The sequence below is a fragment of the Armigeres subalbatus genome, chromosome 3 (genome assembly GCF_024139115.2).
Source record: "Armigeres subalbatus isolate Guangzhou_Male chromosome 3, GZ_Asu_2, whole genome shotgun sequence".
Classification (NCBI taxonomy): Eukaryota; Metazoa; Arthropoda; class Insecta; order Diptera; family Culicidae; genus Armigeres; species Armigeres subalbatus.
In genome coordinates this window covers 152,426,571-152,540,525 of record NC_085141.1, presented here as the reverse complement: position 1 = coordinate 152,540,525, position 113,955 = coordinate 152,426,571, and the positions used below count along the sequence as shown (strand labels likewise).

Below are 113,955 nucleotides of genomic sequence, written 5' to 3'. Positions count from 1 at the left end.
TTATTTGTTTACCTTTATTTGAGGTCGAACTAACGTTTTAGTTTTATCACATTTCAGCACATTGGAGAAGTTCATCAATGTGCTGAACTAATGATTTTCAAAATTCTCTGTTCGACTATGATGTGATGCTCTAAAAGGGTGGTCGAATTGAGTTTGAATAGTGGATTAATAAGCAAGCATTAGACATCCTTCTTAACCGTTGTCCTTCTTAACCATTGGATTTCACCTTTACCGAATGTACGCAGTGGGAGAAAACATGATAATAGTTAGTTTTTTCGTTTGAAAGAAAATCGTGATGGCTTGAATTGATGATACTTGGATAGGAAAATAATTTTCAAGACATTGATGGATTCTGTCAAGAACACTCAGGCTTTTTATTTTCGTGGGGCAATGCATAATTGTTTCGTGATACATAATTAATTCTTGATCGAGGATAAAGCTGCTGGAGATTATAACGAACAAAATTGCGGGTGCAATGAAGAAAATTCTTGCAGTTGTTGTAAAGTTGAAAAGGAAACAAGCACAAACACATTCATAAAAAAATATCGACCATATTGCATGCCTGTTACAGATTTCCTATATACTAGTTGTTTTTTTATCTATATACATAAAAATGAATTTCTGTCTGTCTGAACCTTATAGACTCCGAAACTACTGAACCGATCGACGTGAAAATTTGTACGCAGAGGTTTTTGGAACCAGGGAATGTTCTTAAGATGTTTTGAGACCCATCCTCCTTTGGAAAGGGGGCCCATACAAATGAAACAGAAATTTCTACACAACACGAGAACTAAGCAGAGAATAAATCAATTTAATGCGAAACAAAGTTCGTCGGGTCTGCTAGTATGTAAATAAATGTCGATATGTGTAGTTATTTACTCGCTGCACGTGTGGTATTGATGGCAGAATAATATCGCAACTGGTTATTCAGAGTATCCGAGAAAGGTCGAAATAAATTCATTAAATCTTCAGAAACCCCATCATTGGAGACGAATTTTATTTTATCTTTTGACATTATTTTCTTATATTTTTCCCAGTGTTGAATGGTTATGACTTGAACAATGGTTGAAATAAAATCTTGTATAAGATTAACAAACTGTAGTTTGACAGATTGATTGTTGATTAAGAGTCCAATTATGATTCATATTCAACCATACGATTATTTATGTTTTGCATTGAGTAAGCCATAACTTACACATCAAGAATGGCGCGGATGGCAACGTTACCGGATGATCAATATCAGCAGTTCGAGACCCGATTTAGGAAAATTTTAAAATGATTATATGAAAATAGCAATTGCAATACGTTCAATGGAGATCTTGATGATGTTACTCTCAATTATTATTACGTTATTATTTTCGAAGAATTTAGCTGAATTACGGCTAAGTAAAATGCCTATTAAAGGTTTAACGAATCAGGTAATAAAGTTGTTTTTTAAAATGAAATGTTGTAGCTGTATAACTTCTCCAGAATTGTATGAACAAAGCCTGAACAGAAGTTGCGATAAGAAATAGTACAGACATAATTCAACACTGTGCTGAACTGAATCATCACACTGATGTTAGTTAAACTAGTGAATGTTTGTTGGGATACTTGTGTAGAATCCTGGAAAGTTACTTTCAGAACCGGATCCTGGTTTACGAAACGAATTCGGGGCAGAAGTCGATTAGGGTTACGGCAGGTGCTCCGCAAGGTTCCATCACAGATAACAGATATTTAGGCTAAGACAAATTTTCTTGAAAATCCTGTGTAAACTTTTGAATTGATATACGTTGGCCCACTACTGCCATCTTCGCAACTGATTGCGGCAGTACATACGGAAGCTGATTAACAACCGTCGAACGCAGCCAATGCATTTGACAGCCGCATTCTGGCTGCGTTTTCAATAACAATGATACTTGCGCCACCTCCAATCGATTGCCAAACGCGGTTCCAATTTAAAATACATTTGACTTAACGGTTGCGAATGTTTACACGCGTATCGAATGCCAGCCTCAATATCTGTTATCTGTGGTTCCATACTAGGCCCAACGCTGTGGAACATTATGTACAATGGAGTTCTAAAGCTGAAGTTGCCCAAAGGCGTGAAGATCTTCGGATTCGCGGACGATGTCGTCCTTACAATAACCGGAGAGTCGTTGGAAGAAGTAGAAATGTTGGTGGCGGAAACGACCGACGCAGTTGAAAACTGGATGAACGGAGTCAAGCTGCAGCTAGCTCACCACAAAACAGAAGTGATACTGGTTAGCAACTGCCGAGAGATCCAGCGGATCCAGATTACCGTAGGAGGGCACAACATACCGTCCGTGCGAGCTTTGAGGCATCTAGGAGTGATGATCGACGACCGGTTGAATTTCAACACCCATGTGGACTATTCCTGCGAAAAGGCGGCTAAAATGGTGTGCGTTTGCAAGGATCGCCGAACGTGGTGGTCCTAAAAGCAGCAGTAGACGTCTTCTGGCAGCAGTATCATCCTCGATACTGAGGTAGAGCTCCAGCCTGGGAGCTGCGCTCAAGACGAAACGTAACCGCAGAAAGTTGAACAGCTTGTTTCGCCTTATGGCCGTTCGAGTCGCGAGTGCGTACGAACCATTTCTTTGGAGGCAGTTTGCGTTATCGCAGGGATGATTCAATCTGCATAACCATAGCAGAGGATATCGAGTGTTACCAAGAGAGATACCAGAAATGAAGAAGACGGTGAAACTGGACTCTATGGTGAAGTGGCAGCAGGAGTGGGACAATGCGGATAATGGAAGGTGGACCCATCGGCTCATCCCCTGTGTCGACGTGGGTGAACAGGGAGCATGGTGAGGTGAATTTTACCTTACACAGTTCCTGTCCCGACACGGTTGTTTCCGCCAATATTTGCACCGGTGTGGCCATGCGTCCTCGCCTTTCTGCCCGGCGTGTATCAACGTAGAGGAGACTCCAGAGCACGTGTTATTCGATTGTCCGAGGTTTGCGGAAGCACGTAGAGGAATGCCTACCCTAAGCGTGGACAACATCGCAGAGCGAATGTGTCACGATGAAGATACGTATGCGGTAAGCAGAGTCGTAGGCAAATACTGTCAGAGCTGCAGCGTCGATGGAGAAGGGACACAAGTAAGCGTCGGTTTGGGCGAAATCCAGCACAGTGAGTGTTTGATCTCGAGTCGTCGGGCGCCGGTGAACCGCAAGTCTTCTGCCAACGGAATCGTCGGCGACCTCGGCACTCGATCAGTCAACCTGCTGAAGAAAGAAGAAGAAGAAGGAAGTGCTTCGGTGTAGGAGCACCGCCAGTGCGGACGTCATCCACCACCGGAACTGTCGGACCGCCTCTGCAACCCGAAGATGAAGTCGGCGCAATGCGCGAAAGCGTCCCCTGCGATAGCTGCCGGTAGTTGGGGCATCATCAGTGCGGAAGTTTCCTTCACCGGAACTGGTGGACCACCCTCGACGCCGGGGGAAGTCAGGAGGATTCGAGTGAGGAAGTTTGCGGCACGACCACCGAGGGATCGAGACAACGTAGCAGTGGATCTCAGCAAGCCAGTCGGCGAACTAGCCTAAGCTAGGGGCCGGAATCTTAGAAGAAGTGCATGAGAAGGAGGCAAGAAGGAAAAGGGACCCGGTTTATCCGGGAGGCACATTATTAGCAGGTCGGGAGGAGCCCATCCCTGTTCGCCTTCGATAGTGTGTGGATGCTCGAGGTGTCTGTCGCGCAGATTTTTGATGGCCTTTAACCCTTGTAAAAAAAAACACACACACACACAGACATCATCTCGATTCAACTGGATGAACGGAGTCAAGCTGCAGCTAGCTCACCACAAAACAGAAGTGATACTGGTTAGCAACTGCCGAGAGATCCAGCGGATCCAGATTACCGTAGGAGGGCACAACATACCGTCCGTGCGAGCTTTGAGGCATCTAGGAGTGATGATCGACGACCGGTTGAATTTCAACACCCATGTGGACTATTCCTGCGAAAAGGCGGCTAAAATGGTCAGTGCGTTTGCAAGGATCATGCCGAACGTGGGTGGTCCCAAAAGCAGCAGTAGACGTTTTCTCAGCAGTATCATCCTCGATACTGAGGTACGGAGCTCCAGCCTGGGAGCTGCGCTCAAGACGAAACGTAACCGCAGAAAGTTGAACAGCTTGTTTCGCCTTATGGCCGTTCGAGTCGCGAGTGCGTACCGAACCATTTCTTTGGAGGCAGTTTGCGTTATCGCAGGGATGATTCCAATCTGCATAACCATAGCAGAGGATATCGAGTGTTACCAACAGAGAGATACCAGAAATGTGAAGAAGACGGTGAAACTGGACTCTATGGTGAAGTGGCAGCAGGAGTGGACAATGCGGATAATGGAAGGTGGACCCATCGGCTCATCCCCATGTCGACGTGGGTGAACAGGGAGCATGGTGAGGTGAATTTTACCTCACACAGTTCCTGTCCGACACGGTTGTTTCCGCCATATTTGCACCGGTGTGGCCTATGCGTCCTCGCCTTCTGCCCGGCGTGTATCAACGTAGAGGAGACTCCAGAGCACGTGTTATCGATTGTCCGAGGTTTGCGGAAGCACGTAGAGGAATGCTCTACCTTGCTGGACAACATCGCAGAGCGAATGTGTCACGATGAAGATACGTATGCGGTAAGCAGAGTCGTGAGGCAAATACCGTCAGAGCTGCAGCGTCGATGGAGAAGGGACCAACAAGTAAGCTCGGTTTGAGCGAAATCCAGCACAGTGAGCAGTGTTTGATCTCGAGTCGTCGGGGCGCTGGTGAACCGCAAGTCTTCTGCCAACTGGAATAGTTGTACCGACCTCGGCACTCATCAGTCAACCTGCTGAAGAAAGAAGAAAGAAGAAGGAAGTGCTTCGGTATGTAGAGCACCGCCAGTGCGGACGTCATCCACCACCGGAACCTGGACCGCCTCTGCAACCCGAAGATGAAGTCGGCGCAATGCGCGAAAGCGTCCCTGCGATAGCTGCCGGTAGTTGGGGCATCATCAGGAAGTTCCTTCACCGGAACTGGTGGACCACCGACGCCGGGGGGGTGAGGATTCGAGGAGGAAGTTTGCGGCACGACCACCGAGGGATCGAGACAACGTAGCAGTGGATCTCAGCAAGCCAGTCGGCGAACTAGCCTAAGCTAGGGGCCGGAATCTTAGAAGAAGTGCATGAGAAGGAGGCAAGAAGGAAAAGGGACCCGGTTTATCCGGGAGGCATTATTAGCAGGTCGGAGGAGCCCATCCTGTTCGCCTTCGAGCATAGTGTGGATGCTCGAGGTGTCTGTCGCGCAGATTTTTGATGGCCTTTAACCCTTGTAAAAAAAAACACACACACACACAGACATCATCTCGATTCATCAAACTGAGTTGAATGGTATAAGAAACTTTACTATCTGATGTTCCTGTAAAAAGTTCGTTTTCAGAGTGAAATGATAGCCTTTCGGTACAACTTTGTTGTACGAGAAAGGCAAAAATAAATATTAAAATGAAAAAAATCAAAAAGCTCCTCGGATTTGTTAAAGAATGTTTTGAAAATCCTCAAATTTATCCGAATTTTATTTTGTTGCCCCTCAAAATATTATTTTTTGGCAAAAAAAATCCGAGATCCGATTTTATATATTTGTATCGGCCTAAATCATTAATCATAATCTTTAATCATAGATTAGGATGATTTTATCATAACAAATTTAATCATTCGTTGGAAGCTTTATTTATTAACGCTCTTATATAAAGATTCTTTCTAATAAACATCTTCAAAAATAGAGAATATGTATACCAAATCTGGTTGGAATTGATCCTGGGGTTGGGAGCTACACTGAATTGTTTTCGAAAGACAACCCTTCCCTTTACCCTCCTCTTTTCCCAATGACCATTCCATCCCTTTGTTATATTCTCCTTAGGTTAGAGAAGTGTACCAAATTTGGTTGAAATTGGTACAGGATTCAGAAGTTACACTGAATTTCCCGTTTTCTGAACAATACCTCTTCCACCAGACCCTCCCCTTTACAAATTCCTCCCAATATGATCGGCTCCTCAAAGTGAATATGTTTACAAAATTTGGTTGAAATCGGTTCTTGGGGTTGGGATATACATTTAATTGTTCGTTTTCCAAAGAAGTGGTTAGCGAACATACATACATAGATTGGTTTATATATATATAAATATATATATAACATATAATATATATAGATAGAAGATAAGAAGAGAAGGAGATAGAAGATAGCTAATTCGGCCTTGCTTGGAGTTGGCGGTTTGATTCGCAGTTTTTCACAATCGGAAAATGGATAAACCAATTGGTCAACAGGATAATTATGTTTTCTTATAGATACTTCATCATTTGATTAAGAAGGCAGATTTCATTTGAAAACAATGACTGATTCTGGAAAGAGGTATCAGAGGAATTCGCCTTATCTATTTTTAAAGAAGGGATCACAATCATTATCCAGAATAAAAAACACATTAATCATTGCTTTTCACAGGGCAAACCATGATTTCGATGAAGGATTGAGTTGATCGATAACTAAACAATACCACTCCCCACATATCCCTTTACATCCTTTATCCACTATCGGCGTCTCCTTAACATGAAGAGTGTGTATTCCAAATTTGGCTGATATATGCTAAGGAGAGACGAGTTACACTGAGGTGATTGAGCAAACAATGCCAGTCCCTCCACAACCTTCCCGTTTGCTAAATATCATCCCTAACACCAACCTTCGTCTTCTTAAGAAAAATAATGTGTGTTCCAGAGATGAATGATTTAATCATAACAAATTTAATCATTCGTTGGAAGCTTCATTCATTAACTCTCTGATCTACAGATTTCTATGACCTTCTACCTTTCAATAAACATCTTTCAAAATTAGAGAATTGCTCTGAGGCTTGGTGTTACCTCCCTATTATTCCAATGACTATTCCATTCCTTTTGTTATCTTCTCCTTAGGATAGAGAATGAGGTACCAAATTTGGTTGATATCGGTACAGGGGTTCAGAAGTTATACCGAATTGCCCGTTTTCTGATCAATACCTCCCTTCAGAACCCTACGCTCTTCCCAAATTACCCTCCCATATGATCGGCCTCATAGTGAATATGTATACAAATTTGGTTGAAATCGGTCCTGGGGTTGAGAGATACACTTAATTGCTCGTTTTCCAAAGACCCTCCCCTATACCCTCCCCTTTTCCCAATGACCATCCTACCCCTTTGTTATCTTGTCCAAGATATAGAATGTGTACAAAATTTGGTTCAAATCGGTACAGGGTTCATGATTTACCTGAATTTCCTGTTTTCTGAACAATACCCTCCCTCCAGCCCTCCCCCTTTCACGAATTACCTCCCATATGATCGCTCCTCATAGTGTATACAAGTGTACAAAATTTGTGAAATCCTGGAGTTGAAGTTACAGAATTGTTCGCTTCCTATACAAAACCCTCCCACCACCCTCTCCCTTTCCAAATAACCATCCCACCCCTTTGTTAACTTCCCTGAGGATATAGAATATGTGTACCAATTTTGAAATCGGCCAAGGGTTCAGAAGTAGTTAGCAACATACATACATAGATTGGTTTTCTATATAGCTAGATATAAATATAGATATAGAAGATAGATAAACTATTTTCTTCGTTCGAAACTTTGAAACTTTGGGATTTTGTTGAAACAAATTTTGATTTTTTCCTTCATGCCTTCTGCCTTTTCAATGCAATGGGCAGCAAAAGAATTTGTTGAAAGCTGATCTTCAAATTCTGACTCGCAAAAAATCTAAATTCATCGTAATTGGTGACTTCAATGCCAAACATCGTTCATGGAATAATGCTCTAAGCTATTCCAACGGTAAAATTTTATTTGAAGATTGTCTTTACGGATATTATACTATTCAATATCCAATGGCCCAACTTGTTGTTCATCCACTGAAATCCTTCGACAATTGATTTGATTTTAACTAGAGATGGGCGCTCCGCTCAGAGCTGTTCCAAAGATTCGCTTCACATTGAGCTGATGAGCCATGGATCTTTTTTAAAGAAGCCCAGCTCAGCAGCTCACTTTAAATTGATGAATTCATTGTCAAACACGCGCCCAGAGAAACTCCTCGAACGTACGCACTGAGTACGCGCGCTGTTGTATTTTGTACAGCACAAACGAAAATACCACTAAATTAATGATTTCGTGTGTTACTTCATTGAAGTTAAACGATTTCAATGATATGGAAATGCTAATATCATCTTCCAAACTTGGACGTACATGTTCATGATAGCATTAGAGGCGAAAGATAGAATTGATAGTTCCGTTAGGGCGGCATGAAGAATGTTTTATAGAAGTCGATTTGAAAGCGAGCGGAGGGTATATGTGATGGCACATATCGACGACCTTCCTTCTGCCAAGCTCCTGTATGAAGGGGAGGAAGAATATCAGGTGGAAGCTGATATATCTCCACCGGCAAAAGGAAGGTGGTTTGACTGCTCGCCATCGCGTGCGGAAGGATTTGCTATCGACGAGTACTCGTCTCAAATTTCTAATATGACATCAGCATTTAGTCGAATAGATTTTATTGCAGTTTAGCTTTCATTGCGTCCGTCTCGTCGCAACCAACTTGGCTGCCTCGGAGGACGAGACGGACGCAATGAGAAAACAGAACTGTGCAATACGTGGCAAACGTGGCTGATCCATGATCCCACTGCGCCACGCGACTTATGCGGCCGATCCATGATCCCACTGCGATAACGTCGACGGCAATAACATCCCACTAAGATGGAGAACGGGAATCGTTCCTGGGCCCATAACCTGTTGACCGGTGAAGGGAACCTCACAAAGAATAACAATTAGAGTTCTCTACACCACGGCAGGCTACTGACTGATAATTCTGCCAGCAGCTGCAGTTCTTTATTTTATTCCATAACAATATTTCTTAATCATAGCAAAGAGCAACTACAACCAACCGGCGCCGCTTCTTATCCATCTTCGATCTACAGCGAAGCGTCCAGTCCAGTACCGTGCACGTGCTGATCGTTTATTATTTGCACCTCAAGCACCATCAAGCCAGCGACAGCACTATCAGCCAAGCAACAGAAATCATTTCTGCTGCAGAGAGGAATAAGAAATACACAAGCAAAATAATCTAGCTTGTCGTCTATTTCTTAACCCATACCCACATACCTGGCGCTACGAACGGACACACAAAAGATACCTAGTAGTGCGGTAAACGAACCGTACCAAGCAAAAGATCCGAACAACTCTGTTCCGCTATGTCGTCGTCCAGCTCGAAATTGCTGTGACATGGAAGCGAGAGCTGCGCCACCAGCTCAAATCCAAGGAGCTGACTTTTTTCAATGAGCTGAACGGATTAGATCCGCTCAATGCAATGAGGTGTTTTGCCCAATCTAATTTTAACTGATTCAAGTCATGTGGCCAATAAGGCAAAGACAAAGGTGCTGTTTGAACGAGATGGCGCACAACATTTAAAGTGAAAGGAATTTCTGTATGGACAAATCATCCGTTCTCATCAACTACGCATCGGATCAATATGAGTTAGGTCAAAAGCAACAACCACTACACCTGATGGTATAATTGCAATATTTCCATTATCAGGCGACAGTGGCGTTGCTACGTGTTTGTATCAATGTAATACCGATATACACTAGTGACATCTGCTGTTCGATATCGGCTTTCACCTTCCACACACAGAGGTAGACAGTCTTGAAGAAATTAAAGATACAGCTAGAATTTTCTATGGAGGTACAGGTATCTGGCAACCCCAATCCTACCCACTACGTTTGACAATAGCCAACATCTTTGAGTTTCCCATTGTTCTATTGAAATTGGGTTTCACTGACAATTTATTTGTAAACAAACCACTATTAGGCTTTCAGCGATCGTACGCACGCACGTTTCACTCACACTTTACTCGGTTTGTTTGCAACCACGAGCAGCTGTCACGGCAAAATCAAATGGATTGTTTGCAACCACGAACCTGCATTCGTTGGTGAGAAATGTCGCGAGAGTAATTCCGAAGTGATTCCAAATAGACGTAATTATTTTTCATCATTTTTCAAGAACTTGTGCGTATGAATGCGAGGTGCTATTTCAACAAGAATAGTGATGTCTTTAATAAATTTTCATATTTCAATCGGCACCAAGCGCTCTACTTCGCCAAAATATCATGATATTCAAAATACATTTTCGGCAGGTTTCAACGATTATGATTACGCCTTTGTATTAAATTAATCGATGATTTTGATGCTGGTCAGAAACATGGCCGCTTCGCAGACCCCTGGAGGTACAATGAAATCTCTTTTTGTTTAGAACTGTACAACACTACTAAAAACGAATAGTTTTAAATATGTGTAAGACTAATAAAATAGTCCAAACACACTGATAATATAATATGCGTGTTATGCTATTCAAAGTAATGATATATGCTTAATTAGCTAGCGCAATCACTATTACAATCATAAAAAATATGTGTCAGGCCTAATGGCAAAAATCCATATCGTCTGACACATAAAATTGATTGTTTTGATAATTACAATGATCACCGAACCTATACAGAAAGTGAAACAAAAACAAAATGGCGCGTGAAAGAAGTCCGATTTGTCATGCTAAATAAGTTCAGCATTCAGTTCAAATATGGAGGTAATTATACGTTTTGAATCAATTTATTTAGTAACTTTCATTTAAATACCTTCTTGTATCTACTTTTAGTGTAATGCATCAGACAAACCGAAACCACAAACAAAATAGTCAAACAATGCTGTTGGTTCGCAACTTTCAGCATCTGGAAAATTCCGTGAAAAATCGTGCGCGCAAGTAATATCGGTAATATGCTTGAAAAATCTCAGTGGTTTAGATTATCATAATTATTGTTTATTTCATATGGTTCTCTAGGTGCTGAAATCGTCATTTAAATACGCTGGCGGAGACCTGGAGACCAAATCACCAGAAAAGGCAGTATAAAAAATTCCCGGCACGCCAGCGCCTCCTGCTTGCTGTATTATTATCCGCGCCAGATTTCTGCCATCATATCATCATACCTGTGTTCGTTTTCATCAGCAAACCCCTGCCTCGGTTTAATTTAAACATCAACCCGAGCCCGGACTGTTACTGGTTGACGATGCTGGAGTGCAATTCGAACCGCTTTCAACTACCTGAAAGGAGCTATATATGTACTTGGTTGAGTCGTAACCGTATTTCCGGCGGTGTTCCTTGCAGAGTAACCAGCTGACTATGGATGCGATCAGTGGTAGTGAGAAAAACTACTTGCTACCCATTTTCCATCTCATCGAGGTGTCGCACCCCACCAGATCTTCCAGCACATCTGGGCCATGATTTTGTCGCTGAATGGATAGACTAAACGCTGCGAGCCTCTTGAAGATGCTGAGATGATTTTCACCATCAGGTGCATGAAGCAAGGTAAGTGCTCCTTATAAATGCCAAAGGAACCATTATTGAAGCACCACAAGGCGATAATATCCACTGAACATACAATCCAAATCAGTTCTTGTTTGCAGTTATTTATGAGCTGATCATCGAATTATTGGAGTTTGGAGTGCATCGACTGATATCTGCGTCAGTATCAAATAATCGCTCACGAGGACTAACTTGGAAGCACTCAAAATTCACTTATAGGTCATTGCGCGCGGCAAATAACTCTCTATTTTGACAGGTACTGGTCCTGTTGTTTACGTTTCGACTTAGAATTTTTTATCCAAATTAAATCTGCATATTGCACGATGTTGAAGACATTCTGTACATTCCGCATTCAAATATTGGTAATTATCGATAAGTTTAGGTAATTATCGATCAGAAAATCCAAAGAATCATAGAAGAATCTCAAAATTAAAATAAAGTCGTCTGTAAACAACAGGACCAGTACCTGTCAAAAGTCGTGCGTGACGTCACTGTGCAATGGAGTATTGCTTATGGTAGCTTCGAGGCTGAAACCGAAACCGCTGGAAATTTCACACTGCTCGAATGTAGGGTTTTGTCCACCAAGGATAGGAAACAGATTTCAACCGATTCCACTGAAGAGAAATGTGGGCTTCCACAATAAAGTAGCGGTGCTGAAGTTCGTCGTATGAAGTAGTAGCAGACAATTCACATGTGGAATTGCGAAAAACCGACAAAAGCTGCCAACTAATACATTTTTTCTTTGTCTTGAAAATAAAAGTTGAAGTTGAAGAAATTTCAATTTTGTATTATTTACTGGGACCAAAGAATGATTAAATCTTTATTTAGCTAAATAAACTATATAGATGAAGTTATAAATTTTATGAATGTCTGCTATTCATGTTTATCGATAGGCCATATGAAATGCATTACTAATCAATAATCCAATTTATGTAGCGCTTATACATTTGTTATATGATGTACACATGAAATGCATTATATTATGCTATTGCAAATATCTATATAGGCCACACATAAAGCTTATATAGATTTTTTGAGTGAACAAGCCGTGGTACAAACAATATAAAAATATTTGTTGCTTTTTGACCTAGCTTCCATATTGATGCGATGCGTAGTTGATGAGGACGGATGATTTGTCCATAAGGAAATTCATTTTACTTAAATGTTGTGCCATCTCGTTCAAACAGCACCTTTGTCTTTGCCTTTATTTCTTGGACTGTTCTCCACCTCGTGCGTGGAAGGAACATTGAAAGTTTACGATATCGAACAGCAGATGGCACTTAGTATATATGCAATATTACATTGATACAAACACGCAGCAATACCACCGTCGCCTGATAATGGAAACATTGATTATTCAGATGAGCAGTTGTTGCTGCGGTCGTTGATTTGACGTTGAGGTCAACTGCACTCAATTGAGCATTTTGACAATCGTTGCATATAAGAAGGTGCATCGGTGAATTCAAGCCTTTTATACCACATTGATCAAAATGCCTGAATGGTGCAGTTGACTCCAGAAACGTCAAATCAAAGACTAACCCGCAGGCAAGCTGGCGGCCATTACCACTGCGGAAAACTGGATACCATCAGGTGTAGTCTTCTTCTTATTGGCATTACATCCCCACACTGGGACAGAGCCGCCTGCAGCTTAGTGTTCATTACACTTCCACAGTTATTAAGGTTTCTAAGCCAGGTTACCATTTTTGCATTCGTATACATGAGGCTAGCACGATGATACTTTTATCACAGAGAACAGACATGGATGCTCGAACAAATTTTCGGTAAAACGGTGTAAAGATTTAAATCGCACCTCAGCGCCGCCAACGCAGGCTGTCCGACATAAAACTCTCATCTCACCAGTGAGGCGTTGGTATACACTAAAACAGAGTGAGTAAAGTGCCACCCAGGAGCGAGCCTAGGAGCAATTCGAATGAACTCTAGCGCTAAAATTAAAACACGGCAAATTTTAACCATATTTATCAGCACACCAGCACCGCGCAACGGGGCATAACGACATACTTCAAAATAACCAGTAAAACTTTACAAAACGCGAATGAAGATGAACGTCTGTACTCGCTTTTATGCCCAGGGAAGTCGAGACAATTTCAACGAAAATTCCTAGACCGGCACCGAATCGAACCCAGCCACCCTCAGCATGGTTACGCTGTAGCGCGTCTTACCGCACGGCTAAGGAGGCCCTCATCAGGTGTAGTGACTGTTAAAATGTTTTGGGCCTCAAGGTTTTGCTAGAATGCAACTGACGGACGACGTCCTATTGGTAACTCATGCTGATTGGGCTCAGAGCTGATTTATTATAAAAAACATATATCGACAGGAATTTTGATGTTAATATTCCTTTGGATACCAAAAGTGATATTGACAATGCGCTCGTATCTTTGATAAATTATTGCGCTGCACGATACCATGGTGTTCTTCTAAAAAGCGAGTTACGATGTTCGGTGCTGCAAGGACATGAGCTAACCTCGAGTGCGTGTGTACTGGCCCCTGAAGCATTAGTTTCTGGTCAATGAAGGGAATATGGGCTGCAAGGCTAGAAACGGTTTAGCGGGTCGGGGATGTAGTCCTGCCTCCCTCGGTGATCCCTTACACCGCACTTCCTGGTCAACCCAGGATGTCTGTTGAGCAGATTCCCTCCATTGCTTAGAAGAAAAAACACAGACATCACCTCAATCGTCGAGCTGAGTCGATCGGTATATACCACAGAGAACAGACATGGATGCTCGAACAAATTTTCGGTAAAACGTGTAAAGATTTAAATCGCACCTCGCGCGCGCCAACGCAGGCTGCCCGACATAAAAACTCAATCTCACCAAGTGATGGGTTGGATACACTACATAAACAGAGTGATGTAATGTAGTGCTGCCACCCAGGAGCCGAGCCCATAATCAATGAACTCTACGCAAAAAGTAAAACACGGCAAATTTTAACCATATTTATCAGCACACCAGCACCGCGCAACGGGGGCATAACGACATACTCAAAATGACCAGTAAAACTTTACACAAGCACGCGAATGAAGATGAACGTCTGTACTGAGGAAACTTCCGCACTGATGGTGCCCTGACTACCGGCGGCTATCGCAGGGGACGCTTGCGCATTGCGTTGACTGTCTTGGTTGAGGTGGTCCGACAGTTCCGGTGGTGGATGACGTCCGACTGGCGGTGCCCTACATACCCGAAGCACCCAAAAAAAGTAAACCTCAAAATTCGGCGAAAGAGGTGGGATGAACTTCCAAACAATTTCGCGGGCACAGAGAAGTCATTAATTTTCCTTGGCTTGATCATCGCGGAACATTAAATAAAGCTGATGGAGGTCTGACTTGCACCAGTAAAATGTGTGCCTAGACATGTCGTAAAATCTCGATTAATCGATTAGTAACTAATCGATTACTCTTCGACTTATCGATTATTGAATCGATTAATCGTTGAGTAATCGATTAAAATTAATCGATTATCACAACGATGAATCGATTAATCGAAGTAATGCTTTATTAGCGACATCCTTATGATGTCGCAATCCGATTAATCGATTAGTAACTAATCGATTACTGTTGATTCTTCTCGATTATTGAATCGATTAGTCGTTGGAATAATCGATTCAAAATTAATCGATTATCACAACGATTAATCGATTAATCGAAATAATCGATTAATTTGCGACATCTCATGTGTGCATGGTCGGAATGGATTTCATCTACTAAGCCGCGACAACTAACGAATCTTTGCAGGGCTGCTACAAAGACCGCGGACGATAAATCGGATACTATTTCTAAATGTATGGCCTTGGTTACGAAACATAAAATACAAATATAGGCTTTCACTGTACGAACTTTCGAAAACCGACCTTATAAATACCGTTCCGGCAAAATCCACGCCGGTACGAGAAAACGGCAGCTGGAACTACACGAGCTTCGTAAACGTCCCATTAGGGCTGCAGACAACGAGGGTTCAATCGAAACAGGTAACGCATTTTCAACACTTGCGAATGGTTGATTTGGCGTTAATCAACCAAAATTTTGACGCATGAGCGATTAGTCCGATGGTCCTAGGTGGAGATTTTCCAAATGCATATCACGTATCAGCATTTCAGAGACATGGCTTTTGTTCGGTAGCAACATTTGTGTCGAGCATCATAGATAAGCGAGAGTTTTCTAATCTTCCTCCTACTTCAACAATCCACCTACCAACACAGGATCTAGTGCTGCTAAACGACGGCTGGGCTTTCTCGAGGAAATTAAGTCAAATCACGACCGCATCGTGCTTTCGCTGTGCGGTTCTTTTCTCTTTGCGGAAGGAAGTTTTAATACTACCCGAAGCTATTTTAATTTCAACGGTGCTTCTAGCGCTATTTGTACCCACTGATCCCGTTACGATCTCTGCAAGACCCGTGCCTTCGTTTTACGTTGGACCCGTTTGCGGAAGTAAAATTCGACAAGCGGTGGTAATCCTGCAGGGACACCGTTCTGGGAAAAACCTCTTAGAAGGTCACGTCTCCACGCTCAGCAATGAGTATTAACAAAAACAAGAGGAAGGGGATTCTGAATTCTCCACTTCCTTCAAAGAAACAAGGTTTCAAGACCGTCCTGCCCAAGCGGAAAAATAGAAGGAAGCTGAGAATTCAGATATTCCTTCTAACTCTAATATCGGAAATAATTTTTCCAATCGAACTGAGCAATCAGTCTGATTTGATTAATGATGAATTGAGCAAATCGAATCTACCTCTAGCCCAGGTGATTCGATTCATGCGAAAAGCAAAGGATTCCGCCAATTGTGGATCTGTGCGAGTTTTCTGGCTTCCGAATGAGATTTTGAGTAACCTTCAGGGACTTCATTTCAGATTGCTAGGAAGGGTGACTGCCGCGTTTTGCCGGGATCCTTTGACGATCGCAAACGTCTACTTCACTATTTAACTGAGAAGCGCATAAATTCTTCACATACGACGACAAAACTGAGCGATTGTTCAAAGTCGTCTTGAAGGTCTCCCAGTGATGACAAATCACTGGATGAGATATAAATTGAAATTTCAATTACTTGATTTCACCAGTCCAAGTAATTAAGATGAAAAGAAATCCCATTCTGGTACTTCCCAGAGGGGATTTTCAAGAATTTTATTTAGTTCATTTTAACAAAAGTGAACTAAATAATATGAAAAGTTTGAAAAGGCCTTATTATGTCTCATGTCCGTGTTACATGGGAACATTTCCGCAGGCCTGGGGAAATTTCCAAACCCTACCCAGTGCCGTAAGTGCCAAAAGTGGGGTCATGGAACCAAACATTGTCACATGGATGCTAAATGCATGATTTGGTGGAACCTCTTACGCCAAGGACGCATGTCCTGTGAGAGAAGATTCCAATAAATTTAAGTGCAAACTGTGGGGCAATCATAACCAATTTCTGGGAATGCCTTCACGCAAAAGTTTTGAATTCCGTGCAAAATTGATGACGGAAATTTAATCGGATCCCAGATTCGAGGGGAAATTTTCAAACGCTCAAATTTCGAAACCGGTTACCGGTCGAGCAATTCATACCCACACATTCACAAACAAATTTTGCTGCCGTCAGCGGGTAGCAAGCACTTCAGTAAATTCCAATTTTTCCAATGTACCTACGTATGCAAACATCGCGCTGGTAGACAAAATTTTCTTCTCAAATGAGGTTTATACCCATGTCCCAACGGAAAATAACGGTCATGTTGTTGATTCAGGTAGCATGACTGCTTCGATTTTGATTTTTAACTGAACAATTGCATCACATGATTGATGCAATCAAAGCAAATACCATTCCTGAAGCTGTTCAGGTTGGTATAAAGTACACAAAAAAATTGTTATCGGACCTGCTTCAATGGATCCAAATAATTGTGTGAAAGTTCTAAATTGAATGCCGTTTCTAAAGGGTAAGGAAGATGAATTATTCAACTTCCTAAAAGTTCATAATGTGCATATTGCCATTATAACTGAAACGTATTTAAAACCAGGACTCTCTAAAAGAGATCCAAACTATTTTATCTACAGAATGATCGTCTTGACAGCGCCTGTGTGGGTCGCCATTGTCATTATAGACGTATCAAACATAAATTATTATCTTCGTTTGAAACCAAAGTTTTGAAACCTTGGAGTTTCTGTGAAACAAATTTTGGACATTTTCCTTCATTGCAGCCTACTTGCCTTTTCAATGCAATGGCAGCAAAAGAATTTGTTGAAAGCTGATCTTCAAATTCTGACTCGCAACAAATCAAAATTCTTCGTAATTGGTGACTTCAATGCCAAACACGTTCATGGAATAATGCTCATAGCAATTCCAATGGTAAAATTTATTTGAAGATTGTTCTGAGGGATATTATACTATTCAAATCCCAATGGACCAACTTGTTTTTCTCCAGTCGAAATCCTTCTACAATTGATTTAGTTTTAACGGATTCAAGTCAGCTGTGTGGCCAATTGGTAACTCATGCTGACTTTGACTCTGATCACCTTCCCGTGACATTTGAAATCTCACAAGAAGATATAATCCAATCAGCTCTACCTTTAATAATCATAGAGCTGATTGGGATATAAAAACGTATATCGATAGGAATTTTGATGTTGATATTCCTCTCGATACCAAAGTGATATTGATAATGCTCTCGTATCTTTGACAAATTTAATTGTCGAAGCCAGAGGCATTGCATCCTGAAATGTGAAGTTAAATTCAACTCCATTATTATTGACGACGATCTTCAGCTACTGATCCGTCTTAAAATGTGAGAAGAAGGCAATACTAAAGAACTCGCGATCCCGCGTTGAAAGTTATTTGGGAGATTTGCAAATGAAATTAAAAACGTTTCTCTATTCTGAGAAATACCAACTTTGAGAATAATGTCTGAAGTTGGATCCCAGTTCGAAACCCTTTGAAATTAACAAAATTTTAAAACCTCAAAAGCCAATTCCAGCGCTTAAAGAGGAAATAAAATTTTATTAACAAATGGCGAAAAGGCTCAAAACTTGCTCAGCAGTTCGAGAGTGCCCATAATTTTAGTCTAGGTCCCACTAGTCCAATTGAGGATCAGGTTACACGAGCTTCAAGACATTCTCAATCAAGAGAATGTTTTGACCCTTCGTTGGGAACCAATTTGATGAAGTGAGATCTATTACTAGAAAATTTAAAATATGAAAGCCCTGGGTGAATGGTATTTTCTACATACTTATCAAAAACTTCCCAGAGCTAGCACACGTAACTGAACTGATATAGGCCAAGTCGAATATTAGTTAGAACAAATGCTGAGATGAAATCTGTCAAGCGATTTATTCAGCATCCTTGTAATTCAGCTATGAAGATTACAAATAAGCTATAATTCAACTTAGATGCTTATTTGTAGCTTGTCGTTGTTTGTTGGGTAGTCAGGAACCCGCATACCGTGCAGTGCTGCGGCGATGGCCTCCCAGCTGGCACTGTTAAAAGCGTTTTTGACGTCAATCGTTACTACAGCGCAGAATCGATTGCCACACCCAGGCTTGTAAAATGTCATCTGCATGTCATTTGACTAATTTGCTCATAACTTTCTTTAGAAGCAAAATTTCTTCCATAATTTTGAATGTACTCATAACGCTTGAGTAGGGTTATATTTTTGTCCAAGGGTACATTGCTCTAAGTATAACATCAAAGGCTGGATAGTGAAAACTCCCCAAAATGTCACGTGTCATTTGACATAATGTCATTTGAATGACATTTTGCCTCCCACGCCCCAGATTACATATTTACAGCAAAGTCTCGTTAGACAAAGTTGTAGGCCCATTTAACCGCTATAAGTTCGTCATACAACATGAATTGATAGCTACCTTCTGAAACAAGTTCTGGGAAAATTATACAAACGAATGCAAATGACATTTTACAACACTGGGCCCACACCTCTTCTTCTTGGCCGCTCTCTCTGAAACTTCAATGACCGTCCTGATTGCATCCACCGTCGATCTGCCTTTTCGGAATCCGAACTGCTTTTCCGATAAGCCAGTCTCGCCCTCAGTGAACTGCGTCAGCCGATTAAGGATAATCCTTTCCAGAAGCTTCCCGACGCGAAAACACATTTCGCATTGACTATGCGAATGTGCCGAAAAAGCCATTGTCCGAGGAGGTTCACCAGTTCGTTGGTGCAACGTTGGGTGTGAAGCGAGAAGAGGTGCTACGGATTCAATACAGCCGTACACGGATAAAAATAAAAAAAGCTAAATAGATTAAACTCTAATCTAAACTCATATTCGGTCTATCCACTCATCGCAATGCTTAGATGGAAAATAAGCTGAGAGTGATTAAACTAATTTTATTCCTTGGGATGATTATCGTAAATTTATTCTTATATAGGATTATTGTAGATTTATTCAGTGCAATGCGGTTTTTATTTGCAAAATAAAAATAAACAGAAAATATTTGACGTTTACATATTAAGAAGCAGCACGTGATTTGAAAAACTCTGTTTATTTATGTATTGTTCCTATTACAGATATATTTGCGACATTTTAAGTGATTTTACCAGAAAATATACCCGTGCATGCAAATGACGATACGGTGGTGATTCGGGACGAGGTTCGCGAATAAATTTGCACATCCTACAGCAGCGATGCCGCTTGTTTCACTGGCAGCTTTCAACAGAGCACTATAGTGCTTTATACTTTGTAGCCTCTTCTCGGAATTCCAAAATTCTCTCCAAAATAATCTCTCGTTCTGAACACCCTCACTGGCTCGCACATCCCGCTGGCATTTCCGTTGGTATGTTGTTCGGTCTGCTTCGGATTGCCAAAAAATTCAGCAACTTTAGCAACATAATGACAGTCTTCTTGTCCGCAATGTCCAGTAACTGTTCTTCGTCGATTTGCACCCGCCGTTCGACGGCATCTAGATTCTTGGACACCATCGTCACAAAAGCTTTCACTTAGTAAGGCCGTTTTTATGTTGGTTTTCCAATGGATTCCGTATTCATCGAAAACTCCAGAAGGTCCATAAATTAGAGTTCCCTTGCCGTTTTTTTTTGCTTTTGATGCTGGTGCATTGCGTCGCCAGCCGTCGCCGATTGAAGTCTGTGAAATGCAGAAGAACTATAATATTCTGGGAATAATTTGAAATAGAAAAAAAACTTACATATGTTCGCTTGCTCGGTGCAATAGAAAAAAAGAATGAGTCTCCGTCAGCCATGAGTGTCTCTGACTTAATCATTACCAAAAGATTAAATTTAAGGAAAGCATTGCAATGCATACATTAAAAGCAAGCAAGCCTAATTTGTAAGCTTTGGAAAGAATAAAAGTCTAAAAATGTTAAAAAAGATTAAATAATAAGCTAAATAGCTTCTTCATGTTTCTCCGTGTAGTCTCGGGGTCACGTTTGTGAAAACTTCAAGTCTTGAAATGGCTCAGCGAATTGTCGAGGAGAACGACAACAAACACGAGATGACGGTGGATGGTAAGCCGTACAAGCTGCATTTGGCGATGGAAGACAGGGCAGTGGAAGTGAAGCTCTACAACCTCTCTGAAGATGTCACAAACGACAAAATCGTTAAATTCCTCAGTGGATATGGAAAGATTTTCTCCATACGTGAAGAGCTGTGGGATGAAAAACATTACTTCGCCGGACTGCCGAGCGGTATACGAGCCGCTCTGATGGTCGTCAAAAAAAAGCATTGCTTCGTATGTCACAATAAACTCGAAATTGACCCATGTGGCTTACTATGGGCATCAACAGACGTGTCGTTACTGTAGTGAGTCTATACATAACGGCGTCTCATGTGTACAGAACAAAAACTACTGATACAAAAACTGGCGGCGAGTAGCGTCTCTCATATGCAGACGTAACAAAAACTCCCAACCTGTACGTATGAAACCACAGACCACAAAGAAACCGGCCCCTAATCTCATCTTGCCGAAACGAACACAAGTAGCTGCTGTGCCTTCGACGAGCGGTGCTATGCCCCCACCACCACCACCACCACCGGTAGAAGTAGAATGACTCGACTTTGAAACTTGCAGTTCGTTTTGTGTTGCTTATATGTTTTGTACAAAAACGCAATAGTTATAAGTCGATCGCCGAGTGATAATTTCCGTAATTCTAGTTGTACACGCTTTGTACAAGATTTCCACCTAGCACATGTTCCACATAAGCTACTGTAACTCATAGGTGATCAGATTTAGTCACAATCAAGTTATTGCACCCATTTTTGTCTGACTCGTGCTGCTGGGACATTATAAATAGCTGTCATATAAGCACAATCTTCAATTTAAATCCACTCGCCTTTTTCATTTTGTATCATTTTTTCTTCTTCAATGAACGGGAATGGCAATATTATTGCAAGGTGGATCAATTAGGGTTTTTATTTTATTTTGTATCGAATTTTTCGAAAGGAAAGTGCTACGTACCATCTATGGTGTGGTGCAGATGGCGGACGGTACGTGGAGGAGGCGAATGAACCACGATTTGCATGAGCTACTGGGAGAACCATCCATCGTTCACACCGCAAAAATCGGACGACTGCGGTGGGCCGGGCACGTACCCAGAATGTCAGACAGTAACCCGCTGAAAATGGTTCTCGACAACGATCCGACGGGCACAAGAAGGCGTGGTGCGCAGCGGGCAAGGTGGATCGATCAGGTGGAAAATGACTCCGTAGACTGCGTGGCTGGCGACGTGTAGCCATGGACCGAGCCGAATGGAAGACTCTTGTATACTGCACAGGCCACTTCGGCCTTAGTCTGATTAAATAATAATAATCGGATATGTATTTTTAGTTTAAATTTGAACTTTTGACGAAGGTAATTTACTCATAATTTAAATATATAGTGAAATACTAGTAAATTTAAATTTTTTCGAAGAAATTTTCAAAGTCGATTTATTCAATTTAAAAAAATACGTTCCCGTAATTTTTGCAGTAAAAGTTACTATATATGTGCCCTTTTAGATAACACCTTCAAAAAAAATTAATCGAACCATCTCCATGAGATATAGGCATTTTGTGATTGCATAGTTTTTTGGTATAAATTGCATATAACTTTTAAATGGTAAGACTTATAAACATGATGTGTTCAGCAAAAATATGCACCATCACTTGCTCTTCATTTCTTCTGAAGACCGAATTCTCGTAAAACTCAAAACAAAAAAGTTAGAATAGAAATACTGATTTTTTTGGGGCCACCCTAGGTTAAAATCAAAAATTTCATTTACTGAACTCAATTTATGTGCTAGACACAAGGTGTCTTCGGCAAAGTTGCATAAAATAATGTTTACTGCAAGTTTGCTGAAGAGGTCATCCACAAAAAACCCGAAATAAAAAAGTTTAATTTCAGTTTTGAGAAACGATAAGGACCACCCTTTCGAACTTTTTGTTCGAAGAAGCAATATTTTATTATAAACAACTTCACTGAAGACACCAAGTGTCTAAATAGAACGAAAACGAAGGGTAATAGTTTTTTCCTGCTAAATAACTGAATCGGACCATTGTGCAATGGTTTTATCTCAGGTTTTATTTACCATCATGTCATATATAATTCACCAAAAATTCACGTAGATTTCACCTGAAATTATGGTAGAGGTCACCTTTATATTGGTGAACTCTACGTTCATCACATGATGTCTATCATATTCGAGTTCTCAAGAGTTTACCTGAATATTCAGGTAGAATGTACGTGCACGATCGGTTCAGTGTAGAATATGTTTGGTTTTAACGTACACGCAGAAAAAACTACATTAAAAACAAACATATTCTAGTTAAATCCAAACAATAATTCAGTTTGTTCTGGCATCAAAAATAAATATGTTTGGATCAAACATATTGTTGCATTTGAAGCGAACGAAAACTTTCTTTTGAATCAAATGTGCGTTTCAAGTTGTTTCAACCAGCTAAATGTTTGAAGCAAACATGGATACAGTCAACTTTCGCTCGTTGGGCTAAACTCGTAGCCCATCTAGTGAAAGACTTTCGTTAGTTGGGCTGAGATTTCATCTGTCAAATCAGCGAATACAATAGAAATTCAGAGCTGCCAACTGCGAAAAAGAAAAAAAACTGCCGTTGATGTCATAATTTGACGTTCACCTTCGTTTTAAGTGGGCTACAGCCCAACTAACGAGCGCCCAACTAAATCGAAGCCCATCTAAAGATAGCCCAACGAGGGAAATTTGACTGTATTATTGTTTTGGTTCGACCACTCATAATATTTTCTTATCAATTCTACCAATTTTCATATTCTGGTAGCATTTGACTACCAGATTTCACAATTCCAAACGTTCATATTTCATTTACTTACCTTTCTGTACCTGAAAAACATCCTTATCATAAATTTGGAAGCAAGAAAACATATGATTCCACGCTTGCTCCTGCTCCTCTGTTGACTTCCGATCGGATCCGATCCGAACTCGAGATTTTGTTTACTTTTGCAAGAGCGAGCGAGGGGCTGCCCACTAGTGTACGTATAAAACAAACAAGGATTTAATTTGGTTTTAAAAATATTGTCGCGCTTATCTTTTTCTAGAATGCTGCGGCGGTCTTACACTCGCAGGCTCGACTGCGAAGGTAAACGTCAAGATTGCCGCCGTGTTAAAAGAAAGGCAGAATTTTCCCGCTCAAAACAAAACCACGTGCTTTTCGCGAAATGACAGCAGTGTTCGATTGTATTAGTGAGAGGCAACCGGAGTCACTGAGTACATGGAGAGTGATTATCATGGCAAGTGCATACGGTGGGTGAGATTTTCATTGACTCTGTTGTGTTTAGTGACCGTTGCGATTACCTGAAGCAGGAAATCGCAGTACACAGGATTTTGTTTTTACACGATTTTTTTTCACTCGTATTTTTGATCGTGTGACTTCAATTTGTCACCAAACTCTTCGCAATATGTTTAAAAAAATCCAGAATAAATCAAAGAAAAATCACATGATAATTAATATACGTTAAACATTTAGGATGAGTGGAAAATTGAGAAAATGTAAATCGCGAAAAAACAAAATCCAGTGTATTCTATTTAATCTCGAGATGCATAATAAATATGTTTGATTCAAACATATTTCCATTTTGGAAGTAAACATGTATATTTTTGAAGCAAATGGATGAAATTTGTATCCGTGTAGTTTTTTCTGCGTGTGGCGCCTTATGAATCTTCGACTGATTATTCCATCAACAGTGCTTCTTATACGCGTGTGGGCGAGTGGTCCACATAGCGGCCTCCCGACCCCGACGTCCATGGTTCGAACCCATGGAAATGGAAATCATCATTCATAAGGTAACATATTGGAATTCATACCGATTCCTAGTGGCAAATTTTCATAAGCTGTTTGATTGAAAATCATACTCCCATTTTCCTCAGTGAATAACCATACGGCTTTTTCAGAGCGAAACAAGTATGTCTACTCTACGTTGAAGGATGGTTGATGAAAATCTTTTTGTTAAGAAATTATGTTGAGCTTTTTAGTGGAATGTCATCCAGGCTCGTTACTCCTTATAGTGCGTCGAGGGATGCGGAAGCAAATCGTGAAGGAATTCCGAAGCAAAACTTCGAACGATTCCAGAGTAATTCCGAAGCACGAGGCATTCTGAAGCGAATTCTCCATGGATTACGAAGGGTATCCCCACAGATTCCCAAGGGTAACCCTCAACGATACCGAAAGAAATGCAGTGTTATTGCTTCTGGATTCCGGTTGGAAAACTTCGATGATTACCAAGGAATTCTTTAGAGATTCCAACGAAAATTCTTCTCGGATTCTGGTGAGAATTCGTCTCGGATTATGATGATAATCCTCCTCGGATTCTGATGGGAATCTTTCTCAGAAATGAGAAACAAGTTCATTTGTCTTCCACTCATTTCATTATGATAGGGTGAATATGGGAGATAACTCTTTTGTCTTCAAACTTTTTCAGTAATTCATTATGATATATTGAAAATTGATATCACCGCTAAGGGTGATAACGGGGTAACCCAGACCTACCCTTCCTATTTACGCCAATGTATATGTATAACATCATAAGTCTCCGAGACTTCTATGAATAGTTCGGTTTTAAAGTGAAATGATAACCTTCCGGTACAACTTTGGTAAACGAGAAAGGCAAAACCCAATTTAAACCCAAATTGGGTTTAAAAATGATAATCTTCTGATGCTCATATTTACTATATAGGGTAATATGGCCACTCCACTTCACATCTCCCTTATTTATTCAAATAGTTTACAATTAGGGTATCTGTTCCCATATTAATAACAGCCCGTATATTAATCTCAACCGTCAATAAATCAAAATAAAAAATCAATTTAATTATCAATTTATCACTTCGTATGTACACAATAATGGACGGAACACATTCTTGAATATTATTATTGAATATTATTCAAGATTTTGTTTAAATAATGTTTTAATTCACAAGAATCAAATTATTAAAAGACTAGATTATAAAGCTTTTATTTTCATTTTCCATCCTCTGAACTGTTGGTTTGATGTACTACTCGATTATTACTAGCAGAAACATCTGTTTTCACGACATTGTTTGCAACTAATTTTCTAGCTAAAACAATTGTTTCCGGTTGAAATTCACTTCACTTCACTTCACTTCATTTTCATTGTGAAATTCAGCTCTTATGTTTGTACATATAGGTAGGTATATCGAAAAGATAAGCTATGATAAACAAGCCTCGGCAAGCCTCGTTGGACAGCTCGTGCTGAAAACTTCATCTTTTTGCAACTTGTTGCACAAACTACTTTTATGTGTGGTCCCGATTTAGAAATAATTTAATTTATGTTTGGATCCATAACTTCCGTCGGGTGAAGTTGCTTCATGTAACAGGACAGCAGTTTCATACATTTGTAATGGACAGGGAAGCAGAAGTTTAGTTATATTAACTAATTTGTAAATGTAAATATGCTAAAGGGTCCATTACTAGCACATAAAAAGAGGTCCATTAGGGCCGATGCCCACGTAGCGTTTTTTCAACGCTGCGGGCACGTGGCGTTGAAAAAACGCAGGTGTGCATCGATGCGGCGACGCTGCGTTACCGCTTTTTCCCGATGCAAGCATGCGTCCTTTCAACGCCGTGTGCACGCAGCGTTAAAAAGACGCTACGTGGGCATCGGGCCTTATAGGCAAAAGGAGCATGTGTAATTGGAACATGTAAATCAAATGGGGGGACCATAATACCAAATATAATATATTAGCAATATAGTCCACTCTAGCCAAAAATAGGCGAACGCAGCCTCAGCGCTCCAACGGATGGCGGTCGAAATAGTGTTATTTTGATTAAATCGTTGAATTGCGTAAAGGTGCATCGTCGCTTCCATCATAACAATCTGAACAAATCGTAGTATAGGTATCAGTAGATAAACGTCATGCAGGCTGGATTCGGTGTTAAATTTTTGAATAATCTGTTCAATTCACTCCTTCTCAACATTGTTTCTGCTGCCAAACTCTTTCATTTGTAGATAGTGCGATAAATAAGGCAGCGGTCGCGGATCGCTCTTTTAATTTAGTGCTTCAGCAAAAAATACGAATCCCATCAGCCAGAGGAGCTACATTAGCATCCCTCGTCTTAATTCCTTCCTCCAAAACAAAAGCATATTTTTCATGCATATATTAAGTCTCACTGAATTTCAGAACATTGCTTTTAAACGGCTAATACCTACACTGAGGATACTGGCCGTAAGATTTTCATACGACCAAACTTATGAGAATGTTTCATACGAATTGAACTATGAAAATCGCAGGATCTTTTTTCGATCAATTCTAACTCTTTATTGGGTATCTAACGAGACAGATTCTCCGAAGCGTCGGTGGGCGTGTGGTGTAAACGCACGCCTCCTAATCCACGACGTCCATGGTTCGAAACCAGGTTACACTTTTTTGAACGAACTGAAAATATTTCATAAGATTGTCGTATGATATACATTTCATTAGAGAATCGTATGAAAATCAATACATTTTCTTGTGGTGAAATTTCAAAAGAGAAACGTATGATGTTCTTACGACCAGTATCCTCAGTGTACTTGAACCACGTCGTTAATTTGATAGGATCTTGAATTGAACTGAGATCTTCATTTACCCTGTTAAAAAGTATTGAAAATTTTGGATTTGTGATGTTCGAACACAAGTGTTCGGAATAAGAATCGGGATTTTAGTGTTTCATTCTCTTTAATAATCATTTTTGCCTTTCTCGTACAACAAAGTTGTACCTGAAAGGCTTTCATTTCACTCCCAAAACGTACTTTTTATAGAGCGCTTGTAGACCCATAGTATTATATACCATTCGATTCAGCTCGACAAACTGAGCAAATGTCTGTCTGTCCGTGTGTGTGTCCGTGTGTGTGTGTGTGCGTATGTGTGTGCACATTGAAACATTAGACAATTTTTCTAGTACTAAACCTGAATCGATTTTGCTACAACAAGTTGCATTCGATGGGGAATGTTTTCTTCTTGTTCGCTATTGAATTTCATAATGATGGCACGTCTCAAAAAATAGTAAATATTCAAAGAGTTATGAGACATCATTATTTCGTAACAAATAAGCTATCGATTTATAGGTTATGTTCTCCCAAGACACAATTTATTCGAAACCGGCACACTGACAGCATAGAATACACAGCTTACACGGAAGAAAAAAAAACTTCACAAAGAAACATAGAGACCCATTGAGTTAAAAAGTACCTATTTTAAGATTTCATGTATACACTGAAAATTCTAGTTTATTTTTTCAAAATGACCTAAGAAACATATTTTCATGAATGAATTTTAATATTGCGATCAACAGACCAATATCATAGCTTTTGATTGCGTTACACAAATTAATTCATGAAAAAAAGGTGACATATGTTCTTTTTAAAAGTTAAGCGTCATTTCTGCCATTTCTTTCCCCTATGGGCCGATGTGAGCAGTGAGACGTGAGAAGTGCGAAGTGAGGAGTGAAAAGTAAGAAGTAAGAAATGAAAAATGAGAAATGAAAAATCACCAGATGATCCGAAATGAAAACAAAAATGTTTTTCCAAATTTAATCTAGACTATTCTTTGAAAAGAGCTGAAATTTTTTTTGGTAATATTTTCAAATGGATATAATAGAAAAACGACGCATCCCACAAAAAGTGTTGTATGGGTGACCATCGCAAAACCAGTCAAAATTTCTAGTGAAAACCCGCATAATTAAAACGATCTGCAGGACTGTAGATACAATTAACTCGAATCAAGCTACATTGTTACAGTTTGGATTACCGTCGACTTGCAGTCCGACTTTTAATTAATCTTGAAATAGCACTATACAACATGTTTGATCTACGCTACCATATGAGATGAACATACGGCTTATTGTTTGCTTATAATGTTTTGCATTCCACGTCTGATTGATTTATGAGAAACAATTATAAAAACTAATATCGACTAATAAGAGTAATAGTAACGACATGGAATACGGTTATGAGATATACATGTATCATCTCAACAGCTCATAGTGTTTCATCATGATATCACACACACGCATCAATCAAATTATCCCATGCTAAATATATGATAAGTGTTGTGGTTGAGGAATGAGTGTGCGTATTTATCATTTGCATTTTTTCTCAAGCATCCAGCCATGTTTGATTCGCAGTGACAAACACTGGTTTCGTTAGACCAGATTGTTTTACTTGATTTGTTTGTGCTCAGTTTTTATTTAATGAAGTTTCCATGCATGCGTAAAACTTGAAGGTAAGTGATTGAATATCATAATAAATATAAATCAATACCATTAATACAAATATATGCTCTATTCACAGATTAACCATCTATGGAAATAAGAGATGCATGCTCGGTGTGCCGTCTTTGCAATAATGTTGGCCATGGCTGATTTAATAGTAAGTTATGTTTTAATACACTCTCCGCAATGATTATAATATGATGTATTTTTCACGCTTCATTATTCTTACAGGGCGACATTAATTTTTCTGGAAATTTGTTTGGCTTGCGGCGGTCCGGCAGGCTATATAGCTGCACGCTAAAAAAATTCTACCAAGTACTTATGCTAACAAATGTTAATTACTTTTTCAATATCCATTAGTTTTTAAATATAAAAGTAATATTTATGTTCTTTAAATAAAATATGAAACGAAATTAAACGCCAAATTTCTTTTTATTTGATTAAATTTATCCAAATAATACTCTTATTAATAAACAGTAAGATATACGGTACAACAGATTTAAATCGCATATGGTTCAACTGTTTTCATATTATACCCCGTATTCCGCCTCGTATAATTTTATCTGAAACCGTGGATTGTAATCAGACCATATCACAAGGTGTTCGCCGAAAAAATGTACTGGAAAATTTCCATTTCTATATGTTAATTATACTTAACCGCCTATTACCCGAATAGTTGAAAAGCCAAAAACAATATATCATACTGTTAACATTGTCTATGGTGAGGTTAGTTTAACGTTTGTATCTGACGTAACCCAAATAGTAAGAATAATGTTGTTTAACGTTATTAACAGTTTGAGGAATGGTCTATTAATGGTTCATGATTATGCGGGAATATCGGAAACAATCCAAATTGAGCCCTACACTGAAAAAATCAGTTTAAAAATTTTAAAAGTCGATTTGCGAAAAATGCTCTTTTTATTTAAATGAAATTTTGTCTCAAGATAGGTGATTATGTTCCTACCAACCGTCCATACATCGCAAGCTGGGCACTCTTAAGGAAAAAAGTTTTTCTAACAAAAACTTTTCTTGTCGGAATTATTTTCAGTGTATTTTCATCTGAAACTAAACCAATGAAAGCAAATCTATTTTTATGATACATTGTCTAATTTAGTCACTAAATATAGTTTGTTTTAAATTAAAGTAATATTAAAAAGGGGTTTATATCTTCAAAAAATATTATATTCCATTATTAGCTTCTTTAGTTGCGACCAGTTACGACCAAAACATTGTACTCTGCCTGACTGTACAGGAATACTTAATATGAGTATTGCCGATTTCACCAATTTGAAGAGTTATGTGTAGATTGTGATTTGCCCTTCTTTTCTCACACTCACTCTCATTTTGGGTTGATCGATTTTGTTACTGAAATTTACCCAATTATAACCCATTACTCGTTAGTCACATGTAAGCGTGTACACTAAATCGATTCCCGCCATGATTTGACGTCTATTTGTTTTCAGATTGGACACTCACACTCAAATATTATACACGGAAAATCAAACTTTTTTGAGTGTATTGAGTGTGAGAAAAAGATGACTGTGAGAAAAAAAATCGTCGTTTATCGATTATATCCATTTGAAAAATCAATAAAAACAAGTTTGACCCTTTTCAAAAGATAGTCTGCATCAAATTTGGAAAACCTAAGTATGCACTTTTCTTTTTACAGCACCTTTTAAGTATTGACCAATAAATTTACAAAAAGTCAACTTAGACGATCCCCACCGATGTGTATCCAAATGAGTGTCTAGTATAGGAACGAAATGCGTTCATATTTTATTTATTCACTTGTTCTCGCACCGGTTGTTTCTATCACGGTTGTTGAAGTGCAATCTTGCTTCGCACCGGTGGTGAATATCCGGTTGCTATTGAGGCAAACACGGAAATAAATAAAATCACGAAAAAATATTATTATTTATTTTCAAATCTTTCAGAACGCGGTCCAACTTTTGTAATATAAATATGTGCGTAATGCATTTTGTGATTATCAGATTAGCTAGACACACATCTGCTAGGTGGCGCCAGCTTATATGCAATAATTTAGTGAGATGGATATCTCGAGATCTATAAGACTAAGACCAAACGCAATATAACGGAACGGCGACGGAAACGGCAAATTTGACAGAAAATATATGGGCTAACTGTCAAATTTTCCGGTTCCGTCGCCGTTCCGTTGTATTGCGTTTGGGGCTTTAGAAAGATTTTGTCTTCTACAAAGTTGTTCGGGTAGCCATAACATTTATGATGGAGACTAGTTTAGTTTGGAAATTATACGTATAGCGGCGCTAATGTATGAGAAATAACCTGTTTAAAATCCGTTAGAGTTAGAAAGTGGCCATCTTCTACAAAGTTATCCGAATTATCTGTTAGGTTGGTTATTATGTAAGATTTAAAAGGGTAGTCAAAACCAGAAGTTTAATTTGAAACCGCAATACTTATTGGCGCTCGAGTTGAGTTGAATCGAGTCAAGTACGAGACACTGAAGATGGTCTTACTGTAGTATCTGTCAAAGGTACAACCAAGTGGTGGAATTAAATGGAATTGTACGAAATCGTCTTATGGCAAGTTACTTTGTAGAATACGGCAATATTCTGAAAAATTCCAGATTTTGATATATTTAACCTATCAGTTATTCAGTTTATTTCTTATTGTGTTTAAAACTACTAAAACTACTTACAACTTTTTGGAATACGGCAATATTCTAAAAATTTCAGTTTTCGAAATATCTAACCTAGCAGGTATATACACTAGCTCCACCAAGCGGTTATATCTTAATGTAAACCTGCGTTGATCATAATGGTTTTGACCACCCGAACAACTTTGTAGAAGGTGGCAATATTCTAAAAATTACATATTTTGAGATACCTGACATTTCAGGTTATTTCCAATACACTAGCGCCGCCAAGCGGTTGTATTATTACTAAACTTGCTTTCGTTATGATGGTTTTAATCACCCGAACAATTTTGTAGCAGACGGCAATATTCTTAAGATTTCAACTATCGAAATATCTATCCTTTTAGGTTATTTCTAATTCACTAGCGCCGCCAAGGGTTGTATTTCAAATTAAACTTAATTTCGTCATGATGGTTTTGACCACCCGAACAACTTTGTAGAAGACGCCAATATTCTAAAATTCCAGATTTCGAGATATCTAACCTATCAGGTTATTTCATATGCACTAGCACCGCCAATCAGTTGAAATCCAAACTAAACTGACCTCCATCACAATGGTTTTGATGATGAGTACCGAACCATTTTCAGCAGACGGCAGATTTTTATTTATGGGTTACTTTACATTTCCGTGTGATGGTTTGGCAACGGTTGGAGCAGGTCGCCAAATTTGCCAACTCGCTATTCACCGAAGGTTGCGTTTACATTTCCCAAACCCGTTTACCAACGACCGGTGCGAGTTCGCGTCCTGATAGAGGTTGCTATTTTGGCTTTATTTACGCACTGGTGGGGATCGTCTTAACAATAAGAACACTTGCTAGTTCCCAAAAAGTCCTATTTGGCTTCATGCATTTCTATTACATTTCTCGCATAACTTTTCAAAAGGACCTAAGTAACATTTTTTCATGAATTCTCGCTTAACTTTTCAAAAGCACCTAAGTAACATTTTTTTCATGAATTAATTTGAATACTGCAATCAATAGTTTTCATGTTGTTCTGTTGATTGCAGTACTCAAATTAATTCATTAAACAATGTTACTTAGGCCCTTTGAAAGTTATGCGAGATTTATAATACAACAAAAAGCCATCTAGTAGAAAATCTAGATGGATTATTCCATTGCTGACAAACGTTCATTTCGAACCAAAAACCGCAAGTTGCTGGTTGATTTTTTTGTCATATACTCTGTCTCGCTCAAACCAACAGCGATTAATCTAACGTCTACTTTCACGAACACTTTATTGTCAGATTTTCTGGATATGATACACTGCGCGGCGTTTGTAATGTTCCCAAATGGGTACTTGCACAAAACTTCACGCGGCGAATGACTGTCGAAAGGTACGGCCGCGACAAACGATACACCGCAATGCTATTCATCCATAAGAATCAAGTAAACGGGGTGCAGAAAGCGCGGCGGTATTGTCTGTTTCCTTGGTAACAAAACGCGCCGACCATTTTTAGGCACTATCAAAATCGTCGCCAACATCTTCATTCTAAAATTATGTTAGTTTTATTAGAAAATAATGTCAATCTGCATTAAAAACAGGGCTCAATTTTGGGAAATAATGTGATTATTGAGTATATAAAATTTTGTTCACAGTTGATTTGACAGATCTTATGGCCATTTCTGCTGGCGACGATTTTGGCGTCAATTTGTTTTGCGACGATTTCAATTCGTCGCGGCCGATAAGGTGGGAAATTGATAATACCTTTCATGAAAGGTTCGCCGCGTGCAATTTTGAGAAAATCAGGCAATAAGGACCAGCCACTTTAACCGACCGTGTCCATTTAGCAAGTATGGTGTTGAATATAATCTGTACATTAAAAAAACAGTTTAATAAAGTAAAAAAAACTCAGCAAGTAACCGCACAATATTGAGTAAAACAAATTAAGTGTGTAGCATTTCCACATTCAATGAATAAATTTCGCACCGTGTATACTGACAGCATTAAAGTTTGTGTTGCTTCTTTCGTGCTTTATTGATGATGCTAACCTCTCAAGCAAAGCTTTCCAAAGCTTCAAATGTGGAACACGAAAACTAACACACGCGCTATAGAGACCGAAGCCGATGACTTTATCCGCTCGCATCAACACAGTTGTAAAAATTTCATCGTTGGAAATAAAAATCGCATTCGTACATGCTTTCTCGTGCGCTCGTTACGTTTGCTGCCATTTTTTTCCTGCTTTGGAAGGAAAGAAGAGGCGTGTCATTGAGGCTAACTGCTTATTGGGTTGGGTGGTTTGGGTGGAATGATGGTGTAGTTTGGGCATTTTTGGGTGATTTGAACATAACGTTCGTTTTACATACACCTCATTATTTCCATATTATGCGGCTTTTTCCATTGATATTTATGTGAATTGTGTTGTTAATTTTCACAAATGTACTTGTACAATTATTACACAAAGGCATGCAAAATCAATGTATGACATACAACTAGTTTTATTGAACTTTAATATTACATTGGTGATAAAACACTACGTGGGAATCGGCCCTAAAACAATTGTAGACGCGCTGTCTGGACAGTTAATCCATATTGTATTTTATAATGTATTTTTAGAAACGTGCCGCTGCGCTAATTATTGTACTATTTACCCACGATCGCATATTTGTAACATATGCATTTTTTCCTTTCACGTACAACAAAGTTGTACCGAAGGGCTATATGATTGCTCCAAAAAACTTTTGATAGATGGCCCGGAGACCCCATAGTGTTATATACCGATCTACTCAGCTCGACAAACTGAGGTGACGTCTGTTTTTTTGTGTATGTGTGTGTATGTGTACAAATTTTGTAGACACACGTTTTAGAACTTAGAATTATCCGATTTACTCGCAACAAGTTGCATTCGACAGGAATTGTTTGCTATTGAAAATGGGCCCGATCATTTGCTTTTCGGAATTATTGAAAATCATTGTTTTTCCCACAGGTCCCCTTGGAAAAAAAAAAATCAAAAAACAATTGTTTTTGAATGGTGGCAAGGCAAAAATATTAAAAATGATCGAAAAAATGTGATCTATTCACCCAAAGAGCTTTTTTGACCTTTTTAAAGTGATTTTTTCAATATATTTTATATTGCACGAGAAAGGCATCATCACTGCTAGGTGGATTAATCTGGGTTTTTATGTGTACATCTTGTCATGTTGAGCCACAAACTCAAATGAGACCGTCATTATTTAAACCGAAATTATCAATCCAAACACTATGATGACAATTGACTAATAAATCTATAGAGGAAACAAAGGAATTATAAACTGCTCATCAGGTTTTCTGGATACACATATAAACATGCTATGCAGCGCAAAGTTCATTGTCTGCTTAAGGTGCCTGCCAGAGTAGACGCGTCTACGCGACGCGGCGCGAAAATTGCACACGAAGGAATAACAATCAATAATAAGGAGCTGTCAAATCGTATGGACGCTTCGCTTCGCTTCGCACTTCGCGTCTACTCTGGCCGCACCCTAAGACTAATATTTTTGTAACTACTACATGGCATTGTATCGATCGAGTTCAGTGCGTGATCTCTCATGTTTCGGACAGCAGAACGATCGCGCGGTCGGCCGAATTATTGTGTTCTGCATTGCGCGGCCGGTAACAAAATTAATCAGTTCAGTGCGTGATCTCTCATGTTTCGGACAGCAGAACGATCGTGTGGTCGGACGAAATATTGTGTTCTGCATTGCGCGGCCGGTAATAAAATTAATCAGTTCAGTGCGTGATCTCTCATGTTTCGGACAGCAGAACGATCGCGTGGTCGGACGAAATATTGTGTTCTGCATTGCGCGGCCGGTAATAAAATTAATCAGTTCAGTGCGTGATCTCTCATGTTTCGGACAGCAGAACGATCGCGTGGTCGGCCGAATTATTGTGTTCTGCATTGCGCGGCCGGTAACAAAATCAATCAGTTCAGTGCGTGATCTCTCATGTTTCGGACAGCAGAACGATCGCGTGGTCGAACGAAATATTGTGTTCTGCATTGCGCGGCCGGTAACAAAATTAATCAGTTCAGTGCGTGATCTCTCTTGTTTCGAGGCGGACTTGGTAGCCATATGGCTACTGCTTCTGCCTCATACGCAAGAGGTCGTGGGTTAAATCCCAGGTCCGTTCCATTTTCATACTTTGTATCTTTCTCTTTATTTCTCATGTTCTAGCAATCGCTAGACATGACTTCCATACCATTTCCATCACTATTCCTATATCTTCAACTTGAGTATTCTAACAGTAATCTGCTAGAATTGGAAATGAACTTATAGAGCTCATTTCCTACATCCAATTATAAATTCCATCAGTTACCTTCTCCTATCTATCACATTGGCAGCTCGTTAACTAAGACGGACCTCTGCCTCTCTCAACCTAACCCAAAATTCCAACAAATTCCGCATGAACTCGTGGCAAGTGCAGAGGTATATTCGGCTTGCAGTGGGCAGTGATTGCATCATCATTTCCTCCCCCTTCCTTACATTGACTTGCATTCTGACGTGGCAGGCGCCAGTATGACCTAACAAATGAGATCACCAGTACTTGTACATTGAAGATGTGTGCTAGTCCCAAGCAAACATCTGTTGGTTCCCTGTGCAAGAACAGCTGATCTGGTCATAATGGAGTAGCAACTACGAGCAGTCAATCAAGCTCAAGCTCAAGCTTTACATGGCATTGTATCGATCATAGAATTTAGCTAAATTGTAGTGTAGTAAGAACTAATATAAAGGTAATATTAATTAGCTCATACCTCAGATGTGTTAATATTTATTCGGACAATATAAGAGTGAAAACAGGGAATTGAAAAAAACAACCGCTAAGAACACCGTAGCGTGCTTTAATCAATGACATTTCAATAACATTAAAATGTCAGGGATGACTTGATTTTTTTCACTGTAATAGTCCGACTTTTCGCCATAAGTTGGCGCTTCCCCCAGTAAAAAGTTGTTCGCCAGTGGCATGTATGGAAAATTGAAGAGTGGACTATCCTGTACTGTAAAATCTTTGATAATACGTATATAAACAAACTCAACGTTGCGTATTATGGACCTGGGGGTGACCATAATAGGCATGCTAGCTACATAATTTTAAAATGCTTGTTTTAGTAGTAAAAATGAATGTTTTGGCTAAAGACACTATATACAAAGACGCGAAATCTGATCCCCGAACAAACAAATCAACCGGCAACCCCGAATGTGCAACACTGCTGATGCTGCATAAACTTTTCAAATTGTCTTTAGAGATTTTCATGAATTAAAAATATTGAATTTGTAACACGTTCACCAAACCAAATCGGGTTGTGAATTCACGGTAAACAAGTAAACTTAATTTTTAACCATTTGTTGGGGTCGATTAGCTCAAAATAATCAAAAAGTAACAAAATAATAATTGAAACATGTGTATTTTGTGATATTTGAAATAGTCCTTACCAAATGTTACGCGCGATTTTTTGGAATGACTCATCTCTCGCTCGATTGGAATGACACTGACAGTAAATTTGGAATTCCAATCGGAATATTTCCCGTCTTTGTTTATAGTGTCTTTAGTTTTGGCTAGTTTTATGTACTAAACACGATGCTAATACCTATTGCCAGTGGCGTAGCCAGAAAATTTGGGGGGGGGGGGGGTTTGTTACCGACCTTTTTTTTCGAAAAAAAAAATTCTTCTGAAAATGTTGTCCCTTGCGGGGGGGGGGGTGGTTATGTCCAAAACCACCCCCGTGGCTACACTAAAGAACTATGTCAAGAGGCTCCTTCTAGCGGAGCGACTGAAGTAAATTTCAGTCGTTAAGGGGTCCATTACTAGCACTCATTCCTATAGGATATATATAATTAGGGTGGTGCTATTGCAAAAATGTATAATGGCGACACATATACTATATATTAGGGTGGTTCAAAAAATCGATTTTGCTCCACAGTGCTGATTCTTTAGCATATTCTGAGTGTCCTCTGAAAATTTGAGCTCATTTGGATTAAAACTGATTTAGCACAAGCCGTTTCAGGTTTGCATGCAAATTAGTATGGAAAAAATTATTTTTTCATTATACTGTTATTGACGTTTCCCCATTAAGCGCATGTTAAAAGAAAACCTACATAGCTAAAAGGAATACTCAACAGCTTTCACTCAGTGAAAACCGTATCTTAACTAAACGTTCCAATAAGGGACCGACTGTTTACTTCGATGACATTTGCTTCCAGGGTGCAGCAGTCGTAAAAAGTGTAGACAACAACCTTCCGTGCACCATGTTTACGGTACTCGTCACTGAGTGGCGATACCGGCGTTTCTATCTGTTTTGTTAAGCCTGCTACTCTATGTTCTGAGATTTTCAAAATTTTCACCATGAGCTCATGGAAGAATGGTAGTTGGAAATAAAAGATATTTTAGTTACTAGATAAAGATTGTCGCTTCGGTTCCCTTTGTTCTGCTGTCCGAAACATGTGTGGTACATACCTGTCAAATCGTATGGATTTTCCTTCTTTGACATTTAGCTCCCCTATCCTCGCCAGCAAAAGATGTTCCGGACAGCGACGACAGCGACAATCTTTATCTAGTAACTAAAATATCTTTTTTGGAAATCGATAAAATGTAGGGGAAAATCAAGTATTTTGAAAATTTATGGAAAATGGAGGTGTTTTAGAAGAAAGTAGTGATAAGGAATGAAGTATGAGGTGAAAAGATTATCTCCTGCACTCAGTTTGCACTGATTAGTAGTCTAATAGTGATGAAATTTCGGTTTTACTACCATTGAAAAAACGCCATCTCTTGCATTAATCGTTTTGACTGGTACCTTATTATTAGTAATCGAATTTAATCTATACCGTGGTTTTCTGGAGCTAATTCCATAACTCCTTAACAGGCTACATTGCTGCTCGTGGCGCGAAAGATAGCACACACAAATTCAGGCTACTATGTTGCACTCTGAGATGAGATAAGACATCTCACTGTCCCTTTTTGTAACCATTTGCCTGTCAGAAAAGGCTAGTTTTGATTGGGAGATTTGACAGACGCCGGCAAGCGCAGCGTTGCTTTATTTTGCTGGTGGGAGCTTTGTTATTACTTTCGCGGTGTTGCTAGTAGTCGGGGATTTTCCAACTTCAGTTTCTAAAGAAACAAGTAAACACAAATAAACGTTTGTTACATTATTTTCAACGTGAAATAGAATGAATCTCGGAATGAATAATAAAAATTTTATTATCATAGTCAGAACTGCAATCATGAAGTACAAATGAACAGCTCAGCATTCGGTAATTATTGATTGAACTTTATCCGTCTTGTTAATTTTCGGTTACTTAAATAAGTTGGTCACACTGGAGCTGTCCGTTGCGTAAATTGCGGGTAATTTGTGTGAGGGCATTCAGCTCCGAGGTGTCTTATCTCATCTCAGGTTGCACTGCACGTTTCAGTGATGCCCTCAAAGAAGTTTAACGATCATGACTAAAGATTCGCAACCTGTCTAAGGCTTTGGTCCGATTCGTGAATTAAAATCAAATTAAACTTAAAAGTGACAGTTCGGAAATTATGGAATCCCCCGCTCATAAGAATGGCTGGTGCTACCCAGCAAGACCAACAAAACATCTATTAAAAATGATTCAATATCTGTCAAAAGTAATCTTGCTCTGCGAGCAGGGTTATTTGGAAATTTTTGAACTGTCACTTTTAAGTTTAATTCGATTTTGATTCACGAATCGGACCAAAGCCTACCCCATAAAACATCCTACCGACTTTTCCCCCGACTTAGTCGGTTTTCGTCGGTCGGATCGGCCTACTTTGCAGCCGACTAATCGGTTGTTTGTTGCACAGACGCTTATGGGAGTTTTACAGGGGCGTTTAGCGATTAATCGATACATTAAATCGGCCAACAAAATCAACTGATTTGAAGCAACTTAGTTGGCAGATTAATCGGCTAACGTATTCTAGCGCAAAAAAGCAATTAAACCGACGAAATCGACCGATGAAAACCCAAAGAATCGAATGATTAATCAACTGATTCAAATGAATAATAAAATAATAGCCGACAAAATCGGTTGATTAATCAACTGATTTAATTCAATAATGAAATATAGCCGACGAAATCGGCTGATAAAAACTAAGTTAATTGCTCGATTAGTAACTATATTATAATGAACATTAGACGATTTCCGAATAAATCGGTTGTTTTTGTTCTACTAAAATAAGCAATCGGATGTTTCAAACAGAGAACAAACATAACCCGACGAAATAGGGTGATTTATTTTTATTTAGTTGGACGATTTTAGTTGACATCGCCGATGGTACTGCAGAGACTGCTTCACATCCCGGTAAGACATTAAATATGTGGTCATGCCTTCTTACACAGTTAGGACGAAAAGCCGTAGGCCCCGGCCAATGCGTTGACGTGTACGATATTAATAGGGTTCGGGCATGAAAGTCGTCTTCCTGGCGCCAATGTTTGTCACTCGTATGGAAATAGGCTGATGGAAAATTAATGCAAATAAAAAGAGAGATGATTTATCAATACTTTAAAAATAAATACGCATGACAAGTCACATTAATATTTTTGAAGAAAAACATTAGACTTTACCTTAATAGAATGTAGACTGAAAATTGCTCACTTCTAGACCATTCTCAATAGATACATTCCTAGCTTCGAAAATTGTTTCATCCAACCTCCGTAATGTGGCAGATACTTTTTACGTGTTTGTTGAATTAAAAATTGTATTTTGGCCATAGCTTCAGAGTCCATATAGATCCGACTAATTTATCATAGTGGGATAGGATTCCTTGTCGATTGAAACCTGTTGCGAGCAAATCGAGGGCAAATCAGTTTAAGATAAAGTAGCCAAAAATAGACTAGACTTTTAAGCGTTTTTGTACAAGAAGCTGTAATGAAGAATCAATTTTACATGAAAATAATATAAAATATTATCAATTCAGTAGAAAACCGAATTAGCCGCCAGCGAAGTTGGATTGTTCTCACAATCCGTAAGTTAAATCTAATTTCGGAAGTGTTGCGCTGTATAGCACATTACCAAATGAAAACAGCGCACCACTTCCGAAGTTAGGTTTAGTGTACTGATTTTGAGAAAAATCCAATTTCGCTAATCGCCCATTTCGGGTTTCTACTGGATTGATAATAATATATTCCGGCCATAACCTCTGAGCCCATTGTCCGTTCCGGTCAATTTTCAATAGGAAACAGAATTTACTTTTTGCGCACACACGCACACACATATACATAAACACACATACTTACCATCATACTGCACTACATTTTGCAATTTACGTGATAGATATTCAACTAATTTTAATAATTATATTGTGTTCAACAATCACAACATCCTCAAAAGTAAACAATACGTTAAGCAAATGTAATCTATCAACCATTATTCCGATTTAATTTGGTGTATAAACACTACTTAATCCATCGATTGATATGTGGATCTAAATTATGTCTGAGAGTCACCCGACAAAATAGGTTATCCATACAAATGATTTGGTCGACACCAGATTTAGTTGGTATTCATGATGGTTGATTTTCACGACACCCGATTTCGTCGATGATAAAATCTGTTGGTTTCGTCGAGACCTTGGTCACTACCCGATTTCCTTGACACCCGATTAAGTCGGTGATAAAATCAGTTGGTTCCATCGGCACCCGACTTCGTCGGTGTATCAAGAAATTTCCCATCTGTCAAATGTTTTATGGGGTAAAAATCGATTACTAATTATTGAGACTATTAAGGACATAGTTGGAAGAGTACCACGATGGCAGTCAATATGGCACCGGATCTTCCACGGGTCAACCCCACACCTCCCGCACTCCTCTCCCACCAACATTCGAATGCATCGAACAGCATCGAACAAAAGTTTAATATTCAGATTACTAACCTGTTCACAGTATATTTATGTACTTCCCGTGATAATTAACATGATTCTTCAAAGAGTCCTATGCATTTCGGTTCGAAATATAGCATAAACCAGCAGTTTCGTGCACATTTTAACAGCCGTCCGCGGTTTGGTGGGTTTATCACTGCACTTCTCAAAGGGCATTGAAAAAATCATTTTTTTACACACTACTCCGCACATGAGCAGCCCGAAATGTTGATGGAATGCAAATTAAACTTCACTTTTTGGATTAAGTCACTTGTTTGAAGCGAAAACTTAATATAAACTGCAATTTTTGACCGAAGAAAGCGACTAAAAACTGATCGCGGAGCGAATGTAAACACCGGTACCGATAGCAGCAAACTAATAAACAAGGTGGTTCAAAACTGATTTTGCTCCGCCACGCGCAATCGATTATGTTTCATATTTTGGGTGTCGTTCGCTGGTTTCGGTCGGTTCAGGTTTGTATGGCCGTTGCTATGGCTATGTTGAATTTTACATTATTCTAATTGTGGCACTCCTTGATTGGGCGCTGGCGAGGGGAAGACCATATGACTGGATGAAATTCAAGAGCTTTACCTCCTTAGACAATGCATATTGAATGGACGTTCCAATAGTTGGGAGTCGATTTTAATCGAGGTTGCAAATCTTTAGCATGATAATAAAGCCCTAAATACAATGTCGGCGGAACAGAAACGGAAACGGAAAATTTGACAGTTAGCCCATATATTTTATGGCAAATTTGCCGTTTCCGTTCCGCTGACATTGTGTTTGTGTAATTGTGTAGATACTTCATACAAAAAGTGTGACATGGGGGTGAGCGGAGTATAAAATTCTATTTCAACGGATCTTTCCTAAGGTGCGTTCAGTAAAGTCTCTGGAATGTTGCTTTCAGCTATGTGGGTTCTCTTTTCGCCAGCGTTTGAAGGGAAGGCGCTGTAGCTAGTGTAATGAAAGGTTTAGTTTCCCATAATAAACCGTCTAAGACGAATTAAGTACTGTCCATTTAATTCCACTAGTTAATTTTCGTAATCTTTGCAGATACGTATTTCGACCACAACTGTGTGGTCGTCTTCAGTGTCTTGTACTTGACTCGACTTAGTCGAGTCAAGTACAAGACACTGAAGACGACCACACAGTTGTGGTCGAAATACGTATCTGCAAAGATTACGAAAATTAACTAGTGGAATTAAATGGACAGTACTTAATTCGTCTTAGACGGTTTAATACATTCCACTAAAAGAGCTTAATATATTTTTCTTCCCATAATAGTTTTCATACAAACTTGAACCGGCTTGTTATCAATCAGTTTTTGTTCAAATTGGCTTTTGGAGGACACTCGGAGCATGGTACGGAATCAAGTGACCGTGGTAGAGCTGGGTCGTTTTTTGAACCACCCTACTAATATTCTTTGTTTTTTTTTTTCATAAATACGACACCAATACTAGTACAGTATATGACAGTTTTTATTGTACCAATACTTTCAAAGCTTTGTTTTGGTACTCAACCCACCTTCACCTTAATCAACATGTGGTTTTCGTTGGGTATAACAGTATAACAGTATAATGAAAAAATAAATTTCCCCATACTAATTTGCATGCAAACTTGAAACGGCTTGTGCTAAATCAGTTTTAATCCAAATGAGCTCAAATTTTCAGAGGACACTCAGAACATGCTAAAGAATCAGATGAGCACTGTGGAGCAAAATCGATTTTTTGAACCACCCTAAACAGAAAAAATAAAAAACCTAAAAAAAAAGTTTAAAGAACTCATCTTTGAGTACGAAGTTCGAAGGTAGTTTTCTCACTCCCTCTCATGAATGTTATTATAAACAAAGAGAGCTGCATCGACCCAACATGTGCTGTTCCGTGGAAGAAGCCAAATTTGAGTTGTTTTCACCATAGTCTCGAGTGAGTGAAAATAACATAAATTTGAGTTGGTGAAACTTCATAGTGGGTGAAAATTCAACACGGGAGTAAAGGCAAAGTACTCACCGGATTTTTTCGCATTTTACTTATTTTTGGCTTCTTCCACGCAAGGTCGGATTTGAGTGAAAGGAACCGTCAAGTGAGTTGTTTCGCGATTCCGTGTACTAGATATAGATATTATTTCAAGACAAAATTTTCAAAACGACTTATCTGCTTTTGTAAACAAAGATTCAAACGACGATTTGACGAATCTGATAGCTCTCCCACGCAAACCAACACCATCAACAGGTAGCGGAAACCTTTACCTACCTATTGGTGGTGTTGGTTTGCGTGGGAGAGCTATCAGATTCGCCAAATCGTCGTTTGAATCTTTGTTTACAAAAGCAGATAAGTCGTTTTGAAAATTTTGTCTTGATTTGCAACGTGTCAAACTGATATAATGCTGCTAGTTTTTTTTCTTATAACTTCAAAAAATCAAAAGCGTACTCTTACCTACACGGTTGTTTGCGAAAACCCATCGATGGGTAAAAAAACACCCATTTTTAAATAGCATTAATATCTGTCATAAAATGGGGAAATTTCTCAATCATGCAATGGGTAAAAAAATACCCATTAAAGGACACCTCACACATTAGAAAAATGTTTATTTTTTTACACATTAATGGTTGAAAAAAAGTTATGAAACAAAGCCGTACCGCGCGGTTGGTGAAAAGCGCTGCTTGTATCAATTTTTAATATTAATAAATAAATAATAGTTACAGTTAATAATATTTGTGACCGTACACCCTCGGCCCAACGCAGGTAAGCCAAATGATATTTTATTTGTTCATAAGTATAATGTAATGTTTCAAAATTATGCGCTTCCAGATAGTCGAGAAACGGGCCGTACTAGTCGTCTTGTGCGCACTGTGCACGAAAAAGGGAGGAACTTCGAGTCATACGGAAAGCTATGAAGGGTGAGCATAAAGTTTATGAAACTGTGAACAAGTGAAATTGAGCATTATACACCAATTTTTTGACATGCCCCCGTTTTCGAATTTTTTTTTTCAGTGGAACTTCTCAATCGGTCTCCGACTTACGATGTGATGTGCCGGAATCGAAAACTCCGATGGAAATTTTAGTCACTATCAAACATTGTGTATATCATAAATGACATGAATAAAGACAAATAAAAGTGTTTTATTTTTGCTTTTACTGATTAAGTACTACGAATACCATAAATCTACAATTTACCAAAATGCTACATAAACTATATCCGAAGATGGGTAAATTTTTACCCATTTTGTGGGAATCTGGCTTTTCAACAATGGGTAAATAAATACCCATTTTATGACATAAACTGCGTTTACCCATTAATGGGTAAATCGAGTTTACCCATTAAATGGGGAGAGACACTTCTAGCGAAAATGGGTGTTTTTTCACCCATTAATGGGTTTTCGCAAACAACCGTGTAGAGGCCTGAATAAGGGAAACGCGGATAGCCATGTGCCGCCAATCGAACCGTCAGAAAATAGCAGCCAATTGAGATTCTCACGTCCGAATGTGTGAGTGGCGATAAAAGGAAAACAAACACTCCTAGATGGTGCTACTCAGCAAAGTTTGGGTAAAAATGAGTATATTTCCATATATTTTTTGACTCCTTCGCAACCATCGTGATGCCTCGATCTATTTTGAGGTTATGAGCAGAAGGAAAACAAACATGTATTTACACATGCCGAATTGCACATCAGTGTGCGAGCGTTAAACGTCACTCATCTCTATCGAGCAGGGGACCTGTCAAGCAGCCAAAATGCTGGCTCAAATACTGAAAATGGCCAAATTCGATTTTATGCCATTTATCAACAAACAAAATTGAATGTATTTTATATTAGTTTGCAATAATATATGCAAGTCATTAATAGATTATGAAATGAAATTCCATTGTTTATTGGATTCAATTGTTATGTAATATGGACACATAAAATAGCGGATTGTGAGATTTTATCTACATAAACCATTTCTTCCTTTTCATGTGTTGTTCTTTGATGAAGAAGATTGAATGCAGTGTTGGCAGAGTCATATTTTCTATCCGCGTTTCTCTTATTCAGGCCTCTACTCTTACCTACTCTACTCTATTGAGATTCTCACGTCCGAATGTGTGAGTGGCGATAAAAGGAAAACAAACACTCCTAGATGGTGCTACTCAGCAAAGTTTGGGTAAAAATGAGTATATTTCCATATATTTTTTGACTCCTTCGCAACCATCGTGATGCCTCGATCTATTTTGAGGTTATGAGCAGAAGGAAAACAAACATGTATTTACACATGCCGAATTGCACATCAGTGTGCGAGCGTTAAACGTCACTCATCTCTATACATATCCCAAAATCCACGTAAAAATAGCGTAAAATAAAAATAAAAACGCGCAAATTTTAGTAAAACACATGGACACATCAAAGTAATTTATTATTGAATCTTTCTTTAGCTTTGAATTATTGAGCTCAAAATTGGATCTGTGGCATATACTCGAATAAACATTAAATTTATAATATTTGTCGAAACAATATTTCAATTGACCAAACATATCGTATCAGCATAATGTTCATATCGGTTGCAACTGTTCAATCAATTGAACAGCACTTCTGTTTACATTTCTCGCGCTAAAAATCATAGAGGCGTTACTGCATTGATCGATTCCTCTTCATCGATGTTTTCTTTCCAGCAATGCAGCGAATTGCGGCAGCTTTCCGAGGATAGAGGTGTGCGCCGGTCCAATATTCATCGGCGGCGGCGTTTGTCAGAATTTTGGTCGGCGGCGGCGGCGTTTTCGGCGTCACGCCGATAGCCATTTTAGCCGGCGGCGGCGTGCATCGGCGTGGCGTTTTTTTTTTATCACGTCCCTTAATTTTTTTGCCTTTTTCCTAAATATTTATTTGGAAATTATTTAGGACAAATCAAGCATCCGAAAGATATTCAATTTGCAAAAAAAAACTAACCGCGATGGAGGTTTGTACTCTGATGGCTTTTCCGCAAATGTGACCTTTAAGTGGTCTTGTTGTGTAGGGGTTATCACGCCTATCTAGAGAGTAGGAGGTTGAGAGTTCCAGTCCCTCCAAGACACGTGGATTTTTTTTCGCAAATTTCATATCAATTTGTCCATTTTGAAACATGTGCTGTGCATATGCACAGCCAAGATATTCAACAAAAAAAAGGTTTTCGAGTTGCCGAATAATATGCAGTTAATTGTAATTTTCCTCGGGAACTACTCTGAAGTTTAGACAAATGGAATTACCAAGAGAAGCTTTCAGCAAAAAATTCGTCAAGAGAAACTCGTCAGAATTTTCACGAGAAATTGTTCTAAATTTCTACAGGAAAATCCTCGGAATATACACGGAAAGTTCTTGTCGAGTTTCTGTTGAATATTCTTCGAAATTTACTTCATAATTGTAGGAAAATGCGACTGATAGAATGGGTGTTTTAACGTTGGCTTGCTCAGACTAAAATAATTAGTCTCCGGAATTTGACGGGAACTTTAATAGAATTTCCGCGAATGATTGTTCAAAATGTAGATTTTAATATGAAAAATCTTTGCATTTAAACGGAAAATTGTTCGGAATTTTTAAGGAATTTTAGGAAATTCTCTGTACAATAGATGTTTGACAACTGAAACTTATTCAACTGCAATGCTTTCTAACTGCAATTTAATAGTTACATCAGTTTTGTAGTTATCGGACCGCTAAACTTCGAAACGATTTTAAATTCGATGATAGCTGCATTGCGCTGAACAATCAAATGTACTTATATTGCATCTGAAGTTGTCGGACGTGACAATAGTTGGACGTTTAGAACGTTTAGAACTGCATTCGCTAACTAAAACGAAAACATATTGCAGTTATCGAACGACTAGTGTATTGTCCATAAGACATTCTTGGGAAATTCAGTTGGCCGAAAGCGTCAAGCGGCCGAACTGATAATTTGGCCGAAAAAATCGTTTATCCTAACAGGTCGTTTGGCCGAATAGATCATCTAATCAAATCCTATTAAGCTGAACTTAACGTTTATCCGCAACTATTATCAGGTCGAAAATGGTTTGACAAAAAATGTAGTTTGGTCGAAAGCGACATACAGCCAAAAGGAACATTCGGCCGAACTGGTAATTAGGCCGAAAAAATCATTTAACCAAATAAATCATTAGACCGAAAATGCCGTGTGGTAGGAATGGTCATTTGACACGAAAATATCCTTTCTGCAAAATACCCTTCCGGCCAAATGGCAATTTCTGTCAAATGACCTATTCGGACGAACTTTTTTCCTTCAGTCAAACGACAATATTCGAAGAAGGTTGTCTTGCAGACAGGACATTTTTGGGCCAAATGGCTCTTTTTCCTAAATGACAATCAACCGGCATTTTTTGTAATAAACATTGTGAGCTGATAGAGCACTTATTCAACCAAAATGGTCTTCTACAATAAAAACTAGCTTATTCAGCCCTAATTGTTTGTTGGGTATTCAGTCAAACGACTTTTTCAGCCTGTTAGAACAAACTGTTACGGTCAAAATCCGGCCAAATGTTCCTGTACGTCGCTTACGACTCAACTACATTTTCTGTCAAACCTGTTTCGACCAGATAACAGTTACCGTTAAACGCTTAGTTCTGCTGTACTCGGCTAGATTACTTTTGGCCTAAAAGCCAGTATCGACTTAAAAGTAGAGAGGCTACGAAATTTTGTTCAATGGTCAAATGACATTTTCCGCTGAATGGCCCATTCTGTCAAAAACCTTTTCGGCCAAACAGCATTTTCGGCCAACGATGCTTTCGGCCAGACGACCTGTTAGGACAAACGGCTTTCTGTGCCAAATTACCGGTCTGTCGCCTTCCGTCAATGGAATTTCCCAAGAATTTCTTATCGAAAATAGAAAGAATGTTTTGAAGTAATCCAAAAACATTTCTTGAAAATTCCGAGCAATTTCCAAAGAATTTTTCGTTGAAATCTACATTTTGAACCATCTTCTGCAGAAACTTTGAAGAATTGGAAATGCCGGAGTTTTTCTCGTGGAAAATCTACAGTCTCCCGCGGATATTGCAAAAAAAAATCTGTTTTAAAGTTGGCTTTGCCAATCTAGCCGTCTAGTGATGAACTTCTCCCTGCGAAAAAAAGCAATCTAATAAAGAATAAAAAAAACTAACCATCTTAAATGATCTAGATTGAGGAAGTGTAAATTTCGAAAAATTCTCAACAGAACTTTCCGTGCATATTCTGAATATTTTCCTAAGGAAATTTTGAACAACTTCCCGTGAAAACTCTGAAAATAATTTCCAAATGAATATTCTTGAAAAACTTGAAGAATTTTCTAACGAAATTCAAAAGATTCTCCCGTTAATGTGTTGAAAATATCCAAAATGACCGATTCAGCCGAACTTTCGATCGAATGTTCATTTCGGTCAAATGGCCCTTTCGACCAAATGACTATTTAGGCCTATTAAGCTATTCATCTAACCATTTCTTTCAGCCAAAGAAACTATCCGACCAAATGAAATTCTATGCTAGATACCCTAGCAAAGTCTGAAAATGTAATGAGTGCATATATAAAACATATTTTGATTTTGACTTAAAATTGATTCATAATTTGTTTTCAAATATGAATAATCATGATTGATTACATATTTTGATCTAATTTTGCTGTAGATTACTAAACTGCATGATATGACATCAAACTGTGTACTTGTTTTGTTATCGGAAACCAATATCAAAATTAGTTTTCTATTTGCTCTCAATGACAGCAGGAATAGCTTTCGATTTGATGTCACAGTAAGACTTTTCTGCTATACGTTTTGTTACTCAACCGTTAAAACGACCAAAAGATATCAAGTTAAGTAATAATAATCCATTATTTCACAACATTGAAACAAGTTATCGATTTGCTCTCAATCTTTGCTCGGATGAGGCTTCTACCAAATAGTCTTTTCGGTTAAACGACATATTCGGCGAAACAACTTTCAGCCTTGTGATCTCCTTCCATATGGCTTTCTGCTGAACGCCTCTTTCCCATTCAAAATTAATTTCAATGGTAAATTCTTTGGATTTCAAAGAGAAATCCTTCGCAATTTTACACACAAAGTTTTCTTAGTTTTTACGGAGTGATTTTCAAAATTCAAGTAGAAATTGTATGGGATTTACATGGAAATCATTGGTATCTTCACGGAAAAATCTCTGGTGTTTCAACGTGATGGATCAGGAAATTATACAGGAAATCCATTGAATGTTCAGAATTTCCACTTCCACTTCCAAAATTCTGCGGACATCTTCAAATTTGTATCGGCGTGGAAAATTATAGATAAGCGGCGTGACAATTTTTAAATGGCGGCGCGCCGATGCAAAAATGTCGGCGGCGGCGGCGTGCCAAAAACTGCCGGCGGCGGCGGCGTGGCGCGGCGGCGCACACCTCTATCCGAGGATTTAATAGTTTTGTTTGATAAAGGATGATTACATCTTGCACCAGAAGCAGCAATCACGGTTGTAGCTTTTGAAACAGCAGAGTTATTCACGAAATATGAAATCAAATTAAAGAAATCGATCAATACAGTTATTATTTATTATTATTTATTCAGACTAAGGCCGAAGTGGCCTGTGCGGTATATAAGAGTCTTCTCCATTCGGCTCGGTCCATGGCTACGTCGCCAACCACGCAGTCTACGGAGGGTCCGCAAGTCATCTTCCACCTGATCGATCCACCTTGCCCGCTGCGCACCTCGCCTTCTTGTGCCCGTCGGATCGTTGTCGAGAACCATTTTCACCGGGTTACTGTCCGACATTCTGGCTACGTGCCCGGCCCATCGCAGTCGTCCGATTTTCGCGGTGTGAACGATGGATGGTTCTCCCAACAGCTGATGCAACTCGTGGTTCATTCACCTCCTCCACGTACCGTCCGCCATCTGCACCCCACCATAGATGGTACGCAGCACTTTCCTTTCGAAAACTCCGAGTGCGCGTTGGTCCTCCACGAGCATCGTCCAGGTCTCGTGTCCGTAGAGGACTACCGGTCTAATGAGCGTTTTGTAGATTGTCAGTTTGGTACGGCGGCGAACTCTATTCGATCGGAGTGTCTTGCGGAGTCCAAAGTGCGTACGATTTCCAGCCACTATGCGTCTCCGAATTTCTCTGCTGGTGTCATTTTCGGCAGTCACCAGTGAGCCCAAGTACACGAATTCTTCTACCACCTCGATTTCGTCACCACCGATGCAAACTCGCGGTGGGTGGCTCACATTGTCTTCTCTTGAACCTCTTCCTATCATGTACTTCGTCTTCGACGTGTTGATGACTAGTCCGATCCGCTTAGCTTCCCTTTTCAGTCTGATGTAGGCTTCCTCCATCTTCTCAAAGTTACGTGCCATAATATCTATGTCGTCGGCGAAGCCAAATAGCTGGACGGACTTATTGAAAATTGTACCACTCGTATTAATCCCAGCTCTTCGTATTACCCCTTCCAAAGCGATGTTGAATAGCAGACACGAAAGACCATCACCTTGCCGTAACCCTCTGCGGGTTTCGAAGGGACTCGAGAATGCCCCTGAAACTTGAACTACGCACATCACCCGATCCATCGTCGCTTTGATCAACCGTGTCAGTTTATCCGGAAATCCGTGTTCGTGCATTAGCTGCCATAGCCGGTCCCGATCGATTGTATCATATGCGGCTTTGAAGTCGATGAATAGATGATGTGCGGGCACGTTGTATTTGCGGCACTTCTGGTACTTGGCGAATGGCGAACACCTGGTCCGTGGTGGAGCGTTCGCCCATAAAACCCGCCTGGTACTGCCCCACGAACTCCCTTGCAATTGGTGCTAGTCGACGGCATAAAATTTGGGATAGTACCTTGTAGGCGGCGTTTAGCAATGTGATTGCGCGGTAGTTGCTACAATCCAGCTTATCGCCCTTTTGTAGATGGGACACGACACCTTCCATCCACTCCTGCGGCAAAACTTCCTCCTCCCAAATCTTGGTAATGACCCCGTGCAGCGCTCTAGCCAGTGCCTCACCACCGTGTTTAAATAGCTCTCCTGGTAGTTGGTCAACCCCAGGGGCTTTGTTGTTCTTCAGCCGGCCAATCTCCTCCTGGATTTCCTGGAGATTCGGAGCCGGTAAGATTATGTCCTGCGCGCGTTCTCCCAGGTCCATCACCATACCGCCATCTTCGTCTGCCACATCGCCATTCAGGTGTTCTTCGTAGTGCTGCCGCCACCTTTGGATCACCTCACGCTCGTTCGTAAGAAGGTTCCCGTTTATGTCCTTACATATATCAGGCTGTGGCACGTGGCTGGCGCTTTTTCCTCCGGAAAATCGAGTTTTGTCTGTTCCGCGCCTGTTTATATCGTGCCTCGTTCGCCCTCGTGCGGTGTTGCAGCAATCTCGCTCATGTTGCATTCTTCTCTTCCACTAACTGCTCACATTCACCGTCATACCAGTCGTTTCTCTGATCCGGAGGCACCGTGCCAAGTGCAGCGGTTGCGGTGCTACCAATGGCGGATCGAATATCTCTCCAGCCATCTTCAAGAGACGCTGCGCCTAGCTGCTCTTCCGTTGGGAGTGCCACTTCCAGCTGCTGCGCGTATTCTTGGGCTAGTCTACCGTCTTGTAGCCGCCCAATGTTAAGCCGCGGCGTCCGACTTCGACGCGTGTTGTACACCGTCGAGAGTTTTGAGCGCAGGCATACTGCAACGAGGTAGTGGTCGGATTCCATATTCGCACTGCGGTAAGTGCGGACGTTCGTGATGTCAATACAGTTCCCCCCCCCCTATAATTCTATGCGCGAGATTTCGTTTGATAAACATACTCTATTAGCTAGAACGACACTGTTAACTATTTCGCAGTCCGATTGTGTCGAGACTCGACTAAAAATGTATTTCATTTTATTATTGCAACATACTTATTGAATTTGTTACTTACAATTAAGTTTTCTCAATAACTTGAGCGTTTTTTGCCCTTCACCTTTGCCAATAATGAGGTTTTTGTTGTGGTAACTGTTTAGGTAAATACATTTAGTTCACAATTATCTATGGATAATATCTAATTAATTCATACTCACGCCAATAAACTGATTTCTCACAGAATAGTATAAGAAACAATTCAACTTTGACCTTATAAATTATACGACCTATATAAAAATTAAAGTTTAAGTTCACTGTTCCGGCATTGCACTAGCGTATACAGATGTTACCTGTTTGCCCAGCTAATTACAACAAATTAAGAAAGCGGTGCTGTAAACCACTAATTTTAAGGTAGCAAATAAGCAAAGGTATAGTTATGTATAATATTGATTTAGGTGATTTTAAACAAAATATAGCTGACTATCTTCTCTCACAATAGCGTAATTTCTCCTCTTCTTTTGTTTTTAGGTACGTGTTCCGTAGCTGTCAAACCTATGATGAGTTGGTAGATGTAGTAGTATGACTGAGACCACAGATCTAAAGGGCCTAATTGCTTTGTGCGTCAACACCCCAACCCGTGAAGCCATACCGTCAGTTGGCATTACCATTGTCCAGCACATCTAGAAGAGCTACTTTGATCGCCGGTCGTTGTAGTACTCCTGACTCAGTCTGAACGTCTACTTTACGTACTTGTCCGTCGATACCGGGGAAAGTCTTAATAATTCGTCCCCGAAGCCAACCATTTCGTACAGTTTCGTCAACGATCACTACCAGATCACCCACTTGAAGCGGACGAACATCGTTGAACCATTTGGTACGCCTAGCAATAGTCGGTAGATACGACTTGATCCAACTAGCCCAAAATTGATCCAATATATGCTGCATTACTCCCCAGTTGGTGCGTAGCGATATTGATTCATTAATCGGGAATCTCACATGATTGTTGACTCCATTCGAGCTCATCAGCAAGAAGTTGTTCGGAGTCAGGACCTCATGTCCAGGAGACTCTAGCGGAACAAATGTAAGGGGCCGCGAATTAACTATCATAGAAGCTTCCGCGAGTAATGTGGAAAGTCCTTCGTCGTCCAGCTTTTCACGGTGTGCAAGAACTTTTAGTGCATCTTTAATAGAGCGAACTTTTCGCTCCACACACCTCCCATCTGCGGAGCGGATGGTGGGTTTAAATGGCAGTCCGTGTCAGCGTTGGTAAACGTACTTGCGATGACCTGATTGATGGATTTGATTTATGCAGTTCCACGAAAATAAGTTCCATTGTCACTGAAGATGTTTTGCGGAGCACCCCTTTTATCGATGAAGCGACGAATAGCCATTTTACACGACTGAATCGTTAAAGAATGTACCACTTCAAGGTGTACCGCACGAATGGTGAGGCATGTGAAAATCGCCACCCATCTTTTCACATGACTCCGTCCTTGCTTTACGATGAGAGGACCAAAATAGTCAATTCCGGTGTGGGTAAAGGGACGTACGAAGGGCATAACCCGTGGCTGTGGCAATGGAGCCATTCTCGGTGCATTCGGCTTGGCTCTGTATACGCGGCACCACATGCACTGCTTACCTACTCTTTTACCACGGAGCGCAACAGGGATATAGTAAAGCTGCCGAAGCTCATTGACGACGGTCTCGTTGTTAGCGTGACCGTACTGTTGGTGGAATTTTAATACCAGAAGCTCGGTTACGTAATGTTCTCTAGGGACAATTATTGGATTCCGGAAACTATAGGGATAGTAAGCTGCCTTCGGGTCTATCCGACTTTCCATCCTCAAAACTCCATCTTCATCCATAAATGCCGACAGTTTGGACAACGAGCTAGACTTAGCGAGCCGAACTTCTTTCTTTATTGATGATTTGCTGTTATGAAATGCGATGATCTCCTCTTCAAATTCCTGTGCTTGAATCATCCGCCATAAACCCGTTTCTGCCGATACGTAGTCTTGACGAGTCAACATTACTGTACGCGAACTGGATCGAACCCGTTGTTTCGTTGAGCAGCGGTTAACAAAATGGTAGAGGTAGGCCAAAGATTTGATAATATCTTTCCATCGTGAATATTTGACGAAGTCTAGAACAACTTCTTTGCACATTCCATGATGTACGTTGGTTCTTCTTAGATCCTCAACTGGATCATTTGTAGGAACCCTTTTCTCTGGCCATTCACTTTCTGGCTGCCAAAGAAAGTCTGGTCCACGATACCACTTGCTCTGAGCATCAAAACTGGGACCGTTTCCCCATTTTGTTGCTTCGTCTGCGATGTTCAACCGAGTGGGTACCCAGCGCCAATCCTCTAATTCTGTTTCAGTTAGTATTTCAGTGGTTCTGAACTGAACGTACGGTCGATATTTCCTTGGGTCAGCACGTAACCACGCCAGAAGTACGGTTGAGTCCGTGTGGAAGTAACGTTTTGTAATTTGCAGTGAGTGATTTTCCGTGATGGTTTTCATTAGACGTACACCTATTATCCCAGCGTTCAATTCGTTCCGAGGAATGGATTGTGGTCGTAAAGGAGTCACTTTAGCCTTCGCTGCTACTAGAGAGCATCGGGGCATTCCACGGTCGATGATGCGGAAGTAGGCAACACCGCAGTATGCGACCTCACTGGCATCCACAAAAACGTGCAACTGTAGAGATTCGTAACTTTTTCGGTCATAGTTTGGGAAATAACATCGTGGGATGTGTACTTTTTGCAATTCAGGAACCAGTTTAATCCAGCGCTTCCAATTTGTGAAGTCGCTGTCGATTATCCGTTGATCCCAGCTAACACCCGACCTCCAAATATTCTGGATAAGGATCTTCCCATGGATCGTGAAGGACGCGATGAGGCCGAGCGGGTCGAAGAGGCTCATTACCACTCGAAGAACTTGTCGTTTAGTGGGTACAACTTCCCCGGATAATATTGGAAGGAGATCCTGGTGAAATTGAACCGAGAATACAAACAAATCTTCGTTGGGTTCCCACAACATTCCTAAAACACGTTCTGTAACCTTAGACTTCTCATCGGTGAAGCTTTTTGCTTCTTGCAGCGAACTTGGGTCCACTCCAATTTGTCGTAATATTTCTTGATGGTTGGACTGCCAGTTCCGAATTTCAAACCCGGCGTTGCTGTGAATCTCGCGAACTTCGACTGCCAACTGGATTGCTTCCTTTAAAGTGTCTCGGCTGTCGAGGTAGTCATCAACATACGTGTTTTGTATGATGGCTCTTGCTGCTTCCGGGTATTTCCCTTCGTGCTCCACTGCGTTTAAATTTTTTACATATTGGGCTGAGCACGGGGAACAGGTAGCCCCGAATGTCGCCACATCCATAACGAAAATTTCCGGAGTACATTCGGGATTCGTACGCCATAAGAATCTCTGCGATTGTCTGTCTCTCTGTCTGATACGCAGCTGATGAAACATTTGTTTTATATCACCAGCGATAGCATACTGCTTTTGACGAAACTGACAGAGAACTGACATGAGCGGGGTCAATAAATCAGGTCCGGAAAGAAGCATGGAATTCAAAGAAACACCTCCAACGCGCGCAGCTGCGTCCCACACTATGCGAATCTTCTCAGGTTTACGTGGATTGCGTACGATTCCGAGTGGCAGGTACCATACACGTTGATTATCAAACTTTTGTAGCTCTTCTGCAGATGCCTTGTGCGCGTACCCTTGCTTTTGGTAGTCTTCTATCTGCGCATCCACGTTTCTGCGAAGATCTGGTTCAGACTGTAATCGACGTTCCAAGCATTTGAGTCTCCGTACAGCCATCGCATAGCTATCAGGAAACTTTATTTCATCGCTCTTCCATAATAATCCGGTTTCAAACCGGCCGGATTCTAAACGCCTAGTTGTCTCTTTGAGTATTCGCTTTGCCCGTTGATCCTCTTCTGACTCTAGAGTTGATAAGACAGTCAATCCCAACTGATCCATTTCAAAGTATTGCTTAACCAAGTTATGCAGCTCTTGATCTATGGAGCAGTCACAAATGTGTACCATTGTTTGATTATTGACATGGATTCCGCGTCTTCCCCCGAATATCGTCCAACCTAGTTTTGTTTTGACGGCAACTGGTTCGTCATCTCGTCTTTCACGCTTGTTTAGTGGTAGCTTTAATCTGGCATTGTCGGCACCGATCAATATCGTGGGGACTGCCTTGGAATAACTTTTGATCGGCAGTCCACGTAGATGAGGAAACTGGTCCACTAGTTCAAAGTAATCCAGGGTTTGCCGTGGTAAGTCTAGGTTGTCCACAGTCTGTACCTGCGTCAAAAGATGTCGCTTATTTCCACCTTCTCCAGCTACGGTCAATTGTACTCGTTTGGACGTTGATTCTTTTCGTGTGACATTGTTTGTCCACTGTAAGCAGAGCGAACTTTCTTCCCCTTCTAAGCCGAGTGTTTCTGCGATGCTATTTTCGAGAAGTGTCACATTGGAACCATCGTCTAGAAAGGCGAAGGTCGTTATCGACTTTCCATTGTTTGACAGCGTTACTGGTAATATTTTGAAGAGTGTACTGTGCTGCTTACTCCGGTGGGTAGTGACGACCCTTGGTCCGCTGGCAACAGGAGCACTCGGTTTTGGTTTACCAGGATGCAATAATTTATGGTGCATCTCTTCACATTTGTCAATTCCGCATGGCAGACTCGTCCTGCATTTTCCATGGCATGTGAGACAGCGCTGACATATTTTTTGTTGTTCCACCAACTTCCATCGCTCAGCTACAGATAACGAACTAAAACGGTTGCAGGTTTTAATCTTGTGATCGCTACGCTGACACATCAAGCACGGCTGTGGTTGTTTCTGTGATTTCGTTGGTGCGATTCTATCTCTATTGCTTACTTCCACGGAATGTGAGTTGATGAAAGCATTCCTCTCCTTTTTTCGGCCAGACCTTCCTGGATCATCTTGAATGCTGGTCTCCGAAAGCGTGGTGACTTGACAGGCGGCTGTCTTTATCGACGACACGTAGTCGCTGAAAGCTTTCAGTGTGACTTGAGAGATCCGTTGTGTATGTAGACCCCAATCCAATCTGATACTAGGTGGAAGCTTACCAACCAGTTCCGTCAACAGCATAGGATTAGAAAGGTGATCTTGTAGATTCGCGGCTTCTATGTAAGTCACCAAATTCCGTACTTCACGACCAAAGGTGACTAGCGTTTCAAGCCGGTTGACGTTAGGGGCAGGAGCATTTCTTATCTTGTTCATGAGGCAATGTACCAGCTGATCTGGTCGACCACACTCATCTCGCAATGTATTTATTATTTCGGGAACTGCTTCTGGAAATGTGAGGATACTGTGTACTTTTTCTCTTGCCTTCCCTACTAAACACTTCTGTAGCCTGGCGAGGTTCTCGTCTGGTTGTATACCACACATCGTAGTCGTGGACTCGAAAGCACTTAGAAACATGGGCCATTCTAGTGGGTCCCCAGAGAATTTTGGCAGTTCCCGCGAAACCACATGACGAGCGGCTAGTTGTTGGGCGTTTAATATTCCTGCGGCTATATTTGGCGTCGGATACTGTGGCAGGTAGTAAGGCGGTGGCCAGTACGTTGGTATTGGCTGCTGGTACAATGAAGAATATGGTAGATGCGCTTGGTGTGGTAGCGCTGGCATTTCGTTGCCTGTCGTGGAAAAAAACGTTTGATGTGGAATGTAGTGATTTTGCGCCGGCATTCCTACGGTTGCCGTATTTTCACGGAACTCTTGATTTACTGGATGATGCGTAGAAAGAAGAGGTTCATTGTTGCTGGTCGTTACCGTCGAAGTTATAGCGGTCTCACTACTTCTGTGCAGAACCGGCTGACGCGCCGTAGATACGGTTTGTCCGATGACACTGACTTGCTTCTTTGTACCTACTGCTTCGCTTGGGAAAGGCGTTGATGCTTGTATGGTCAAAGGAACAGTGAGAGGTGGATTGCATGGCACAGTTGACGCCATTGTGGTCGAAAGTCCTGCCGGAGGAAGTTGTGACATAATTAATCTTGACGAAGACATCGTAGAGGGTGCCGTAGGGCGCGTCTGGTTGGTGGACCAAGGCTCCATTGAAAATCCGACGAGATTCCTTGAGGCTGCGGTGTAAATCGGCACTGACGATGCTAGTTTCATGTTGGAGTAATTGCTCTGGATAAGCACTGGCTCCATGATACGCGTACATTTAGTTGGGGAAAGAGTTTGATCTTTTGCATTTACTGGCCTGGTCCGCTCAGCAGAAAATGATTTCCTTCGGTTTTGCTGGCTTTCCTGGAGAGAAACGCTGGCTCAGTAAGCCCCGATGATTTCGGTGGAGGAAGCAGCTGTCTTGGTAAACCGAAAGGCGTATTAGACAGATATAGGTCTACTTGCTCGTTGGAAGCTGTGGCTCCAGGATGTTCCTGCTGAGTAGTCGTGTTCTGCTGCGGATCCTGCGTGGCCAGTTGTGGACGTTCGTACGACGTTGCCTTATCTCCGGTCCCTACCTGACCCGAAACTATTGGGGTAGAGGTTTGGCCGGTTTCTGGCTGCAGATTCTCAATGATCTTATTTCCCGTCGTAAAATCCTGCTCTGCCACCCAGTCTCCAACTCGACTATGACGACTATGTCGGCTTTTATGGCTTCGCAGACTTCCAGCTACCGATTTCCTAGCTTCAATCTCTGCTTCCAATTGATGCTTCGCTGCCAGAAATTCACGTTCTTTGTCAGCTTGTTCCCTTCGGATTTTGTCTTCGAGTGCTTTGGCTTCCGCAAGCTGTCTCAGACGTAGTTGGGCACTTGAAGTCGTCGACAGTTCGGATCCGAGAGTAGCGCTATACGTAGAACAGTTCGGGCATTGCCAAGAACGTTCGCATATTGAAGCCTGCACGCCTGCGCATCCAAAATGCCACCAATCGTTGCACTTATCACATGCCACCATGTCCTCGGCAGCATCCGGACGATTGCAACTCTTGCAACTAATTGTTCCATCCCGAATAGTGAGGTTAGGGTTCGTAACGCTCATCGTGACTCGTTAATTTCGAGTTTTGTTAACTATTTCGCAGTCCGATTGTGTCGAGACTCGACTAAAATGTATTTCATTTTATTATTGCAACATACTTATTGAATTTGTTACTTACAATTAAGTTTTCTCAATAACTTGAGCGTTTTTTGCCCTTCACCTTTGCCAATAATGAGGTTTTTGTTGTGGTAACTGTTTAGGTAAATACATTTAGTTCACAATTATCTATGGATAATATCTAATTAATTCATACTCACGCCAATAAACTGATTTCTCACAGAATAGTATAAGAAACAATTCAACTTTGACCTTATAAATTATACGACCTATATAAAATTAAAGTTTAAGTTCACTGTTCCGGCATTGCACTAGCGTATACAGATGTTACCTGTTTGCCCAGCTAATTACAACAAATTAAGAAAGCGGTGCTGTAAACCACTAATTTTAAGGTAGCAAATAAGCAAAGGTATAGTTATGTATAATATTGATTTAGGTGATTTTAAACAAAATATAGCTGACTATCTTCTCTCACAATAGCGTAATTTCTCCTCTTCTTTTGTTTTTAGGTACGTGTTCCGTAGCTGTCAAACCTATGATGAGTTGGTAGATGTAGTAGTATGACTGAGACCACAGATCTAAAGGGCCTAATTGCTTTGTGCGTCAACAGACACCATTTGAATTCTGAAACATGTTTCACTCAACACGTGTTCTATCGTTCTAGACCAACATTTGAAAAGGGCGTAGCAGCGATAAGCTTGTGTTTGTAGTTTGTGTTTGACGTTTTCACAATATCACCATTTGGTTGCCGATTGACCACACATAGGACATTTAGCATTGTGTGTGTGTGTACAAACTAACCCCCACTGTCTGGCAGTGATGTTATGGAAGAAAGCTGTCTGTTAAAACAGTCAGATTTAATCCGGGAGTGCTAGCTCTACTGCAGCTCCAGTGACCCATTTCAGAGTGCCTGGTATTTCATGTCCACTCCGAGGTCACTATCACTAACAGTAAGCCCCGCCTGGTTATGCTACCCTTTATCAAATGGATAAAGATATCACAATCAAACTTCCGGATTTAAAAGATATATATAATATATTTTGAATCCAGCGCGCATTTAGTTTAATTCATTATATATCGCAATAGAAAGTTATACATCGGAAAAAGCATGGAATAAGCTCACCGGATAATAAAATGATCTCCTTTGCATCCTTTGCAGAAATCTTGGGTATATTCGGGGGACGCCTATTGCGCCGCGGCGCAACGTCCATTTCCGATAGCTGCCTGGTTTTCGCCTGGATTAGTTGACAGTTTTCACTCAATATAATTGATTCGGAAAAGCACTTAGAGGATAGTTCCCATATTTATCATTTCACCCGCGAAACTGATCCGAAATTGGTATGTATTTGGAAAAAAAATTAGGTTTGACATAAACTGCAACGGAGCATTTTTTTTTCATCCACACGCGAGCACAACATACTACGATCCTCCCACATAGGACATTTAGCATTGGGCGAAAATGTTTTCGTGACGATATTTTTGATTGCATTTTTTTTTCTAAGTGAAACGTCTGTTTCTCTGTGGCCGCAGCTTTCTTGAAACGAGGGCAAAAGCGTTCGAATCGAGTGATTCGATTCGAGATGCGCAAAGCCACCCGTGGACCGAACCCAGGCCCATTTCAGGAGAGACAGGCCCTCCTTGCATGCGAATGTTAAATTTTAAATGAGCACTATCGACCTTATGTGTAAAATTATGAAACTTACAGTTTAATGATTGTTTAATGACGATACAAAAAACCAATTGTTGTTGTCACTAATGGATAAAATATAAAAAAAATAAAACATTTAATAACAACGTGGCTTATTCCACATCATTTTAGGACGTTTCGTCCAAAACTCCACCCAGTAAATCCGCTGTATGCGCGCAATACTTCCGGAACCTGTTGACATCTGTGGGGCTTAGTCCCTTGGCTACATTGTGATTCAACTCGAGAGGATCCTGGACAACCATCGGTTTCATGTACGATAGCAGATCGTTTATCGGATGAGCTTTGGTCACGTTTAGACTGTTGTAATAGTTCAACAAAGTCTCCATTTTTGATGAAATTTTGCCGTCATATGGATCAAAGTTAGTCTTCAACTGTGCTTTTCCCAAAAAAGGGCATACCACTTGTGTGTCGAAGCAGAATCGTATTCCGTAGAAAGAGAAAAAGTTTATTAATTGTTCATGGATATTCTCTTCCGGTATTTGAAGTATTTCCAGACTTTCTAGAGATTGTTTCTCGAAATTAGCCTGCCAATCTGAAAGTAGTTGAACTAGTCAATTTAAGAAAAAAATATAACTCTGCTATGGTTACTTACAAGATATAAGATAAGGCGTTTTACACATTTTCTGTAATTTTTGCACGGAAGGCAAGAATTTGTGCTTTTGGAAGTAGAATATAGTGAGTAGTATGATCGTGTAGGTATTCAAACCTGGCATGCTGAAGCTGTGAGACCATTCTTTTGCATAAAGAGCTACATAATAACCTGGAAAGAAAACAAATATATTACTCTGTTAATGATATGCGTGTATTACTTCTATGTGAAGTTAAACGATTTACAGTGATATGGAAATGCTAAGATCATCTTCCAAATTCAGACGTACATGTTCATGATAGAATTAGAGGCGAAAGTATAGATTTGATAGTTCGTTTAAGATACGGCAATCATGAAGAATGTTGCCTTTCTCGCACAACAAAGTTTTACCGAAAGGCTATAGGATTACTTCAAAATTGATAGAAGGCCCGGAGACCCATAGTGTTATATACCGATCGACTCAGCTTGACGAACCGAGGTGACGTCTGTTTGTGTGTTTGCATGTGTATGTGTACAAATTTTGTAGACACACTTTTTGCCTTTCTCGTACAACAAAGTTGTACCTGAAAGGCTTTCATTTCACTCCCAAAACGTACTTTTATAGAGCGCTTGTAGACCCATAGTATTATATACCATTCGATTCAGCTCGACAAACTGAGCAAATGTCTGTCTGTCCGTGTGTGTGTCCGTGTGTGTGTGTGCGTATGTGTGTGCACATTGAAACATTAGACAATTTTTCTAGTACTAAACCTGAATCGATTTTGCTACAACAAGTTGCATTCGATGGGGAATGTTTTCTTCTTGTTCGCTATTGAATTTCATAATGATGGCACGTCTCAAAAAAACCAGATTAATCCACCTAGCGGTGATGGCGCCTTTCTCGCGCATAAAGGTAATAAATGTAGCTTTTACGCTTACACCTCGATTATGTACAAGAAAGGCAAAACAGTTAAACCGTCTAATGTTATGATAGAAAATTTACACTAGTAGACGACAGATGGCGCTGCCAAAAGTTTCTCGAATTTCCTATGTTCGAATTTTGACTTTCGGACAAATTCATAGTACTATGAAACTGAACGAAGAGCATACTTACGCCTAAATGCGTGCAACACGAGCATCTTTATAGTACGATGAAACTCTTAATGGGAGCAAGCCACGGATAAACTTTCAAAATATTCATAGATGCAAGGCATTTTCATAACACATTATGGTTCTATGTGACTATGTCTCATCACTATTTTAATATTTTCTATTTTTGCAATTTGCAATTATTATGAAATTCAATAGTGATCAACAACGTTTTAGTCTCTGTCGGATGCAACTTGTTGCAAGAAAATCAGTTAAGAGTTTCTATGTGAAAATTTGGCTAATGTTTTTATGGCATTTTGTGCAGACACGCACACATACACACACACACACGCACACACGGACAGACAGACATTTTTTCAGCTCATCGAGCTGAGTCGAATGGTATATAACACTATGGGTCTCCGGGACTTCTATCAAAAGTTCGAATTTGGAGTGAAATGATAGCCTTTCGGTACAACTTAGTTGTACGAGAAAGGCAAATAGTAAATATTCAAAGAGTTATGAGACATCATTATTTCGTAACAAATAAGCTATCGATTTATAGGTTATGTTCTCCCAAGACACAATTTATTCGAAACCGGCACACTGACAGCATAGAATACACAGCTTACACGGAAGAAAAAAAAAACTTCACAAAGAAACATAGAAACCCATTAATGAGTTAAAAAGTACCTATTTTAAGATTATATAGTATACACTGAAAATTCTAGTTTATTTTTTCAAAATGACCTAAGAAACATATTTTCATGAATGAATTTTAATATTGCGATCAACAGACCAATATCATAGCTTTTGATTGCGTTACACAAATTAATTCATGAAAAAAGGTGACATATGTTCTTTTTAAAAGTTAAGCGTCATTTCTGCCATTTCTTTCCCCTATGGGCCGATGTGAGCAGTGAGAAGTGAAAAGTGAGACGTGAGAAGTGCGAAGTGAGGAGTGAAAAGTAAGAAGTAAGAAATGAAAAATGAGAAATGAAAAATCACCTGATGATCCGAAATGAAAACAAAAATGTTTTTCCAAATTTAATCTAGACTATTCTTTGAAAAGAGCTGAAATTTTTTGGTAATATTTTCAAATGGATATAATAGAAAAACGACGCATCCACACAAAAAGTGTTGTATGGGTGACCATCGCAAAACCAGTCAAAATTTCTAGTGAAAATATCGGAAACAATCCAAATTGAGCCCTACACTGAAAAATCAGTTTAAAAATTTTAAAGTCGATTTGCGAAAAAATGCTCTTTTTTATTTAAATGAAATTTTGTCTCAAGATAGGTGATTATGTTCCCTACCAACCGTCCATACATCGCAAGCTGGGCACTCTTAAGGAAAAAAAGTTTTTCTAACAAAACTTTTTCTTGTCGGAATTATTTTCAGTGTATTTTCATCTGAAACTAAACCAATGAAAGCAAATCTATTTTTATGATACATTGTCTAATTTAGTCACTAAATATAGTTTGTTTTTAAATTAAGAGTAATATTAAAAAGGGGTTTATATCTTCAAAAAAATATTATATTCCATTATTAGCTTCTTTAGTTGCGACCAGTTACGACCAAAACATTGTACTCTGCCTGACTGTACAGGAATACTTAATATGAGTATTGCCGATTTCACCAATTTGAAGAGTTATGTGTAGATTGTGATTTGCCCGCTTCTTTTTCTCACACTCACTCTCATTTTGGGTTGATCGATTTTGTTCCTGAAATTTACCCAATTATAACCCATTACTCGTTAGTCACATGTAAGCGTGTACACTAAATCGATTCCCGCCATGATTTGACATCTATTTGTTTTCAGATTGGGCACTCACACTCAAATATTATACACGGAAAATCAAACTTTTTTGAGTGTATTGAGTGTGAGAAAAAGATGACTGTGAGAAAAAAAATCTCGCAGAACTCTTATAAAGTGCAAAAAGCGCAATATATATGTATACATATGTTAAATCCACTCCTTAAAGACACTGAAAAAATCAATTCCGTCAAGAAAAAGTTTTTGTTAGAAAAACTTTTTTCCCTTAAAAGTGCCCGGCTTGCGATGTATGGACGGTTGGTAGGGAATATAATCACCTATCTTGAGACAAAATTTCTTCCAAATCAAAAAGAGCGTTTTTTTGCAAATTGACTTTTATTTTTTTAAATTGATTTTTTAGTGTAGGGTTCTATTTAGAGTTTTTCAAAAAGTTTTACATATTAGAAAGTTTGAATGATTTTGCGACAATTACCCATACAATACTTTTTTGTAGGAAGCGTCGTTTATCGATTATATCCATTTGAAAAAATCAATAAAAACAAGTTTGACCCTTTTCAAAAGATAGTCTGCATCAGATTTGGAAAACCTAAGTATGCACTTTTCTTTTACAGCACCTTTTAAGTATTGACCAATAAATTGACAAAAAGTCAACTTAACAATAAGAACACTTGCAAGTTCCCAAAAAGTCCTATTTGGCTTCATGCATTTCTATTACATTTCTCGCATAACTTTTCAAAAGGACCTAAGTAACATTTTTTCATGAATTCTCGCTTAACTTTTCAAAAGCACCTAAGTAACATTTTTTCATGAATTAATTTGAATACTGCAATCAATAGTTTTCATGTTGTTCTGTTGATTGCAGTACTCAAATTAATTCATTAAAAATGTTACTTAAACCACTGAAAAGTTATGCGAGATTTATAGTACAACAAAAAGCCATCTAGTAGAAAATCTAGATGGATTATTCCATTGCTGACAAACGTTCATTTCGAACCAAAAACCGCAAGTTGCTGGTTGATTTTTTGTCATATACTCTGTCTCGCTCAAACCAACAGCGAATAATCTAACGACTACTTTCACGAACACTTTATTGTCAGATTTTCTGGATATGATACACTGCGCGGCGTTTGTAATGTTCCCAAATGGGTACTTGCACAAAACTTCACGCGGCGAATGACTGTCGAAAGGTACGGCCGCGACAAACGATACACCGCAATGCTATTCATCCATAAGAATCAAGTAAGCGGGGTGCAGAAAGCGCGGCGGTACCTTTCATGAAAGGTTCGCCGCGTGCAATTTTGAGAAAATCAGGCAATAAGGACCAGCCACTTTAACCGACCGTGTCCATTTAGCAAGTATGGTGTTGAATATAATCTGTAAATTAAAAAAAAAACAGTTTAATAAAGTAAAAAAAAACTCAGCAAGTAACCGCACAATATTGAGTAAAACAAATTAAGTGTGTAGCATTTCCACATTCAATGAATAAATTTCGCACCGTGTATACTGACAGCATTAAAGTTTGTGTTGCTTCTTTCGTGCTTTATTGATGATGCTAACCTCTCAAGCAAAGCTTTCCAAAGCTTCAAATGTGGAACACGAAAACTAACACACGCGCTATAGAGACCGAAGCCGATGACTTTATCCGCTCGCATCAACACAGTTTCATCGTTGGAAATAAAAATCGCATTCGTACATGCTTTCTCGTGCGCTCGTTACGTTTGCTGCCATTTTTTCCTGCTTTGGAAGGAAAGAAGAGGCGTGTCATTGAGGCTAACTGCTCATTGGGTTGGGTGGTTTGGGTGGAATGATGGTGTAGTTTGGGCATTTGGGTGATTTGAACATAACGTTCGTTTTCATACACCTCATTATTTCCATATTATGCGGCTTTTTCCATTGATATTTATGTGAATTGTGTTGTTAATTTTCACAAATGTACTTGTACAATTATTACACAAAGGCATGCAAAATCAATGTATGACATACAACTAGTTTTATTGAACTTTAATATTACATTGGTGATAAAACACTACGTGGGAATCGGCCCTAAAACAATTGTAGACGCGCTGTCTGGACAGTTAATCCATATTGTATTTTATAATGTATTTTTTAAAACGTGCCGCTGCGCTAATTATTGTACTATTTACCCACGATCGCATATTTGTAACATATGCATTTTTTCCTTTCTCGTACAACAAAGTTGTACCGAAGGGCTATATGATTGCTCCAAAAAAACTTTTGATAGATGGCCCGGAGACCCATAATAGTGCTGTCCAATGAGCGGCTCGAAGTAGCTCGAAGTTGTTCCCGTCCTGCTCGTTCTTCTTTGTCAACAAATGGGCATGAGCAGGACAGGAAGAAACTTCGAGCTACTTCGAGCTCTCATTGGACAGCATTAATGTTATGTACCGATCTACTCAGCTCGACAAACTGAGGTGACGTCTGTTTTTTTTTGTGTATGTATGTGTATGTGTACAAATTTTGTAGACACACGTTTTAGAACTTAGAATTATCCGATTTACTCGCAACAAGTTGCATTCGACAGGGAATTGTTTGCTATTGAAAATGGGCCCGATCATTGCTTTTCGGAATTATTGAAAATCATTGTTTTTCCCACAGGTCCCCTTGGAAAAAATCAAAAACAATTGTTTTGAATGGTGGCAAGGCAAAAATATTAAAAATGATCGAAAAATGTGATCTATTCACCCAAAGAGCTTTTTTGACCTTTTTAAAGTGATTTTTTCAATATATTTTATATTGCACGAGAAAGGCACCATCACCGCTAGGTGGATTAATCTGGGTTTTTTAATATAGCATTATCCGATTTACTTGTAACAAGTTGTATTCAACGGGGAATGCGGTCCCATTGTTTGCTATTGAAAATTGGCGTGATCGGACATTCCTTATTGGAATCATTGTTTTTTCCCCAAAAGAAATTCAAAATAAAAAAATATTTTTTTCAAAAATAGTGGCAATGCATTGCAAATTTGCATAGTAATTAATGCAAAAACATGCAAAATAGTAGAAAAAATGTGATCTATTCCCCCAATTTTTTTTACCTTTCTTATGTTATTTATTCAATAAATTTTACGATGCACGAGAAAGGCATCGTCACTGCTAGGTGGATAAATTTGTTTTTTTTGTAGAAGTAGATTTGAAAGCGAGCAATATGTGTGATGCTATAAATCTCACGACCTTCCTTCTGCCAAGCTACCGTATGAAGATGGAGGGAAGAGTATCAGTGTGGAAGCTGATATATCTCCACTGGTTAATTTCAAATCTATTGAGGAATCCAATTTGAAGTTTGTCCGAATTTCAGCCAAAATATATAGGAAAATACACCTCCGTCACTCATTCGATCTGGAAATTGGCTCTGATTGCTGTTACAGAACAATTGCACAGAAGATTGTACGATGATTAAATGACACAATCCTGGAGGGGGTGGGGGATTTCCTGGGCCAGTCTAATATATATATATATATATATACACATATTAGGGTGGTTCAAAAAATCGATTTTGCTCCACAGCGCTCATCTGTTTCTGTATGTTCGGTATGTTCTGAGGGTCTGTCTCAATTGGATAATTAAACTGAAATTAAACTTAAAAGTGACATTTCAATAATTATCGAATAACCCTGCTCGCAGAGCAAGATTACTTTTGACAGATATCAAATCATTTTCCATCGATGTGCTATTGGAATTGTTGGGTAGCACCTGAGAGGTAGCACCAGCCATTCTAATAACGGGGTGATTTTTTAATTTTCGAACTGTCACTTTTATGTTTGATTGTATGTTTGACAAACCGTTTCAATTAATTGCATATTATTCGGCAACTCAGCCGTACGAAAACCATTTTTTTGTTAAATATCTTGGCTGTGCATATGCACAGCATATGTTTCGAAATGGACAAATTGATATGAAACTTGCGAAAAAGAATCCACGTGTCTTGGAGGGACTCGAACCCTCAACCTCCTACTCTCTAGATAGGCGTGCTAACCCCTACACAACAAGACCACTTAAAGGTCACGTTTGCGGAAAAGCCATCAGAATCCGAGTACCAACCTCCACCGCGGTTAGCTCTCTTTTTTGCAAATAGAATATCTTTTGAATGCTTGATTTGCCCAATCTCCACATGTGCTTTACTGTTGTATATCCACAGTCAAGCGAGTGCACATTGTTTTATTAAACGAGAGGATCGCACTCCATGCCCCCCAGTAACGGGCTGGGCGGGACGGTATAGAATGCGAATTCAATCGCACTCTGCTGTGCCAAAGGCTTGCTTGGCTAAAGCATTTGATGAGTTTGATTGCCTCACGTAAGCGTTTTGTCCATTTTTCCATTTGGAAACATATGCTGTGCATATGCACAGCCAAGATATTTAACAAAAAAATGGTTTTCGTACGGCCGAGTTGCCGAATAATATGCAATTAATTGTAATCAAGTGTCGGTTTTTCACCGTCATTAGTCGTCTGAGTACACGCGACCGCTTACGTGAGGCAATCAAACTCATCAAATGCTTTAGCCAAGCAAGCCTTTGGCACAGCAGAGTGCGATTGAATTCGCATTCTATACCGTCCCGCCCAGCCCGTTACTGGGGGGCATGGAGTGCGATCCTCTCGTTTAATAAAACAATGTGCACTCGCTTGACTGTGGATATACAACAGTAAAGCACCTTTAAGTGGTCTTGTTGTGTAGGGGTTATCACGCCTATCTAGAGAGTAGGAGGTTGAGGGTTCGAGTCCCTCCAAGACACGTGGATTCTTTTTCGCAAATTTCATATCAATTTGTCCATTTCGAAACATATGCTGTGCATATGCACAGCCAAGATATTTAACAAAAAAAGCCGTTTCAAGTTCATTTGAGTACGGACAAGCGACACGACCGGTTTGCGCTGTTAGTTGTTACATCTAGACCAACATTTGAAAAGGGCGTAACAGCTAAAATTTATTCCTTATGATTCTTCGTCCACATATATATAGCTATATATAGCGGTTAACGGGTTAACTATGGCTATTTGCGCATATACTATAGCGCCTGGATGTGGCAGCGGCGGGTAGAAAACCAGCCACTGCCAATAATCAAATATACTATATTAACAATATGATTCACTCTCACGAAATTTTGGCGACCCCGCATGTGGCGCCATCCGTGCCCAAAAGGATCGATACACGCTGAAACGAAACTACCCAAAATATGAGGATCGTTAAACACACACACTTTAAAATGTCATCACAACAAAAAATAGGGATGTCTAATGTTTTTTGTGCACATAATCGATTAAAGTTAATCGAATACCAACGGAAAATCAAATGATGTAGCAAAATTGTGGTAGACATGTTTTTGCTAATATGTATAACAAATTAGATGTTGTGCGTTGTACCGCCGGTGCAGCATATCGAAAATGACACACGGTGAAACATTTGGAAAGCTAAGAGGTTGCTGTTGAAGTTAATATTCTGCATTCACATCTCGTTTTATACTCGCTCCTGTTCTCACACTTTTTTACTGTTTGCCGGTTTTCATCTTATTGGCCCAATTCTGCAGCTCGTTTGGCTGCCACACATTTTTAATTTTTGGTGGTTTTAATTTTTAAAAATATTCGGAGGCATCAGATCGACTGAGACAAAAAACAAGGTTATACTCAAAGACGGAAATCTTCGTTTTACCATCTGTTGCATCGACGCTCATTGGGCAGCTTCATCACTGATTCGTGTTTGTTTTGATCAGAAGCTCGACAATGCAGGCACGAATATTTCGCAGCATGCTTCCATACCAAATTATCCGCCCGATCCTTAACAGCCGATTGATAATCGAACGTAAAAAATAAATATCTACCGGGGCTGAAATAAATTTTTGGAATTGCGGTTGATTTGCACCAATGAATGATGATTATTTCACTTTATATTCTAAACAGATGCATATCTTTTAAGAATCTGACTTCAAAATGTTGAATTCATGTACTGCAGTATGAAATGTGATGAAATGATATTCATATTTTGAGATTTCAAATTGAATATCAATGTACTAAACTGAAGATTGATTTTGACACCGCACAAAACAACGCTGACACCGAGAGTCGACGCTTCCTGCTGTTCGTGTACATACCGTCCTATTCATTCGCACATTTAAATTTGTGAAATACTAGCGACTAGATTGTGTTTTGGATGTCAACTATTTGAGTGCAGTTAAAATGACACAATCGCACTCAAATTTATATAGAATGTGGCAGTAATCCAGCTGAAATTTGACAGTAGGACAATAAAACCTAAATAAAATTTTTGAGTAAAGACGGGTTCATGAAACTAACGAGGCTAGATCTAAAACGCAATATGAAAATTCGGAATTTGGTTGACTGCAAACTAGCTATTCAGTTTGCAGTCAACCAAATTGATCACACGGTTTAAACATATACGAACGTAGCACGAAAATAATTCAAGTACTTCTGGGGGGAATTCGTTAATGAATCAAATTGATTTTGATAGAGGGTAAGTGTACCGGTTTTGGCCACCTTAGTGCCTAACATGACCCACCCTGAAAAATGCATTTTCCCAAAAAAAAAAATCATCGGTTTGAACGGTTTGAAAGCCCTCCAAATTGCTTTATTTTTGGAGTTATGTAAGAAACTGGCTAAATTCGGAACAAGACCAAAACTGGTACAGCTCACCTATAGCACAGACAAACAGACGTAACACTTCATACAAACTGTTCGAAAATTATCGTCATTCGCTTTTCAGAAAACACTACTGCCATCTGTTATCAGAATCGCGAGAAACACAGTCGGCTATGATTATTTCACATTTGACGTTTACTCCTAACGCATACATCTATATCAATCATCATCATCATCGTCATCAACACAGAAAACATTCAGCAGCATATACACTAATCAAATGTCAAAGTGATTAAACACTAGCGCCTCTCTTGGCACAATCGCGTAGCACAGATGTATTTCAAATCAACCGTTGAACACGTGAACGGTGTTGAAATGAGAAATGTTACGTCTGTTTGTTTGTGCCTATAGCGTTGTAGGATACCACACTATTATTGGCCATATTAACTGAATTTTCAAGAAATATTATCGAATTGAAATGTATGTTCATCATATATTTATTGAAGGCATTTAGAGGGAAGCTACAAGAAGTGCTTTTATATAACAAATAATGCTATCTGGTTGGGGCTGCGCTTTTGCAAATGTTTAGGCAATTTGAATATGAGTATTTATTCTGCTTCATCGAAAAATTTTACAACAGAAGTTATATTCTTCAGTAAATAATGCAATATGTAAATGAAACTAAGTTTGGCCATCGAGCCCATATGATTTCTTTTAATTTGTTCACTACGTCAAAATATAAAGCTATAACATTCTTTTGTTGTGGTATGCCATATTGTGGACCTGATCTCATTATCAATATGGCTATCTTATCTGCAAAATATACTTTGTATACGAGAAAGGGAAAAATCTGCACTTGATTATGCCATACAAGGGTTGAACAGAATGAGGGGTGGGGGGAGGCAACACTTTATCAACATTCAAATGACCATAACTCTGTGAAATATCAATAGATTTCTTTGGCTCTGCCAAGGTTCGAAAAGAAAACTCATCCTGTTTTGGAAAATTTATGTTCAAAGCACTGGATACCGACAAGGATGTTATCGATCAATTAGTAATCTGCGTTCGATCACTATGAAATTATGATGTATGGTGGACTTTAGTGCGAAGGTTTTTCTACAACTCTGTCTAACAACCCGATGTTTGAATTAACTTATAACGAAGCTATAGCGCTAGTAGCAGTAACTTGTACTAAATGATAACAAAATTTCAATCTAAAATTTCAATCATTTAGTATAAGTTACTGCTACTAGAGTTATAGCTCCGTTAATAGTGAAATTAATTCAACGAACTGTTAGGCAGAGTTGTAGATAAACCTTTGCTCTAGAAGTCCACCATACAACATATATTGAAATTTAGCCTTTGGAATGAGTTATTGACAAACTACTAAATGATCAAACGTATATAACTTAATGACCGATAACATCCTTGGATATCGGAGAAGATCATGATTTGTAGTCACATTCTTGTTGGATTCATCGCTAATTGATGATTGGGAAGCCGCTAGGCCTGTTTAAATTAATCGCGAAAAATCTTGCAGAGGATGCAGAGAAAAGCTCGAATAATTTTTATCAATTTTGCCTTCGGTTAAAGCATGGATACAAACCCATCCATAGATATAAAACTACAATTCTAACTCAAAAAGAAAATTTATGCATTTGAATGAAAGGCACTAGAAATATTAGTTCTGGAATCAATATGACGATAACATATATTATATTATTAAAATGAAACAAATTTATCAAAAAATATTTGGTAGGTGAAGTTGCGAATACCTTCCTGCTTAACTAACATCAAATACTTTTTTCGTGAAAAGTAAGAACTGTTGACAACACCCGCGTGTGATGCAAATTTCTGGTGGTTTACTAAAAACTAAACATTGCTTTCCACGCATATATGTTAGCACCTGGATGCTGGCAACTGTTGATAAAAAATCTTGCGAAAAACTAGCTAATGCTTGCAATTATTTTCGATCCAAAAGAAATTGAATCAATGTTTTCTAACGCAAGCATTTTCTTATATGCGGAACAGCTTCTATTGGAGCAGTCGGATCACAATTCATTTTTCTCTATATTATCGAAATAAGTGCAAAATGAAAAAAAAATCATCTGTTGGTGATCGATTTATTCAGAAAAGTATGGACATCCCTGCACTGTCGTATGAAAACTTTTCAACAGTATGACTGTCACTGTAAATTAGCAGGAAGATTTGCTAGAATAAACAAGAAGAAAACACGTTTAGATTCCTCTTTGCTCGCTAGATGACGTTGTTATCACCGGCAAATGGTTCGCCATTTCGTTGTATGGAAAAGCTCGAAGTGAACCATATTGTTATTGATTTTTTGAAAATGGCGTATACGTCACATTTTCAGATTACGGCAGTATAGCTCCGTTATTAGTGAAATTAATTGAACGAACTGTTAGGCAGAGTTGTAGATAAACCTTTGCTCTAGAAGTCCACCATACAACATATATTGAAATTTAGCCTCTGGAATGAGTTATTGACAAACTACTAAATGATCAAAAACATATAACTAAATGATCGATAACATCCTTGGATACCGGAGAAGATCAAGATTTTTAGTCACATTCTTGTTGGATTCACTGCTAATTGATGATTGGGAAGCCGCTAGGCCTGTGACAAATTAATCGCGAAAAATCTTGCAAATCCGTTAAATCATTGCAGAGGATGCAGAGAAAAGCTCGACTATTTTTTAATAATTTTGCCTTCGGTGAAAGCATGGATACAAACCCATCCATAGATATAAAACTACAATTCTAACTCAAAAGGAAATTTAAGCATTTAAATGAAAGGCACTAGAAATATTAGTTCTGGAATCAATATTACGATAACATATATTGATTATATTATTAAAATGAAACAAATTTAGCAAAAAATATTTGGTAGGTGAAGTTGCAAATACCTTCCTGATGAAACATATAACATTTCGGCGAGGCAAAACGCCCTAGTGGAACTATCCTACAATGTACTTGCGTCTCCACGCACTGTCCATACCAGAATGCTGATGTGCCGACGCATGGTACATTGTTCCCTAAGAGCTGCCTGCTAAAAGGCGTTTTGCCTTATGAGTTTTCCGGCAACGAAATATCACCACTTTTTTGAAATGTGAATATTATCAATAGGATTGAGATTTTTTTCTAATTTTAATATGGCATCAGCTAGCTATATTGTTTAACTGTTGCGTGAGGTAGAAACACCCATGGAAATCGTTATAGCTAAGGCATAAAAGCAGTCTATGCTTAGTTAGGGCATATTGCCCCTCCTTCCCCTAAGGCCCAAATTACCTTCATCCAGTCATTGACAAGAAAACAGCCACGTGCTTGTACCACCCCCAGGAAAAAATCCGCCCCCTGAGGCGAAAATGCATTCCCCAGCTGAATCGAGGAAGCACAGGGGGAGAAGGCGGAGCACTGAATCCCTACCCCAACATGTGCGACATCTGGATTTGGTTCTAAACTGTAAATAACAGTGTTAATTCTCTACCACCTTTTTGTTATGGCGAGGCAATTTTTATGCACACTTTTGTTTTTGATATTTTATCAAAATTAAACACTCAATCATGCAGCAAATTAACGATGTGGTATGCTTGAGATACCTGCTTGATTATAGGGACTCGATAAAGAATTTATTTGCAGTAACTAACCGAATATAAACATGTTCACATTAACGATTGCGCCCTAACACCGGTTCTAAGCTTCGATGCAGAGTACACAAGCTTTGTTCGCAAGTGACAGACGTATGCGGCCCTTGGGGAAGCACTCTTGTTTTAAAACTACATACATCAACATATAGTGGTGACTTCAATACATACGTGGGATGCTTCATTTGGATGAATTTCGTAATAGTATTTGAAAAAACTGCCTTTTGCCGAAAATATTGCAAAGTTGAAAAAATATTTTTCCAGGAAGGGAAACCGTCGATTTACTCTCACGCTCTCTTATACTTTGCAGATACTCGGAAATCATCGTTCAGTGTTGCGTGTTGATTTGTTCTATATGTTATGCTTGTTTTCTCGAATATGTACGTAAACATCAAACAATAATCTATGAAAATGTTGCTTTTCATGCTATATATTGACACCAAATATGTGAAAACTAAACTGTGAAAACGCAAGCATTCATAAGAAACGCAGGTTATTTATTTTTTCATAACTCAAGTGTTGATAATGTAATGTAATGCTAAAATAATAATGTAATGCTAAAACGGCATCACTTTTCATGTACACAGAGAGAAGACCGATCATATGGTCATGTAAACAATCCATTGAATCTGGACGAACATTTGAGAAGGTAGTCAATTGCATCATAATTTTACATTCATGTAAAATGCATGTAGGAAATTGTGTAATTAGGAGAAGGATGCACAACAAATCAATCTCAGATGTATGTTTGAGGTTGTTTATGCGTATCACTATAATCTGTGCGCTTTCTTATTTGGTATTGAAAAGGACGTTAATATTTTGTGGAAATATATAGAGTTTGATACCTTTTGAAATGTTTAAGTACTTTGTACAAAATCAGATCTGAGCGAATGAGTAGGCTCTCCGCAAAAAAAAGAAGCGAACAGCAAGAAAAAGAAGTCGATTTGATGTATGACATTTGAACCTTAAGTGTAAAAGAAAAAAAATCGATCTGTTGAGTGTTGATGATTGATTTATTCAAAAAAGTATGGACATCCCTGCACTGTCGTATGAAAACTTTTCAACAGTATGACTGTCACTGTAAATTGGCAGGAAGATTTGCTAGAATAAACAAGAAGAAAACATGTTTTGATTCCTTTTTGCTCGCTAGATGATTTTGTTATCACCGACAAATGGTTCGCCATTTCGTTGTATGGAAATGCTCGAAGTGAACCATATTGTTAATATAATATATTTGCTTTCACCATAAAATTGAAAGCGCAACGACAGTATATTACAAAACAAACCTGAAAAAATATTATTGTGTTGACATCCTCATCTTAATTTGCATCATCAGTCCATTTTGTTTTTATTTTTTCGTAATTTTGTTTTCCTTTTTTTCAAACCAACATTTTTGACAGCTGCCGCAACCAAATTCCCTTTTCTGCGGGTGTTTTAAAAGGGGTTTCCAAATACGCTTATATGGTTTCACAGTGTGACGTCACACGTATGTAGCCATGGCTGCGTCCTGGTGAATTTCTTTCATATTTGACAGGTATCGGTGGTTTGTATATAAAAAAAAGGTTCATCCGCTTGCTGCGGGAGATAGGATAAACCTCATGAACCTACCACCGATAAAAGTCAAATTGAGTTCATTTGATTGAGTTTTTGAGGTTATGTTTATTCGATGTAAAACCTTATAAGAGTGAAATCAGTAGAGAATGAAACTCTAAATTTTCGACCACTATTCTAGTTTGAATCTGCAGCAAAATATAACAAACTCGCTGGTTTCACATGAAATCATCATGTTGCTGCCGAAAAAGGCGCCGCAATTGCAAAGTGGATTGATCCGTAGATAAAATGACGCATTCATACACCAAAACAATTGGAAAATATTTGAATCTCGTGATTCATTCGTGGTTTGAATCGTCAAAAAATAGAACGGAGCGTTATACCCAGGTCGGTGGCACGGCGCCATGTTTTTGTAGCCAACATCTCAGAATAAAATTTTTGATAGTATGTGTTTTGTTTACAAACATCACATTTGATTTCCATTAGGATACAGAACTGTCAGTGGGATACGGTCGCGCAATGTTGGCTGCAAAACAAACCTATTGTGTAAGATAGGGATGCCACCGGGCTGGTTATAGAGTAGAGTGGGGCAAGAGTGCGCGTGGGGTAAGAGTACGTTTTCGATTTTTTGAAGTAATAAAAAAAGATAAACTAGCAGCACTGCATCAGTTTGAAAGGTATTCTGGCCAACTATTATCATATGTAATTGTAAACGATTTGAATAAACAACAAGGGAGATATGGAGTTAGATAACTTTTTGTTCATTTTGCTAAAAATAATTGGATTTCCGCAACTAGTATTACATTACCATATATACGTTCAATCAGGTGAACATTATACCATTTCGGTAACCTATTGTATAGAGTACTTTATGGTACAGAACACCAATCCGGTTGGTTTTCCAAGAAGTCAAAACCATTACTTGAATAATTTTTGAGACTGTGGGGTAAAAGTACGCAGGAACCGGTGGGGCAAGAGTACGCATATGCATCTAAAAAGCTGCAACTAACTTTTGCTACCGGAGGAGTGGAAAGAAGGGGTTATATGAAAGGGGGGGGGTTATATCTACAAGAAAGGCGACAAACTGGAGTGTGAGAACTTTCGAGCGATCACCATCCTTAATGCCGCCTACAAAGTGATAACCCAGATCATCTTCCGTCGTCTGTCACCATTAGTGAACGAGTTCGTGGGAAGTTATCAAGCCGGCTTCGTTGACGGCCGCTCGACAACGGACCAGATCTTTACTGTACGGCAAATCCTTCAAAATGCCGTGAATACCAGGCCCCAACGCACCATTTGCTCATTGATTTCAAGGAGGCATACGACAGTATAGACCGCGTAGAGCTTTGTAAAATTATGGACGAGAACAGCTTCCCTGGGAAGCTTACCAGACTGATCAAAGCAACGGTGATGGGGTGCAAAACTGTGGGGAGATTTCGGGCGAACACTCCAGTTCGTTCGAATCGCGCCGGGGACTAAGACAAGGTGATGGACTTTCGTGCCTGTTGTTCAACATTGCGCTAGAAGGTGTCATGCGAAGAGCCGGGTGTAACAGCCGGGGTACGATTTTCAACAGATCCAGTCAATTTATTTGATTCGCGGATGACATGGACATTGTCAGCCGAACATTTGCAAAGGTGGCAGAACTGTACACCCGCCTGAAACGTGAAGCAACAAAAGTTGGACTGGTGGTGAATGCGTCAAAGACAAAGTACATGCTTGTGGGCGGAACCGAGCGCGACAGGGCCCGCCTGGGAAGCAGTGTTACGATAGACGGGGATACCTTCGAGGTGGTCGAGGAATTCGTCTACCTCGGATCCTTGCTAACGGCTGACAACAACGTTAGTCGTGAAATACGAAGGCGCATCATCTGTGGAAGTCGGGCCTACTACGGGCTCCAGAAGAAACTGCGGTCGAAAAAGATTCGCCACCGTACCAAATGTGTCATGTACAAGACGCTTATAAGACCGGTTGTCCTCTACGGACATGAAACATGGACAATGCTCGAGGAGGACTTGCAAGCACTCGGAGTATTCGAGAGACGGGTGCTTAGGACCATCTTTGGCGGTGTGCTAGAAGACGGTGGATGACGGCGAAGAATGAACCATGAGCTCGCCCAACTCTACGGCGAACCCAGCATCCAGAAGGTAGCTAAAGCCGGAAGGGTACGATGGGCAGGACATGTTGCAAGAATGCCGGACAGCAACCCTGCAAAGATGGTGCTCGCTTCCGATCCGGCAGGTACGAGACGGCGTGGAGCGCAGCGAGCGAGATGGACAGACCAGGTTCAAAACGACTTGGCGAGCGTGGGGCGTATCCGAGGATGGAGAGATGTGGCCTCGAACCGTGCATTGTGGCGTCAAATTGTTGATTCAGTGTTATCTGTTTAGTTCGGGGGCAGCAGGGACTTTGTCCAAGGGCTTGACGATCCCTCCCCAGGCCATCTGCGAGTTGTGGCGCCTGCCTAGGATGTGGTGGGGTTTGACAGTGGGCCCTGTTAAACCTCTATAAAAAGCTGCATGTATCCGCAAGTAGGCTCCGCCAAAGCGACCGTGTGCCGCTCAAAGCGCACAAGCCCAAGTCCTGGTGTTAGGTGGGACGCTAAACAGCCCTGACACGACGGCCCTCCGGCGAGACAGGAGGTTTGCGCAGGCCCAATAAGAGATAATGCAATCTGTTTAGATGTTAACTAAATAAATGAAATGAAATGAACTCTTATTTGTGTCAATATATACTTAAAGCACATGATTGGATAAATGCGTACTCTTACCCCACCCGATGCGCACTTTTACCCCACCGGTGGGGTAAGAGTGCGTTTTTCACTTGTCTTGCAATAAGGGTTCTACTAAAACGAATCTCAATAATTTCAATATTTTTTGCACTGGGTAACATAAAGGAAGAGTATATGAATCATCGACACTGATTTGATATGCAGAAGCTTGCTTCATAAGGGCCACATGATCGATTGAAAACTAAGTGCGTACCCTTGCCCCACTCTACTCTACCAGTTTTATTTTTTTCACAGTTGGCAGGTATAAAAAATAAATCTAGAACAGCTGCTGGGAAAATTAATGTTTCAGATTCATATTCCAACTGACAGCCCCGAACGATTTGAATCACTGCTGATTTTACTCTAAGGGTCTGTCTCATTTGGAGAATTAAACTTAAAAGTGACAGTTCCAAAATTAGAAAATCATGTGTCAAAAGTAATCTTGCTCTGCGAGCAGGGTTATTCGATAATTATTGAAATGTCACTTTTAAGTTTAATTTCAGTTTAATTCTCCAAATGAGACAGACCCTACACAGAAAAAATTCCGTGGTAAAAACTACTATTTTATAGACTACGCTCTGTTTTTAAAACTACCATAAATACCAGTCAATTTTACCATGGTTTCAGAGAAATTTACCACTGTTTCAGTTCATGTGACAACATTCCGCATGGGCCACAGTTAACTTTTACTGCGCGCATGGTAAAATCAAACGGGTTTGTTTTCTGCTGAAAATCGTCGGTGCATATTCTTAAAATAACCTCCGGAATGGTAGTTTTGACTGCAATATTTTTGCGTGTAAGAGGTTTATACTCCCCCTATTCGCAAAAGCGTCCCACGTCAGTTTTCTTCAACTTGATTAATATGCCGTTGAATTTTCAAACTCGTTTTACATGGAGAAATACAAAAAATCTAATTAATTAATAAAACCTGGAATCTTTCTGAAAAATTGGCATAATATTCTTGATCTGTATACATCACTATGGAACTATTGAATGGACCATTATACTTAAACCAATTATATTTATTTTTTGTTTAAAAGTGTAGCAAAATCAGGAATGTGACTGTTGTGCGAATAAATAACAAGATGGAACAACACAAGTGGTTTTTGATTTTCATATTTCTAGAACATAGTCAATTATTTTATTAGTTTTTCTTAAATTTGAGGGCATTTTAAGCTTATTTCTGGAAGAAAATCAAAATCGTCAAAAATCGACATGCGACTCTTATGCGAATCGCGGCAGTATAGTGAGAGAGGGCTACTTGGTCATACCTTACTCTTATAGAGGTCATCAGATGGTTGTCGTGTAATAATGGATTTTATTGTTAGTTCTTATAATTTGATCGTCAAACCATTCCAAGAGTGGAATAAGGGCCGATGCCCACGTAGCGATTTTTCAACGCTGCGTGCACGTGGCGTTGAAAAAACGCAGGTGTGCATCGGTGCGGCGACGCTGCGTTACCGCTTTTTCCCGATGCACACATGCGTCCTTTTAACGCCGTTTGCACGCAACGTTGAAAAGACGCTACGTGGGCATCGGGCCTAAAACTTGAAATGTTACTTGGGTATAGGACACTTTCAACACAATTCCCCTCGCGGGATGTGCGGACATCTGACTATTTGAAGAGAAGTATGTCGGACAGGATTTTTTGTTACACAGACGGCTCCCTCTTCGAATGTAGAGCGGGTGCAGGTGTCTACTCGCGTGAGCTAAGATTGGAACAGTCCCACGCACTGGGTGAACACTGCACTGTCTTTTAAGCGGAAATATTTGCCATGTGGAGTGTGTGTGGAGTGCAATCCGCACTGCAGAAACACATAATGGGCAAAGTAATATACTTCTGTTCAGATAGCCAAGCAGCTATCATAACCCTCGCTTCGGCCAACTCAAGGTCGAAGTTAGTAATCGCATGTCGAACTCAAATTGAGGAACTGAATTCAGATAATACGTTACACCTTATATGGGTACATGGCCATTCTTCCATAGCTGGAAGCGAATTGGCTGATGAGTTAGCTCGCACTGGAGCATCACAAGACTTTATTGGTCCTGAGCCAGCTATTCCAATATCTGAGTGTTGGGTGAAGCGTTTGATTAGCTCTTGGGCTTCCATTCAGCACAAACGGTATTGGAGTAATCATGTCGACAAACAAAATTGTATATCCGAGAGCCATCTTCGGTAGTACCAAACTATTTAGCTAATCTGTCTAAACAGAATTGCAGTGTCTTAGTCAAGGCCTTCACAGGTCACTGCAGACTCAACTATCACATGGCAAATATTCAACGTGTTGAATCTTTTGTTTGTGATGGTTGTGAATCCGATTATGGAACTTCTTATCATCTCATATGTAACTGCCCAGTTTATGCGCAACTGCGTTTCCAAATATTTGGTAAACACTTACTAAGTGAAATTGACTGGAGAAGTCTGAACCTTCAACGTATTCTGTTGTTCATAACCCGTTGTGGTAAGGAGCTATGAGCTTTTGTACGTGTTACATATATACGTTGTATGCCCTCTTCAAGGGTCCCTTTCCCAAACTTCCCATTTTTCTCCCATCTATATTCCTGCCTTTTTGTTCACTTCCTTTTCCGTCAGGTGCGTGATGATAAAGGCTGTAGAGGCGATGGCACAAATCTGCCGAATTGAGGTGAACGTGCCCCTGGAGCCGACGTTCTGATACCTGATACCTGATTAGGCCAAACGGCCTTATGCCATACGTCATTAGGAAAAACGGCTTCTATAAAAAGTTTGTTTTTGTGTGAATTAATAACCTTTCGGTACAACTTTGTTGAACGAGAAATGCAAGAACGCTAAAAGGCTATACCATATAAATATATATGTTTATACTTACAAACGGGCTGCAGCTCGAAAAAATATTGTATTAGTCGAGTGTTGCTGTGGGATAGGCCATGAGTAAACGATATATCGCAGTCGATTTTATGCTTCGTATTCCATGCTCGTAGTATAGGAGTTCTGGCACTTATTACTGGGTCAAGTTTGGTCCACTGGTCGGTTAAACTAAATACTTTCTCCGTCAATTCAACGAAGAACTTAAGCTTATCTTTGGAATATTTGAGTGATCCATCGTAGTTGTTCTCTAGGTCCAGGTAAATATCCAGATCGCTGCATTCGTTGCCAAGTCCGTTTATGCGAGAGCCAAAAAGATATGCTTTAGCTCTAGGATAGCAAGTCTGAAAAGCACTTTCCAAGGATAAAACGATCTCGTGATGGGCTGGGGATTCTAAGATTTCGTGTCGACGTGATTTATGCACCATGAACCGAGTTTTTGGGGTTATGTTTATGATGAACTTTTTGGTTTTCTTCGACAAGTCAAATTTTGTATTGGGAATACTACCCACTGCAGTGTAATCGCCATCAATCAGTCGAATCGGTACGTGAGCTTTCCGTTTAGGTTCTTTTTGTTTCTGATTTGTTTTCTCGAGTGCATTTTGTTTTGTTGGAATATGAGTCTTTCGCTGTTCTTTTCCAATGAATGAATTCTGTTCTGATGTATCATCTTTTTTCAAATGTACTACTATTGAATCTGGGGTATCCCTCTCAGAATTTATCATTGCATTGTCTGAATTTTGCATTGCAATATCTGTTCGATTGTATAATTTAGTTGAACTTTTTTGCGAACATATTTCCCCAACATTTAGTCCTATATTGTCAAGAGCTGCAACCAGATCGAGATCATCGTCAGTCAATTTAATGACTTGCGAGCTTATTTTGCCAGATTTGTGTTCTTTCAGGTGCTTCAGAAGACTGGTTCGCGTCATTTTCACCGCCCGACCGCACTGCTTACAATTGATGGTATGGTGAAAAGAGTATCCAATCAATATTTTATCATCCTTGGCATCCCAATCTGCACAACGCATGGGAGACGCTTTGCTTAAAATATTATACACAGTATCGATCAACTTGCTCAGACAGTCGAGTGTTGTGTAATCAAGTTTTGAGTAGATATTTGCGAATGCTTGAAGTTTCGTCGTAAGATTGGAGATCTCCCAGTTAAGCAGAAACAGCTGAAAAAATAAAGACATAGTTTTAATTTCTTTTTCTTTATCACAGAGGCTTGAAGCCCTTGGCTGGCTCGCCTCTTGAGATTTGAATTTGTTTGTCCTTCCCCTCGGATATGTGATCTTGATGCGATGAGTGGGCTTATGTCATTAGCAATGAGATGGCAACTAAATAATCTAGTATTTATTGACGCACTTATTTCACGCATGTGATCCAACGGACATTGTTTCCTGGAGGCTTGAATGGCAATGGCAGAGGCCTTTTGCATCAGTGATAATGATGTGAATTTTCTTCTTTTCGGCAATACTATTCGGATGCGTTCCTTAATGGCAATGAGTCATATCTACGCTTAAATCTAGCTAGCTAGATCAGTAGAAAATATGATCTACTGTTTATCGACATTAATAAGGAATTGACTGTTGGATTAACGGGCTTGGTGGTCATATGGCTACCACTTCTGTCTCATATGCAGGAGGTTGTGGGTTCAACCCCAGGCACGTTCGACGTTCCATTCATCTTAATTAGTATCTTTCCTTATAGGGCACCCCGGGGAACGTGGGACCTAAAAAACGTTAGTTCAGCAAAATTGTTAACGCATACTTAGAAAACAGGGTATTTCAGAACATCAACCACGGATACATTATTATATGCTTCCGTTGTTGAAGTGTAGACGTGTTGGAAGCCATTTATTCAATTACAAAAAATATTGATGGTGAAGGATAAAAGTAAACTACCCAATATGTAGTGAGTTGCATTCACCCAACCTCGAACATTCGTACGGGTACGGGAAACCAAAATTGAGTAAGTGGGATCGAAGTAGTTTGCCTTTACTCCCATGTTAAAAAAGTACCCAACGGAAAAATATTTACCCAACGATAGGTTGAATTTACTCAATTTCGACGTCAAGCAATAAACTCAAAGTTGGCTTCCCGTATTAAACTGGCGTTGCGTTGAATTGTTTCACTCTTTTGTTTTTGACAACAGAAAAAAAGAGTGCACTCCATGGATGAAAGAGAAAAAAAAATAACTCGAAAGTTAAACAAAAACTCAATGCTGGGTACTTTTTTTCTTCCGTGTAGAAAAGGAAAAACGAAAATTTATATAAAAACCCAAATTAATCCTCCTAGCGGTGACCATGCCTTTCTTGATTAAATCGTTTGGTTTCGCCTTAGTGTGATACACATCATACATACATATACATCATACTCGAGTCGAGTCAAGTACGAGACACTGAGGACGAAGTTTTACGCGTAAGTGTTCAATAATACGAGTTGTGTGTCACACATCGATTTAGCGTGCCTTTGTCTAATAAATGTACACGAACATTTTGAAAATTAGGCCAATAATTCTCAAGACCGACTGAAATATGACGTCAAGTACATTAAGATTTTTCAACCAACGATACCTCCAACTACCCCCCCCCCCTTTGTCAAGGCCACGATGCCAATTTTGACTCCTAACTCTAAATATAGGACAAATAAAACCGTATACATAATATAATATGGAAATAAGGAGATGTATAAAATGAAAGCTATATAAGCCCTTGAAATCACCCAAACTACACCATAACTTCACACCACCCAAACCAAACAGCATGTTGGTTGAAGCATCAATGAAACCCCTCTTTTCCTCTTCCAATCTATGACACAAAACCCAAATTAATCCACCTAGCGGTGACGATGCCTTTCTCGATTAAATCAAGATATACTGAAGGTGGTAACTTCGTTTTTTTCCAATTCCTATCTACCAAAAATGTTGGCAATTTTGTTTTCTGTAAAATAAGCATAATACATTATGTTATAATTAAGTTATGAAGATCGTGAAATTTTCTTTTATCCATTTTTGACAGAGAAATTATTTCAAGTATTGTTATTTGTAACACATAGTGATATAATTGTTATGACTAACTGGTCGGGTTGGTATATAACATCATGGGTCTCCAAGACTTCTATAAAAGGTTCGATTTCGGAGTGAAATGTACACGAACATTTTGAAAATTAAGCCAATAACTCTCAAGGCCGACTAGAACATGACGTCAAATACATTGAGGATTATTCAACCAACGACACCCTCACCCCCCTTCGCCAAGGCCCGATGCCATTTTTGAACGATTCCTAAATATAAATAGAAGACTAACAAAACCGCATACATAATATAATATGGAAATAAGGAGATGTATAAAACGAAAACTATATTCAAATTTGCCCTCCATCATACCACACGCCACCCAAACCAAACAGCATGTTGAAGCATCAATGAAACCCCTCTTTTTCCCCTTCGACGATCCCCACCGATGTGCACGCTAACCTGAACCTACCCAGAATTATGTCAAAGTGACCCAGATTCAGCAAAACCGTGGTTACTCTAATTTGGGTTCGGGTACCTTAACTCAAATCTCTATAGAAAATTATTATTGTGTAAAAAATGATAAATAAAACAATTTCCCCAACGCAAAACATTTGCCGGTTGTGCCGACAATGCTCCGCCATGATAAATTCAACTATTTCTACCTGTTTCTTGCTGCATTCCGATAAAAACCCCAACATTAATTCCAACATGCGACTTCGACGTTGTTCGACGCCATGTTGATATATCTGAAAATGTTTAAGTCCTCGTTTACCCAGATTTCGGGTTCGGCTGACTCATATCCATTTTGTTGACATACCCAGATTTTGACAACTACTAACATCAAAAAAATCCGGGTACAAATGACCCGGCCACTGGGTTGTTTCAAATTAGCGTGTATCCAAATGAGTGTCTAGTATGGTCCAATGCACCGAATGAACACAATGACGTTTGAGACGGGCGCTGTTTACTACAAATGAACACTTGCATGAACTCGATGAATGAAAAAGTATTCATTCTTAGTAAACAGCGCCCGTCTCAAACGTCAATGATGAACTCGGTGCATTGGACCATAGGAACGAAATGCGTTCATATTTTATTTATGCACTTGTTCTCGCACCGGTTGTTTCTATCAAGGTTGTTGAAGTGCAATCATGCTTCGCACCGGTGGTGAATATCCGGTTGCTATTGAGGCAAACACGGAAATAAATAAAATCAGGAAAAAAATATTATTTATTTTCAAATCTTTCAGAACGCGCTCCAACTTTTGTAATATAAGTATGTGCGTAATGCATTTTGTGATTATCAGATTAGCTAGACACACATCTGCTAGGTGGTGCTAGCTTATATGCAATAATTTAGTGAGGTGGATATCTCGAGATCTATAAGACTTAGCAAGATTTTGTCTTCTACAAAGTTGTAGCCATAACATTTATGATGGAGACTAGTTTAGTTTGGAATTCATAACGCATAGTGGCGCTAGTGTAGGAGAAATAACTTGTTAGGGTTCAATATTTCTAAATCCGTTAGAGTTAGAAAGTGGCCGCCTTCTACAAAGTTATCCGAATTATCTGTTAGGTTGGTTATGTTATATAAGATTTAAAAGGGTAGTCAAAACCAGAAGTTTAGTTTGAAACCGCAATATTCGTTGGCGCTCGAGTTGAGTTGAATCGAGTCAAGTACGAGACACTGAGAATGGCCTTACTGTAGAAGTCGAAATAAGTATCTGTCAAAGGTACAACCAAGTGGTGGAATTAAATGGAATTGTACGAACTCGTCTTTATGGCAAGTAACTTTGTACAATACGGCAATATTCTGAAAATTCCAGATTTTGAGATATTTAACCTATCAGTTTATTTCTTATACACTAGCGCCGCTAAGCGATTGTGTTTAAAACTATACTTGCTTGCATCATGACGGTTTTCACCACCCGAACAACTTTTGTGGAATACGGCAATATTCTAAAAATCAGTTTTCGAAATATCTAACCTAGCAGGTAATTTCTGAGGTAATTTCTTATACACTAGCGCCACCAAGCGGTTATATCTTAATCTAAACCTGCATAGGTCATAATGGTTTTGACCAATTCGAACAACTTTGTAGAAGGCGGCAATATTCTAAAAATTACATATTTTGAGATACCTGACCTATCAGGTTATTTTCCATACACCAGCGCCGCCAAGCGGTTGTATTATTAACTAAACTTGCTTTCGTCATGATGGTTTTAATCATCCGAACAACTTTGTAGAAGACGGCAATATTCTTAAGATTTCAACTATCGAAATATCTAACCTTTTAGGTTATTGATAAGAAAATTATTTTGAGCTTTTTAGTGGAATGTTTTCACCTGTCATAAGACGAGTTTAAACGATCCCATTGAATTCCACTCACTTAATTGTATCTTGACAGATACGTATTTCGACCTCAACAGTAAGGTTGTCTTCAGTGTCTCGTACTTGACTCGACTTGAAGAAAATGATCGCAGCTTTTAGGTTATTTCCAATTCACTAGCGCCGCCATGCGGTTGTATTTCAAATTAAACTTGTTTTCGTCATGATAGTTTTGACCGCCCGAACAACTTTGTAGAAGACGCCAATATTCTAAAAATTCCAGATTTCGAGATATCTAACCTATCAGGTTATTTCATATGCACTAGCGCCACCAATCAATTGAAATCCAAACTAAACTGACCTCCATCACAATGGTTTTGATGATGAATAACCGAACCATTTTTCAGAAGACGGCAGTACATTTTATTTATGCGTTACCATTTATTTCCGGGTGTGTGTGGTTTGGCAACGGTTGGAGCGGGTCGCCAAATTTGCCAACTCGCTATTCACCGAAGGTTGCGTTTACATTTCCCAAACCCGTTTACCAACGACCGGTGCGAGTTCGCGTCATGATAAGCAGACCCCACACGACGGGAAAGGTTTGACAAACTCTTGATTATTGAAGAAAAAGATTGATGGTGTGAGTGCGAACCCAAAATATTGAAGTAAATATTGAGGGAAATCAGAAAAGTTTGATATTCTTTCCACATTTCCCCTCATCTCCCCCGCAGTTTGCTCCACAGGAGTCGATGACGGTTGAGGTGTGCGTGTTTTGTGCGTTATACCGCTATTTGATTCGTATTAGTTCAAGAAAAAAATGAGTTTTTCTTCAGCTACGGCCATGCCAGCTAATCAGTGAAAATATTGAAGAAAAGTTTGATGAAAAGTTTGACGAAAAAAGTATTGTCAATATATGCCTCGTCTGGGGTCTGCTATAGGGGTTGCTATTTTGGCTTTATTTACGCACTGGTGGGGATCGTCTAAGAGCATCATTATCGGTCGCGAGCATTTTAATCACCCGCTCAGCGCTTTCATTTTAGTTTCGTCACTCGTTTCCGTATCGGTCACTATTTTCGGCTCTCAATTTGGTTGCTGTATTCCGTACCGGTGACGTTTGACAGTTGAAAGTTCATCAAATAGCAGCGCTCTTATCGCGCTACCAAATTTGGTCACCTGTCAGTCGCGCTACTGTTATAGCAACGCGTTTAGTAGCGACCGGTAAAGTGTCAAGTAATGATACTGCGCTGACAAACGGCTCAAACTCACCACCGGTAATCTTGCTCCAAAATAGCCAAAATAGCAACCCAGGGTGTCGACTTAAATTTGAGAATGAAATTCCCTGACTTTCCAGACCATTTCTCGAAAAATTCCAGGTATAAAAAATGTGTGTGTTTTTTTAAATTCTAGAAGCATATAAAAATCTTTGCATGTTTGAATTCTGTCCATATGAGTTCTTGAGTTACTGGAAGCCTAATCACTTCTAGAGGCAGAACATTAAAGATATGTAGAATTTCGTAGGTAATTCTGGTCGTTTACAAAGAATCAAGTAATACGCAAAACTCCTGAAAGGAGCAAAGCTTTGGAAAAAAATACTAAACATCCATCAAGGAGCTCCAGGATTAAACTGTCGAGCGAGCTCTTGGAAATCCTTTTGGGATTTTTTATATTTCAGGAGAATTCTGAAGTAATTTAGAAAATTTTCTGAAGGAATAATTATCTTCACAAAAATACTAAAGCAATTTCACTAAAGTAATTTCTGGAAAAAATCTCAAAGATCAACCAGAATATTTCCTGATACAAATGTAAAATAAGCATCAAAAGTAGCGAATGTAAAACTAAAACATTATTATTGACAACAACATTTTCCTCCACTTGCGTCCGAGTATGGTTATGGAGTTTCGAGAAAACATTTTATTAAGACCACCATTAAGACTACGTGCATGAGGTAGACCATATGGTGCTTTTATCCACTAGCATTCTCTCTACATGACTAACAAATTGACCACCTACGGACATGAGGATCGGCCAATGACTTTATAAGCCCATCATCAAATGGAAGTTCACGAAATGTTTTTAAAAATTACCTACAAAATCTTGTTTGGAGATGATACCGATGCTGTGGAGTGTTGTCAAAGGTCCACAAAGATAGTATTCGGCGTTTTCTTTAAACAAGCTTCTAAAAATATAGTTGTTGGTTGTAGGTTGAACATTTTGATGATTATTTGAGAATCGGTTCTGAACTATGGCCCATTTCAGCTGTTTGATTCAGTTTAGACAGCTTAGACTAGATAATTTTCAAACATTTGGGCGATACATTTTCATCAAAAGGTAATATGATGTATTAGAGTTGGCTACTAATCAGCAATTAAATTTATCGAGATAGATCGCATTTTTTTTCCAATTTCCAACTTAATCGAGTCAGGTACGAGATAATGGAAACAATTACTTAGTCGACTCGAGTTAGTCGAGTCAAGTACGAGACACTGAAGATGACCTTACTGTTGAGGTCGAAATACGTATCTGTCAAAGGTACAATTAAGCAGTGGAATTAAATGGAATTGTACAAACTCGTCTTATGACCAGTATTTGAACGAACTTTCAGAACTTTTTTGTTTAATGGGAAAATGACTTGAACGCTACTGAGGAAACTGCAAAAAATCAAAACGACCTCGACACAAAACCACTCAAACTAAATAATCTAAAATACCTATTAAAGGGGACTTTTTATTAAAAAAAAAATGGATCAGGCCTCATCAATGACCTGAAATTTGAAAACGTAGCTTTGACACCTGTATGATTGCTTAGTGAAACAAATTCGATTACCATGGTGTATATGGAATGGGCCCGGAGTAGACTTTAGTCTAGAGACTGCCACTGATCACAAGAAAAGCTTTAAAGCTTGATAGTGAAAGCACAGATAACAGATATTGAGGCTGGCATCCGAAACGTGTGTAAACATCGGCACCCGTCAATTCAAATGTATTTTAAATTGGGACCGCGTTTAGCAATCGATTGAGATGGCGCAAGGATCAATGTCCCCATAAAAAATTTGACAGTTCCGAAATTTCACGATCACCCGACGAAATCAGGTGCCTACCAAATCGACCTATTTTTATACCGACGACGTCGATTGTCGTAGTGTACATATTTTCGTCGCCAGATTTATTGAACGAGCAATCGGTTGCCTATTTCATCTGTAGAATAATCGATTTATTGTGTATTTGGTGCTTATTTTGATCGTCTGAATAATTAACAGACGAAATCGGGTTCCAGTGCTTATGAACATTGAGTTCAAGAAAGTAAGTATTTTATATTTAATTAAGTGAATATGACCTTATTTGAAAGTTTTTTAGATCTTGGCATATTCCGGAATATCCTAGAAGAATGGTTTTCTGGTAGTTAGTGGATAATAAAGGTAAGTGATTACTTATGATCGATTTAAACATATGTTAGTTTAACTGATTCCCAGACGAAGTGAAATATTTTTAATACAATTTTCAATTTTCATTTTTCGCTAAAAATTCGACTGGTCACAATTCGGAACGAAAAAAGAGCCCGCGCAAACATTTCGCAATCTTACTTTTTCACATGGTGAGTTTGAGGACTATTCATAAACTGTGCCTCGTACATCTCAGGACGATTTCTGCCGGATTTTGTTCCTCTTGTATTTTAAATGGTGCCTGAATCTTTATTTTCCGCGATGGAAAACCAACCGCCGAATTTCTGAGCATTAGAGTACAGGATTAAGAATCTTATAGTATAGTTATATACTTCCTCAGGAGATTCACTGTGCTGTGTTCCGTGGTTTCATTGAATGGAGCAATAATTCTAATAACTTCATAATATCTACTTTTTTCTTTACAGAATCATGAAGATCGAGACGTCCTGCGTGATCACAAAAGTCTACGGTATTTTAGACTGATCAGACATGCCACCCGATTTGAAAACCGATGAAATACCCTATTTCGTCGGGTTTCATCATTTTCCTCACCGATCAGTTTATAGATTAAGTATTATTTGCTAAACAATAAAATTAAATAAACCGATGAAACAACCTATTTCGTCTAATTTTATGATTTTCCAAACCAATCAATCTACAGATTTAGTCTGATCTGCTCCGTGATTAAATGAGTTTAACCGATTAAACACCCTATATCATCTGATTTTATTATTTTCCGCACCGATCTATAGATTTAGTCTAATTCGCTTCATGATGGAATTTGATAATTCGATAAATCACCCTATTTTGTCTAATTTCATTATGTTAAGGTTAAATGATCAATCTATAGATTTGATCTGGTTTGCTCAATAATAAAAGTTAATAAGTCGATTAATCACTTTATTTCGTCTGGTTTCGTCTCACGTCATTTAAATCGAAATTGACCTATTATTCATTCGATTTAGTCGATGTCAGTCTACCGATTTCGTTTGGCGTCGCGTCGGTAGGCTCCCCTGGAAAACTCCCATTAGCCTCGGTGAAACAATCTATAAATTCGTCGGGAATAAGATCGGTCGACCCTACCGACGTGAACCGATTTAGTCTGCACTGTTAGATGACTTAACCCATTAATGGGTACTATGTTATTGTTGATAGTGATTTCACTGTGAATTCACCCATTTTCTTTATAAAGCGCCACTACTCATTAAAATGGGTAGTGGCACTTTTTCAAGAAAATGGGTGAATTTTTCACGGTTGGAATCAGGTATCTGGCAACCCCAATCCTACCCACTACGTTTGACAATAGCCAACATCTTTGAGTTTCCCATTGTTCTATTGAAATTGCTTCTACTGACAATTCTATTTTGTAAACAAACCACTATTCCGAAGTGATTTTTCCAAATAGACGTAATTATTTTTCATCATTTTTCAAGAGCTTGTGCGAAAGTATGAATACGAGGTACTATTTCAACAAGAATATTGATGTCTTTAATAAATTTTCATATTTCAATCGGCACCAAGCGCTCTACTTCGCCAAAATATCATGATATTCAAAATACATTTTCAACGGCAGGTTTCAACGATTATGATTACGCCTTTGTATTAAATTAATCGATGATTTTGATGCTGGCATCAGAAACATGGCCGCTTCGCAGACCCCTGGTTGGAATAATATCAACAATAACATAGTACCCATTAATGGGTAAAGTCATCTAACCGTGTGGGGGAAAGTCGGGAGGATTTTTTATGGGGGTTATTGAAAACGCAGCCCGAATGCGGCTGTCAAATCCATTGGCTGCGTTCGACGGTTGTTAATCAGCTGCGTCCATATGTACTGCCGCAATCAGTTGAGTAGATGGCAGTAGTGGGCCAACGTATATCAATTCAAAAGTTTACACAGGATTTTCAATAAAATTTGTTCTAGCCTAAATATCTGTTATCTGTGGTGAAAGTGATTGTCGACTGTAACTGCCTCGCAGTATTGTTTATCGGCTATGCAGTCTGATGACCAGTTAAAACGCTGGATTAATTCTGCTCCAAAGTTTTGGTACCATTATTGGTCTTTTTTCAATGGATTAAAATAATTCAGCGTGGCCTTAGTTTAACATTTTGCTCGAATTAAAAAAATCACTATAAATTTTCAATATTGGGTTTTGTGATTTTTTCCCTGACCTCAATCAAAATTCCCTGACTTTCCCTGACATTCCAGGTCCAAATTGAAATTCCCTGATTTTCCCTGACTTTCCAGGTTTTTCCAGGTAGTCGACACCCTGCAACCTCTATCATGACGCGAACTCGCACCGATCGTTAGTAAACGGGTTTGGGAAATGTAAACGCAACCTTCTGTGAATAGCGAGTTGGCAAATTTGGCGACCCGCTTCAACCGTTGCCAAACTATCGCACGGAAAAATAAAGTAAGTCATAAATAAAAAATCTGCCGTCTTCTGAAAAATGTTCGGTTATTCATCATCAAAACCATTGTGATGGAGGTCAATTTAGTTTGGATTTCAATTGATTGGCGGCGCTAGTGTATATGAAATTACCTGATAGGATAGATATCTTGGAATCTGACAGTTTTAGATTTTTTCTGTCTTCTACAAATTTGTTCGAGTGGTCAAAACCATCATGACGACAGCAAGTATAGTTCGAAATACAACCGCTTGACGGCGCTAATATAAAAGAAACAACCAGATAGGTTAGATATCTCGAATTCTGGAATTTTTAGAATATTGCCGTATTCTACAAAATTGTTCGGATGGTCCTCGGGATGGTCGAAATCACCAAGTTTAGTTTGAAATACAACCGCTTGGCTGCGCTAGTGTACAGAAATAACCTGGCAGATTAGATATCACGAAATCTGGATTTTTCAGAATACACCCGATTCTTTTTTTACACGGGGGATGCGTGCCGTGTGAAAAAAATCCGTGTAAAAATAATCCGTGTTATTTCGAGAAACCGTGTAAAAATAATCCGTGTTATTTCGAGAATCCGTGCAAAAAATCCGTGCTATTTTCGAGAAACCGTGTAAAAAAGCCGTGCAAAAAATATCGGTGTAAAAAAGTGACCGGGTCTTTGTTAATCTGGGGATGCGTTCCGTGTAAAATAAATCCGTGTAAAAATAATCGGTGCTATTTCGAGAATCCGTGTAAAAATAATCCGTGCTATTTCGAGAAACCGTGCAAAAAATCCGTGTTATTTCAAGAATCCGTGTAAAAAAAGCCGTGTAAAAAAAATCCGTGCGAAAATAATCCGTGTAAAAAAAGAATCGGGTGTATTGCCATATTCTACAAAGTTGCTTGTCATAAGACGAGTTTGTACAATTCCATTTAATTCCACCACTTGGTTGAACCTTCGACGGATACGTATTTTGACCTCAACAGTAAGGCCGTCTTCAGTGTCTCGTACTTGATTCGACTCGACTCAACTCGAGCGCCGTTTTTCGAAATATTTAACCTAACAGGTTATTTCTTATACATTAGCGCCTTTAAGCGGTTGTTTTTCGAACTAAACTATTATCCATCATAATTGTTATGGCTACCCTAACAACTTTGTAAAAGACAAAATCATTCTAAGTATCTCGAGATATCCACCTCACTAAATTGTTGCATATAAGCTAGCGCCACCAAGTAGATGTGTGTTTAACTAAACTGATAATAATCACAAAATACATTACGCACATACTAGTATTGCTTTTTGCATTGAAACTTTTTGTTTCGTCGTTGAAGACAATGAAATTTGTCTGCAGCGACTGCTTCCCCGATAGGCATGTTTTTCACTCATACATGAATAATACTGTCAAAACTTACATTTGACAATGAAAAATTCAGCTAAAAGCTCTATTTTTTGACCTCAGTGCACTCACACAAACAATCGACATTGATTGTCAAAAATCAGGGTTATAAACTTTAACTTTCCCCTTGTCGCCGAGTCTTGCGCTGAGTACTCGGCGCGAAACTCAAAGGTGGGAATACAATTTTGGGATTTATGCGCAATATTACAAAAGTTGGAGCACATTCTGAAAGATTTGAAAATAAATATTTATGAATTAATTAAAACATATTTTTCCTGATTTTTTTATTCCGTGTTTGTTATAGCAACCACGGATATTCACAACCGGTGCGAAACATGATTGCACTTCAACAACCTTGATAGAAACAACCGGTGCGAAAACAAGTGCATAAATAAAATGAAAAGATATTTTAGTTACTAGATAAAGATTGTCGCTTCGGTTCCCTTTGTTCTGCTGTCCGAAACATGTGTGGTACATACCTGGGAGGGAGAAACAGATACGAAAAATGTGTGTGTCAAGCCGAGCCGAAATCTAGCTGTCAGTGTGAGCCGAAAACGAAACTCCTGGCAAGCAAATTTTGAAGGCAATGTAACAAACAATAACACGCAAAACAGAATTTAGTCTTATCAGGTTGCGCCTACGTTGATTGTTTTTCTTGTTGAAAATTTACTTGTTGCATGACGACAGTATGTAATTAATTTGATGTGTAGTATCGAGAGCTCCCTCCCAGGTACATACCTGTCAAATCGTATGGATTTTCCTTCTTTGACATTTAGCTCACCTATCCTCGCCAGCTGGGAGATGCGGATAGAGTTAAAACGATTGTCAAAAAATCTCCATTGCAAGCTGTCAAAAAGTATCCATCGCATCGAGAGAGTTTGTGAGCATTCTGAGCGTAGCCGAGAGAGTACACGTAAATCAACTCATACTATTTAGAGTTGATTTCTAACAAACTCAGTTATTTGGTGTAATTTCAAACCTATCGAGGAATTTCGATAAGTGAACAGCATGGTTTAATTTTACGATCGGAACAATAATTTATGCAATGCGCCAAAGCGATGAAATCTTTGAAATTAATTTTTGAAAGATAAACATAATGATGATTCAATGTGAGAAAATCGTAACGTGTACATTGAACACTGAGAGTAAATTTGCGGGTTTCAAGCGAAATATCTTGAAAATTAGAATCGATCGAGTCCGCAGCTCCCAGGTGTAGGGTCTGCTTTAGAAACAGAAAAACGACGCGATAACTGCTGGTTCGTACGCTGCCACACCCAAAAAAATCTGAACGTTGTTTCCACCTGAAAAAGTACGTAGATCTTGTCCACCTGAAATTCACGTAACTTTCACCTGATTTTTTTGATAGAATTTTCATTCTACGTGAAAATCAGGTAAGTTCTACCTGAGTTTTGGATAGAGTTCACCGGACACGTAAGTTTCACCTGAATTTTCTGAAGCATTTGCAGTTACGTGTGCACGTAAAATGTACCTGAAAATTCAGGTGGAAATAACGTTTAGATTATTTGGAGTGCACTGCCAATAATTCATAATTCTAAGACGATCCCCACCGGTGTGTATCCAAATGAGTGTCTAGTATAATAACGAAACGCGTTCACATTTTATAAAAGATATTTTAGTTACTAGATAAAGATTGTCGCTGTCGTCGCTGTCCGGAACATCTTTTGCTGGCGAGCTGGGAGCTGCGGACTCGATCGATTCTAATTTTCAAGATATTTCGCTTGAAACCCGCAAATTTACTCTCAGTGTTCAATGTACACGTTACGATTTTCTCACATTGAATCATCATTATGTTTATCTTTCAAAATTAATTTCAAAGATTTCATCGATTTGGCGCATTGCATGAATTATTGTGCCGATTCTAAAATTAAACCATGCAGTTCACTTTTTACAATTTCTCGATAGGTTAAAAATGACACCAAATAACTGAATTTTGTTAGAAATCAACTATAAATAGTATGAGTTGATTTACACGTGTACTCTCGGCTACGCTCAGAATGCTCACAAACTCTCTCGATGCGATGGATACTTTTTGACAGCTTGCAATGGAGATTTTTTGACAATCGTTTTAACTCTATCCGCATCTCCCAGCCCTACACGAAGCATATATTGACAATACTTTTTTCGTCAAACTTTTCTCCAATATTTTCACTGATTAGCCGGCATGGCCGTAGCTGAAGAAAAACTTTTTTTTTTCTTAAACTAATACGAATCAAATAGCGGTATAACGCACAAAACACGCACACACTCAACCGTCATCGACTCCTGTGGGTAAACTGCGGGGGGAGATGAGGGGAAATATTGAAAAGAATATCAAACTTTTCTGATTTTTTGGGTTCGCACTCACACCATCAATCTTTTTCTTCAATAATCAAGAGTTTGTCAAACTTTTTCCGTCGTGTGGGGTCTGCTTAACGATGAAACTTACAACTGTGTTGGTGCGAATGCTCCGATAAAATAGAATGGCAATAATCATCATCGAGTCGGCTCTAAACATAAAACCGCGTGCGTTGTTCGTCGATTAGTTTCGTGATCAACACGTTCCACATTGCAAGCTTTGAAAAGCTTTGCTAGTTGCGTTAGCGTTATCGATATTGCCGTAGCGAGGATTCTAACCCATCGAACGAACGTAATTTATATTATAGCATGGTAGCTGCTCAATGCTCGTAGTTCCGATTATATGGAAAAAATGGAAAACTGACTAAACCATTCTCCTTGTCAGCTGCGAACGCATTGATGAATCTTGATCAAATTAAATAGCATGTAATAAGAAGAGTGGCTCTGCGAAATGCAACTTGTTGCGATAAAATCAGTTAAGTCTAAGGCTCTGTCTCATTTCCCGAATCAAATTTAATTTAACTTAAAACTGACAGTTCGAAAATTTAAAATTCACCCGGCCATAAGAATGGCTGCGTGCTACCCAGCAATTCCAATAAGACATCGATCAAGAATGATTCGATATCTGTCAAAAGTAATCCTGCTCATCCAGCAGGGTTATTCGATAATTATTGAACTGTCACTTTTAAGTTTAATTTATCCAATTGAGACAGATCCTAAGTACATGAAAATCGTGTGAGTTTTTGAGGTTGAAATAGTGGTCATACAGACACACAAACATACACACACACACATACATACACACAAACAGACATCACCTCGATTCATCAAACTGAGTACCTTTCGACTTTACTATCAGATGTTCCAGTAAAAAGTTCGTTTTCAGAGTGAAATTATAGCCTTTCGGTACAACTTTGTTGTACGAGAAAGGCAAAACAGACATTTTGAGATTCTGCTAGCTACTAGGGATCCTATAATTATAGGATCCCTACTAGCTACTATGTACAATACTCAAAAACCCAACTTAATTCACCTAGTAATGATACTGTCTTTCTCGCATTTAGCCAAGACACCAACCGTATATGGCGCTAATATGGTTAGATGTACAATTTTCTTTATAACTTTTTAACGCAACAGTCGATCGTTATCAAATTCAATAGTGATCAACACTTCGCGTACCTGAAGGAATAAAGTAACCCCATTTCACGGTCCTTAGCCTCTTACCCATCAACTCCTATCCCCACCTCCTCATGGTGCTGGCCGGGATACAAGCAACCTTAGGGAAGATCGTGTAACCAACCCTGGTGGGAACTATGGTCGTATGCTGACAGGAAGGGGGTTTGTCTTCTCTGGAGGTGCAAATCTTACTGAGCGTCTGTTCTCCATGTCAGGAGCGGCTCACAACAGCGTCTGTTCTCCATGTTAGGGGCGACTGCCAGCGAGGGACTCTGTGAAACTGTGTACCATGGTCCACCGGGAATAAAAAGAAATGGTCCTCCGGAAATTTGGGGGGGATGGTGTCAGGCCCTACAAGAAAGGCCTTCAAAAACATATGAACAAATAATTAACAAGAGAGGAGCACGGACCGGAACCATCGACAAAGACCACTGCGACGAAAAGGGACTAGCGATTGGATACTCGGTTCAAGGAGCGTGGATTCGGCATCGTAGCGCTGCAGGAGGTTTGTTGGAAGGGATCAATGGTGCGAACATTTAGAGTTAATCATACCATCTACCAGAGCTGCAACAACACACACGAGCTGGGAACAGCTTTCATAGTGATGGGCGATTTGCAAAGGCGCGTGATCGGGTGGTGGCCGATCAATGTAAGAATGTGCAGGTTGAGGATCAAAGGCCGGTTACGAACGCTTTGGTGAGTGTAAAGAAAAGTTTAGGGTCCGTTGCGCCCTTTCGGACCAGCTAGCGATTAGGGCGCTCGTTCCAATCTAGGTTATCAAATTTCATAGTGTAAATATAGTAGGGGAACGTCCACTAATCACGTAACGCTTAGAGGGGGGATGGGGTGGTTGAGCGAAGTGTAACGATCCATACAATTTTTTTAGAAGCTTCATACAAAAAGTGTGACACGGGAGGGGGGGTTGAAAATGTACAATTTTTGCGTTAGGTAAATAATGGATCTTCCCTAGTTAGATTATCAAATTCTAGATTTAGGATATAAGGTTTGCTGACGTTAATCATCTTTCTCTTGCACGCGCACGGAGGGGATAGGATTTGTTGAAAAACAAATCAAATCCATTCTATTTCTAAAAGCACTTTAATTCAAAACGGTAAGCAGTACGGGGTTTGACTTTTCTTATACTGTGTTTTAAGTGTAATCACAGATAACAGATATTGAGGCTGGGAGCCGATACGTGTGTAAACATCCGCAACCGTTAATTCAAATGTGTTTTAAACTGGGACCGCGTTTGGCAATCGATTGGAGGTGGCGCAACTATCATTATTATTGAAAACGCAGCCCGAATGCGGCTGTCAAATGCATTGGCTGCGTTCGACGGTTGTTAATCAACTGCGTCCGTATGTACTGCCGCAATCAGTTGCGTAGATGGCAGTAGTAGGCCAACGTATATCAACTCAAAAATGTACAGGATTTTCAATAAAATTTGTTCTAGCCTAAATATCTGTTATCTGTGGTGTAATATTACAAAATAAAATTTCGAATAGAAATATTATGTTTATTATACAGTAGACCAGTATACAGTATACAGTCCAACCCCGTACTGTTTACCGTTTTTAATTAAATTGCTTTTAGAATTTTTGAGAGGAGTTCTAAAAACTTCTTCGTATGGTTTGCCGTGGAGATTTTTTCGATTATCATCTTTCTGCTTCTTCTTCTTCTTCAAGTAACATCAAAGCGCCAATAGGTACTAAAGCCTATTAAAGGTTAACATGTAGGAGCATTCTTTTCGGAAAATTTAAAATAAATGGAAGAAAAAATAATGTAAATATATAAAAACGTCTCAGGTAAAAACCCTTGTTAAAATCACAAACATGAATGAAATAAAATTTAAAGAAAAAAGTAGAGGGTTGTATCAAACATACGACCGCAAATTGAACGTAGAATTACGTATAGTGCGATAGTGGATACGAAATTTGATCCTAAACGTTTTATGCATGTTTTTGCTGGTTGGCTAATAGCCGCAATGTAGGCAATTTACTGTTACAGTGCAATTTCAAGTGCTGGCGAAATTATTTTTTTCAATAGCTATATCCATTGAATTAATTGTTTACAATAGTTGTATAGAATCTTAGAGAGTTTACTGATCGATTTATACAAAAATCTTCGGAATCTGTTGAAAAATGGCTGAGTTATTGGCTCGTACTTCCTGACCTCTTTTCGTGACGGTCCCAAATTTGAAACTTTGGAATGACCCCCCTATCTTACCGAAGAACGTAATCCTACGTCAGAAAAAGATGTGAAATGCTGAATAGACTGGCCCAGGAAACAAAAAGTTGTCTAATTCCACGGGGCACCCCCCAGGATTGTGCATTTTCGCGAGAAAATCAATCTCTGAAAATTTCAGCACAATCGCTTGTTGCATAAGCTGGCGCATTTGATTTGAAGTTTGTGTGGGGATTTCAGCCAAAATGTATAGGAAAATACACCTCCGTCACTCATTCGATCTGGAAATTGGTTCTGATTGCTCGATTGACCTCTGAATTGCAAAACGGCAGTTGGTATGCTACAGAACAATTTTACAGAACATTATATGATGATTTAAATGAACTTTTATATGGGTTTCGGCTGATGCGATTCGATCAAAAAACCCAAAATTACACATATCAGCTCCTAATAATTCAGCCGAAAGTTCAGTAAAAGTTCATTTAATCATCACGCAATGTTCTGTGAAATTGTTCTGTAGAATACCATCTGCCGTTTTTGCCATTCTGAGGTCAATCGAGCAATCAGAACCAATTTCCAGATCGAATGAGTGACGGAGGTGTATTTTCCTATACATTTTGGCTGAAATCCCCATACAAACTTCAAATCAAATGCGCCAGCTTATGCAACAAGCGATTGAGCTGAAATTTTCAGAGATTGATTTTCTCACCCAAAGACACAATTCTGGGGGGTGCCCCGTGGAATTCGACAACATTTTTATCTCCCCGCATACTGGAAAACCGTGCGGAATATGTTCCAAACAATAAATTCAATTTAAGTCATACGTTAACCTTTTATGTTAACTTTCGGATATGGCTGGACTTTAAATATTCTTCTATTTCACACTATTTACAACAGTGATGCTGCATTATACCATCATGTCAATTCAACATATGTGGTTGCCAAACTGTGCTTTATAATCTAGCTTTCCATGTTTCGGATCTACGCACATTATACAAGCATTCGTGAAAGATATCACTCGAACTCACTTTACGATATACATTCTAAAAATTGTTACTTATGATCCTAGTCATGGAAAATGTCACATACACACTATGCCTATGCCACAGCCTATTCAGATTGGGCTATTTATGACTTTGTTAAGTGAGAGGGTTACGAGGTGTTCAGACTGCAGCAAGATAATATATCTTGACGTTTCCATGTTTCCTCATTTGCACGCTAATACAGGGTTGAATTCAAGGAGAGTTTTAAAATTTAATTTGCAAAATCAAGCATTTGTGTGGCGACAATCGAACTTTTTTTTTGAACAAAGTTTTTTAAGAAAAAAAAAATATAGAAAAAATATATGAAAAGGGATTTTTGAAGAATATTTGAAGCTCTCATTAAGGATAATGAGCGAAGCTACATTCATTAGTTGGGTGCGCCGTTCTTCGGGGAATCAGACTATTCCTCAATTTATTTTTAAGTTTAAAAAGTATTTTGATTCTGTACTATGAACGAACGGAGATTTGATAGAAAAATTTAGATACTTTTGGGAATTCTCACAAATAAATAAAAAAGGACGATTGGAACAATTTTCGAGAAATATTATCGAACTAAAATGAATTTCCACCAGTATCTCCATGTATGAAGGGCAACTCAGCAATTTAATTTTTTTTTCAAAAATGGAAACTGAACCATTGCGTTCTACTCGACAATCAATGATACAGCTTCTAACAAAATCGAATAGTGTGAATGTGATATAATTTAAACTGGATTTTGGATGAATTAATGCATTACCAATCCATGTTTTATTTAAGGTTATTCTACTTTATGTATATACATCCCATTCAAATCGTACAGTGGTCCCACGTGAAAAATGTTGGAATCCAAAGTATATTAAGCCATTCAAGGAGCAGAATTGAAACAATTTATGAAATCATGTTTATTCATCAAATATATTCGTTTTACAATCATTCCTACGTTTTAAATTTGTCTTCCGCATTGGCCCTTGAACTTTGAAAAATTTATTCGATTTGTTCTATTAAATCTAGGTTTAAGGTAAATACTTCATGTTAATTTAGGGAGCATCTGTTTTTAAACAATTCATGTTGAATAAGTGGAGAATAAATAATTATCATCATTATTTTCCATCATATAAAAATGCTTTCCACAAAACCATCACAATCCGAGTTATTCTTCAGCGCTCAGAAGATTTCCATCTAACATGCATTCGACCCTGCTGCGACAGAAAGAGCATGACTGTCAACTACGAAACGAAATGAAAACAGAGAGAATTTTCTCCGGCAAAGAGAGCGTGACGCTTGTCAGTTTTGTTTTGTTGAATTTCTCCCTGCATCCCAGTTAGAACGAAAGCTCTCTCGTAATAATTGTTCGTAATAAATTCTTTCAGCGGGTATATTTTGACAGCGCAAAATGTATGGAATATTACGTAAATAATGACATCATAAAGCGTATTTACCCTGAAACGCCAATTATTATGTCATTAATGGCGTAATCTGAATAGGCCATAAAAATTTGTATGATTCTAACTTCAAACTACATTAAATGATAAAGTTATGCTGCATATGTGTGCGTACTGATATATATTTGTACTTTTTTTACTTGCCATTTGCCAGTTTTGATTTCTGCTTCCTCAGTGCCATTGGTAGGCATACGAAAAATTCATTCGTTAGATGTACATCCGATTCTATCAGGTACGTCTTTTATATTTCTTCCAAGATTTCTTCCATGGTATAAATTGACTGAATTTCTTTCTTTTCGCAGTGTTGAACAATGATCTAAGGACCCAGTTTCAAACCGCAGAACGGACAACCGGAATGTTATTTTTTCTCCTTTTCCGGAACTTGAAATGTCAGGTACATATCAAAGACTAAACCGGATAAAAAGTTGTTAACTTTTAACAACAAAGCCACAAATCGGCCATCTTGGAAACACGTGCTTTTTCTAGTAATTTTTCAAGAGCACGAATTGAGAGAACAACAACGCCCATGGGGATGAAACATCCATAGATCGTTTGATTACTCATGCTAAGCAATCGACTTTAATTTCAGCATTGTACGAAAAGTATTACGCTGGACTTGAACTTTTGATAATAGGAGTAGAAAACCGTGTGGTGAATTTGAAATTCACCACATGGCTTGATTGTATAATCACCTTAAATTGACATCAAATTTGTTTTTCCGTACCCAAATTTAGGGCTGTTGTTTGTTCAGTGTTTTCCAGAAGCTTCTCGATGCAGCTTGCACTTCGAGACTAAATTCCAGCTACGGGAAAATAATGCAACGAGCGGTATCATTGAAGATGGAGCTAGTCATGGAATCGCCTGGATATTGATGAATTTACAAGCAACATATGCAATGCTGATACAATCTCGGACTGAATAAAAATTATCCATTAAAGAAACTGTTTTTTTTTCTTTTATTACGAACGGAATTCAACAGAAAAGAGAAAATGATTTAATCACAACAATACAGGTTGCAGTGATTCTCATTTTCCTTTTGTACGATCCAATTATAACTGAACTATGCGATATAATGTTTCGCGTGACAAAAAAAATACAGGGTGACCACTTGACTTACATTTTAAAATTCCCGCATATTTCCCGACTTTTTCCCGATATTTTTGAAAAATTCCCGATATAATTTTGAAGATTAAAAAAAACGTGAATAGTCATAATTTCTTCTAAAAGTGAGTTGACGATTACATTTTTTGTTAAATATCTTAGCTGCGCGCACAGCAAATGTCTCGAAATCAACAAATTGAAATGAAACTTGCGGAAAAGAATCCACGTGTCTTGGTATGACTCGAACCCTCAACCTCCTACTTCTCGACATTTACTGTCAAAAATTTTATCAAGTTTTATTGGCTCAGTCAATTTTTTAAATAATTCAAGCTCAATTTTTTAAGGCAATTTTTTAAATCTTGAGTGAAATAGAACAAACTCGGTGTTCTATTCGTGTTTGAAAAATTCTTCATTTCATGAAAAAAAATATTGCTCTTTAAAAAGGCGAATTGTGGATCAAAATGTATTGGAAACAAACGAAAAATATTTGAATCTCGTGATTCACTCGTGGTTCAAATCCACAGAAAATAGAACTGAACGGTATAACAGTTTGAGCTGTTGAAATTCAACTGTTATAAAAAAAAATAAATCTAGAACAACTGTTGGAAAAATAGATGTTTCAGATTAAAAATGACAGCTCAGAACAATTCGAATCATTGTTGATTTTGCTATAGTTAACGAGTTAACCACAAATAAATTGAAAAATCCGTTGAGCGAATAAACATGTTTGCATCTGCTAATATTTTGGCATCCATCTTCTCTAACACCTTCGTGTTTAAGAGATCAACCAGTCCAGGGCATAAATCTTTTCAATTATTGTGGATTTACTTGACCAATGAATTCGAAGGTAGGTTTACTTGCCTATTTCAAATGTTCCCTTTTCCTGCAAGGTTTGCCAAACTCAATAAATGTTTGGTAGATTACCTTGTTTTTTGCTCCTTGTCTATCAAAACAGATGTCAAAACATCGGAAAAAGAAAGAGAAGTCCGAGGGAAACTGCAAAAACACGTGGCAGACTTGTCAGTTTTGACAGATTTTACTATGAAGACGGGTGTGAAGGTGAAAACGGCGATTACAACGACCGTTCAAGGAGCGACTATTTCGAACGGTCGGGTCCAATAGGGAAATCCACGTACAATAAGATAAAAATAATTATAACCTTTATGTCTTTTATTGCTTGTTACCTATCACTTATTTTTGCCTCAATCTATTTTGAGTTAATGAGACTTATTTTACCTTGACTACAGAATTTTTATGGATTTGATTATTTTTACTATTGATACACATCCTGATATTGTTATAGCATCATACTTTATTGTTTATGCCAGTCTTTGCTTCACCCTTATGCTGGTTTACGACCAAATTATGTTCTATAATCTAAAGCACTTCTCCTGTACATCATTACCATGTGATAAAACTAGATGTTAACAACGAATGACGAGAGATTGTTGAGATGTGCGCCTAGAATCGAACATAATTGGATATACTCGATTACGGTTCATAGAGTTTCCAGGCAAAACTCGAGTCACTTTCAAGAAAATATCGAACAAGCATCTTCTTCGGGGATCCACAAGCCACAACGAAATGCTGATTAGCTTTTCTAGGACCCTCGGAGATTTCCTTGGTCTCAGAAGCCTTCCGAAGCGTAGGTGGCATGTTGCTTTCATAATCACTACAGCAATACCATTTTCATCATACTCTGACAAAGCCGGATAGTAGTTTCAAACGTTACGTGGAAAGGCCAATCCATTTAAAAAATAAATGATGTTTTGCCATGCTTTACACTAGAATAATTATACATAAATTTATAAAATGAACAATTGGTGACTTTTTTCCCGATTTTTGAATAATTTCAAGAAATTCCCGACTTTTTCCCGCATTTCCCGCATGGACTTTCGATTCCCGCATATTTCCCGCATTTCCCGATTTCCCGATTCATTGGCCACCCTGTGATTATAATCCAACCTTATAATATGGATTCCAATAAAAATTTTGTTCGCGAAAATGTTCATTTTTTTATGGTGACCTACCGTCGTGCGGGGCTTCTTTTGAAAAATCAGGGGCTACTTTGGACATTTTAAAACAAGAATTATAACGAAAATAACAATAAAATTGTCATTATCACCAATCGGGTGTCTTGTTGATAGTTGGACGGCAACTTTCTGTTACAAATTTGGTATTTTTTCCGTTTAGTTTTTTCAAAAAATTAAAAATCCAAAGTAGCCCCCGGAATCAAAAGAAGCCCCGCACGACGGTAACTTAACAACCCCTTCCCCATAAAGTTATTTGTCCGATAACCATCCTTCAAATGGTCATAACCTTTCGTGAAAATGTGGGCTTATAGTTAAGACAAATTTTATATCAAATAGTTTAGGCGAAGTTATAAGAGCACCTCCACGGGAGTCCTCATCGCTATTTTTATTATAGCGCTCCTTCCCGAGTGCAATTTTAGAATAGCGCCCCATCTTCCCACCGGTGGTTTCTGTTTTAGGTATAGCAACTTCGTAAACATATTGTGTTCTCACCGGGTGTTGCTAAAAGTAGTCATATTCTTCTTCAATGGCTCTACATTCCAGCTGGAACTTGGCTAGCTGCTCAACTCAGTATTCTATTAGCATTACCTCAGTTAATAATTGAAAGCTTTTCTGTTCTCACCATTGCATGAGTATGTATTTTATGACAACTACGCCCAAGGAGACCACTTGAAAACATCCTTGACCGAAACGGACAGGGAACTCGACATCTCCCGGATTTTCTTCCTCCTGAAATTTCCTTCAGATTCATACTTGCAGTCGAAGAAATCCTCCTGAGATTCCCACCAGTTTTCCTACAGGAATCTCTTGACAAAACGCTGCAGGAATGCTACCACATATTTTTTTCTCTGAAGGATGTCCCAAAGAATTTTTTTTATAACAACATCCGATAGAATCTAGAGAAGTGTCTTGGAAAAACTTGCTAAGTTTTTAGATGCAACCAAAAAAGAAATTATAGGGTTATTCAAATAAAAAAAATCCCGAGAGATTCTGGTCTATTCTGAAATCCTAAAACTATTCTGGGAGAGCTGCTAAAGATTCTTAAAAGAACTTAAAAATTGCTGGGGAACTTCCAGATAAATCTTCCAGGGATCCTAGATGAATTTCCAAAGCAAATCATGTTTAAATGAATGACAGAAAAAAGAAACTTGCGGAAGATTTTATGGAAGAACTACTTGAAGAACATACTCAACAATTACTAAAGAAACTTTCTGAGGGTTTCCTGGAAGACCTCCTCCTTGGAACAACTTGCAGAAGGAAAATGTCGTGACCCAGACGAGGTTTCTAGACTCATCCGTTCGTCGCAACAATACTCAGCAAACTGATTGGCACTTCGTTTTTTTGACACGATCATTCCGAAATGTTTTCGTGGTAGATTGAATCAATATGTCTTAAAACCAAGGTAGCCCGCTACACATTCAAAAATAAACACACAACAAAAGAGTATACTATAATAAAAAATTTACTGATTGCTAATATCACTATGCAGTAAAGTGGACCACTTTTTCGATATTTTATAGACCTGATCTTATCTACTACATTCTTTTCCTCCTCTACTCTCTGATGTGTAATAAACCTAAAATGACTTTATAGCTATATATTGTTAGTCCTTGAATCCTTTTCTTTTTTCGTTAAATAAATAACAATTCTAAAATCCAATCCAATAAAAATCCAATCCAAATCTAATCCAAATTCAATCCAAACCCAATCCAAATTCAATCAAAATCCAATCTAAACCCAATCCAAACCAATCCAAATCCAATCAAAAACCAATCCAAATTCAATCCAAATCTAATCAAAAACCAATCCAAACCAATCCAATTCCAATCCAAACCAATCCAAACCAATCCAACCAAACCAAACCAATCCAAACCAATCCAAATCGAATCCAAACCAATCCAATCCAAACCCAATCCAAACCAATCTAATCCAAACCAATCGAACCAATTCAAATCCAATCCGAATCCAACCAATCCGAATCCAATCCAAACCAATGAAAACCAATCCAAACCAATCAAAACCAATCCAAACCAATCCAAACCAATCCAAACCAACCAAACCAACCCAAATCCAATCTAAACCAATCCAAACCAAACCAATCTAAACACAATCCAAACCAATCCAAACCAATCCAAATCAAACCAATCCAAACCAATCCAAACCAATCCAAACAAAATCCAATCCAATCCAAACCAACCAAACCAACAAAACCAATCCAAACCAATCCAGATCCAATCCAAACCAATCCAAACCAATCCAAACCAATCCAAACCAATCCAACCAAACCAATCCAAACCAATCCAAACCAATCCAAACCAATCCAAACCAACCAATCCAATCCAAACCAATCCAAACCAATCTAAACCAATCCAAACCAATCCAATCCAAACCAATCCAAACCAATCCAATCCAAACCAACAAAACCAATCCAAATCCAATCAAAACCAACCCAAATCCAATCAAACCAATCCAAACCAATCCAAACCAATCCAATTTCAATCCAAACCAATCCAAACCAATCCAAACCAATCCAAACCAATCCAATCCAAACCAATCCAATCCAAACCAATCGAAACCAACCAAACCAATCCGAATCCAATCCAAATCAAACCAATCCAATCCGAATCCAATCAAAACCAATCCAAACCAATCCAATCCAAACCAATCGAACCAATCCAAACCAACCGAATCCAATCCAAATCCAAACCAATCCAATCCGAATCCAATTAAAACCAATCCAAACCAATCAAAACCAATCCAAACCAATCAAAACCAATCCAAACCAATCCATATCTAATCCAAACCAATCCAAATCTAATCCAAACCAATCCAAATCTAATTCAAACCAATCCAAACCAATCCAAACCAATCCAAACCAAACCAATCCAAACCAATCCAAACCAATCCAAACCAATCTAAACCAATCCAACCAAACCAATCCAAACCAAACCAATCCAAACCAATCCAGATCCAATCCAAACCAATCCAAACCAATCCAAACCAATCCAACCAAACCAATCCAAACCAATCCAAACCAATCCAAACCAATCCAAACCAATCTAAACCAATCCAAACCAATCCAACCAATCCAAACCAAACCAATCCAAACCAATCCAATCCAAACCAACCAATCCAATCCAAATCTAATCCAAACCAATCTAAACCAATCCAATCCAAATCCAATCCAAATCCAATCCAAACCAATCCAAACCAATCCAAACCAATCCAATCAAACACCAATCCAACCAATCTTAATCCAATTTAAACCAATCCAAACCAATCCAACCAATTCAAACCAATCAAAACCAATCCAAACCAATCAAACCAATCCAAATCCAATCAAAAACCAATCCAAATCCAATCAAAAACCAATCCAAATCCAATCCAAATCCAATCCAATCCAATCCAATTTCAATCCAATCCAAATCCAAATCCAATCTAATCCAAATCCAATCTAAATCCAATCCAAATCCAATCCAAATCCAATCCAAATCCAATCCAAATCCAATCCAAATCAAATCCAATCCAAATCCAATCCAAATCCAATTCAAATCCGATCCGAATCCAATCCAAGTCCAATCCAATCCAAATCCAATCTAAATTCAATCTAAATCCAATACGAATCAAATCCAAATCCCATTGAAATCTAAAAACAATACAAATCCAACCCAAATTGAAGTCCAATCCAAATCCTTTCCAAATCTAATTCAAATAAGATCAAATGCAATCCAAATTCAACCTTCACCCAATTCAAAAACAATCTGATTTTAAAACAAACCAAACTCATAAAAATTCTATCGAATTTAACATAAACCTTATCACCATCGAATCCAAATCCGAAGCCATTTCAATCCAATCTAAACACTATCCAAATGCAATCAAAATTTAATCCAAATCCAATCCAAATTCAATCCGAATCCATTCCAATTTCCAAATGTCAATTCATCAATTCCAATCTACTGTTACCTTCGAGTTTGCTTCCAGTTTTCCAAACGGTTATACGCTCTCTGAAACACATCTTCAAATCTAGAAAAAAAATTCAAATGGAAGTTCAGTAAACAAAATATTTGAAACCTAATTCCAAAACCGTTATTTTCATCAAATCTTAAAATATCGTTTCGAAGTTTTGTTTTTGCTTCAATCAAACATGTTTCATTTCCGATTCTATTCAAACTTAACCTATTTTATATAATTCTTTTTTTCAACTTGTCTTAAAACCAAGGTAGCTCGCTACACATTCAAAAATAAACACACAACAAAAGAGTATACTATAATAAGAAATTTACTGATTGCTAATATCACTATGCAGTAAAGTGGACCACTTTTTCGATATTTTATAGACCTGATCTTATCTACTACAGAAAACAGTTGAATTTTCTTTCGCCGAACAATCCATTAATATTTCGGGTTCTAGCGGGCGCCGGTGCGCATTGCTCTTCATTATAGCTGATCCATAAAAATGAATATTTTCCTTGCTATTTAATTTACGCCGAAATTGTTCTTCAAAAGAAAACAGATTTCCTGCAATTTTTATCAACATCAAAGTGACGTTTCTCAAAATAGAAACTTGTATTGGAATTTAGCAACCCAGTATGGGCGCTAAATTTAGAAACTCACGGCTAATTTTGAGTTGCGTTCTTATTTTACATTCCTGTTTAGATACCTCCGGTGTAAAAGTGGGTCTCTATAAAGGGCCCGGAAATAGCGATAGGGACCCAGATGGGGACTCCCGTGGAGGTGCTCTAAATCATTTGGAATGTTAATATATGAAGTTCATGAACTATTATAGTTTGTATTTATGGGGGTCCCCATAGTAATCTGGGCCAGTATATGAAGTTCATGAACTATTATAGTTTGTATTTATGCGGGTCCCCATAGTAATCTGGGCCAGTCTAATGCTGAACCACACTAAAAGTCTTTTCTTCCAGGAGAGGTCTGGTATCCGCTCATCGCTCAAAAGAAAAAAACAACTTACCTCCTGCTTTGGGGCCTGCATATTTTTGAGCTCCTTATTATATATTAGGAAATAATGTAGAAAACTTGTAAACATATACAAACTACTGTTTTACAATTATTATAGTAAGTAATTTCGGTTAAAATCTAAAACAAAGTTCCAATCACAAACAAACAATAAACACACCGACCGGTTGATTTTGTTTTGTTTCTGTTCAACAAAAATCACCGCATACACGCCCGTTTCAAATCACTCAGAGACTGAGTGAAATTGTATTGCCGTCTCTTTTTTTCCCACGGAAAAGTTACACTGAAATTCGAAACAATCCAAAATTAAGTCATTTTCACTCAACTTGACAGCTAAGTGCAACCACTCAAAATTGAGTTTTTCGCGAAGTACACGGACAGATAAATCAACCCAAACTTTGAGTTCAATATACGCACTATTGAGAATATCGCACAAAAAATTTACCCAAATTTGGGTAGTTTTCCTTTCTTTCCCATGATTGCTATCAAACTAGAGCAAGATGCAAACACCTCACTGAGGTTGTTTCAGACCAATAACCCAAATTTGAGTAAATTCAATATTCTCTATTTTGGGTTGGTCATGGTCCGCTTTGGATAAATTAAACTCAGCTTTGGGTAAATTGTTTACATGGGATTAAAGGCAAACTACCTAGTGCCAGAAAAGTCATTTTACTCAAATTTGGGTTATTGGCCCAAACCACGGTTTTGAGTGCAAACAACCCACTTTTGGGTAGTTTTGGTTTTCAGTGTACTTAATTTTAAGTAGTTTTAAAAGACTTCATTTTGAGTGAAAATAACTGTACTAAAAAGACTGCGGTTTAAATAAAAATTACTCAAAATCAAGAATCGATTTTTGCAGGAAAATTTTAAAATTTGTTGGTTTTTCTTCGTTTAATGTTATTTATGCTATTGATGCAAAGATTGATGCGAAATGATCATTATTTTATTTCAATGTCTATCTACACTATATACATTTTACACAGCTCATATGAAACGTAGAAAAAAATGTCCGGATCTTGCCCAACCGGCAGCGGTATAGAATATCTGCCGCAACGGCTAGGCTACATCTGGTTCCTCATGCTGCATACATATTCCTGGCCTGTATGCACATTTCCAAATAATCCAAACGGATATACAGAAGACGGTTCTACCTGCAGGTAATATAATTCAAACCTCGCTTCTTCTGCTTCTCAGTTGCTCTTGCATAAAGTCTCCGTGCCAAACTTCCGCTGAAAATGCAATATTCATAGAAATTGGATATTTTATATGTTCTCTGATACTACTTACCCGTGAACTTGGTTGGTTTTCCCGAAGGCCTTATTTTATTCCGCAGACAGCAAAATATTTTCAGCCTGTGCGGAACATGCTTCCTGACTGACTGATTTGCAAAGTGTTTTTTCAGCCAAACTGAAGTGAAAGGTCAACACTTCGCTTTGGGTACTTTAATAGAAAGCAACAACTCAAGGTGAGTTTTTGGAGATCACCCTAAAATTAAGTAATAATTACTCAACAATGTAAATAACAAACAATCCAAAAAGACAGTATTAGTAAAACACTCAATTTTGAGTACTTTCACACTCGATTTTGGATAGTTTGGTTTCTCAGTGTACTCAATTTTCGTAAAAAGTGGAACTACTCAAATTTTGAGTTGTTCCACTTTTTACGAAAATTGAGTAACTTTTCCGTGCACGCTTAGATAAGATTACCTAAAATTAGGTTTTTATTTTACCTAAAATTAGGTAATGGATGTTTACTATAGAAATATCGGTAAAAATTAGCGATAATTCTCGTTTCTTTTTACCTACTTTTAGGTATTTGACGTTTTTAGACGATGACGTTATTTTTTACCTAAAATTAGATTTTTCTTGACTTTGTAAATACAAGTGCTTCTTCCGGCTCTTTGCTGTGCAGCCCATCAAAACCTACTTGTTCCTGTCGCTGAAGTTCGGGCAACATCGAGATAATCAACGATTTTAAACTGATGGTAAGCGGTTGATTGATAAGGGACAACTTCCGGGAATAATATATTAACTTCTACATATTTATTTTCAGAATCACGGAAAATGGTTTTCCGAGAAACTTCCAGGATGGATCAGGGCTCGAACGCCTGTCACTTTCAATGAGGTCTCCGTTGGTTGGCAATGTTGGTCACGGATTTGCTCGCTGGCATTCGGACGATGATCAGCCGCCCTTAGCGTAGGGAACAGACGCTCCTACCAAGAAGAACAGAGGTTCGATCAGGTTAACACCTCCGGAGTGGAGCAAACCCCCCTCCCTGTTAGCATACGACCTTAGTTTCCACCGGGATTAGTTACCTGATCTTCCCAACACTTCCAAGACGCTCGATAAGGTTCACATCTCCGGAGAGGAGCCAACTACCACATCCTCCCTCCCTGTTTGCATGCGACAAAAGTTCCCATCGTGGTTAATTACCTGGGTGCTCGTATCCCAGGTAAAGGTGCTCGTATCCCGGCCAGCACCACGGGGAGTTAGGTAAGAGGCTATGGACCCAGTATTTGCAATGCCATACAACAGGGACCATAATTCGGTGGAAAGCCGGTTTTTAAATTTACTCAATAAAAAATAAATGAATCAATTGAAGAATTTTGTTTTTCTTTTAACAAAACACTAGAAAATAACCTAATAATCGGTAATTTTCAACGTTTTTGCGTGACCAAAACAAACATCCAAAACCTATTTTTAAGTAAAAATAAACGACCGAAATCGGTAATTTTTAACGATAATTCTCGCTTAACTTTTCAAAAGGTCCTAAGTAACATTTTTTTCATGAATTAATTTGAATAGCGCAATCAACAGATAACTTGATAACTATCCAGTTTTCCGCGAGCGGTAATGGCCGCCAGCTTGCCTGCGGGTCAGTCTCTGATTTGACGTTTCTGGAGGTCAACTGCACCCATCGCTCCGAGCATTTTGACCAATGTTGCATACACTGAGAAACCAAACTATCCAAAATCGAGTGTGAAAGTACTCAAAATTGAGTGTTTTACTAATACTGTCTTTTTGGATTGTTTGTTATTTACATTGTTGAGTAATTATTACTTAATTTTAGGGTGATCTCCA

General features: G+C 39.0%; 3 protein-coding genes and 3 long non-coding RNA genes across 6 annotated transcripts; 3 read left to right on the top strand and 3 right to left on the bottom strand.

Moving 5' to 3' along the window:
• The first annotated feature begins 28,750 nt into the window (after nucleotides 1-28,750).
• On the top strand, nucleotides 28,751-29,472 carry LOC134226254 (uncharacterized). The gene is made up of 3 exons (XR_009983437.1): nucleotides 28,751-29,065; nucleotides 29,134-29,211; nucleotides 29,286-29,472. It is a non-coding gene; the product is annotated as an uncharacterized LOC134226254 (long non-coding RNA).
• Nucleotides 29,473-43,986: 14,514 nt separating this feature from the next.
• On the top strand, nucleotides 43,987-47,748 carry LOC134221028 (uncharacterized). Its single transcript, XR_009982172.1, has 3 exons — nucleotides 43,987-44,294; nucleotides 44,361-44,449; nucleotides 44,544-47,748. It is a non-coding gene; the product is annotated as an uncharacterized LOC134221028 (long non-coding RNA).
• Nucleotides 47,749-52,989: 5,241 nt separating this feature from the next.
• LOC134222069 (uncharacterized) lies at nucleotides 52,990-58,541 on the bottom strand. The gene is made up of 2 exons (XM_062701222.1): nucleotides 53,978-58,541; nucleotides 52,990-53,558 (listed from the first exon to the last, which is right to left on the bottom strand). The coding sequence occupies exons 1-2, from the start codon at nucleotides 58,539-58,541 to the stop codon at nucleotides 52,990-52,992; spliced, it is 5,133 nt and encodes a 1,710-aa protein (XP_062557206.1).
• A 44-nt stretch (nucleotides 58,542-58,585) lies between these two features.
• Nucleotides 58,586-60,006, bottom strand: LOC134222068 (uncharacterized). Its single transcript, XM_062701220.1, has 4 exons — nucleotides 59,760-60,006; nucleotides 59,629-59,697; nucleotides 59,490-59,563; nucleotides 58,586-59,435 (listed from the first exon to the last, which is right to left on the bottom strand). The coding sequence occupies exon 4, from the start codon at nucleotides 59,372-59,374 to the stop codon at nucleotides 58,586-58,588; it is 789 nt and encodes a 262-aa protein (XP_062557204.1). The 5' UTR covers nucleotides 59,375-59,435; nucleotides 59,490-59,563; nucleotides 59,629-59,697; nucleotides 59,760-60,006.
• A 1,100-nt stretch (nucleotides 60,007-61,106) lies between these two features.
• LOC134219504 (terminal uridylyltransferase Tailor-like) lies at nucleotides 61,107-111,077 on the bottom strand. The gene is made up of 4 exons (XM_062698247.1): nucleotides 110,870-111,077; nucleotides 82,009-83,182; nucleotides 61,729-61,896; nucleotides 61,107-61,668 (listed from the first exon to the last, which is right to left on the bottom strand). Exons 1-4 carry the CDS (start codon nucleotides 110,942-110,944, stop codon nucleotides 61,244-61,246), a joined length of 1,842 nt encoding a protein of 613 aa, XP_062554231.1. The 5' UTR covers nucleotides 110,945-111,077; the 3' UTR covers nucleotides 61,107-61,243.
• Nucleotides 102,807-103,666, top strand: LOC134219344 (uncharacterized). Its single transcript, XR_009981542.1, has 3 exons — nucleotides 102,807-102,992; nucleotides 103,063-103,154; nucleotides 103,495-103,666. It is a non-coding gene; the product is annotated as an uncharacterized LOC134219344 (long non-coding RNA).
• Nucleotides 111,078-113,955: the final 2,878 nt, after the last annotated feature.

Coding starts and splice junctions, on each gene's coding strand:
- LOC134219504 (XM_062698247.1), bottom strand. CDS start 110,944: ATGTTTACAAGTTTTCTACATTATTTCCTAATATATAATAAGGAGCTC. Junction 83,183..110,869: donor TGCAGGCCCCAAAGCAGGAG/GTAAGTTGTTTT, acceptor TTATTTTTTCAG/CTGTTTCTGCTTAACTGGGA. Junction 61,897..82,008: donor TTTCGAGCTGCAGCCCGTTT/GTAAGTATAAAC, acceptor TTTTCTTTCCAG/GTTATTATGTAGCTCTTTAT.
- LOC134222069 (XM_062701222.1), bottom strand. CDS start 58,541: ATGGAGCCAGTGCTTATCCAGAGCAATTACTCCAACATGAAACTAGCA. Junction 53,559..53,977: donor GCTCCGTGGTAAAAGAGTAG/GTAAGCAGTGCA, acceptor TCCGCTCCGCAG/ATGGGAGGTGTGTGGAGCGA.
- LOC134222068 (XM_062701220.1), bottom strand. CDS start 59,374: ATGAGCGTTACGAACCCTAACCTCACTATTCGGGATGGAACAATTAGT.